This window comes from Cupressus sempervirens, chromosome 10 (genome assembly GCF_028749045.1).
Source record: "Cupressus sempervirens isolate cs-2001-9-10 chromosome 10, ASM2874904v1, whole genome shotgun sequence".
Lineage (NCBI taxonomy): Eukaryota > Viridiplantae > Streptophyta > Pinopsida > Cupressales > Cupressaceae > Cupressus > Cupressus sempervirens.
Window position 1 is genome coordinate 816,926,851 of NC_143127.1, and position 144,179 is coordinate 817,071,029.

At 35.3% G+C, this 144,179-nt stretch overlaps 1 protein-coding gene across 1 annotated transcript; it reads right to left on the bottom strand.

Moving 5' to 3' along the window:
- Positions 1-48,863: 48,863 nt before the first annotated feature.
- Positions 48,864-116,495, bottom strand: LOC149536443 (phosphoglycerate mutase-like protein 1). The gene is made up of 10 exons (XM_089807701.1): positions 116,300-116,495; positions 107,247-107,308; positions 106,829-106,936; positions 106,196-106,275; positions 105,742-105,904; positions 90,136-90,210; positions 89,836-89,924; positions 74,103-74,222; positions 49,576-49,620; positions 48,864-49,432 (listed from the first exon to the last, which is right to left on the bottom strand). The coding sequence occupies exons 1-10, from the start codon at positions 116,442-116,444 to the stop codon at positions 49,357-49,359; spliced, it is 963 nt and encodes a 320-aa protein (XP_089663827.1). The 5' UTR covers positions 116,445-116,495; the 3' UTR covers positions 48,864-49,356.
- Positions 116,496-144,179: the final 27,684 nt, after the last annotated feature.

A 144,179-nucleotide genomic window follows, 5' to 3' on the forward strand; every position in this document is an offset into this window, starting at 1 on the left:
ACTATGTATATAGGAATATGAACAAAATATTAGAAAAGTAAGATCAAAGGCATATCCTTTTTTATCGATAAGTTCATTTTCTATCATGAATACCTTGATGTTTAAGGTAGTTTCATTTTGTAGGTGACTAATCAGTTTTGCAAATATATTCATAGTTATCTTCAAGGCTAGGGAAGAAACTTAACTCTAGAGGCAAGAGAAATTACATTCAAGGTTTCAAAGAGATTCTATAAGAAGGTAATTTTTTGCAATTTATGCACTAATATATCAAAAACATAACTTTTAATGTTGCATAGGAGTTGCTTTTTGAGCTAACATAATTAAAGGTACAGATGGGAAGGGCCCAATCATTGGAGGTAAAACTTGTAGATAGAAAATTGTATGTTGTTGAACACAAATTTAAGTTGATGATTTGTTGTATGTCATTATAAGTTAAGATTTTTGGTATAATCTTTTTCAGCATGGAATCAAGTTTAGCACTTGGTATTTGAAGCTGTAGTTGAGTGTTAGTATTATTGACAGGAACTGAAGTTGGTGGATTTGTATATATTTTTTTGATTATTTGATAAGGTGAATGATAATTGCAATACCAAAATTCTATATTTGATTTTACTTCATTTGATGGTCTAATGCCAGAGCTAGATTACAAGTTCTTGATGTGAATTCTCCATCGCATATGGAAATTCAGTTACAAAAATTGAGTAGTCAGTGTGATTCTTACAAGAAAGAAGTTGATCTCCTCATGGAATAATTTTCCACTATTGGGGAGTCACTGTGATTTCACTTATATGTTAGATATTTCGTGTTTTATTTTCAGATGTTTATGATGGTATAAGATATTTTCAAGATTATCTCAATTCAAATCAACTTATATGTTAGATCTATCAGGTGATCTTTATGGATATTTTTTATGGTGTACTATGTGTTCAACTTTTCACAATTCAAATTAACTAATGTGTTAGATCTAAGAAATTATCTTCACTATAGTCCAAAAATATTATGTTGTTTAGTAATGATTATGGTGAGTTGATATTAGGTGGTTTTTCTCTTTTTCTTTCCAGATAGGGCTTCTCTATTAGGAGAGAAGACACTAGAAGTGGGCAGCTGCAATGTCTTAATGCAAACTTCTTTACCAGAGGAGTTTTAATACTACAAGACATCCAAGGAAACATTTGAGTCATCTCATGAAATATTTAGAACCACATTTCCAAGAGGTCAACAACATTTGTGAGAGTTTGGGTATGTCAAACTTTTCTTTAATTATAATTTAATATTTATAGGAAATCTAAAATTAAATCATGATAATGATTTTAAAAATATATAGTGATAAAGTTTGCAAATGTAATGTATTTTTGTTTGTTTATGTCGATGTAAATAAGTATTTACTTATTACACTTACTTAAGTTTACTTAGGTTAATGCATTAGTTTATTATTTTGCATTATTTTATTATTTTGTGAGACACTTAGGAGTTTGCGCACCTTTTTGAGTTGTCATGTAGACAACACAGGAGTACACAACTCTATTTAAGCACATGGTGTCTATAACACTATTTTGCATGTCACAACCTTGTAGGCTTATCCTCTCATCATCGCACTTACTTCTGTGCTTAATGGAGGATAACCCATATTTGGTGGACATGTGCTTGGTTGTATGACTTATCATAGTCCTAATTATGAGGCATTCTAGATGTATCTCAGAGGCCTTTATATATAGGCACTCCTAGTGTACTTTTACATTGCATGAATCATGGCATATTGAATACATTGTCATTTTGATCATACTCTCTCTCTCTTTGGTCTACTATGTGCTTGTGTTTGAGTTCTTAGTTCATAGGTGATTTTTTCCCTTAGGAAAATTCTTACATGGTATCAAAGCTCTAGAAATTTTCTCATCACATAGTCGTTCGAGACCACACTTGCTTCATCACCTCAGCTCAAATCTGGAGTGCTGCAAAAATTGGGAGCTTCTAGAGTTAGATTTGACCTCGCCATTGTGTCCAGAATGTTGAACCGGTGAAAATTGACTATAAACTCGACTACCTTGCCCCAAAGTCGACCATGTGGTAAAAAAAATTTCCAAATCAAAACCTGGAGGCCCCGATTTGCAGTATGGGTATGATCTGCATTTAAATTTCTCTATATTTTGGTCAAATTTTTTGCCCTACGAGCACTTGATAGAGAAAATTTTTTTTAGCAGACCCGAGCAATGACGCTCGGATCTGCCATTTGGAGGGATTTATTATTTTGTTGCTAGGGTTATTTTGGCCCACGGGCCGTACCATCAAATTATTTCATAGTAGGCATCATAAGTCATTTTTTGTTGTGGAGAATATTCCCCCTACTCATAGGGAATATTCCAGTTTTCGCAGGCTTCTCTAAAAAAAATTTGGCTATGAAGCCCCGCCCATCGATGGCCACCTTACATAAGACCCAGCGAGCACTTTTCTTGTTTTTGCGCACGTTCATACTTTTAAAGAGCACATTAGGTGCTATCCCCACCAATGTGGGACTAAGTGCATGAATTTCGGCGTCACAATCATAGTTTCGACGTCTGTTCTATTCTCTGGCGCGAGAGCAACCCTGCGATGTCACTGTACCATTTCCTGGGCACATGATAGATTTTCAACGATATCCCCCAGCCCCATTTTTGGATTTCTCAACATGCACTCTGACCTCCTGGTGTCCGTACAGAAGAAGAATATTCTAAGGAGTTTCACTTCCCGCCCACAATTGCTGCCACATTTGCAATGCTAAGTCAACCCTACACACAGGCGATTTGCCACGTGTTCCTACACATCTTTCCTAGTCAGCACATGGGACTGCCACATCACTCATGGAAACTATCACTGCAACATCAACATAATTTGTACAGTACAAAATTCTAGTTAACAGTCTAGTCGGTGGACATGTCATCAAGAAAACAAAATTTTTGCTAACGTCAATAGAGCATGGTGTTAAAATTGACAATCATCTAATCATCATTTCTAGGAATTTTATAACTATAGTGATATTTTTTTGACCATCAAATTTAGAGTCATAGTTTTCCTTCCAAACCCCTCTCCAAATTGCTTTTCAATTTGGCAGCCTGACTTTGCAAGCCCATATCTCTGACATTCGAACTCTAATTCAAGTATAATATTTTTTTGAAATTGGGTAGAATTTCCTAAACTTTCCTGTGGTGGTGTTGTTTTCAAGTTTTGGTGCACAAATTTTGCAAAAATTGCATTTTTTGGCAACTATACTTGCATAATCCAACGTTTTGCAACTTCAGAAGCTCCGTATGGGCACATCTGGTCACTTTTTTAGGTTTTTTTTTTTTAAAGTGCATGTTGTTTTGTCTACCTTCTAGATCTAAAATTAGATTCTAGGGTTGTGTGTACCAATTTCTCACTTTTAGAATTAGGCCTTTCTTGGCATTGTAAAGCTTTAATTCTTTTTCAGAATTGTTCTAAAACTAAGCTACAGTGCTTAAGTGACAGATTTCAGCCTCATAAGGCAGTTGTAAAAGAAAAATTAGAAAGTCCACTTTGTTCATTTTGACAAGTGGCCCATTGTAAATGCACTACTTGTAAAGTGCCAACAACATCTTTTTTGGGGGGGTCTTTTGATTTAGTGAAAAGGGGGGGTGTGTACTATGTTTTTTATGTCTCTATTATGTGCTCTTTTCATTTTTTGCATCATGGGTTTTAAATGTCCTCCTCTAACTTCATGCAACTATTCTACATGGAAAGATATTGCATGGAGTAGATTAATGGAAAAAGGATATAGTCTTTATGTTGATGGTACAATTACAAAACCTACTAATGCTAAAGAACTCATTGATTGGAAAAGACAAGACCAACAAGCTTTAGATGTTATCAAGAGTTGTGTACATGGGGATCTTCTCTTTCACATTAAAAATTGTTCAGAATCTAAAGAAGCTTGGGATAAACTTGAACAGTTGTATGGTAAGGTGGATGAAGAAAAGGGATTGAGGATTGAGGATGATCTACTTCTCTTGGATCCTAAGAATTATGACACAATTTAGGATTATATCATCAAAGTCAATGAGTATAGGGCACTTTTGAAAGATTGTGGAAATCCCATGAAGGTTGATTCATCATATCTTGAAGAGGCTACCTTCTAAGTACGCCAGCTTTGTTTTGAGTTTTAATACTCACAGGTTGACCATGGGATCTGCTTACCAGAAGCCTTCCTTTGATGGATTTGTAGACATGTTGATTGTTGAACAATCTCACTTGGTGGAATTTGGACTTCTCAAGTCATCAAAGACCAAAGCCTTGGTGGCTAGTGATGATCACAAATCAAGTCAAGGAGAAAAAAGAAACAATAAGAAGAAGTAGTGGAAGAAAAAAACACAATCTGAGACACAACAATCCTCCTCTCAACAAGGTAGTTCTTCTTCAAACAAGAAGGAAAGTAATGAAAAGAAGGACAAACTCTTTTTTGCATAATGAAAAAAACCAAATCATGATGAGCATCATTGCAAGACAAAAATAATAGATGAGTTAGAAAATCTACTCAAGAAGAACAAGATTCAAGTGCCAGGTACTTCCAAGGATTCAACTCCAACATCTTTAAAAGGTAAAGGTCAAGCACTTATGGCAAACACAAATTCTTCTTCAGAATGGATACTTGACTCAAGTGCCTCTTACCACATGGGTTCTTCAAGGGAAGACTTTTCTTCATTAAAGCAATCAAAGGTACCACACATCTTCGTGGGAGATGATGCTAAGATGGAAGTTGAAGGGAAAGGACATGTGGAAATGGAAGATGGTGAATTCAAAGATGTTCTCTACATTCCAAATCTAAGCTCCAATCTCCTATCAATTTACCAAATCACTCACCTTGGAGATGGTCATAAGGTTGAGTTCCTTCCAGATTTAGTGATGGTGTGAAGTCTAAAAGATGATTCATTGGTAGCAGTGGGGAAAGTCAATGATGACAAGAGGCTTTACGCCTTCTCCCACGTTGTGCCTAAGAGTCCTTCCCAAGCCTTGTTAACTCACTCTACTTCAAACATCAACCTATGGCATGAGCGGTTTGGTCACCTTGACTTTCGCTCTCTTCAACAACTTTTCTCAAAACACATGGTCAAAGGTCTACCTAATATCAGCTTTTCTAAGGGAGAGTGTTCATCTTGTTCATTGGATATGAATCTCAAGGAGAAGTATGATAAAAGGAAGTCTTCTTGAGCTCCAGTTGTTCTTTAGTTAGTTCACATGGTATTAGTAGGACCCTTTGTAGTGACTTCAATCAACCAAGGCCACTACATACTCACATTTGTTGATGACTTTTCAAGATTCACTTGGGTCTTTTTCCTTCATCATAAGAATGAAGTGGTTCATAAGCTTCAAGACTTCAAGACTCATGTTGAACACAAGTCAAGGAAAGCCATCAAATTACTAAGGATGGACAATGAGAACAGATATGTTGACAGAAGACTTATGAACTTTTGCAGAATTGAAGGGATTGATCTTCAGAACTCACGAGCATTTAGTCCGCACAAGACAGATGTTACAGTTATGAGGATTAGGACTCTCAAGACCATGGCAAGTTGCATGATTAAGGCCAAGTCTCTCGATCCTACACTTGAATTTGAATCCATTAGCAATGCTACTCACATACTTAACAGATCTCCTCATCTAGCCTTAGATGGCAAGACTCCTTTTGAGGCATGGTGCGGCAGAAACTAGTTGTGAGTCACCTTAGAGTCTTTCATTGTCCAGCATCAGAAAACCTTTCTTCCAGGAATTGTAAGGCACCGGCACCTAGGCCTTGTACCTTTATCAGTTATGAAGACAATGTGAAGGCTTACAGACTGATGGATCCAGAGACACATGAGATCTTTGTGGAGAAGGATGTTCACTTTGAGGAAAGTTGTCCCAGCTTATCCTCTACTCCTCTCCACACATCATGCACAATGAAAATTGATAGTGACACCAGCAATAGTGCTTCAATAGGTTTAGACATGTGGGGTTCTATCGATAGTTGCTGTGAGAGGTCACATCAGTCCAGTCCACATGCTTACATTTCCATAGTTAAAGGTCCAACGCATCATGGTACATCTCATTTTCCAGCTCCAACTTCACTTGACTTGGGAGATAGACTTGAGGACTTACATCTTCTCATTGATGAAGGTGATTCTTCTACAATTGTTATGAGGGCTCACTCTAACCCTCATGTCCATTCTCTACATGATCAATCTTCATAGGTTGGCATGATTTTGGATCCTTATGAATAGCAATTAGTGGAGGTCTCTTTTTCAGTAGAGGAGATAGATGGTTCGGTGGAATAGGTTCAACAAACATCCTTGACCAATCTGCATTCATTCTTTTCAGCATAGTTGGAAGGGGTGAACTTTAGCATCAACACGGGGATACTTGAGCAGGTTTCAAGAGCACCATACATCTTCAGGAGTGTACCTTTGCCTTTGTTTCTTCCTAAGGGGAGGAACACCATTCTACATGCATGGACCAGCTTCTTCATCGAAGCAGCTTTCACTTGTTGGTGTTCTTCTTTTGGGGGGGGGGAGCATATTCTATCTCTCTTCCTTCTCTCATTCTCTTTTGTATATACTGGATGTATGTCATAATGGGGGGGTCTTGATTACTCCATCCATCAATGCATCCTTATTTATCTCTCTTTTTGGGGGAGGGTTTTTCCCATGAGGTTTTCCCTCTTTCCCTACTTTATGAGAGATTTGCATTGTCATTATGTACATGGGTACCTAACATGGCCTAGTAGCTGGGACCCATTATGCATCTTCATCCTAGTTCGTAAGCGTAAGGGCATTCCCCTAAGTTGCACTTAAGGAGGGGTGTTAGTGTAAATAAGTATTTACTTATTACACTTACTTAAATTTACTTAGGTTAATGCATTAGTTTATTATTTTGCATTATTTTATTATTTTGTGAGACACTTAGGAGTTTACACACCTTTTTGAGTTGTCATGTAGACAACACAAGAGTATGCAACTATATTTAAGCACATGGTGTCTACAACATTGTTTTGTGTGTCACACCCTTGTAGGCTTATCCTCTCATCACCATACTTACTTCCATGCTTAATGGAGGATAACCCATATCTGGTGGACATGTGCTTGGTTGTATGACTTATCATGGTGTTGATTATGAGGCATTCTAGATGTATCTTAGAGGCCTTTATATACAGGCACTCCTAGTGTACTTTTACAATACATAAATTATGGCATATTGAATACATTGTCATTCTGATCATACTCTCTCTCTTTGGTCTACTGTGTGCTTGTGTTTGAGTTCTTAGTTCCTGGGTGAATTTTTCCCTTAAGAAAATTCTTACAATTTTAGATTTGATATATGTTTGTAATAAGAATATATGATGAATATTTATATGCATAACAAGGAAGACAAACTTTAAACATGAACAAGAAGATCATAAATCAAACTAATAGTGCCTTATGTCTGAATGACTAGAGGTTAATGGATCCATATCAAAGTGCCTCTAGTTGTTTCTAAATCTTCCATTAGCCTCTAGTTATTGAGACAAAAGTTTCTCTTTAAAGTGCACTAGAAAGACATTTGAATCACTGAAGACTCTATGCAAAATAGTAGTTGTATCTATAGGAAAATGACTCTGCATAATAGAAAAAAGATGTAGCAATTAATCTCACAAATATACATTTCAAAACAAAAGGTTTAAATTTGCAAAATTTATGAGTTAATTATGTCCAAAATTAGATAGCCACATTGCATTATTACATGAATGATTTTATAGACAAGTTCTTTGACTATGCCTCATCTTACAAGTTGAACTAAGCTATCTATAGGTTACCAAGCCAAAATTTGTGATCTTGTCAAGAAGGGGTTGGGCAATGACTACTTGTGTGGATGGTGGTTTTGGTAGCTCAGTTGATTGATAGGTTGTTTGAGGATTTTTTCAAGTTTATCAACCATTGTTTTACAATACATCTTCTCTATGCTTACTTAGGTTATTGAAATATTATGTCATTTAATTATGCCTAGTTTCTTTGCCAGTAGTAAATAAAGGTTGAACACTTTTATAATCTCAATGTAGTATATGCAGTGGGTATGACTTATATGTCACTTTTTTTAAAGTAAATTATAATGTAATATTTATAGGAAATATTAAATTGAGTCATGAAAATAGTTTTTAAAATAAATGGTGATAAAGTTAATAAATGTAATGTATTGTTTTTTATTTCAGATTCGATATATGTTTGTAATAACAATATATGATGAATGTTTAGATGCATAATAGAGGAGAGAAACTTTAAACATGAACAAGAAGATCATAAATAATTTAATCAAAATTTTGGTGTACTTCATGGACTTCATCCTCTTATCCAAATTTTGTATAAAAGTAGTTATGGTTTTTAATTTGTCTTTTATGTGTATGTACAACCATTACCTATACGACCTATTATATCTCTAGATGTTGTTCACGATTCTCTTCAATTTCTACTATATTATGAATTTGTTTGTATTATGCATTGTATAATCATTCTCTATTCTCTTGAGGTTCCATTTGAACTACTATTCTTTTTGTTGTAATTTTCATTTTTTCAATATAAAAAGGTAAGGCTTAGTATTGAAAAGAAGCTTGGACTAACAAGGTAGGGGACTCCATGGTGAAATTCCATTCACAAAGATGAAAATTTTTCTTTGCCTCTCCTCTAACCTAGCCTTAGGTCATATTCTTTATGCTTTTGTATGTTAGAAAAATTGTCTTGAAAGAAGTTGACTCGAAAGGAAAGTTAAAATTATTCAAAATATTTTATTAATATTTTTTGAAATGTCCAATGGGCTCCCCATTTTCTAGTAACTTCCTCACTATTGCTTAGTTAGGGGGGCATCTTCCAGTCCTTTCCCTTCTACAACTAGTTATAATTTATTCCAATTGTGACCCTTTATCCACAAAATTGCTCTAACAAACTTGTATATAATAATGTCCCATCCCCTTTCCATTTGAATGAATGTTTCCACTTTTCTCTAATAGAAAGTTACAAAATTGGGTAAGAAAGTCAAAATTTAATTTAGATTTTAAATTGAACTAATCAAAGTATCTTCATTATAAATCAACAATGATAAGAATGAAGTAAATTATATAAGGATAAATGAATAAATAATCAATCTAAACTCAAAATTGTATTTCTTTTGCAATAAAAAAATGATATTCTATATTCTAAATAAAATTAATATCTTTTATATAATTATAAAACTAAACTATTTCACATATAAACTTATATATAAGTATATTATCTCTATTAGGAAATTTCTTATTAATATGACCTCTGTACCTCCATTCCGAGCAAGTGCTAGTATATTTTAGTGTAAAAGGCATGCAAATTTTCCACTTGGATTAAAAGTACACTTTGACAAAATTCGTAAACAATTGAAAAGAAAATGTCAATGTTACACAAAATGTGTATACACTAGTAACATTTTCTTTTAAACGTTGTATTCATTTTTAAAATATGTTGTAAAGTAGTTCATTTTGTGTAAAATTAAATTAATTTTTCTATTCTTACACACTTGTAATTGCTTTAGTCTTAAAACTCATTCAACTGAATGAGCAATCAACAACTTGACTTTAAAAAAATTTAAATTCAAAATCAAAATCTAGTTGACTCGTCTCTTTTCTTTTCTCCCTTTACAAAATTTGACTTTATGTAATTATTTGAAGGCATGAAATTGCATTTATTTTTCATTCAGACTAAAAATAAACAAAATACCTATTCTACACCTAGTTACACCTCCATTAAGCTAAGGTAAGAAAAACATGAGGAAAAATAGAGCACAAACTCACCAAAATAAACCTTTTTTAAAATATTGTGTGATAAGGTAGATATTTTTTATAAGGGAATGTGGTTTATTATTTTAGTATCATGAATTTTGCATGCATCTTATTCTTACTTCTAGAAATGACTTCAGGAATGATCAATCTATAGATTTTTGATATAGATGATAGATGGGTAAGATTTGATCTTGTACATTAGAAGATTACAATGACATATTACAAATGATAAACTTATGACTTGAATAGTGATAAATTTTTCTCTTAATCAGTATTATATCAAGGTTTCAAACTGATTGTGTATTGAATTTTGCTTGATAAACAATAAGCTGACACGCAAAAATTTACAATTGCAAACCAAAATTGGCATTTCGTAATTGTTTATCAAATTTTATTTATTTTTTAAAATAAATTACTATCACCAAAATTTTGACTATCTTCAAACACTTTTGACATTGTTCTTTTCAAACTTTCAATGATGACCTCATCGAGGACATAGCATCTTCAACAAACCAAATGTTTTTCAATGCCAAAATGGTCAAAATTTTGACACTCAATGGACAATTTTGAAAAAATTTCCAATAAGGACCTTTCAATTTCATAGTATCCTCATCAAAATATGATGTAAGAAACCATCTAAAATTAGATATTCGATACCATATTTTGCAAGCATTTGACCTCTTTTTCAATGCTAAAATGGTCAAAATTTCAACACTCACTGGACAATATTGATAAAACTTTCGACGATGACCTTGTTGATGTCACAACATCCTCATCAAAATATGATGTAATCTAACATCAAAAATTAGATCTTCAATGCCACATTTGACCTCTTTTTTGATGCCAATATGCATCAAAATTTAGATACACAAGCTGCTCATCGATCAATTGACCAAAAATTTATGACAAATCCATTTGTAGAAACATTGATCAATGCACATAGAAAAATTGACCAATGGGCATCAAAAAATGAGTATAATTTTGGTAGTGATGAAAATTTGACTCACATTGAATGACCTATGACAAATTCCCAGAGATCTTAATCTAACTGTATTCATTGTTAATCTAGTTGCATAAATGTTAGCTTGCATGGATTAGATAATATTAGAATGACTCCTATAATAAATGAGTATAATAGAATTAGAAATCTTAAATCCAACTTTGAGTACTTTTTAAAATCATAACTAAATGATTATATCCATCTATATCAAATAATTAGTTGTAAATTCAGATCGAAATGAAAATTAGATGGTCTGAATTATCTAAAGAACTTGGTCAAACCATGTTTTATTAACACTAACTCAATTTAATTAGATTTTCATTGATTCTAATCATCTTCAAATTGACCCAAATCTCATAACTATCTATTACACATCATAAAAAAAGGTTTGTAACTAGAACTTAATTAATTATTATTACATTTATCTCTCAAGGAGGCATGATTATACCTAAATCAATCAATTTTTTATCGATTCCAATCAGGGACCTTATCAAAACTAATCAATAATTCATCAAATCAATTAAATCAAACACTCAAATCAACTATCACCACTAGAGGCATGTTAATTCTCTTGCATCAAGTTGAGATTGGCAAATAATTAGCTTCATTGAATCATATCAAGTTGATAATCTATTCCTAAATCAAAGCATCTCATAGTTGATCAATTTCATTGCACTAAATCAAACTGATTATTCTATTTTATCAATCATTGTTACTTTTGACACATTTTTAACATTGGTCAATTTCATCACTTCAAATCAAATTGGTTATTTTTCATCTAATCACAATCTCCCACGTGTCCAATTTCATGCTTCAAGTCAAACTAGACATTTAGCTGATTTCTTTTTTATTTTTCTTCTATCAAGTTCTTAATCGATAGCTTAATTTATTTTCAACAAAATCAATTAGCTCATATCAATATTTTTTCTATAATGTTTAAATTTGGTACATTTGATTTTGGTTTCACCAAGTTTACAATTGATGGCTTAAAACTTTCAATTAATTGAATTTCATTCAACTCAAAATTTTTAGTTTACAATCAAGAATAGTTTCATCACTTCACATCAAACTATTCTTTGGGTTATCATCATCATATTTTTGAATCATTACACTGCTCACATATTGAATGAAAGAGGGGCAAATGTAATCACCTTAAAATGGGCTAGTGAATTAGAAGTCCTATTTTTTTTAAATCAAGACCTACCCCTCACTTATGCTAGTATAATTGTCAAATCACTAACATAATTAATTATAATCATCAAAGTCCCTAATAAAGCATCAAGTCATCAGTAATTGATCACAAAACCTCATTAACTATCTTGGACTTTTTAATTAAATAAAATGAAATAATAAATCCCCTAAATTCAAATTCATCACAAGGGGACAAGTTGGTTGTGAATAGAACAATGTGAGCTGACACACATGGATTAGTCAAGGATGAATCCTAATCAATCCTTGATTTTTAATCTACACCACTCATTTCCTCTCTAATTTTATAAAAGGAATGGATTTTAATCTCAAATGATCCACTCATTTACATTCTAGTGTTATGATGTAGAATTTTGTATTCACGTAGCTTAATTGGTCAAGTGCATTTAGACAATTAGCTCACACTTCATATTCATAATTGAATTTCATAATTTATCTTTCATTACCTCATCTTGGTGCATTAGCATTACATTTTTACTTAATTGAATCTCTCATTCTAGGATTGTAGTTTCATTGTTAGTTGTAGTGACCCTTACCAACAGGCCACTAAAAAACCCTAAATTTAATACACTGTTGAAAGTATATTGCTGAATTAAGAAATTGTTCTGTTTAAATAACTGATGTAAAATAATGCCAATGTATTCATTCAATGATCACCAAAAATGTTTTTACTTATGATATGCAATTTTTAGCACTGAAACATTACAACATGGCACATTACAGACAAACCCTAATTGTCTAAATCCAACTAAGAACTTGTTACAACTACAGACTGAAATGAAGAACCTAGATTGATCAAGTGTTGGAGGCTAAATGCTAAAGATGATATGATGAAAGTGCAACTCCAGTTGAAACTCCAAACCAGCAATTAAGCACAAGTGAAAGGACTGAAATATCCTTCCCACAGCTGCACCAAGCCAATTGTGACTACTTGCAGAAACCCTAGGCTCCACAACGCACATTAGCAAATATCAATAATAAATCTCAATGATAGGCAATGAGCCCTCAATGCTTATTTATTTATTTTTTCTCGATAGGTCGGCCTCCTTTTTAATTTTTTCTCCCCTTCTTTGAGCAAGCTCTAGAAGATTGTTTTATTTAATGACTTTATAAAATATATCACTTTATTAAGTTAATTAAATATAAATTTATCTTGTAATATATTTTTTTTATTGATAAGTTTATAAATAATTAACTCCTCCAAAAACAGGGACATTACAGGTCTGTCCCTCCTAAAATTTCTTGGCCTCAAGCAATCTTAATGCTGGATGCTACAAAATCACTTCTCCCTCCCAAGTAGCATCTTCAATAGGTAAATCTTTCCACTTAACTAGATACTCTCTGATTACTCTCCTGTGAAGCTACTTCTCTCTACTATCCAGAATGGATTCTGGCACTAAGATCAGTTTCTCCTCATCATCCAAGGGAGGTAATACTGTAGAAGACATCACATTCTGACCCAATTCCTTTTTGAGGCATGATACATGAAACACATTGTGCACTCTACTATTTGTGGGAAGTTCCAACTCATAAGCCACCTAACCAACTCGCCTGATGATCCTGAATGGTCCATAATAGCGTGGCTTGAGGTTCTCTACACCACTCTTCTTGAGAGTGGATTGCTTATATGGCTGCAAAATGAGGTAAATCATATCATTTACCTCAAAAGTATGCTCAGTCCTCTTCTTGTCTACATACTAATTTTGTTAGTTCTGAGCTCTAGCAATGTTCTCTCTAAGAGTATCAATTATATCTTTACTTTCCTATAATAGTTCACTTGCATGGGGTACTCGACTATCTCCCAACAACAAATCTAAGAAAATAGGTGCCTCATAATTGTAAAGTGCTATGAAGGGTGTCATTTGTATAGTCATATGATATGTATTATTGTAACAATACTCACAGAGATATATCCATCTAACCCAAGCTCACTGTTGATCTACCACATAGTTCCTCAAATACTCTTCCACCCATTTGTTTACAATCTCTGTTTGACCATCAGTCTATGGGTGATAATTGGTGCTAGGTGTAAGCTTAGTGCCACACAACTGAAATATCTCCTGCCAAAAGTGACTCATGAAGCGACTGTCCCTATTACTCACAATGCTATGAGGAAAACCATGTAATCTAAAAACCTCCCTGAAGAAGACCTTTTCCACCTGAGTTACTAAGTATGTAGTAGTGATAGGGAAGAAATGAGCATATTTTGTTAGCCTATCCACCACCACATAAATACAATCGCACCCTTGGGCCCTGGGAAAGCCCGTGATAAAATCCATAGAGATGCACTCCCACTTCCTGTAAGGAATAGGAAGTGGTTGTAGGAGTCCTTTTGGATAAGTGTGCTCTTGTTTGTTCTACTGGAAAACTTGACATTCACACACATACTGTAAAACATCAACCTTAAGTCCCTTCCAAGTGAACCACTCTCGTACTAACCTGTAAGTCTTGAAATACCCAGGATGGTCTACTGTAGGTGTATTATGGAATTCTCTCAAAATCAACTGCTTCACTTTTGATCCTGGGACTAAGTAAATCATGTTCTTGTAAATGATCAAATCATCTATGAGAGTGTACCTAGTGTCAATCATTTTTCCCTCCACTATATTAGAGGCCCATGTGTCTCTGGCATACTCTACTACAATCAAGTGTCACCAGTCCTTTGATATCTGAATCATAGAAGTGAGGTGTGGCCTATGGGATAAAGCATCTGCAACAATATTATGTGTCCCCTTAACATAGTTGATATCAAAATCATAGGCATGTAACTTACTCAGCCACTTCTGCTGACGATTATTTAGGTCCCACTGTCCCAAAAAGTGCCTTAAACTATTATGATCAGTTTTAATACAAAATTTTCTGCCCATAAGATATTGTCTAAATTTGGCCAAGGCATGCATGATGGCCAAAATCTCCTTATCATATATTCTAAATGATCTCTCAGGCCCTCTAAGTTTCCTACTCTCATAAGCTATAGGATGCTTTTCTTGCATTAGTACAGCACCAACTCCCTCTCCAGAAGCATCACATTGAAGCTCGAATGGCTTCATGAAATCAGGCAATGCCAATACTGGGCATGTAGTCATTATTTCCTTAAACTGCATAAATAGTCTTGTGCCTCTTGAGTCCACACAAATCCCCCTTTCTTCAAAAAATCTATCATGGGTGTTGCATGTCATGAGTAGCCATTAACAAACCTACGATAGAATCCACATAGACCAAGGAACCCCCTTAACTGTGTAAGGTTCTCTGGTGGTGGCAAATCAAAAATAGCGTGAATCTTTTCAGGATCCATTTGCACTCCTTTTTCACTAATGATGTGTCCAAGATACAAAAATTCTATCATACTCTTTGGGATACAAGGACTCCCTCTATAAAATGCTCAATACTATCTCTACGTGCTCTAAATGTTCCTGCCATGTCCTGCTATAGATCAAAATATCATCGAAGAATACCAGCACAAATTTCCTCAACTAATGGTGGAAGACCTTGTTCATAGTGGACTGAAAATTGGTAGGTGCATTAGTCAAACCAAAAGGCATGACTACAAACTCAAAATTCCCACAATGACATCTAAAAGCAATTTTTTCAATATCCTGCTCTCGAACTCTAATCTGGTAATAGCCTGATCTCAAACCAATTTTTGTGAAAAAACAAGCCCCATGCAATTCATCTATCAACTCATCGATGTCTGGGATGGGATACCTATTCTTTATAGTTCTCTTATTCAACACCCTATAATCAATACACATTCGTAGAGTACCATCCTTCTTTTTTACCAAAACAACAGAAGATGAAAAAGGTGACTTACTTGGTCAGATGTGTCCCATAGCTAGCAACTCCTTGATGGTCCTCTCAATCTCATCCTTGAGTCATTTTGGGTGCTGGTATGGTGTGATCATGATAGGCTTAGCACCTTCCTCTAGCTCGATAATGTGCTTAATACCTCTATCTAGTGGCCTGCCTGGTGGAATCTCACTGAATACCTTCTCATACTTGATTCTCAATTTCTAAATATCTAGATGATATTAAGTCTTATGTTTCTCCTCCTAGGTAGGCATTGAGGTGCATATTTCCACCCATTCTAAATTATTATGCCTGGCTAATCTCTCCAACCACCTAAATGAGATAGTCCTGACATCACCATTATAGATAGCCTTCAGCACATGAGTCCTGCCATCCACCATGAATCATATCTCCATATCCTCTAATCTCAAGGTAACCTCCTTCAAAGAATGTAACCACTACATCCCAAGTACTATGTCCATGTCACCCATGTTGACCACATGATAGTCTACCTTAAACTCATAGTTGTTTAGGCGCAAAGGTAGATCTCGCACCATCGTGTCACAATGAAGAATATATCCATTGGTTACCTTGACTCTCAATCCCTCAAACTCCTTAGTAATGAGTCCACACCTCTCCACAAATCATGCATCATTGAAATTATGCGTGGCACCTGTATCCAACAGAGTAATAACCTTATGTCCTACCAAGACTCCCCAAAATCTGAAAGATCCCTCTCTTTGAATACTAGACAAACGTGCCTCCTATAAATGTAGCTCTGGAGCCTCTTTTTTCTCAGCACTATCTGCCTCTTGTTCACCCTCTGCCTCATCAAGATCCTCATCATGGTGCTCTGAGATGTCTAAATCTGAACCTTTGTAATAAGCCCGCATCACTCGATTAGCCTTTCCCTTAGGCCTCATAGGACAATCATGACCAAACTCATAGGGACCTTTGCAAAAGAAGCATAGCTTCTTCCTAGTAGGTCATTAAGAATTTCCTTATCCCAAGGTGCAGCTGGCTTGCCTTTTGAGTCACTAACCTTCTCTTTACCCTTGCTGAATTCCCCTTTGTTATCTCTAAATGATGAAGAACCCTTTGAACTAAACTAGTTTGCTAGAGTTGCAAGTTCCATACTGTGGGCTTTCTTCATGGCTTCATGTAATGTAGGAGGATCAAAGGCCTTTACCCACCCCTTGAGTGGTTCAATTAATCCATCTATGAATAAAATGACTAGCCTCCTTTCTGAAATGTTAGGCACCATCACTGCAAGCTTCTAGAAGTCATTGATAAATTGTTCTAAGCCTCCTGACTATCTCAACTGGGCTAACTCCTGAAAATAAACTTTAGGATTTTTTTTATCAAACCTTTATATCAATCTAGACATAAACTCCTGATAAGTGGTTACCTAATTGTGTTGCAATGCAATCATGCCATGTGTCCACCAATCATGTGTTGCCCCATCTAAGTGTAAAGTGGCATACTTGAGTGCTTTAAATTCTATCGTAGTCTTCAGAGATAGGAAAGCATCCACCTTATGAATCCAAGCACAAGCAGTCATTTTTCCACTACCATCAAATGTGGGTAATACCAACTTCTTGGCGACCTATTGCAACTCATTGTGTTTATCTGCCTGCTTCTACCTGGCAGCTCTATAGTTCAAATACCTATCAAATGTCCATCCATCTTGTACATATCTTGGTAATGAATCCAACTCATTCCTCACTTTTTAGAGTTCATCTACAATATTTGTTACCATAGCATCAGGTGTGCATGCTAGAGTTTCTTCCCTGAATGTAGGACGTGCGAGTCTGTTATTCCAGACCGTGTCCTATGTTGTGATCCTGCTATGCTCCTGTCATCCTGGTCATTATTATGATTATTTCTCCTATTATCCCCAATCAAATGTTGCATCATAACCATCATTGCTTGTGTACTTGCCTCTATTGACTGTAGAAGCCTCTCCTGATGCTGTAAAGTCTCATCATCATGCATAGTTCTGGGTGGGCTTTGAGAATGTCTCTTAGCCATATTTTCAGTTATTTTGGTTCTTTTGTAAACTAAATTGGCTACATAAACCCTATCAGGCTGGCAGGAAACCACTCTGATACCACTGTAGTGACCCTTACCAACAAGCCACTAAAAAGCCCTAAATTTAATGCGCTGCTAAAAGTATATTGCTGAATTAAGAAATTGTTCAACTTAAATAACTGATGTAAAATAGTGCCAATGTATTCATTCAATGATCACCAAAAATGTTTTTACATATAATATGCAATTTTCAGCACTGAAACATTACAACATGGCACATTATAGACAAACCCTAACTGTTTGAATCCAACTAAGAACTTGTTACAACTAGATTGAAATGAAGAACCTAGACTGATCAAGTGCTGGAGGCTGAATGCTGAAGATGATATGATGAAAGTGCAACTCTAGTTGAAACTCCAAACCAGCAATTAAGCACAAGTGAAAGGACTGAAATATTCTTCCCATAGCTGCAATAATTTAGGTGATCTTCCACACCCTCAAAATTGTGTACCAATTGAGAGTTTTCATTCTCAATGGCCAATTATGACTACTTGCGGAAGCCCTAGGCTCCACAATGCACATCAGCAAATATCAATAATAAATCTTGATGATAGGCAATGAGCCCTCAATTCCTATTTATTCTTTTTTTCTCGATAAGTCAGCCTCCTTTTTAATTTTTTCTCCACTTCTTCGAGAAACCTCTAGAAGATTGTTTTATTTAATGACTTTATAAAATATATCACTTTATTAAGTTAATTAAATATAAAGTTATCTTGTAATATTTTTTTTTATTGATAACTTTATAAATAATTAACTTCTCCAAAAATAGGGACATTACATTAGGATCTAAATCTAAGAGTACTCTAAGGATCTTGATCATACTCTTCTTAGATAGGGAGAAATATGATACTTTCTTTATATTTATTTTATTATATTTGCATGATTTGATGATTATGAACTAGCAATCTAATATCTTATTGAAGTGGTATGTATTTTTAGGTACACTAATTCACACACACAATGCATCTCAATTCCTTGAGAATCCATTTGATTGCATTCCAATGCTCAATTCTAGGATGCATCATATATATGATAATGACTCCACAACATGTGAAATATCTAGTCTAGTTCATACTATGACATACATTAAACTATCTTTAGACACCTATCCTTTATCAATTTAAAATAACTAGGAACAAGAGCAATGAAATCTTTTGGACTATCCCTATAAAATATTTGAAACACATTTTCAATATAATCAACCTAAGCTAGAGTAGATTTTCTATTGTTCCCATCTTTACAAATATTCATTCTAAGATTTTTTTCTACCCCCAAATCCTTCATAGAAAATGAATTTTCTAACTATTATTTTAAACCCTAAATTTGACCCATGTTAGATTTTGTTACAAGCATATCATCAACATATAGACATAAAATTGTGTATCTCTCATGATTTAACCTCAAAAGAAATACAATGGTCTAAATGATATTGACTATAACCATGCTCAACACTATAATTTTTTCTTCAATTTGCATATTGTGTTTTCCTTATCTCAAACCTCAAATCCTTATTTTTGCTCCAAATATATCTCTTCCTCCAAATAACCATGTAGAAAACCTATTTTAATAACATTTTTTTCAAATGAAAATATTCACTAGCCACAATGCTTAAAAGAATATGAATGGAAGTCATCTTAGTAACTAGAGAAAAAATTCATCAAAATCAATGCCCTTTTTTATGCAAATCCCTTTACAAATAACCCAAATTAAAATATTTTCTTACCCCCTTCCTCCTTGTTCATCCTGTAAATCCATTTATTTTGTAAAGTCCTTTTACATGCAAATATTTTACATAATTCCCATGTTAGGTTTTTAGAAAGGAGTTCATTTCTTTTGTCATTACAGACTCCTAATTGTTGTGGTATTAACAACACACACCCCATTCCTCACTAGGAATGGAGACCCCCTACTTTTTTTGACTCCCAGACTCGAAGTTCAAGAGTCGAAAAAGAGAAAATTTGTTTATAAGTTGCGTCAAAAATTCAAACTCCCACATGCACATGCATCCAGGCACAGCATGCACGAGGGGAGGAGGGTTATAAAACCCTCCCTCCCCTCCTCCTTCCTCATTTTTCTTTTTGAAGTGAAGAGGAGAGGATATGACCCCTCACCCCCCCATGCATTGGACATCTCGTGTTGTGCCACCTTCGAGCACACGTACACCACACTGCCCTTAGGAGGGTGCACACGTGCCAACACTACCCTTAGGCACATGTGCACCACACTGCCTTGGGAGGGCACACGTGTCATGCCACCTTTAGGTGCATGTGCATCGTACTACACTTGGGAGGGCATGTATGACACATTGCCTTTAGGTGCATGCGCTGCGCTACCCTTGGGAGGGTGCGTGCAGTGCCACCCTCGAGCGTGTGTGCCACACTATCTTCAGGTGTGTGCGTGCCACACTACCCTTGGGTGCTCTTTTTTTCTTAGTTTAGTTTTATTTTATTTTTGTTTAAAAAAAAAATTTAAAAATAAAAAAATAGAAATAATTAATAATTAAAATAATAATAATAATAAATAAATAAGCCTCTAAGGGGAAATTTTTTTTCCTCTTACGTTATTTTTTGCTATCTAAAAATTAATTGTGTTTTCTTTTTCTCGTGATGCAGAGGTAACACAATCAGATGGTGTCCACATCTGGATGAGTAGCGAAACTAGTTCTTTACAAATTTCAAGGTGTGACCCCAAAATCAAGATTACATGATGAGTACGTTGAGATCAAAGATACTGACCTCGGACACATAGACTTGGGATAATTCCTGAGAGTATGCAACAATCTGACACAAAGGTCAATCTTGGTGTCTACATTGATCCAATCTGGATTAGAGAATGCAACATCACATCCTATGTCGGTACAGTTAGCTGAGTTGATCATGACCTTATCTTGACATTTTGTTCTTGATAAGAGGGTAGTTAAGAGCATCACCAAAGAAGTGGTCTTAGATTTGTGACCTGACAACATCGAGAGATTTTTTCATCTACCTAAAGTTGATTAGTTCATTTGACTCTCCTACAAAGCAGTTGAAAGATGGTATAAGGATCATCACCAAGAGGCCATCGACATCATACATTCCTTGTACTTCATTGAGAAGCCACCTCAAGGAAAGACAATTAGCAAAGTGGATATGACTCGAGGATACATGAAGGATGACATCAGATACTCCATCATTCTTTTGAGTAGAGTCATAGGCTTACTTGCAGCAGGTCATCTCGCTCCATTCAGGGTCAACTTCATTGAGACTATCGGGCATGTAAAGATACCGCTAGATTGGGCCATCATGCTAAGTGAAAACTTGTGTGATCAGTTGAGGACAATAAAGGATAAGAATAAGTTCTATATGACTTCTTACATGGTGTATCTACTTGTAGCAAGGGCAACCAACTATCCTAGGTTCTACAAGAAAGGCAGTATGCAAGACCCCAATACCTGGCCCTACATAGTTTATCCTCAGTTAGTGAAGAAGAAGCTCTCGCCATAAAGCAAAGAGTATAGGATTGTAAATGATTCCTTCATCTTTGCCATCATTCAATTCATAGAGGGGGATTATGGGAAGAGATTTTTTGAGGAAGCCAAGGCATAGATCACAGCTTTCGGAGTATATTTCATCCAGTTCAGGACACTTACATACATTCAGGTAGGTGGTGCATCTATTAATCCAAAGAAACTCCCAAGGTACCCAACTGACAAGTTGGTCCTAATGGAAATATCCTAGTAGATTGAGTCAACTTACGAGAGGATCAAAAGACAATGGAGACCTTGTTGGGATTGGCCTTTTGTAGTAGGAGCATATTAGGTGAAGAGAAAGCAAGATATCCTGACTTTCGAGTGGGAATGGGGGAACTACCCTCTTGAAGAGTATAACTCTCCTCAGCTATTCTTCGACAATGTTGGTAAAGTGGAAAACCTAATAGGAAATGATTTCTATCATTAGGATGCCATTGAAGATCATTGGATGAATGCCACAAATGACTACGATGTCCACAAAACTCTGTGGTGTGCAAAATCCAAAAATGTGAGAAAGTGTACTTATGCAGAGGTGCACTTTTCTCCAAAATTTGATGCAAGCTAGAGGATATTGATCTAAAATCCCCATTTCAGTGAGCATTAAGGTCTACCCCAAGTACACAAAAATTTCTCAAGCTTACCCACTTTCGTAGACCACATAGTGACAAGGGAACATCCTGAGTTCAACCACTCCCATTCAAACCTTCATCATCTTCTTCAACTCCACCTCCACTCCAACCACCACATACTCTGATAGCTACTCCCCAACAACCACCGTTAGGTCCACCAAATCTTCCCATGGCCTTTTTCATGAATGTTGTAGACTCACCAATAAACTTGACAGGTGCACTCTGTGACCTCCCAAAGAATCCCGAGAAGTTTTGCCCAAGGTTCATCTATGGCGAAACACAAACTACTAAGGATCATGTCAAATTTTTCAAAGAAATTTGCAACCAAAAGAAAGTGGCTAAAGAGGATGTGGTTCTTCATTTATTTCCCTAGTCTTTGGGAGCAATTGCCTTCAATTGGTATGTCAATTTTCCACCTGAATGCATTGGAGATTGGGATACATTCGAGAAATTATTTTTGGAACAATTAAAAAAATTCATCAATCTGACTATGATATATCAACAATTCATATCAATCAAAAGGGACCTAGCTGAGACAGTGTTGCACTTCAACCATTGCTTTCATATAGTCTACCACAAGTTGGAAACACCATATACAATACCGATTGAAGTTGTCATTCAAATTTATTTGAATGTTATGGACCCTCTTACTCCAATCTTTCTGAGAAGACTTCCTAAAGTAAATATTGACACATTGGACAAAGTCTTCACAAAAGCAATCACGTTCACAAAGCTAGCCAATCCTAATGGAGGAGGAATGATGCTTCCAGCACAAGCAGTCCCTACAATGCCAACATACCCCATGGGAGCACCCACCATGCCTAGCTAGTTCATACCTATGAACCCATTTCCATTGCAGCAAGCACCCACTCCACAAACTGAAGTGATAACATATCCAGGGTATGAACCCCCAAAAATAGCTTTCTTTGAATAGAAAGAAATGGTTCTAATGGAAGCAAATAACAATCTTCTTTAAAAAGTTGGTCAAATGAAGAAGACCATGTCACAAATGAAAAATGAGTTGACACATCTTAGATTATCACAAGGACAAAATAACAACTTCCAAAGAAATAATGTTGGCCCCTACAACAACAATTTTGGTCAGAATTACAACAAGAAGTTCAACAATAATGGTAACAACAATGCAAGAAACAATGGCGAAGTAAACAACTTCAATCCTCTTGATTGAAACAATGGCTTCCAAAGAAAAATCAACAATGGAACACTCAACTAAATAATGGAAGCATTCATGTTGATAAAAACAACAACATTCAATATGTTGATATCAATCAGTATGATGATAGCCAAAATGTGCCTAGCAATGATGGTTTGTACTACAATGGTAATCAGGAGGTGAATCAAACCTCACAAGTGAACAAAAATCCTCCTCTTGTTCAATTCAATGCGATGCAATTGGAATCATATGATTCTACATAGAATACACAAGTAGAACAACAAGCAAGTGAGGAATTCTCATTCCCATTTAGTCAAGAACCTGACCTTCAACATGATGAGATGTTTTCCTTTCGAAATGACAATCGGAATACATATAATCTCAGAAATAGAAAGGATCCCTTGACAGATGGAAATCCTCCTAGTTTGTAACCAACTCCACCTGATCCAAGAGAAAATAACAATCTACCACTGGTAAGACTAGCCCAGGGAGGAGAACAATATTAGAATCAAGTGAACATACCAAAAATACTAAAGAACCTTGCTTGGTCTGCTGAAAAGTACAATACAGTAGAAGATCTGAAGAAAACTAAAGCCACTATGTCCATGCTCAACATGTTACAAAATTTTCCACAAAAAAGAGAAGGACTCATGAAGACATTGGATAATACAAAGGTTTCCCAAAATATGAATGTTGTCCCTCAAAAGATGGTGCCGCAACAAGTAAATGTTGCAGAAGCGATGCCCACTATATTCAAGGACAAAGTTGAGGTACCCCCATTTTTTCTAAGCATAAGGATATATGGCAAGAATCTTCACAATTGCCTCATTGACTTAGGAGCTTCATGTAACGTAATGCCATCATCAATATCCCAAAGGCTAGGAGTTAGCCCTCAACTGTCTAACCGAGTGGTGATACAGTTGGATAAAATAGAGGTAAAAGTCATTGGAGTATTAAAAGATGTGTGGATATAGTTGACAGTTGATCCTTGAATCTAAGATATTATTGACACACGTGTGGTTGATATCCCAAAGAAATATGGATTACTTCTTAGCAGAGAATGGACAAAATGTCTCAAAGGATGGTTCTCTATGGACTTCACTCAATTGTGGTCGCCATGGAAAGGATTGAACAATCAAATCAAGATAGATGTTGAGCCCAAATTGAAAAAAATGATTACAGATTATAATGCTCTAAATGAGATAGCATTCTTACAATTGGATTTGGGTTCGTATAAAGTGATGGTATTGAATATGGTTCCAAACAATACACCTCAAGATCAAAATGAAGAACCTAAGGTGTCGGTACCCAAAGGTGAAACCGTGATACAGTTCATAGAAAGTATGGTGACTAATTTACAATGTTTAGGAGAAGAAGCTGACCCCAACATCCTCCTCCTTCTGGGATATTTTCATTTACACAAAGTTAATCACTCTGAATTTAAATGTTCATCTTTTCAAGAACCAGTTGTGAAGGTATTGACCCACATGATAGAAAACAAGGATACAAAGACCTCAATAGATGAACTCACTAAATGTCAAAATTTAGTGAATTCATCCAGCCTTGTTGAAAGGATTGAAGAAGAAAGTGAAGATCTAAATGTACCGTATAGTGATACCTCTTCAGATGGTGGAGGTTTGTCTTCTTCTCCTCCAGCGATGATTAAAGTTCAAAGAAGAAGATGATATGTGAAACGTAAAGGATGGACTTCAATAGTCATTCAATTTAAACCTAAAGTTGAGGAAATCAAAGAGCTGATAGGGGAAATTTAGGATAAACAAGAGAAACAGACACTTCCTCTATCTATAGGTTATGAAGGGGACTCATCAAGTCCTGCATAAGGAAAGTTACAATGGGTTCCTAAGAAACAATCATTCAAGGCTCAAGTGGAAGAGAAGTTAAGGATGAATAAGCATAAAGTTAGAAAACCCAAGGAAGATGCAATTTGGACACTCCGCTTCGATGGTTCTAGGTGCAAGATGGGAGCCAGTGCTAGTATCGAATTAATCAACCCAAAAGGTACATATTTCTATGTTGCATATCGATTGCAATTCAGATGTACCAACAATGGTGCAAAATATGAGGTGTTAATCCAAGGACTCTCTTTGCGCTCAAAAAAGGAGTCACAGCTCTTAAAATCGAGGGGGATTTCCAATTGGTCATACAATAAGTAAAATCCATATATTCTTGCAACGAAAAAAGATTACTTGCTTATAGGAAAAGGATATGGGAAAAATAGGATGACTTTGAGGCCTTAAACATCAAATCCAGTCCAAGGATAAAGAACATGGTAGCAGATGCTCTTGCTATCTCAGCTAATGCATTGCAACCAATTGAAAGAACTAAGTTGAAAAGATTTTTAGTAGAATTGGTTGATGTTCCATCCATTCCTGATAATATCACAAACTTTCAAGTCTTTCAAGATGATCAATATATACTTGAGTTTATCATGTGTAGTCATCATTTTGAGGGGCAAGAAATTGATGATACACTAGATGACAGACCTAAAGATGATGGACTCGAAGATGAAGATGGGATTTTGAATTTAAAAACTAACACTATCTTGAAAGGAATGGTTGAACTTGAACGCATCTTTGATCATGATGAATTGACACTCAATAGAAGGGAAACTCAAGAAAAGGGAATTGAAGAATGTGATTCATACAATTTGGATACTAATGAAGAACCAAGAATGGTATAGATAGGAAAAGTGTGTACCTCACAAGAAATGGAGGACATGATCAAATTACTCATCGAGTATAAGGATGTCATTTCCTGGAGCTATGAAGAGTTGAAGACTTATGATCCTAAGATTATCATGCATGGCATCCCATTGAAACCTAATGTGAAGCCATTTCGACAAAGACAAAGATTGGTAAATCCTCTCATTGAACCATTGATCATGAAGGAAGTAAAAAAGTTATTGGATCCTAAGATCATATTTCCTATCTACCATTCCATGTGGGTGGCCAATTTGGTTCCTATACGGAAGAAGATAGGAGAGATTTGTCTTTGTGTAGACTTTTGTAACTTGAATCTAGCATCTCAAAAGGATAACTATCATCTACCCTCACTGGATGAGGTATCGCAAATTGTCAATGGTTCAAAAATGATGTCATTCTTGGATGGTTACTCAAGATATAATCAGGTGATGGTTGATGAAGAAGATAGGCTAAATACTGCTTTCACAACCAAGTGGGGAATGTTTTCTTACAGAAGGATGCCTTTTGCATTGATTAATGTGGGAGCTACATTTCAATGAGAAATGGATGAAGCTTTCAAAGGATTGATAAATAGGTGTATAGTCATCTATATGGATGACTTGACTATCTTTTCAAAAGATCAAAGTACCCATATTTCTAATCTAAAGCAGGTATTCAATAGATGTCATAAATACGACATATCCCTAAATCCCAAGAAATGTTCATTCAGTCTTACTAAAGGAAATCTCCTGGGACATGTCATTTTTTAAGCTAGAATCTCCATTGATCCAGATAGAGTTGAGTCTATTTTGAAGTTAGCACCTCCACACAGTTGGAAGGAATTGAAATCTTTCTTTGGAAAGATAAACTTTGTGTGAAAATTCATAAGTGGATTTGTAGAGATAGTTTGCCCCCTCAATGATTTACTCAAAAAGGGGGAAAAGATAGAATGGGTACCCAAAATAAAGAGATCTTTCAAAGATATTAAGGTTTCCATTTTCATAGCCCCAGTTTTGGTAAGTCTAGATTATGAGTTACCTTTCAAGATCTATTCCTTTGCTTCCGAACACTCTTGCGTAGGGATCCTGACACAAAAAAGAGAGAAGGAAGACGAGCGACCAATTGCTTTTATGAGTTGTCCTTTGAAGAATGCAAAATTGAAATATTCAAACCTTGATAAATAGTCCTTTGCATTGATCAAGGCAGTAAAGAAGTTTCATCACTACATACTCTAAAGTAAGGTGTATGCAGTTGTACCTGATCTAGGAGTAAAGACGCTTTTGATGTAGAATGAACTTGGTGAAAGGAGAGGAAAGTGGATGGCCATACTTCAAGAATTCAATCTTGAAATTTAATCTATGAGATTAGTCAGAGATCAAGGGCTATCAAAAATGATAGCTGATAACCAAGATGGAAATGAAAAGGAATTCAAGTTTGACGATGAAATGGATGAAGATGATCAAAAGAAGATGGTTGTATCACAAGTTGATATCAACCACGGTGTGGTGATAGATGTGTGGTACCAAGACATTGTTTATTATCTCTTACAAAATGAATGCCCCAAATGGATGAATAGTTCACAATGTAGGGGACTTAAGATGAAATGTGAGTCTTACATGTTACTTGATAACAAGTTATATAAAAGAAACTACGAAGGGATCTATCTGAAATGCTTAGGACATGAAGAAGCTAAGGATGTCTTGGAACATTTCCATGACAAGTATGGTACAAGACATGGTTCAGCAGAAGCAACAGCTCACATGATTCTGAGATTGGGTTATTTTTGACCATCGATATTCAAGGAGACTTTTCAGCACATGCATTCTTGTCATATATGCCAAACCAATGCTAACAAAGAGAGGCACCCAGTGATGCCATTACAACTGGTGTATGAGGTGTGCCCCTTCACAAAGTGGGGACTGGATTTCATAGGTCTAGTTAATCCACTGTCATCAACTAGACATGCATTCATCCTTATAGCTACGGATTATTGTATATGATGGACGGAAGCAGAGACATTCAAAAATTGCACTGCTAAGGTGGTGACTGACTTTTTGGAAGAACACATTGTTACTAGATTTGGAATGTCATTCTCCCTTGTGTGTGATAATGGATCCACATTTGCATTTGCATTCCTGACCCAATGGGCATTTGAAAACAAATTCATCATCAAGTTTTCCTCAAATTACTACCCGCAAGGAAATGGGGTAGCAGAGTTTACAAACAAGAACCTAATCACTATGATAAAATGATTGTTGAAGGAGAATCCTAGGGATTGGCATATACAACTGAAATACGCCTTGTGTAAAGATCAAGTGAGAGTCAAAAAAGCCTTGGGGACTTCTCCATATTTGCTTGTTTATAGACAAGAACCAGTATTCCCACTTAATCTCAGAATTTTAGTTTTGAAATTCATGAGTGGGTATGTTGAGGATGTTGATAAAGTTCAAATCAGACTCATGAATCTCCTAGAAATGGACGAGAAATGAATAGTTGCATTAGAGCACTTGGCTAAACATCAAGTGTTTGTAAAAATATGGTTCGACAAGAGGGCCATGATCAAATCACTCAATATTTTTGACCTTGTTCTACTCTGGGATAAGGCAAAAGAAAAGTTGGATAGTCATACCAAGTTTCAACACTTGTGGGCAGGTCCTATCAAATTGTGGAGATTCTGGGAGAAAACAATTTTAAGCTCAGTTCCTTACAAGGGAAATTTCTTCCCTTGCCCGTTAATGGACAATTTCTGAAGCATTATTTTGAAGGCTATAAGACAAAAACAACAAAAAAAAATTAATTAGATTTCATTTCTGCATTCACCTTAGATTTTCATTCTTGCAAGTGTGTTTGTTTTTAGTCGTGTGTTTCTTTTTTAAAAGTTGCGTCAGTCTTAGGGGTAAGGTGTATTTGAGATTTTCTCTTAAAATTTCACTAACCACTTCTTGGTCCCGATTTCAGGAAGAGGTATTTCTTTGTCAAAACATTTCGATGACTGTGTGTCTTATACCAACCAAGCAGCAGATATTTCTTGTGGAAATAAGGGACTCTCAATTTGGAAATCAGAGGCCTAGACCACCAACTTCTCGACACTTTGCAAATTTAAAGATTTGATTTTTTTAGGTGTTGTTGATATGAAGTCAAAAATGGCGAGGGATGATCCAAATTTTAACTAAGTTCAAACAAGAAGGGTCTCCTCGAGAGGTTACCATGATCATTGATTTGGCATGAGAGTTTTCCTAAAAGTTCTAAAAGAGGAATGCAAGGGATGTTCATAAGAGATCGAATCCAAGAAATAACACCGATGTTCTAGCTACATAGTTTAAGTGTAGTCAGGATACAAAATTAAAAAAGAAAAGTAAAGAAAGAGAAAAGGGACGGTGGTTAGTCTGAAGGATTCTAAAGATCTGAAATGGCTAAAGATACACTCTCAAAATGGAGTATCTTGTATTGAAAGTATTGTTCTATCAAATATAAAATTTTGAACCACATGGAGCGATTATTCAAAAATCCAAAAATTCAAAAGAACGTGGCATCCCACCAAGATCCCTCAAACTAATTCTCTCATCTAGTCAAGTAATTGATTGATAAAAGCCTTCGTGGAGATTCTGAATGAATTAGCTAGGAGGAGTGGAAGATTGTCTTGAGTTGTCAAAAAACTTTGATTGATTGCATCTTGACATGTCAAAGGGGATGAATACACAACACACAAACTAAGTTGGAAGGTTTTGAGTTCTGAGATTTTGATTGAAGAGTCATCCAAAGAATGCTCGAGATGTTCAAAGTCTGGTTGGTGTTTGACACACATTTGAGGAATGTTTGCTGATTAAGAAATGCCTTGGTTATTTCTTCCTTTTTTTTCGGAGCTATTTGTTGTGGTATTCACAACACATGCCCCATTCCTAACCAAGAATGGAGACCTCCTACTTTTTTTCAAGAAAATTTGTTCATACGTTGTGTTAAAAATTCGAAAAAAACACACCAAAAAAAATTGAAAAAACTTTTTTTTTTAAATCTCTCACCCTCCTGCATGCACATGCATTGAGGCACGACACGCACGAGGGGAGGAGGGTTATAAAACCCTCCCTCCCCTCCTCCTTCCTCATTTTTCTTTTTGAAGTGAAGAGGAGGAGAGGGTAAGACCCCTCACCCCCCCCCCCCCCACCCCCACGCATTAGACATCCTACGTCGCGCCACCTTCAGGTGCACGCACGTCATGTTGCCCTTGGCAGGTACATGCAATGCCACCCTCAAGCACGTACATGTCATGCTACCCTTGGGAGGTTGCATGCAACATCACCCTCAGGCACACGTGTCGTACCGTCTTCAAGCGCGCACGTGCTGCACCACCCTTGGGAGGGTGCGTGTTGCACCACCCTCAAGTGCACGTGCACCATGCTGCCCTTGGGCACTCTTTTTTTTTTTAGTTTAGTTTTATTTTTATTTATTAAAAAAATTAAAACTTTAAAAAAAAATAAAAAATAAAAATAATTAATAAATAGAAATAATTAATAATGAAAATAAAACCAAAATAATAAAAAAATATATAAGTCTCCAAGGGGGACATTTTTTTTTCCTCTTACGTTGTTTTTCCCTATCTAATAATTGATTGTGTTTTCTTTTTCTCGTGATGTGCAGGTAACACAATCAGATGGTGTCCACATCTGGATTAGTAGCGAAATCAGTTGTTTACAAATTTCAAGGCATGACCCCAAAATCAAGATTACATGATGAGTACACTGAGATCAAAGATACTGACCTTGGACACATATATTTAGGAGAATTCCTGAGAGTATGCAACAATTTGACACAAAGGTCAACCTTGGTGTCTGCATTGATCCGATCTGGATTAGTGAATGAAGTGTCACATCTTGTGTCGGTACAGTGAGCTGAGTCGATCATGACCTTATCTTGGCATTTTATTCCTAATGAGAGGGTACTTAAGAGCATCACTAGAGAAGTGGTCTTAGATTTGTGACTTGACAACATCAAGAGAGTTTTTCATCTTCCTAGAGTTGATTAGTTCACCTGACTCTCCTACGAAGCAACTAAAACATGGTATAAGGATCATCACCAAGAGGACATCAACATCATACATTCCTTGTACTTCATTGAGAAGCCACCTCGGGGAAAGACAATTATCAAAGTGGATATGACTCGAGGATACATGAAGGATGACATCGAATACTCCATCATTCTTTTGAGCAGATTCATGGGCTTACCTGTAGCAGGTCATCTCGATCCATTCATGGTCGACTTAATTGAGACTATTAGGCATGCAAAGATACCATTGGATTGGGCCACCATGCTAAGTGAAAACTTGTGTGATCAGTTAAGGATAGTAAAGGATAAGAAGAAGATCTATATGACTTCTTACGTGGTTTATCTACTTGCAACAAGGGCAACCAGCTATCTCGAGTTGTACAAGAAAGGTAGTATGTAGGACCCCAATGCTTGGCCCTACATAGTTTATCCTCAGTTAGTGAAGAAGAAGCTCTAGCCACAGAGCAAAGAGTACAAGATTGAAAATGATGCCTTCATCTTTTCCACCATTCGATTCATAGAGGGGGATTATGAGAAGAGATTGTTAGAGGAAGCCAAGACACAGATCACAGCTCTCGAAGCATATTTCATCTAGAGAAGGATATTTACATACATTTGGGTAGGTGGTGCATCTATCAATCTAAAGAAACTCCCAAGGTACCCAAGTGACAAGTTGGTCCTAATGGAAATATCCTGGCAGATTGAGTCAGCTTATGAGAGGGTCAAAAGACAATGGAGACCTTGTTGGAATTGGCCTTTTGTAGTAGGAGCATATCAGGTGAAGAGAAAGTAGGATATCCCAACTTTCGAGTGGGAATGGGAGAACTACCCTCTTGAAGAGTATAACTCTCCTTGGCCATTTTTTGACAATGTTGGTAAAGTGGAAAACCTAGCAGGAAAGGAGTTCTATCATGAGGATTCCATTGAAGATCTTGGATGAACACCACAAATGACTATGATGTCCACATCAGAGACTATTGTAGGATGACTTTGTATCTAGCAGAAAAGGCTCTCTATTTGAACATCCCTAATGAGATAAGGCTACAGGACTCTAAGAAACTACTAGATCCCTTATTCAATACAAATAAAGTTGGTGAGAGACCCATTTTGAATGTAGAAGTTAATAGAGAGGAAGGAGATGATATTAATCATCAAGTAAGACATGTCATTTGAATGAAAAAGAGTTTTATTAAGAAACCCTTCCCACTTGATCCAATTTCGGATATAGTGATCTTCCATGTACATGCTTTCCTAGAAAGGGGTAAGGGAAGGAAAGTCACAGTTCCTATCTTTGCACTCCAGGCTCATATTAGGCCAGAGATAGTCTACCAGCTTGATCGCCCAATAGGATACTACCACCCTTCGAAGAGGAAGGGAAACAAGAAAAGAGCCTCTCCTTAGAGGATTCAGATGGAGCATGTTGAAGAACAGGTCTCCTCCCAGCAACAGGAATCGAGTTTGCAAGAGCCCCAGGATGTTGGAGCTTCTCATATCTAGGCTGAATTTCCATTGCCTCCTATTTTCTCAAGTCAACAAGAAGAGGGAGAAATTCTAGAGACCTCCATTCCTTCAGTGCACGAAGAGCCCGCTTCTCCTATTGTTCTGTAGAAACAAAAGAGGATCAAGGTTAGAATGAACAAGAGGCAAAGAATTCATAAAATATTGGTGCCTAATCCATCTACTCGTGAGACCATTCTAGAGGAAGAAATAAAATCAGATGAGGAGGAAGAACAAGTACCCTTACAAGGGAGAACTTGGTTGGAAAAGCCACAGAATTGGAGAGAAGGAAGAGTGCCATGAGTACCCTGCCACCCACCCAAGTAGATGCTGTAGAACTCTCTTCTTCGAAAGATGAAGTGCAGCAATGGCTGAATGAGAAAAGGGAGCAAGGTGAAGATGTTCCCTCCATCCCAAATTTTGATTTCATGCTTGAAGGTACAAAGTTAGTTGGAGATAAGATCAGAGACACCCCTACAGGTGAACTTCAACAGCAAGATTGGATGCAGATGCCACCAAAAACACAAGGTCCTCATCTCACTCCTCCATCTCCACCACAGGTCACGATGGTAGATAAGGGTTCAGTAACTCCTCCACCTCCAAGTTCAAAAGAGGAACATGTTCAAAAGGAATCATCATTACAAGAGCAACTAGAACCAAGGGTTATTGATGAGCCATCAAAAGAGGCACAAATAGAAAAATATGCACAACAACCTTCTCAGGAAGTTGAGGATCAAACTACAAGAACTACAGAGACCGAGAATATAGAAGAAGAGCCCTCATAGCAGGAGACTCTGAGAAAGAGTGATAAAGGGAAGGAGGAAGTTGAACACATCCCTTCATCATCTAGAGCCAAGGTTGTAAAGAGACATATCCCAAGATGGTTTCAAAAAGAAATAATGAGAAGTGCCAAGCATCACTTCCATGCTTTAGAGGATGACATTTGTGATATTGTAGAGATTTCAAACAATCCTGAGTCTCCATTACATGATGCAATGCAATTTGCATTCGTCACTTCCATACAGAACTAGAACTTATTTGCACAAGTGGTTCACCCTCCTGAAGCTACAGATGTAGAAGCTATTAGTCTCGAGGACTATGAAGTGAAAGTTATTATGTTGGGAAAGCCTACACTAGATGTAGCCCAATAGATGATGACTATGGGAGTTAAAGAGGTTCTCAGGCACATGGAAAAAGATGAGATTGAAATCAAAACACTTTGTGGGCAAGTTGAGATCCTAAAGGGATATCTAGTTGAAGTTATTGGTCTTCTTGATCTTGAATGCCCCGAGGAGACTTTGAATACCATTCTTAGAGAAGGGGAAGGTGTATGGCTCAATCCATTTTTGAAATCTTGTTAGGAATGGCGGGATAGCCTTGAGGATAAAGGTGTCACTATAATCACAGGAATTTTGAAGTTGGAGCAAAGATTTGCAAACTCTACAAGCCATAAAAGGACAAAGGTAACACATTCTAATTGATGTATATATTGAAGAAGAATTAGACATGATAGGTGATTTGATAGAGAAAATTGCCGATGGAAATAAAGTGATGGAAACATTGCATGATGAGATACATAGGCTCAAGGACCAAGCCTGAGAGCAAATTTTGGAAGCAAAAAAGTTGTACAATGATGCATGCTTGGACATTTTTAAAGATGAAGAATGAGAGAAGTTGTTTCCATTTGAGGTAATCATGGAAAATTTCAAAAAGACTTTAGAGGAAGCATCAAGTGATGAAGACATCAAACAAGCCTTCAGGATAGAGGAAGCATTGTTAGAGTTGGACACCAAACTTAGAGATTTTGCAGAGACTCGAATTGAGGTGGACAACTATAGGCAGAAGGTTAAGGATAAGTATGAGGCTTTAGATCTTCCAGATGTTACTAAGATTACTAAGATGATAGAGAAATTCAAGGGCAAACATCCAAACATAGTTTTGGGTTGAAGATGAATAAAACCCAAATGCCAGAATTTTAATTTTGACACTCAGTAAAATTTTGAGATTTTGACCCAGTCAAGATCTGTAGCTCAACATTTTCATGCAGCTTTGCAATTTAGAGGTGCACTGAGAGTTAACCGCCAGTTCCAAAAATAGCACTTTCCATGCATTGGGAATGTGTTTTGATGGTAAGTTAACTCTAACACACACCTAGTGAAGGGCTAGCTTCTATTTTTGGCACCTCCATGCACTTCCACTTCGACTGATGGCTTCCTCCTACTTTCTCTCTCATTCTTTCATTATTTTTGACATGTAAAGGGCTCATGCATCCAATTAATGAATAAAATATGGATGGATTCCTTCTAAGCACTAGTTAGATTGTTAGTTTGTATATATTTAGTTTGTTTTAATTTTTTTAAAGCATTTTATTGCATCAAGATATCTCTCACTCTCAAAAAAAATTGAGGAGATGATTTCTTATAAATACCCCATTGTAAAATGTAACAAAGGTCGCCATTATTATGCAATAAAATTATGATTTTGGTGCTTGCATTTGGAGTGTAGTCATTCTTGCCTAAATGTGTCATTATTTTTGTGAATTTTATTTATGAGATTGTGATTGATCCAAAGGTCTATTGTGTTGTTTCTGGTTGTGCGATCCTTTAGTTCTGGTGTTTGCTACAGATATACAAATTTTACTAACGTACTGAGCTTGAGAAGAGATCACTCGATTGTATCTACATAGCTTTTTGTCTCACATGATCGCACTTTTCGTGGCCTTGTGATTTGATGAAGAGTGAAACATCATTCAATTTGTTAAAGATTCTCACTGACAATTGCATCAGTGGATTCTAGGAAGCATTGCTCCTATTTTCATTGGTTTCCTACCGATTTCTTCGAAGGTTTAACTCACAACATGTTGTGTTATATAGCTTATGTCCATTTAGGAATTTCAATTTCAAGTCATTTGATTGCATGTTATTTGCTTTTAGTTTCATTATTTGCTTTGCTAACCCCTTGTTAGAATAGGACCTCATAGTAGCTGCATTGTTAGAGTTGCATTCATTGAAAAATACAGAAATACAAAAATATTATTCATTTGGTGTGATATTTTGAGACAACAAACAGATTTACTTTGATTTCGAGATAAAAGAGTCTTTGGTACCAGCAAAGGCCTCCTTGTGAACACTCACATTTATCTTCTACTGAGCAGATTTTGGTACGTCGCAAGACAAATACTGAACCTTGGAGTGGATCCTTGAAATGATTTGCTTTTCAAGAGAGGAATTACGCAATGGATTCCTGTCGTTGACCTCGTGAAAAATGAATGCCCAACACTAATGAACCTTTGTATTCACTTGCATAGCTTCATCATATCCTTTTAATTCACTAGAATCTATTTATAAAATAGAGTAAAAGTGGGATAGAAGCTCTCAAGAGGCCCATTTAGTCTTGTTATTTTTCTAATATTTACTAGATTTTTTGGTAGTTGTTGTTTCTAATGTTATGAAGCATGATGTGCCATTGTAACATCATCTTTTGAAGCATCATCTAGCACTACATAGTCATTTTATTTCTTCTCATACTGTGGTAACAGATCTTTGTAATACACTTTCACATTAAATATGACATCCATGCTTCTTATAATTTAATGAATTTCAAAACCCCAAAGTCTATAGATAAATTCATCAATTTCATATAATAATAAAAAGATTTCTTTAACTTAGATCCCAACTTTGTTCTATTTCCATAATCAACATGTGCAAATGCTTCGCAATCAAAGGTTTTGAGGAAAAAGAACCCATCTTCTTACCTTTCCATGATTCCTCTAGAATACCACAACCCAAAGAAGTTGATGGAGCTTTATTAATCAAAAATAAATAAAATTACAACATCTTCCCACATGTTCAAGGGCATCCCAACATGTGACCATATACTCCTTGCAATCTCCATTATTGTCCACTTCATGCTTTCAACCACTACATTTTCTTGTGGAATCCTTGGAAACATTTTTTTCATACACATAACATATAAGAACAATAATATTCAATCTATATTCCACAACACTCAACACCATTATCATGCTTGAGATATTTTAGTATTTTACCAATGTCATTTTGAACCAAACTTTTCCATTTTAAAAGTTTCAATATATTAGTTTTCTAAGAAAATAAATCCATACTTTTCTAGTTGCATCATCATAGAATATCACACAATAGAGAGATTTGCCATAGAAAAATACCTGAGATGGTCCCCATACATCTATATGCACAAGCCCTAATTTCTCATTCTTTTACACTATTCACAAACATCACTCTCTTTTAATATCCATAAAATTAACTTTCACATAAATCTATATTGGTACTTACTTAAATGAAGTAATTTCATACATTTTTCAGTCATGTTCCCAATTTTGTTGCACCATAGTGATTCTTTAGATTTTGTAATAAAATCTTTGATCTTCTCCCTACTCAATTATATAAATTGTTCATGAATGTTGTTTTTCTTTGAAATACTTAAATTAATATGAACAATGTCACTTGTAAAAAGATATAAGGTTCCTACTTTTACACATCTTTCTTTTACTAAGGAGCCTTTGACAACTATCCAATTTTTATTTTTAAAGTAACTATGCAAGCCTCATTGCCTAGTTTCCATAATGAAATTATATTCTTACTCATCCTTGGGACATGTCATGCCTCTTGTAGTAACCAATGATTACCATACTACAACTTAATATTAATTCTACCTTTTGCAACAATTAGATAGGGTTCACTATCTCTCAAATAAACTTAGCCCCAAATCCCCCTGGACATAATCAAGAAAATGACTTCTATTCAATGTAGCATGAAAGGAATCCCCAAAATATTAAACACATGAATTACCTCCTAATTTATTTCTTATTTGTCTCCTTCATTATTCTTATGAGATCAACAATATTTTTTTATGAACTGGTTTTGTACAATAGCAACAACCTATTCATCCTCTAGATTGGGACATCTTTCCCTTTGATTTTTCTCATGACTTTCTATAATTTCTAGAATTTTTTTCTCTCTTCATTGATATACCCCTACTTTCTTGATGTAGATCCACCTAATTTTTTCTATGAATTTCCTCACTGGGAATAACACCAACAACATCATCAAATTTTAGGGTATTTGGACAAAAAAAAAAGTACTAATTGTTAATGTTTAAAGATTGTATTTCGCAAATACACTAACATTGGCATTGTATTGATGTTATTCCAAATGCAGATTTGAATCGCATATAAATATAAGAGGAGATATGTCTCTAAGGTTTAATCATCATTTAATATACTAAAGATAATAATTTTATCATATTTGTGTGTGTGTGTGTGCATGTGCATGTGTGTTTGTGCATGTGCATGTGCGTGTGCGTGTACGTGTGTGTGTGCGTGTGCGTGTGCGTGTGCGTAACATGAATAAGTATATATAGAAAATGATGATTTACCAATACCAATAATGAAAGCTACATCTTTAACACTCCCTCTTAGCTACAGAGGATTTATAGAACACATTATGCTCTGAAGTATATGAAGAGATATCATCTCAATATGAATTTTTTGTAATGGAATATCAACATATATCCATCAACTTAGATGTTATATTTCAATATAATCTGATGTATGATTCAACAATAAATTTCAATCATATGATGTTTGACATACTTATATTCTCTTGGGATGTGCACTAGCACCAAATCCTTCATGCCTAACAAAAGAATATGTTATATCCTAGTACGATATGAGTTATTAGATTTCTGGCACTCTGGGACAAAAACTTAATCAAGTTAATCAGATAACTAGAAATCACTATGTCATGAACTCTATCATGAAAAGTATCATGATATCTGGTACTCCAGGACAACAACTTAATGAAGTATGATCATGGTACACTCGTTATCATGACTTCTATCACTTAGGGCCAACAGCTTAATGAAGTCTATCATGATAATAGGTCTACCATTTATCAAATTGTCACCTTACAATGGTTACCTTCTACTTATATATGTCAATGAAAGATCTTCACCTTTCATTATATATTATATGTGAAATAGTAATCACCATGAATCAAGTCAAAGGGTGGTACAAGGGCTTTCACCTCAATTATCTCTCAAAGAGAAGATTGCATTACAAGGAATTTCACTTCAAACTTTTCCCTTATAGAGAAGAGATCACACTTCAAATTTCTCCTGCTGAACAACAACCCTGGAAGTCAAGTCCTCTACTTACTCCCTTAGAGCACCCTTCACCTAAGGATGCCTATCGAACTCCCTCTAAATATTATATCAATCTTCCTAAATTTTTGGTGATAATTCATTACTTCCTCAAGATGTACATAGGAGTAGGCTCATATATCAAGTAGTCAAACACATGTATTTCTAGACCCCCTCTGAGTATCAATCTTTTAAGCTCCTACATTGCCTTTGAAGAAGTGTCATACTTCCTCTTAATGTAGAAGAATAATCATAATCTAAACCATCAAGAATATTCAATTCAAGAGCCTCACTTTATCCAATCTTGTCATTACATGACAAATGAATTCTATATCGCAACTTCTTTTGAGCTATTGTCATAAGATTGAGTCTGTACAATATTTTGGTAGCATGTGTAAAGCACCAGCCTTCTTTTCCTTCATGAACATCCTTAGACATAAAGTAAAATATCAAGGAAAATAGCTCTTAATAATATGTATAGAAACCCATAGATAAAAGTAATACTCAAAGGTATGAAATACTTATCTACACATGGATGAAACATCTCCCCTCTAAAGATGGTTCAAGTGGGGATGGAATATTTTCTTGAAACCATTACCAAGCCACTCCTAGTTTCAAGAAAGTAATATAGAATCAAAAGATCCCTAATTTATTTATCAAAATTAATATTTATAGAAGATAACTTACTAGTCACTATATTAAACTCATTCAAATGTTCAACAATTGAACCCTCTTCTACCAAATTCATATTAAATAAATAGTTCATAGAAAATACCTTATTTGAAGCAGAAGCCATTTTGTTCAACTTCACTAGGGTTTCTATCAACTCTTTAATTGTCTTCAATTTTGTAATATTAAATGTGATGCAAGTGAATCCTAGGTTTAAGAGTAATCTTGCACCACCCAAAAATATTTCTATTTCTATATGTCTTTTGAATAAGGGTTATTTAAGTACAAGCTTACTATTTGTATAATATTTCTACTTTTAGTAAGTGGGTCATACGATCTCAAGATGTTCTCATTTCATAGGTGGAGGTTCACCCTAGTTATTTCAGCCTATTAGATGAACTACATTTTCAAACCATTTGTATTGCATAAGTCATTGAGGTTTTTGGGTACAAAACCTTTGAGCTCAAATTTGAAGGCCTAAATGACTCCAAAATGAGGTCAAACCTTGACTAACGGATGCTTGGGCTATCAAATTGTTGTAGATCACAAGATGGCGATTCTGAAAAGAACGTACCAATGAAAATTAGAGCTTGTATGAAAATGTTATGGCCTTCGAAAGATAGGCTACCTAAAAGTATAATTCATAATATATTTTGGGCCAACCTAATATAATACAAAATTTGTTTTAATTTGTTTTGGGATGACCTTATGAATAAATATGGGAAATAAGGTTTAGGGATAAATATATAAAACCTTCTTAGGCAGTGAAAAATTACTTATCTAACATAAGCTTGTACATTATCTAGGGCAATTCTATGTGGTCATTTGGGGCTCTATCTTGAAGAATATTGTAAAGGAAGTGCCCATGTGACTTTGCATATTAGAATTATAAATATATGTAATTCTATATTTTTGGAGATAATAAGAAGCCCATTTTCTATTCTTGCACAATTTATTTTGTTTCTCTATTTCTGTTATGTGTGTGGTATTAAGGGGATCACCCTTCATTTTCTTGAGTGTATGGACAAATCGCTGACTATGAGGTAGTTTGTACCAAGACCATGGATTGAGACGAGGGTCTAAATACATTATCGATTGTGAGGAAGTTTTCATTAGGGTTTTAACTAAAAGTGTAAAAATACCTCTACAAAGGGAAGAAGACGGAAGAGAGAGAAGTGTGACACCTAAGGGTTTTAGAGCCCTCTAGAGATAAATTTAAGAATTGCAAGAATAGATGAGTAGAGGTATGAATCTTTTTGTAAGAGATGACAATAAAGATGAAAGAGAAGAAGAAGAGGAAGTTCTGAACCTAGAAGAAGAAATGCCTTTTAGGGTCATTTCCAAGATCAAGAAAAGACCTAAGTTTGAGGTTCTCTTGTATTGGGAATTCTTAACCTATAAGAATTGATTGATTGGATCAATGAATTAGAATATTATTTTGAGTATGAGGATATTGAGGATTCTAATAGGGTCAAGTTTGTGAAGGCCAAACTGAAGGGTCATACAAAGATCTAGTGGCAAGGGATCCAGTCAGAGCAAAATAGAAGAGGAAAGGAGAAGATCTCCTTGGTTTTTCTTCACAATGCTCACTTTTTCTTTCCCTTGGTACCTTAGCAAATAATCCACTAGGATTTCCTTAGTCGACATTGATTGTATTATTCCTCAAATGGAAGTTTCTCCTTTCCTATGCCAAAGTTGCAATGATGCAAGCTCTTTTTTCTTTACCTATCATCTTCCTTGGGATTGGAGTTTCATCATCTGAAAATATCTTATGAGTGTTGCATGGCTAATTTATCTTGTTTGTATTATTGTCTCTTATGTGTTCACCATCTAAATAATTATAATCATCTCTTGCCTAAAAGTGACTAGTGATATAGTATTCACCATAGGTTGTTTCTCTTCATCTTGACTTTCTTCTCCAAACAAGTTGTGAGATATGGCACAGTTCTTTGGGCCATGGTGCAAACTACAAGTGTTACACCACATATCATTTTCTACCATATGATTATTTTTCTTTTAAGGATTTGTTGTTTCCTTGGCACCTTGTTGTTTTTATATCCATCATCCTTCTAATTAGTATCATAAGGCTCTTTCATAAGAGCATTTGTTTCTTCGAGTGTAGAACTTATCCATTTGTCTATTGTAATTGTAAATCTCTAATCATACCCATAGTTTTATCAATTTTATCATCCTCCTTATTTCGTTTAGGAACTTTAGGATTGTATAATTTAGGATCTTCTCATTTGTATTTTCTATTACTTTCAATAGTTGTAGCTACCTTAAATGCTTGTTGCAAGGTAGTAGGTTTATTTGATATGATCTCAAAGTGTATTTTACTAGAAAAGGCACTTAGATAGAAGCCAATAAGGAAAATCAATTGGTCTTATGTCTCTTGGAGTCCTATTTAACACTTTATTGAACCTCTTGTTCGATTCCAAGAATGATTCATTATAGTTCTTCTTGATGTTGGTTAATTCATGTGAAGAAAATGAAGTATCATTATGATCTCCAAATTCTTGCAAAATTTGTGTGATAAAATCCTGCCAACTTGTAATTAATGCATATGCTAGACTTATATACCACTCTATTGCATCTTTAGTTAAAGATTGAACAAAAAACTTCATGAATACATCTTCATAATTTACTTCTATTTCTTCAATGACATTCTTTAAATTTATTACATGCAATTTTGTAAAATCATATACATTGCCACTAAATTTAGCAATAGTAGTCCTCAACTCAATTTTAATGAGATTAGGATATCCAATTATCAGAGTGAAGGCCAATTGTCTATATCTCTCAATCATCATGGGTGCTCGCATTATTTGTCCCAAATTCTATTGATTTGCATTTTTTCCTCTCTGATGATGACCAACATTTTGTTAGTTCTTATTATTTTGATTATTTTCATTTCGATAATGTTGATTACCATTTGTGCTATTGAATACCATTATTATATTGCCTCATTTTTTTACCATTTATATTTTGTGTTGCCTCCAATGACCATTATTGTTTCCATTTCTATTGCTATTGTTAGGTTCAAATAATGGATTATTCTTCCCAAAGTTAAAAATATGTTCACCATTTTTTCTACGAAGACCATATTTGGATGTCCTCTCCTCTCTTTTCACCCTATTCTTTCTAGGCATAACAATGTCCTTCCTATTACCCCCAACATTTCTAATACCTCATTAGGGAATCTTTAAGAGCTCTTGATGCTTTCTCAGGGGATAATTGTATAGATTCTGAAAAATAGTGTCTAGTTATTGATCCTCTTTGTTATAATCTTCTTCTAATTGATGCACTTCTTGGTGTGGATTGCCATTGACTTCATTTTTCTAAATGAAAGGAATTTTATTTTCATCATTACTTTTAAGAGTTAGGTTGTTTTTAATGTGTATATCATCTTCAATGTATGTTTATGTTTCTTTAACGACAAACATTTTGTACCCAAAAACATTTTATACCTAGTGAAAGACATATGTTATATTTTTTTATTCTACTTAAATTTGATTTGAACAAATCCATATGGTTATTATCATCTTTATGTATGACCATCTTACCCACATGAATTTCAAAGAAGAATTTCTGGCGCCTTCTTTCTTTCTAATTGGTGTAGGGCATCTGTAGGTCATACTAAGCCTCATTTAGGAAAACAAGTGATTTTTGAGGATTTTTTCTTGGTTTTAGTGAAATAATTTGTTGTAAGGTCATTTTAGACCATTTGAAAATATTTTACAAAGTTGCAAATCTTTAGGCTTTAAAATACAAAAGTTACTCAAATTGGCAAAGTTGTAAAAATTAATATTTTTGCAAAAAGAGGGAAAATATATGCAAAGGAAATTGAAAAGTCTCCTCATTAACATGGATTAGTTACATCAAATCACTATTGACTTAAAGAATCATTTTAGGCTTCACTTGTATGGATTGATCGAGGTTTGAAGGGAGCTTTTTAATAAAATTTCTCAAGATCCTTCCTTTTTCCCAAGTGTGATTAGTCTGAGAATGGCATGTTTGCATTCATTTTTGTTCATCCTAATGATTTCAATGATTGGTCTTGAGATTACTCTGAATCTACTTTTCTTTGGTGTTGGTTTCACATTATTTCATTAAGTTTTCACTAGGATATCATAATTTTTGTGTTTGAAGGGTTAAAAACCCTACCTTGGGTATCCCGTGAGCTTGTATAATGTAAAAAATGCCCAAATCTTTTATATTAGTCTGTTTTGATATGTTTTTCACTGTCATGTGGGTGTAGAGTATGAGGTGGATGTTTATAATGGTTTTGAGATGAAGGTTGAGATTTCATATGTATCAGTCAATGCTTGCATGTGTGAATGGTGAAGGAATATTGAAGGGTATTACTTGGGAATGTCAAATAGGTTGAGTGACAACCTTAAATGCAATATATTACCTTGAGAAAATCAAATAAACAAGTTTCATCTCATGACTACCCCTATGAAGGTGACTGACAGTCATAGCAACAACATATAAAACATTTGTAGAAAACTATAAATCATTTTGGTTCAAGGTTGCATGCATATGGGAAGTGTTCCTATATGTATTAGGGTCCTAAAAATGTGAATACAATAAAAATATACCATTGTTCCATTGGGTTCATGCTAGAAGTTGTGATTGTCCTAATTGTGTCCCAAACTGGTAAAATTCTATTTCATGTATGTTTCAGTTCTTTGCACTATTTTGTATGGAAGAATTGGGTATGCATGTTGTATGGTTGGAAAGAGTATTGAATCTAATTTCTTTTTCAAGACTGACTTATTTTCATTGAGAAATGAGTAATTTAGGCCCACTTTTGTAAGGATAACTTGTTTAGATTTTGGTTTCCCAAATTTGTAGTTTAAATAATATATTGTAACAGTTATGTATGGTTGACTAAAGACTTGAGAAATTGATGTGTGACTAGTTTATCATGTTTCGAACAACTTTTGTTGCTTCCAAAAAAAATCATTTTGTGATTTGAAGGATCAAACAAACGGATTTCTAAAATTGTCCTCTTTGTGGTTTTATGTCATTGTTGCTATAGGAAGGTGTTAGAGCTATGTTATATGAATATTTGTGTGCTTTGTGACCATGTATGGTCTTGGAATGTCTTATTTTTCATTACAAAGGTGGCTCAAGGTGTTGCCTTGTAGATTTTGAATAGTCAAATAAAATTTTGATTTGTAGTCATTTGTTCGAAAGTATGTCCATATGACATTAGATTATTTTCATGTTTTGTGTAAACATTTTCCTCCGCATCAATAAGATTATTAACTTTGTATTGGAGGGATTCAACAAGACAACTTGCAAATGATTAGTTTGTTTAGCATTACAAGAGATGATAATTTCTATTAAGAATTGTCTCCTACTAAGATGGAGTACATGATTGTAGTAATGCGAGTGTCCTTGGTAGCTTCATAGATATTATAGTCTAATAGGCCATGCATTTCCCATGTAGTTGGATTCCTAAGTCATTTTAATGAACAATCCTAGCAGGGTGAAAAGCAATGCAATTAAGAGAGTGTTCAAGTATTTGAGGAGTAGTTTAGTTATGAGTATTCCTTATATTTTTATGGTTATCCTTTTGAACCTCAAAACTCAATGTGAATGTGAGCTGGGTAGGGGATATTGACAATAGATCCATCAATGAATATGCTTTTACAATGCTGGTGGTGGTAACAGTTGGATGATTAAGCAGTATGTTGTACTCATTTTATCCATTATAGAAGCAAAGAACATGGCAAGCAATCATGCTCTTAAGAAATTCATTTGGATGAACTGATTTAGTTCTAAAATTGTTTTTAATGCAGAAAAAATTATTGTTCATTGTCTCAACTAGAGTGTTATTTTAAAGAAGAGTCGCCATTTCTATGTCAAAACAAAACACAATTATGTGCAATTTCATTATTTTCATGATATGGTGAAAGATGGAAAAGGAAAGGTGGAAAATGTTGATACTTTGGTAAATGTTTTCTGTGCAATGACAGTCAATGACCACATAAAAGTTAAGATGATGTGCCAATTCTATATGCCTTGGGGTCTTGAGTAGATGACCAAATTTTAAATCCTAACAAGTCGTCAACAAATGAGGAATGTTAGGATTAAGATGTCTCAAATCTTACTCCTCACATGTTGATTTTTTTTAATGCACCTACTTTGGAAGTCTTAATAAATTTAGAGGACTAGTGGCATAGGTTTCTTTGATTGGAATATGACTAATTATTTTATTTACTATGATGGTTACTAGTTTGGTGGAAGAGTCATAAAGGGTTATCTTTCAATAGTTGGTATTTAGGTGGAGTTCATTGTTTACCAATCGTGTGAGGTAAGGAATGTGACTAAAATGGATTTAACAATTTCTCTATGGCAAGTGTAGTGCATATGGCAAGACAACCATTATGGTGAGGTAAGGAATGTGCTTAAAATGCACTTAGCAATTTCTATGTGGCAATTGTAGTCTATATGGAAAGATGACCATTACAGGTGAGTCAAAGTGCATTAGAAAGTCATTATGTGCAACATGTCATAGAAATAACTGCGTGTTCTTCATCACTTACTTTTTGAGTGTATGATTATGAAAAGCATGGACATTTCCCTTGCGTTCACATCAATAAATAAGTGGCATCTTAATGTAGTTGTTATGCGCTAATATTTCTCCAAAGTTCTATCTTGCTATAATCACTCTTGAAGAGCATTGACCTAGAGCACTATATTGTAGCTCTTGTTGTTGATAATACAATTGGTCTCCAGATTTTGTAACTTAGGTGTTATTTTTAACTTGATTAAAATCATTTCGCACATAAATTAGGTATTATTAACTTGATTAAAATCTAAATATGTGATTATCTAATATGTACTAGTTAAAGGGGTTGTAAGAAAATTTTGTATTCACTCTCTTAAGTTAGCATGTGGAAGCTTCAACTTTTTAAGTGATATTGAATATCATACAATAATATTTGCTATAGAAAGCCACATTAGATCTTTTCCAAGCGAAGAGGACTTACAACTAATGTCATACTTATTGGCATTTCAAAGCAAAATGAGTCTATTTGAGACCAAATACTAGGTCAACATACATGCCCACTATATCTCTAATGGTAATGACACATCCCATTTAGTTAGCCTAGCTTAATTATTAAATCATCATGTATCAATTGTTTAAAATAAATGAATAGGCAAGATGGTTAAGTTAATTGTTTTTCTTTAAATAATTAAGAATGATTGTGATAGTGATGACTAATTATGCTAGCCTACTAAGAATTAGTCACATTCCTCCGGATAAATGGTCAAGCAAAAGGTTCTAGCTAATGGAGGTAATCTATTATAATGTGACTGATGAACACATTCACATATTTTTTATAGATAGGTTATATGTCTACAATTAAGATTAAAATATCAGCCCCTCCATATATACACACTTGATTTATCTATGTTATCATAGTCTAGAGAACTTGTGCCAACATTAGGCCCTAAACCAAACCCACACAAGTTTGTTGGTTCATATTCTTGGATACAGAAAACAATAAGAAAATAACAGATATTTATTATTTAATCTTACCATTAGAATAATAGTTTTTTCCTTGTGAGGAAAAATTTGTTGGAGTTAAAAGGTGCTTATCTATATGTTTGATGGTAATTGTGATATTGATAGCAAGGGCTCTGGAATTTGTAATTGTATTCTTCAATCAATAAAATTTCTGATACCTTGCCCTGTGAAAGTTTTTTGTTAGGTGTTTTTCAAGGTTCTGCAATGCAAATCTATGTAATGTGTGTTATTTTGTTATCCCCTTTCATTCTCTTTGTTATTTATTTACAACTAATTTGTGTTGAAATATTTTGCTTTTTAAAGTTTATGCTTCCACTTACACTAGAAGTGGGATCAACACAACTATTTTTGCTATTTTTGTAGTGATTGTGTTAGGATGGGGTATTGATTTTGCAAAATGAAATGATAAAGGTGTCAAACACAAGGTTCAGGGAAGAGAATTTGTGAAAGCTTAAGAATCGTGATTGTTAGTGCAACAAGGATTGCACAGGACATTGATAACTTAAAGAAACTTGCAAATATATCTCACAAGTGTAAAGAAAAATAGCACAACAGAGATGTGTAAATGGCAAAGCAATACACACAGCAAGAGTAAGACATAGCAAACAAAGAACACTTTCACTATTCAAGTTCTTCATACAACCTTACATTCTATCATGAGCTACATTGGATATTATAATACAAGAACCATAAACAAGGCGCCAAAAAATTAGTTTGAAATACGAATCTGGGCACCATCATCTAGAAGCTTCAACAAATTCAAACTTCCTAATAAATACTTCACCTACTTGCAGGTGAGTTTTACGCACGCAGTTAACACATCGTATCATTATTTTGCAAGGGAGAATTCAGACAAAAACAAGAAAAATATGTCTTGTACTATGACAATCGAAGTGCCATTGATTTGGTAAAAAATCCAACATTTCATTCGCGAACCAAGCACATTGACTTGAGATACCATTGGATTAGGCAGGTGTTGGAGGAAGGACAATTACACCTAGAAAAGATTCTTACATATGAGAATCCTACTGACATGCTCACAAAAATCTTGCCAAGAGCAAAACATGAGCTGTGCAGAGATTAGTAGGTTTAGGGTGATTAGATTACTACTGTTTTGTTTAATCCTACTTCATTTGCTTCAAGTGGGAGAATGTTATGCGTGGGAAATAAATGATGTAGTAAACTTTAGAGTGCTGCGGCTAACCTGTGGGTTATGCTTACTTTGCTATTTCACAGACTACACGCTGTTAGCCCTTGCGAAATAACGACATGTTGTATTAACCGCGTATGTAAGACTTGCTCGCAAGTAGTTGAAACATTTATTGCAAAATTTGACTTTGTGAAGCTTCTAGATGTTGGTGCCCAGTTTGGTTTTTCAAATTAGTTTTTGGCGCCCTGTTTCACTAACTCTCATATTTTAAACATTCAATGTATCATTTGTAAGGGGTTAATGAATGTAATGTAATGTGCTGAAGCTGTAGAATGTTGCTAGTGATTGAATAATAAAAGTTAGCCAGTTTTCTTCAAGTGGGTTCTGTTTATTCCTTATTGTCGCTGTTTGTTCTTTACATGCTTTGTTTCTATTTCCTCTGTTTCTCTGCCCTGCCATTATTTCCTAACAATGAGGACTCGGAAAATCTGAACATAGAGAGCTTTTAGCACAAATCAGTTGTGTTTGGCAGATCATTTTTCCATGTTGTTGGAGAGGAAACAAGCTTATAGAGCAGAATGGAGTCTTTACATGACAAAATCCTTGACAAACCAAATCTATTTGAACAGATAGTTGTACAGTTGCAAATGACGAAAGGAATCTTAAAATCACTTGACATTTCTATTACCTTTAGCACAACTAACACCTTTGAATTTGATTCTATTGTGGAAGATTTCTGTCTAAAGAGGTGTGCAGAAGGTGTCTAATACAAAGCTCTTCAAACAAAAAGCAATGGTGGCTAGAGGCTGGTCCTCAAAGAAAAGGCAGAAAGGGTAAAGAAGAATGTTGGTATTGCAATAAATCAGGGCATCTCAAAAAACATCATTCATCAGTGTAAAGAAAAGTAAATTAAGATAGTTCTGATAAATATTTCTTTCAGGGACGAATCCCAGTTCATATTTCTTCTACATTCCAACCATGTAGCAGACGTGGAAAAGCCAATGTTGATTGGTGCAGCAGCTCAAATCTCATCGTACTTTTGGCCATTAATTACACTGTTTCACCAAGAGTCTCATGACTATTTGAAATAACGTGTAGACCTTGTTTCCATAAGGGTCCTCATATTCCAAATTCGTATGGCGACTTTACTTTGACCTGCAAAATTACCTTTACATGCAACTTGATTAACAAGAATGCATTTGATGGAATAATGAGAATATGAAAAATATAAGTTATCTGTATTGGCATTGGATTTCAGCATATCTAAAATCATGCCTCATATTCCTTAGTTTGTTTGAATTTATTAAAAAAATTGAATTTAATATAGATAGCATCCTGTGTCAAACTGCCTCGTATATCTTTCTTTATATCTCTGTAACCACTTAATCACTTGGAACATCAGGACCAGAAGGAATGCCTCCTGGAAAGTCTTTTGTAGCCAAATTTTTCCCAATTGCACTGTAAACAATAAGAAATGGAAATGTCAAAATTGTGCAGAAGGCAACAATAAAACTTAAATACACGTGCACAGAAATTGAGCAGCATGTTATCTAATGAACAAAATAAATCGTTAGTGAAAAGAAACATAAACTTATACTGACCTTCTGTCTGTTATAACAACCGATCGAAGTTCACAGTTTGCAAACCTGCGCAGAAAGATAAAATATCAAAAACAGAAGTGTGAACTCAAAAGAAATAAATGAAAAACAAAACATATGCATGACTTAATTTCTTGGTATCACAATTTACATGTCTAATCGTCTGATAATGTTATTGCATTTCTTAACTAATTTCTGGGCATCACCATTTAACAATACACTCGACCCAAAAAATAGTGAAACGGAGCTGAGAAAAACATATAACCATCGCGAAGGCTATTGTCCCACACGGATGCAACACTCCTCAACTAATTTCTGGGACATCTTCAATAACACAGAATTCCTAATCACCCTGTGACTTTAACGTGCATGTACATGCAAGAAAGCAGGGACACCCTTCCAAATTACGTTAATGGATACATGAATGTAAATTTAAATTACAAGCATCCTACAAATATACTTACCAAAAGATGTCAGTCACAGGATATAATGCTTATCTCTATATTGGTTCCAATGGGCACTATCAAACCTTCCAAGTCCCGTGCCTTGGCTAAAAATCAGGGCATTAAAGATAAAAAAGATAACAACAAACAAAATAAGAACCAAAAAATCAATAAGAGTGAAAATGGGATCAGAAACAAGTCCAAAATTCTGAATCCGAATCCTCTTCCTCATGATGAGCAGAAGCATCTAAAAGAGCAAGTAGTTTGTCTTATTCGTCTTCTTGAGAACAACATCAAACTATGAGATGCAGCAAAGAAAGTTTCAAAAGGAGAATCTTCAAAGGCCATTGATATTAGTGAGGAAAAAGAAAAGGCAAATGCCCTTACTGCAGTTGTTTCACGGCCAGATATATGGTTCATTTACTCAGGTGTTGCTCACCACATGATAAATTCGCAAGAAAAGTTTCTCATCCTTGAAGCTATGTTCAATGCCAGATATTCTTATGGGCAATACCTCCCCAAAAGAGGTTCTTGGGAGGGGCTATTAACATCAGTGAAGGGGTGTTTACAGGCACAGGAAAGAGAGTTGAATGTAATCCAGATACAATGGTTATCAGTGAGCTCCATGATCACTCTACAGTTGCCTTTGGGAAAGGCAGTAACCAATCTAGGCTCTCCCACTTTTCTCACATTTTTTTCTGATTCTCCTTTGCCAGCTTTGCCTATTCAGATGAAGTAAAAAAATTGTTACATCAATGGTTTGGCCACTCGAAATACCACTAACTGAAGCATGTTGGTCAACATAACATGGTTTCAAGAGAGCCTATAATTTTTCAAATTGTGTTTGTTGAAGATGCATTCTTTGCAAGCATCCAAAGAAGATTTGATAAAAGGCAAAGCTTGAAAAGCCTCTATATGTGCCAATTTTTATGCCACCGTTTTTGGTGAGCATTACCCAATTTTCAGGATTTTCCATAGGTATCCTATTGTGCTGGGAGGATTCCAATGTTCCTGGTGAGCCCAGTTCTCAATTTCATTAAATTTTGACGCCAGATGCTGTTTGTAAAAGTGTGTGGCAACAATCTTCTTGGGTATTTTGGGTTTGCTCTCATTGGTCTTCAAAGAAAACTGCTGTTTATAATAAGCTGCTCACGTGGCACCAATCTTTATAGGTCTTCTTTAGCTTATTATCTTTGGTCTTCAGAGAAAAACTGCTATTTATAGTAAGTGTTTGTTTAGCACCAATCTGTTTGGTTTTTTTTGAGTTTGCTCTCTTTCGTCCTCAAAGAAAACCTTTATTTATAATAAGTCATTGCATGGCACCAATCCTTCTTGGGATTTTCTGGGTTTGTTCTCTTTGGTTCTAACTTCTCGGAGAATACTAGTATTTATAGTATGTGCTTGTATCGACATCAATTATCATCTGTCGGCTTCAAATAGTTCCAACATGTTCAACTTTTTATATCCAATACCTTGTTGATCTCGTAAGATGATAGAAATTATTTTAATATTTTCATTTTATTGTTTTCAAAACGACTTCAATATTTAAGTGAACTAATATTTCAAAAACTGTCGTAACTTGGAATGCCTAACTGGAAGACACAAGTAGTGCCTTAAAAGTCAATTGGGGGCTTTTTTGAGTCAATAAAATATTTGAATGTTCATATTTGCCCTAATTTTCCCTCCAAGTATATATAATATGGTTTTCAATTTTGGCTCTCTAATCTCATTATTAATATATTAGATACCATAGTCAAGGGTTGGAGTCAACATGGAAATATTTCATTATTGGGCACTTAAATACCAACCATTGTTAGACATGGGCATGCCTTTTTGAGGATTGTGTAAGAGTCGATACAGTTATGTGAAATTGCGGGAGTCTTTGTGATCCAAAAAGACTAAGGGCATAGTTTAGCTGTAGTCACCTTTTCTGTTCAAAGTCACTTTCAGATTGGGATGTGAGAGCTCGAATGGCTTGAAGTGGTACCTGATGCTAATTTGGAGTCACCTAGAGTGCTGGGTGGTAACAATAAGCGCCCAATATTTCATTGGAGGTCTGCACTGGAAATTAATGAAAGGAAAATACTAATAGCTATCAAACTCATGATCAAACTGGTAATTAAGTTCAGAATTTAATCTGCAAGTATTTCTCTTCTGTCATATGAAAACAGTAGAATGCATGGACTATTATCAGTGTTTGTTTAGTAGAAGTTGCTATTTACATTTTTGTTTATGAATTTTGGAACTGAGTTTATGTAAGGCAATATGACTCGAAAACAATCAGCAATTTCATGACATATTTCTGCCTGAAACTCCAAAAATAGAATGCATGTAGTGTTTGATAAAAATCTCTTCTCTGAACATTTTAAAAAAATTGAAAAAACTGGGCTTATAATTGGCAAAGGCCTTTACATGCTATACTACATCCTTTATAGTAAGGCATTCGTGCTGCATATATAATTTGGAATCAACTAGCTACACCACAATTAACTTCATTTATTCATTGGTCAATCTTCACTCCTACAACTGAACAACCTAACCCCTAACCTTACCACTTGCTTTACCTAAACCCCTACCTACTCTTCATCTTACACTACACAACAAAACAACTTACATAATGTGCATCCACTCAAACTGCCAGTATCATATCCATAAATTGTTGAAACTGAAGGAAGTTAACTTAGTCAGGAAGTTATTCTCAAAGAAAAAATTCCTTTTGGTTACGTAGAAATTGTTTGATATGTAACTAGTGGTTTCAAAGGTAGTGCACTCAATTATCATAGTACCCATAAAGAAATTCTAGGTGTAGTAGATATCTTGAAACGTTTTCAAATGTTTGTGGGTGACCAACAACTTGTTCTGAGGTCCACCCACCAAAATCTGAAAGGTTTCTTCAAAAAAGAATCCAAAAATAAAGTGTGTGGATAAGGCTATTACAATGGGCACAATTCCTATATACATTCGACTTCACAATTGAACAACTTCCAGTAAAACAGAATATTTTTGATGAATTTTTGTCTCATGATGATGAAATCAATGACTCTGAAAAGACGGATCCAGTCATGTAGTCAAGAATTCACTATTGAGACCAAAGGAATTATGATCTTGCCAATGATTTTCTTCATGATAGATGATGAATTCTAGAAGCATACTCTAAATTGTCATTTCCATATATGTGGGCAGACAAATAGTGTTATTCACACTTATAGGACTGCATCATTAAGATTCCAATGATACCATCATAACCATCAATTTAATAATGCACAAGTTTAAAAGTTTTTTGTTTTCCATTTGGAAACTTAAAGGAGCAAAGCAAGCGGGGTGACTCTCCTCCTACGGAGCTATAGGATCCACCTCCTAGGACACTTCTCTCATAGGTGAGAGAATATTGGATGCCCATGCTACTGGTCTGATGCTAAACCTCCGACTCAAATACGCACTCACATCTTGTGTTGTACTCGCCCTACTAGTGCCCTCACCAATGGCCAATAACGCAGCATCTATAGTGACCACAACATCTAAACCACTACATCCAATCGAACCTGTAGTGCCCTCGAACTTTCAGGTACCTCTTCCTGCGCCGGTATCTCCCTCACCTTTTCTGGTAAAGTTGTAGGTGGTGATGGATGAGGCTTTGTCTGTAATGTAACCACTGCCTCCAAAATTGTTGTAGGCTCCAAGATCTCTGTGAGGGCTGGCTGGGCTACTATTGTGACAGGAGTCATAACCATTGGCTATCTGAACTGTCCAAAACCAGGAATATGTGTAACTATAGGGGCCAAATGACATATCGCTAAGAGGGTAGGCCGTGGGAATAGTAATTTCGTATGATAACTTCGACCTCCTCATCATCCTTCATGTCCTCTTCCTCTTCGTTCCTCGCACTAGTATTGTCAGATGACATCTCCTATCGATTGCTATATGTATTCCTGTGTTCCAACACTGCGTCTAACTCTTGCTTGAGTCGCTTCTGCCCGACCGTGGCCTTCTATTCGCTTGGTATGTCTAAATGCTTCCACTGCATAATGAGGGCCTCACTTGGAGCGAGTGGACCAGGCTTGGCCTCCAACCTGTCAAGGGGGATCATTCCTACCGTAGCATCGAGAAACAATCCAATAGCATAATGGGGCATATAGAATGTCCCGTGCTGCAGCGCCGTGAATTCGTACATGCATTCCATAAGTACTATTGCCCAATCGTACACCTTGTTCATGATCTCATTCATCATCACTATCTGTGAAAAGGAAATATCAAACATGTTGCTTGATCCCGTGAGCTTGCTCTTAACTAAGTCCATCAAGCAGCGCCACTCTCCCTTTTGAATGTTGGATTTTTTCAATCCTTCGCCTTTGGAAGTATCCATCAACACTTCTTTTTCTAGCTGAGATAGTTTACCGAACACGAGCTTTAACAGGCATGCCTTTGCCTCCCGACTCAATTTCTTCGATTTTCCATCAATCTTCCTGCCTCCCTATTCATGGCTGGTTATGCCAAATACCTAGTGAAGTTTGTTGCTTTGAAGGAAATTACCAAGTCTCACCCTAAGTAGGAAAATGAGTTGGTTCTGGAAAACATGTCATAGGTATCTATCATTGTACGCCGAAAGCCCTCATACTCTCAAATGTAGAAGACCGACATTTGGATTGCCCATTCCACCTGTGCCTTTCTTGTTTTGTTCTTTACTGCGTGATTATCAGGGTTATCTTGCCACCATTTCTTGCACTCCAACCCATTTAGACCTTCAAAAGGTATGTTTTGAAGCATGAGATGTACTGCTCCAGCCACCTATACTTGTTGTTTACCCTTCTTTTCGCTTGTGCCTCCTGCAACTTGGATGCCTAAAGGCAATGTCTTCACATATTTATTCATTCTCTTATTGGTAGCCAAGTCCTCCAACTTCTTTGTCCAGGCCCTCTTCCCAGTAGATTCCATATTTATCTCTTCTTTTGTCTTTTTCTGTGCAAGAAGTGGTTAGTGCATTTGCTTCTCTTGTAGAATACCTTAACTTTTCCGTGCAACTCCTTCGGATACCATACGGTGCTTTTGCCTTTGATGCCCAAACTATGTTACTTTTCTATAATGTCATACAGCCTCTATAGAAGCCGCTCGATATGACCTTCAAAATTGCTTACAGTGGTCTTTCAATGTGTAGTGATTTCTTTAACTTGCACAACATGGTGTCTTCTTTGTGCCTAGTGATAAATGGAAAACCCGTTCCTTACACCATGCTCCCTCTAATGCAATTTCGATTGTACGGTATGCCTTCTTAATTGAGCAGTGGGGCCATATGAAAGCTTCAACTTTCTATTGTGTTTGTGCTATGTTTCTTAAACTGTACAATTTACATTCCCTTATTGGTCGTACGGTATGTGTTTCTTTTGCTTCTTGTCATTATGGTCGTATGACATGTATTCCCTTGTTGTTTGTTCAGGTCGTACAATAGTTGGTTTTCTCAGGGTCGTACGACCACTTTCTTCTCCATACGTTTGTATGTTGCAACCATGCATGGCTTCTACCCCGAGTCCGTATGGTGTCACCCTAGCCATTGCTGCCTCATGACGTGCCTTCTAGATTTGGCCATACAGTGGCTTTTTGTGCTTGTAGGAGTGCTTTATAGGTAACCATACAATTCATATGTGCTTATGTCCATATGGTGTCTACTTAATTTTATTCCTAAAGTAATCTCAAAAATAAAGTAATCTCATTCTTAAAATAATCTGAATCTTTATTACTCTTCTTTGTCTGTCCATATTTTCCTCATTCTCTTTTCTTCGTATGCTCACTTTATTATGTACTTATTTATTATTATTATTTAATCATTTACTATTATTATTAAATACTCACATTCTATTTGAATCGTTCGTCTGGGTATCATTGCCTCCTCGGGCTTCATTCCTCTAATGATAAATTTTTAACTTTGAACCATTTACTGGGTCGGCTACTTCCTTTCCGTCGAGCACCCACAACTTGACCACTCCATTATGGCCAACTTCCGGATCTTGTATGTCCCGACCCACTTCACCTTAATTTTACTGGGTTTGATTTGATTACGCCCATTATACTTCAGTACTAGTTGGCCTAGCGTGAATTTGTGTTGTTTTAAATGCTTGTCATGCCAAACTTTGCGCCTAAGCTGTGAAATCTTTGTAGGCCATTGTGCGTGCAATCTTCGTTCGTCAAGCTTATTGAGGTTGTACACCTCTCCCTGAGACTCTCCATGTCCCCCAACTTGTTATCAATCGCTCTCCGTAAACTTGGTACCATAAACTTTGTTGATACTACAGCCTCCTGACCATAAATTAATTGAAATTGGGTGTATCCTGTGGTGACCTTGTAGGAGGTACGATAAGCCCATAACGTCAATGGCAACTTCTCTTCTCAATCTTCACGTTCAACATCGTAAGATTTGTAGATCACTGAAACTAAGATTTTGTTTGTTGATTCTGCCTATCCATTTGCTCTCGAGTAGTACGGGCTTGAAAGGGAATGGTAGATTTTAAATTCAGTCGTAAGTAATCTGATGACATGGTTGAAAAATGCCCTCCACGGTCGCTTGTCAGCTGAATTGATATGTCGTACCTTGTAATGATTTGTTCATAGATGAATTTCGCTCTACTCAGTGTAGAGTTATCTGGCAAGGCCTGTGACTCTACCCACTTTGTGAGGTACTCCGTGGCTACAACGATGTATTGACATCTCCAGGCTCTGCTTACCTCAGTAGTCCAACAAAGTCCAGTCCCCACCATCTGAAGAGTTCTTGCACCTATGAAGGGTTCAGAGGCATAAAATCCCTCTTTAGTGGCTTCCCGACTCTCTAACATGTATCACATTCAACGACCCACTCTCTGACGTCGTATATTGCAGGCCATCATAGCCCTGCGAGAAGTATCTTACGCATAGTTGGGTCTGGGCCCATATGTCTGCCTGCTGGCCCTTCATCTGTCCCCTTGGAGAACACATCACCGTAGGATTTGGTCAAGTCCCATCTTGTATAGTAGCCCATTGATCAGCTGAAATGTTTGAATTCTTAGTATGAGTTTCCTTCTCTTGTTTGGTTGCATTTCTCTAGGAATTGACCCGTTGAAAGATACTCTCTGATACTTGCGTACTAAAATGGGAGTACGGCGATCTAAAACAACTGTGCCTCGAGAAAGTCATCATTAACTCCCTCAAGTGGTTCCCTTGACTTGATTCTAGAGAGGTGGTCTAAGCTGACATGTCTTTTCTAGGCCGTACTATAATCTTAAATGTGAATTCCTACAGGAGAAGTAACAATCTACTTATTCTCCCCGAGATGATTGGTTTATTCACCAAATATAGTAAAGCCTGACGATCTACGTAGAACACAAAAGGGGTTGCCAGTAAGTAGTGTCTAAACTTCTACACAACATACAACATTCCAAGAGCTTCCCTCTTGGTTGTGTTGTAGTTCTTTTTTGATTTTGACAAGAGTCTACTTGCAAAGTACACCAAGTGGTCTAATCCATGATCACCTGTATGTGCGAGTGTTGCTCCGATTGCGAAATTGATGCATCAACATGTACGTGGAACTCCTTGTCCCAGTTTGGGTAAGCCAAAATAGGTGATGCGGCCAGTCTTGTTTTCAATTGCTGGAAGGCTTCATCCTGTTCCACTTCACTTGTAGGGTTTCCCCTTGCAATTTAGTCTATCAAGAGGGTAAGGAACCTTGGCAAAAAAAATTATGAACCTCTTAAAGTACCCGATGTGTCCCAGGAATGTTTTACTGCTATCACATCCGTCAACACCTTGTCCAGGTCTGTCTTCAACCCTACCATACACATGTGTCCCAACAGTTTTCCTTGAGGCACCATAAATCTACACTTCTTAGGATTTAGTGCTAGTTGTGCATGTTTGCATCAAGTGGTTCCCCTGACTTGATTCTAGAGAGGTGGTCTAAGCTGACATGTCTTTTCCGGGCCGTACTATAATATTAAATGTGAATTCCTACAAGAGAAGTAACAATGTACTTATTTTCCCCTAGATGATTGGTTTATTCACCAAATATAGTAAAGCATGACAGTCTATGTAGAACACGAAAGGGGTTGCCAGTAAGTAGTGTCTAAACTTCTGCACAACATACACCATTCCAAGAGCTTCCCTCTCGGTCATGTTGTAGTTCTTTTCTGATTTTGACAAGAGTCTACTTGCAAAGTACACCAGGTGGTCTAATCCATGATCACCTGTATGTACGAGTGTTGCTCCGATTGCGAAATTTGATGCATCAACATGTATGTGGAACTCCTTGTCCCAGTTTGGGTAAGCCAAAATAGGTGATGCGACCAATCTTGTTTTCAACTGCTAGAAGGCTTCATCCTGTTACACTTCACTTGTAGGGTTCCCCCTTGCAATTTAGACTGTCAAGAGGGTAAGGCACCTTGGCAAAAAATTTAATGAACCTCCTAAAGCATCTGAGGTGTCCCAGGAATGTTTTACTTCTATCACATTCGTCGACGGTGGCATTTCCAATATCACTTGGACCTTGTCCAGGTTTGTCCTCAACACTGCCATACACACGATGTGAACATTGTCCAGGTTTGTCTTCAACACTGCCATACACACAATGTGTCCCAACAGTTTTCCTTGAGGCACCATAAATCTACACTCTTAGGATTTAGTGCTAGTTGTGCACGTCTGCATCTCTCCATACACTCTTTTAGGACAATAAAGTGTTTGTCCTCTGCACTGAAAACTGACCAATCATCTAAGAAAGCCTTGAAGTTACCCACTAAAATCTTGTCAAATATGTGCAAGATGATCCTTCAAAACGTTGTCGGGGTGCTGCACAGACCCAACGACATCCAGTTGTAGGTGTAAACTCCATCTTGCACTACAAAGGTTGTTTTCAACTTGTCCTCCTTGGCAATGGATATCTAAGTGTAGCCAAAGAATCCATCCATGAACAAGTATATTTCATGCCCGACAACTTCCTCCAACACACTATCAATGAATGGTATTGAGAATGGATCCTTAATTGTTAGTGTATTCAAACAACAGAAATCCACATATTCTTATTTGAGTTGTATCCTTTTTTAGTGAGATTATGATTGAAGACACCCGCTCACTTGTCTGAACTTGAAAGATAATGCATGCATAGAGCATTCGGTTAATCACATCGTTGACCCATCCAACATAGTTTTTATTCATCCGGTATGGTCGCTTCTGTATAGGCACTGCTCCTTGTATCAGTTGGATCCGGTGGACACACAATCCTGGCAACACTCCCTTTAGATCTTTGTACGTCCATGCAAAAACATCCTAGTACTCCATGAATATTTTGAATACCACTGCTTTCAGAATGGGATTCCAATCATCTCCAACAAAAATATTTTTTGAGTTGGCCTCGTCTCCTAAGCTCACAATCTTAGCCGAGGGTTCTTCATATTTAATAGGTTTCTCGTCACTAAATGTATGCGCAGGTGTTTCATCCATCGGTGCCTCCCCTTGACTTTTCTGTATTCCGTCTGAAATTTGTTCTTTTCATCTTCCTTACTTCCTTCTTTCACCCCTAACATGTGACAACTTGGAAAGAGTTCATAGTCCTCCATTTGCAAATGAAGTAAGCCATTCAATGAGTCCAAATCATCATCATCGGATCCTCCTAGTTTCAAAATTCCTTCTTCATTGGGTTCCATCCTTTTCTTTCCTTCGTCGTCTCCTTCTTCACCTTCAAAGTCTGATTAGCACGCCATGTCTTCTCCCACCATCTAAGTGTCTAGGTCAATTATGAACCTACAACCCCCTCTTTCTATCAAAAGAATGTTCCTTTTCCAGTTGTGTTTCACCTTTGCCTATACTAGCCAGCCTACTCCAAGGATAGCGTCATAACCTTTCCTTTTCAGCGGAATGACCACAAAGTCGAGGAGGAAGGGTTGTGTCCTGATTTTTATAGTCTATGCCATTAAAGTCCCGAGGGGTTTGATTCCATGTTGGTCAGCGCTAAGCAGTTGGAATGTAGGCAGCCATAGACTTGGTTGTCCCAACTTCTTCCATGTTTCCTCTACTAATATATTAACGCTTGACCCCCTGTCTAGAATGGTGTCCCTCAAGATAGTTCCAAGGATACCCATCTCCACTACCACAAGGTGTCTTCCTGTGTTTAGTGCAAGTAGCATTGGATCTATCATGGGAGCTTCGCTTCCATCATGGGTGTTGATCCTTGGCTCATCCACTGTTTTTTGGGGTGGTGACATGTTTAAGATTGTTGCTCGTAACTAAGGCATTGCAAGGTCGTTTAATTTCATAAGAACCTGAGCTTGCATTACCTACTGTATAATGTTTTGTTCTGCCTAGTTCCTCCTTGAGGTACTCACAATGTCATTCTTTTGTGTTCTTTCGGCCACTATCTCCTTTTCTATTTCTGCTTTTGCATGTTGCATCATTTTCTTCTCCTCTTCAAGGTCTAGGTATGTCGGCTTTTTCGCTTGTGCGCGAGTGACTACTAATATTTCTTCCTTGCATCTTTCTATAGTCAATAGGTTCATCTCGAGCTTAGGGCATTTTGAGTCATTGTGGTCTCCAGGACCACACCATTTGCACAATAGTTGCGGTCTTCCCTTCGTGGTACAATCTCTAGTGAAGTGGCTCCATAAATTGCACACACAGCATTGTATCATTGGCCATTTGGTTGGATCATATTGTATCTGGCTACAGCCCTCATTATTATTTTTTGTTAATGTTGTTGCCTCCTCTTCTGCATCGGTTGTTTCAATAACCTCCTAAGTTGTTGCATCATTGTGTGTATTTGTTCCTATAACTCCCAAGGTGGACACTTATTGCATCGGCAGCACTTGCCAGTAACCTTTTGTTTTCACATTGAACGAGCATTCTTTCGTGGATTGTTCGACAATCTGACAAATATTGCAAAATTGGTTCTTGGGGCAATAGCCCTTTGAGTGGCCTTCCTCCTTGCAGTGCATACACCATAGTTCCCCTTCTCTTTTTTGGCCAAGGTTCTTCATGTTTTTAGAATCTTTCATCATACACACTATATCTTTTTGTAATGCCCAAACCTTTTTATTCGATTCTTCATCACTGCTTTCGGAAGATGAGTCTTCCAACTCTAAGGATTTGTCTTTCTTCTTTATCCCGATTTTGTGTTCGTTCTCTAAGTCCATTGCTTGGTTATATGCATCTATGTACAATGTCAAAGGCAGTATTTTCATCTTTTTCCACAATATTGGTCGTAGCCCTTCAACAACCATCTTTTCTTCAACCCATTGGCTGGTGGGCTTTCCATCTTTCCCACCATCTCCTTCAGTCTCCTTGCATATCCTCAGACTGTCTCATTCTTCCCTTGCTTTGTACTGTAGATTTCCGCTACAATCTCATTGTCACCCCTTAGTAGTCTAAATTATGTTGTAAATTCTTTCTTGAGATCCACCCATGTGGCTAGCTTCTTCTGGTCGATGTCGAAAATCAATCGATTGCTACGCCTCTTAGGGTCGTTGGAAACTAACAGATCCAGTTATCTTTGTTCGTCACACCATTCGCAGTTTATATCATTTCACACGTTTAACAATAGCAAACTAGGTCAACTGTTCCATCGCCAGTAAATTTAGGCAGTTTCTCCTTCAGCCTTGCCATCATTAACTTTTTTTTATTCTGCTCGACTTATGTGCTTGTTGCACACCCGCGTTGTTATGCACAACTGCGTTACTCTGTACAACCGTGTTACTTTGTGTTGGTTTAATGAGTCCTTCTAACAATTGAGTAGTTCAATTACCGAATTGTATCCGTTCATCTGGTGTATTGGGGACAAAGAGTTCACCCCACGCTCGTGCTCCTTCGACACCTCAAGCTATGTTGGTTCCTTCTCTTACGTCTAGATTCTTCACCCTTGGCATATACAACTCTGGAAATTCTTCCCTTGATTCTTTGATCAACCTCAATCTTTGAAACTCTTCCATTGTCTCTTCTATCAAGTCCTCTCATGAAAAATTAGGCTAATGCACTCCGTTGGTCAGTGCTCCCATGGCACCATGGTCACCTTTAGTGACACCCCCTCGGTACTTGTTGGCAAGCTTTAGTCTATACCTTCGTTTAGCTTGTTGTGTGCAAACTAATGCTTCATGTGTTGTGCATACATCATCATTTTCTTTTCTTTTGTTTCGATCCTTATTAAGTAAATTCGTCATCAATCTTCAAAACACATCTTTGATACCAGGTTTGACAAGCAACGATGCCAAATATTTAACGTGCAGGGTAATCAAATTGCATTTAGAGACTAGAATATGACACAGAACAAGATAGTATTCTATTCATATAAGTAGAGTAAACAAATCATGAGTACAATAATGATGATCCATAGTTCAATCAAATGATATACATATATATCCCAAAGGGATGAGTCAACCATCACACAACCTTTCGAATACTAACTAATCCCATCGGCTTGTGTTAGACTTTGCTGATAACAATGGGAACCTTTGCAAAAAAATTGGTTTATATTGATTGCCACTTGTCTTCTGGAAAACAATTGTATCTAGCAATGGGATCAGCACCAGCAGCCAGTAGAAAGTGTAACATATAAGGTTTGATGCATGGGAAATGAATCTGACACTGATACAAATGCAAATGGTTACTATGAAACTTTTCCCTTGTTCCATATCCTTTTCTTCTACCTCAATGGAAAATTCTAGACTTGAAGAATATTTAGACATAGCGGTGAGGTACTCATCTGTTTTTAGTTGTTGATCTTTTGGAAGATTCAGGGACATCTGGTGTTAATGTCAAGTTATAACTAAATCTAAATGCTTTGTCTGCTTTTGTGCTTCTTCATTTCATCTATGTGTTATTCTGTTCTTAAATTTTCCAATTCCTGTTGAGCCCGCCCAATGACTATTTCAAGGAAATCAATTCTTTGATGACACCAAGTGTGTCAGGCTAAAGATCCTAGTGGTTGTTTTCAGATTATTGGAATATTCAACTGTGTTTAATGGAGCACTTGTAGTTGTTTGATAGATTGTTCTTCTACTTCTTGTAGTGGCTGCTACTTTTTTCAGCATAAAGATGTTTGTGCAGCCTATTCCGTTTTTCCCATATCCCATAATTACCAATCATTCTTTTCTTTTCTTCTTCAAGCTCTCCAATCTGATGTAAAACATTTGTAAGCCTTTAATCTGCAGACTGAAAATAGGAACTACTTTTAATAATGTAACAAAAATAGAAAATTTCACTATTATCTGAATGAGAACTATGTATTCAGATTTCAATAAATTACATGATTCAAAATCATCTTCATTTTCTTCATCATTGAAGAGAATATTATCCTCATCAATAGGATGGGCATTAACATAAACATAATCACTTTCCTGTACTTTGCTAATTTTTGCTTTCCCTTTTCCTTGTTTCTTTCAAGACATTTGTTCACATAATGATTCCCTCTATATATGTAACATGTGGCCGCTAACCTTGGAAAATTAGTTTTCATGATTTTTTCCTACCTGAATAGCCCTCTACCAAAAATCCTATATTGCTTTCTAACTGAGAAGTGTTTTCTAGGTGTTTATAGGGTGGACTCAAAAGATTTATGTTTTCTTCATTTGCCAACAGATCTGTTTCTATGCTTCTTGTAAACGTGATAACCATTAAATCCATACCCTGGCCTGAAAATTTACAGACTGAGACAAAGAACTACTTTCAACTTTCTAATCGGTTTCTTCTCACCTTTCTGCCTACAGCTATCCTCATTAACTTCAATATTATAGTTGCACAGTTGTGGAAAAAATATTGTTTGAGTTCTCTTCCATCTCTGAGTAGACTCTCAAGAACCTTCGTCGAACAGAAATAACCAATAGGGTGAATTACTTCTGAGAAAACATGAAGTACATAGACTCAAAGTCTTCTTCATGCCCATTATAGCATGAATTCAGATATTTCTCTTTGAAATGTTCAGAATCTGAGTAAAATCACAGCATTTCGTAGTAATAAACCTATTATAATATTGCCTTTCCGAAGCTCTTGTGTTGCCAACAAACATTGTAGTAAACTGATTACATACTGCATTTAGGACAGCATTGAGCAGATCATTTCTCTAATTAGCATCCAGTCTGTCCCATGTTTTGTAAGAACCCTTCAAGGCTCTAACGGCTGAACAGAATATGCTTGTTTTTAAGTTTTTATTGTTTTCCAATTTTTTTGTGTTTTGAGATGGTTTGACACAAACAGCAATACATATGTTGACATAAAACTTCTGAAATTTGTAAACTAAATACTAGGGAAAAAAACAGATGTCAATTATTATTTTTCATTATTTCATAGGGAAAACACTTGTTACAATCAAATGGCATAGCTAGATAGTGGAAGAAGCCCTTTTGACAAGTGCTGGCCAAAAAAGCAATTCAAGAATACAAAACCCTTCACCAGTCAGCAGAAAAAACTAAAGAGATCATGCCAAACCTTGTTGTAGCCCAAGTCATTCATTCTTGTAATTTTTATTGAGTTTTTTGTGCCTCTTTCACCAAAACCAAACCATATATGGAAGAGTAGGTAGGGCAGAAGGAGAACCAGAAAAAAAAAAGATTTCAAACCACTATAAACAGCCAATAGCTTTGAAATCTGAAGCCTCATTCTGCCATAAAATGTGCCTTCAATTGAAATTTATTTACCCAATCACTACATTGCGACCTTCATATGAAGCCACCCCAATAAGCAATATCAGGTGAATATTTCACACCCTCTGATTGCTTCTACAGAGAAGCAGCAACACTCTCCAATGCCAATAAGCTCGGAACTCTACTGAAACCCTTGGCCTCTCACAAACTCCCATACTCCAGAGAAAAAAATACCAATTAAATAATCAACATCATAATAATGAGAATGAGCACTCAAGTCCCTTTTATTCTATTCTTCTGAGGGCTCAAACACTTTATGGCAAATGTGGGATAGAAGATATATTCCCACTTTCAGTTTTTCTACTAAAACTCTATACTTGGTGCACAAATAATTCTTTTAAAATTAATCGTTTACCCGTCTATGATTACTTGACCCTTAGTGAATTAAGTTATAATATGAAGTCATATTATAATACGAAATGTTGAAATATAAGCTCAAACTATTAATATTTCTATTAGCCAATTAAATATTACTATCTCCGTTATTCCTCATTATCTTTGCACATTGTCTGAACTGGAAGCTGACATGATCAGGCCGCCTATGACCATACCCCATTTCTAAAAATAGCAGGGGTCCCTCTTTGAGCCTCTCAAAATTTACTATAGATAGCAATTACTATATACAAAATCATGGAGACCTCGAATGAAAGCCAAACCTACAAAACTTTAACCACTGAAGAAGATGCATTCCTCACAAGACCCTCTAACCAACCTCATTAGCCTACAAGGATCGGTGATAGGATAATTTTCTCTGTTGATTGATGTCAACTAGATGGGTACATCACAGTCTACCCTCCTTGAAATTGTTCGTCCTCAAGCAATCTTGATTGAGGATGTTGTAATATGTCCTTGCTCTCCCAAGTAGCACCCTTGACCAGCAAGTCCTTCCAATTAAATAAATATTCCCCGATGACCCGTCTTCATAGTTGTCTCTCTCTAACCGCTTGATGTCCTAATCCCTTTTTGAGGCGTGACACACAGTACACATGGTGTACCCTGTTGTTTGTCAATAACTCCAACTCATAAGCACCTCATCAACCTGCCTAATAATTTTGAAAGGGTCATAAGAACGTGGCTTAAGCTGCTTTACTCCACTCTTGTTGAGAGTGGACTAACGTTAAGATTGTAGCATCAAATACTGTATCTCCTACCTCAAAAGAATGCTCAGTTCTCTTCTGGTATGTCTATTGATTCTGTTAATTTTGGGCCTCAGCAATGTTTTCCTTGAGAGCCTTTACAATGTCCTGGCTCTCCTACAACAAATCACCAGCACTAGGCACTCTACTATCACGTAGCACTAAATCTAGAAAATTGGGCACTTCATACCCATACAACACCAAAAATGGTGTCATTTGTATAGACATATAATGAGTAGCATTATAACAATAGTCACAGAGGTAAATCCATTTCACCCAAGACTTTTGTTGTCCTGCAATATAGTTTATGAGATATTCCTCCATTCACTCGTTCGCTATCTTTGTTTGTCCATCTATACGGGTGGTAGCTAGTGCTTGGAGTAAGCTCGTTCTCACACAATTTGAACAACTCCTTCCAAAAAAGGCTCATGAACCAACTATCTCTATCACTGACAATATTCGAAGGCAATCTGTGAAATCTAAATACATCCCAGAAGAATGACTTCACTACCTACGTAGTTGTATATGTAACAGTAATCGAGAAAGTAAGCATATGTTGTCATTCAATCAGTAACTATGTATATACAATCCCTCCCTTGGGCTTTTGCTAAGTCCGTGATAAAATCCATAGACAATCATTCCCACTGCCTGATAGGAACAAGTGGTTGATGATAAAATAATAATCTATATGTCATAATGCTGCTGAAATTTATTTAGATCGGTAAATTGCAATCACTTTCCTTTAAGGTTTTACTTGTGGGAAATCAACTCTGTCTGTTTCCAACTCATAAGCACCTCATCAACCTGCCTAATAATTTTGAAAGGGTCATAAGAACGTGGCTTAAGCTGCTTTACTCCACTCTTGTTGAGAGTGGACTAACGTTAAGATTGTAGCATCAAATACTGTATCTCCTACCTCAAAAGAATGCTCAGTTCTCTTCTGGTATGTCTATTGATTCTGTTAATTTTGGGCCTCAGCAATGTTTTCCTTGAGAGCCTTTACAATGTCCTGGCTTTCCTACAACAAATCACCATCTTCTAGTTCTATGATGATAAAATAATAATCTATATGTCATAATGCTGCTGAAATTTATTTAGATCGGTAAATTGCAATCACTTTCCCTTAAGGTTTTACTTGTGGGAAATCAACTCTGTCTGTTTCCGCTTTTATGGCATAGTAGTATGCACTTGTATTTGCTTATTAGAAGCTATACAAGGAACTATTGGATACAGGATGTGCATACTGATCTCAGATGAATTTCTGGGATGCTCTCATTTCCCTTCAAAATGGAATGGTCATAAATCCCAAGATCTTGGGATTTCTGCCCAAGTCTGATCCAAACAAGTTGAAATCTCTACCATGACAAAACCTTTGGGCACAATTTCTCAAAACATAGGGTCAGTAATCCTATGAACTCAAAATCTCCACCTTAGAAAGAACATGGCCTTCAGTGAAAGTTGAGTGCCAAATTGGTGAAGGCAAAAATTAAGGGACCAAACATGAAATCAATCAAATACTTAAAGAATAATGATCAGGACTGAAAATGAAAATGAATTGAATTCTCATGGCAATGAACTTTCAGCCAGCTTGAATTGCAAATCAGATTGAGATTCATGATAAGTAAACCTTGAAACTTTGAAAGCCATTTCAAACATGAATTTGAACTTAGGTTGGCAAAATGAGCATGCAAGGTGAGGGTGAAAAATCTCAAGATCTTGGAATTTCCACCCTTGCAAAATCCCAAGAACCCTAAATTTAATATCCCCCTAGGATATTATTTCCAGATTTTTCACCACAGATATTCAAACAAATAATTTGCATGCAATTGATTTCAATCTAACTAGCACATCATATTCAAATTGTAGAATATTCAGCTAAAATAGAGATTCTGAAATGAGATAAGAATATTTCAATGCTGCATTTAAATTTCAGTAGAACAGCAACAAAATATCCAATCGTAGTCACAGAACTTATAGTCTGACTGGATATCCAGAAATATGAATTTGAAGCACAAATGAGACACATGAGTGATATCTCCAACAAACAATGGGTTTTTCTGTCCACTACCTCCAAGCTCAAGGATTCCCATCCTCAAACCTGCTGAAAGCCAAACCTTCCCTCAATTCTCCAAGAGAATAACAATAATGACAATAAACCTCTCAATGTTCTTTTAAAGCACAAACTTGTGACTCTTCATTTCTCTTTTGTATGTCTCCTAGTATTTCTTTTTGTCTCTTTATTATTCTCCCTTTAATATTAAAATGACTTTACAAATTTTGAGTGAGCTCCAAAAAAGTCATTTTAATACTTTATTAAGTTGTTTCTTAATCAGCCAATAGGCTATCTTGTATGAGGATGCCCGTCAGAATTCATGGGCAAACACCTGCAAAATAAAAAATGGTGACAGAAACAGGCTTTCGCCAATGCTGATTTTGCATGACACTACCAAAGTTAGAAAGGCTAGAAGCGAGAGAGACGAAAAAGCCACCGCCTGCCGCTCTTGCCCCTTCTTCCCTCCACCTCCAGCTGCATTGTTGGTCAAATGTCATGGGCAAGTGCGTACCCTTCATGGAAACTGGCGAGATTCAGTTTGATTCTCCACTCTATGCTTTGCATTTTCCGTTGGTGTTATTTTTTTCATTTCTGCAACGGGACATAGGTGAATTGGGCAATGGATCTTGTTTAAAAGAAGAAGAAAAAGCTAAGTGTAAGAACTAAATTTTACCTCACTACTCTCCCTTTTGACTGGTTATGCCAAAGAATTGGAAGAGATTGTGAGCAGCCACTAAAAGAGATATTAACGTATTGGCAAATTTTGTTAGTGTGGGATTCCACAAATTAGAAGACAACGCCATTGCACTATTGGCATATTCAGCCATTGGAAATATGTATTGTAATGGCTTCCACTGGACATAGAGGAGAGCCATCTCTAATTTAAATAGTTGTAGAGAGGGCAAATGGCATGATAACAAATGATTTGACCAAATTCTAACATCGGCTTAGCATGTCGATCATGGAATTAGTTGGCCTACATCAAGGATGGAAGACAACGGGGACAATTATTCGCTATTGTTGTGCATGGAAGGGGCTTTTGATCCAAAAGTGGTTAAGGGCATGGTGGATGCGAGCGGGGAAATAATTAGCGGGTGGAGAAAGGAATAGAGGTTAGATCTGCTGGTGGAGTTGGAACGATATTGATGAACAAGGCTTCAGATGGGTGAGGACACGTGGCGGATGCTCATATTCAGTTTGGTAGCGTCCGTCAAGGCCTCTGCTGGCAACACCATTCGCCTTTACATTCTCTCAATGATGAATGTGATGACGATGGTTTTATTCTATGAGACAAAATTGGGGGTTAATTTGGTGCCGATTTTGGTTGTGTTTTCCACACAGTGGCCAAATCTAAAGATGGAGGAGATCCTGAAGCTGAATATTATAGCCAATTCTTGGGATTCTTGGAGGCATTGCACCCTTCCTTTGATGACACTGCAGTTGTCATATCCACATCTATCAAAGCCATTCCTTTCAAATATGCCTACATCAAAACTACTCTCTCCTTTCTCTACTCTACTACGCTTATTGCATTACACAATTCGATTTGCATGTGCTATGTACCTTTCTCAAAAAATACTTAAATATTAGAATACCATTTCTCAAATTTTAAATGTAAAGGAGTAGGTAATGTTAAAACTATAGTCCAGAAATCCATGAAGATAACCAGCAATAAGAAAGAGAGAAAACTAAAACAAAGAACACCAAAATTATCCTAGGAAAACCCTTCGAGAATGAAGGTAAAAACCCAGCCACACAACACAAATGTACTTTATTGATAATGAAATGTTCAAGTGTACAATATCATTTGCTTGATGCAAATATATAACAATAAGAGAGACTCTTCACATTATAACCGAAGGTCTCTTGAGATTCCAATAACTCCTATAATTAATTATAACTCTTCGAGTATTCATGCTTCAATGCATGTGAATGACACGTCATTTACATTTAATATTACAAATTAAACATAAGTGTCATTTTCAGCTGAACGTAACAATAACGGTAATAACATTCATATTTCTAGAGATAAAGATCTCTACCATAGTTACCATCTTCAACAGGTAACATTATATAGTTCACTTATTGTGAATTGATATTTGGTTTTTTATAAGAATTTCAAATTTTCAAACTTTTTTAATTAGTGAGTTAAAATTAGCTTTTTTTATGTGAATCTCTTTTATCACTCTTTTTTATGTATTATTTTTATTGATTTCTGAAAGTTCATAATATTAAAATAATAGATATAGTATATCTGTAAACTCTCTGTGCTAGCCCATGGGTTGAGCTGTATTATTTTTTGGTTAGTTGGCTAGATCCGATATCTGAAACTTACCGTGTAACCTCTTTTTGATCCTTGATATGCAATAGTATAAATATAGTATATTTAAAAAGTTAAGATCTGAGATCTAACTTATTTCAATTTAATTATAGTTTTAAAAGAAAATTTAAATTGAAAATTATAATATCATTTCTTATCATTTTGAAAAACACTATCTTAAAAAAAAATATTGAAATTCAAATATAATTAAAAATGAAATAGTCTAAAAAGTATTTTGCAATAAAATTGATTAGAAAATTCGTACAACTATTTTATTAAACTATGTAGACTGTTATTTTTGCAAATCAAACTAATATATATCAAAATTAAATTATATGAATCAATCTTCTAATTGTAATTATAACTAAAGTTTAAAGATTGGACAAAAATAAGCAAGGTTGCATGGGTACTCGTACCCACGTACCCAAGTACCAGGTACACATATCCCACGTACCGGGTACTCGGTGGAGAGCATCATAGCTAAGGACCTGGATTAAGATTCTGATTATTTTTTTTGGGTTTTTTTTTTTTTGTATTAGCTTGTTGTTTATCAAACTTAATTCAATACCAAAACAGTCTGAAACTTTGATACTCATTAACAATAAACTTTATCATTCTTCAAGTCATAAGTTTATCATTTGCAATATGTCATTATCATATGATTTAGGATCTTCTTGTTCATGTTTAAAGTCTGCCTTCTTTGTTATGCATCTAAGCATTTATCATGTATTGTTATTTCAAACATATAGCAAATCTGAAACTGAAAACAATACATTACATTTGCAAACTTTATCACTGTTCTTGTTTTGAAAAACCATTTTCATGACTCATAATTTCAGAATTTTTATAAATATAAAAGTATAATTTTTAAATAAGTTTGACATAACCAAGTATCCTTGTCCCCTATTATGAAAAATACTTTAAACATTAAACATTCAGCAATAGCATATATATATATAATTTGATTTATGGCTCATATTTTCAAATTTCTTGTTTTGAATGCTCAATGTCATGACTCATGACATATATTTTGATTTTTATATTTTCTATAAAATATTAATTATATAGAAAAAAATTAGGCATGCACATGTACCCCCGTCCCCTATTTTGAAAAATATGCATACCCGTACCCGTTCCCGTTCCCACGTACCCGTGCAACCTTGAAAATAAGTTATCCCTCTGAGAAGCAACTTTGGTTAGGGTTAGAATCATGTTAATATTTAGTCTTAGAGATTAGGTATAGTTAGGATTATGATCAAGGTTAGTTAGGATTGAGATTACTAGTTTAAGAGTACCCAACAGAAATGCAAAGGTAGTTGGTAAGAACTCACAATTACAAATTTATATGAAATTTTATTTTTTGAGTTGTTGTGCAACAAGGGGAAACTCCTAACAACCCTACTGTAGGGGGCAATGCCTCAAACACCTATCTCTCCTATATTAACATTAACCTTTTATTATTGGAGCCACCGTTTTCCTAACATTCTCAAAATCCGAACCCTGACCCTGTCTCTAACCCTTGAAAATAATTCTAACCATCGATTCAATTCGTAACCAGAAGCCTTGAACATTGACACACCGACACTAACTCTAATTTTGTACATAAAACCAAAATCCTAAACATATCAATGACTAAAAATAGATAAAGTTTATAGTTCATATATTGTACAAAAGTCAGCATTGATTTATGTGTGTTATGGCATCTATAAATTATTATAACCATTTTTTCAATTTGCACTCATCTAATATATTATTTAATGTATATATTACTACCGGCATAACCATTGCATTTCTTTTGGATACAAGTGCTAGTTTTATATAGTTCAACACCTTTAAAACTTAATTAATTGATTAAATTCTAATGTCCTGAAAAAAGGGACGTTACACAAAAGTTTTGCGCAGCTGTAAATGGTATTTCAATGAAGGTTCTTAACTCCAACTTGATGAAAAAATGAAAAATTATGTTTGAAGAGGTAAGCTCGATGAGATTAAAACAGAAAGGCCGAGTTTTATGTGCAAGATGAAGAGAAATCAGGTTAAAAATGAGGTTGGGAATCCCAAGATCTTGCAATTTCCACCATGTTTCCAATGGCGATATCAAGCAAAAACAAAAGATGGATTTCATGATATATGCTTGAATTAAAGAATGAATGGCAAATCAAACAAAGTCTGAAAGAAGCCATGTATGAGATCCCCAATAAAGGTCAGAAGTTTGCACAAACTTGGGAGTTTCAATCCCAATAACCCAAAACCTTCCCCATGTCTCCAACATGTGATGCGATAAGCTATGAGAAGAAAATCAAAAGTTGGAATCCTCTATGAAGATTTTAAAATGCAAATCGATATTGCCCCCTAAAGAAGTAGATCAAGATTTACAAACAAAGATGATGGATGAGTCTCTAATACAAGAGTGGAATTTTCCTAAACATGGGATTTCAAATCCCAACATTCCACGAGCTCTGCCATAAGCCTCAAGGGTGGAAATTTCACAAACCTGGGACTTTTAAAAACAATAACACAAACCACCGCCCCTGGCATAATAAGCGCCCAAGGCAAGAAAGAAAATCAATTGGAGCTCAAGAAAACAAAAATCAAAAAGATGGGGAACTTGATTTCATCCAAAATGACATGGGGATATAAGGTGGTTTTTTGCATTCCTGCCCTGTCTGTTGTGTTGGACATCCCTTGGAGTAGGTTTTGCAATAGCTGTTGCAATCAGGGGTTCCAGATTTTCAATGGAGGGCATCTTGCTTCTGTTGGAGTTGTAAACTTCTTTTTAGAGAGTCATTCTTGATTTGTTTGGCCTATCTTTTTCTATGGGACCATGGTAATTGGTGAGACCCCCACTCCACCTTTGGGGTGTTTTTCTCTCCTTTTTAGGAGATTGCTTTGTCTCTATTTGGCTCAGTGGAGCAGATGTTTCTTCTAGCCTCTTCAGGAGGTTTACAACTGGGGCCAACATCACTGCTCTCTTTGTGCAAGGGGACTGTGCTTTGGATAGTGCTCTGCCTACAATGTTTTTTGCCAGAATATGTTATCCGGGTTTTGGTATTGTGCACATTTGTAGCCATCCTGCTGGAGTCAAGTTTGCGTTTAGAGTCGCATCTTAGTCTGAGATGGCTATTTTCTATTGCTCAACTGTTTAAGATAGCCCAAGTGAGCTTTCCTCTGTTTGGTGGGGTCTACTCGGCCTACTTGTGCTAGCCTCTCTTGGAAGAGCTTCACATGGCAGAATGATGGCCAGAATGGTTTGTCATTGTGCAAGAGCTTGTTGTGTTTGGTTACTGGTAGTTGTGTTTTGACATTTTTCTATATTTCCTCTTTAATACCTATTGGATTTGTTTTTGGTTTTGATCTAAAACAGATTACCTTGATTTTGTCTAAGTCAGTTTCTATTTCAGAATAAATGCTTTCCTTAGTAAATGTTGAGAGAGCTTTGGATTCTATTCTTGTTAATTTTCTCCTGAGGGCCTATATTGTTTCTACCCTATCCTCTTTTCATGAGTCCCCTATAGAGGTGGAAAGTTACCTATGGAGGTGGAGAAATTCCTTAATATGGAGTCAGCAATTGACTCATTAGCTGTTTGCTTACTCTCCTTAAAATCCTATTGAGGTGGATGCTTTTCTTCATAAGGTGGAGTAGTTATTTTGGTGACTGATGATGTGTTGTAGTAAGGGGTTTGTTGGTGTCCTTTCTTTCAGTACTGGCTGCCATCTTGCTAATACTGGTCTGTTCCTATTTTCTTTCCACTTGTTCGTATAGGAAAGAAATGGGATCTTGTGGATGCAATGCTGGAAGTTTCTGGGAGCCTTTTCAACACCAATTGATCAAGATAATGCACACTACTTGAAGACAAAACATTATTGTGTGCATGTTTATGTAATTTATAGAAAAAACCTCTATCCGCCATAAAAAAAAAGCTTCTTTACAGTTCATCCACTTACGCTTTATGAATCTCACTTCTGACCAAGGGATTGCAATCCTTCCCAAAGGATTCCAATGTGTGTGTTAGAAATCCACTGTGTGAGACTATTGCTATTTCCTTCTCCTTTCGTGTCAATAACCTGCAGGTACAAATTGAAATAACAGTCACATTCATACTTTTACAAAACACATTTCTTTGTAATGATCTGACAAGAGTTTAGCATCCATAAATGTCTTATTGATCCAGAAAAAGAGCCTAAATTAAAATACCATGTGTCAGGTGTTTTTGATGTTTTATTTTTCAAACTAAACCCAGAATTTTGATCCCAGTGCTCGGATACAATCCATGGTGATTGTATTAACTTATTGAATGTACAAAATCCTACAGGTGTAACAATCCTTGTTACAAAATATTCAGGCCCATTTTGCTTGTGAGTTCATCTCCCTGTGCCAAATATTTCTGTCTAGTAGTTGTCCCTCAAAAACATCCAAGTCTGTGTTCAACTGACATAATTGTAACATATTCACCAATTATTATAAATCTAACACAAGACTAAAATTAGAATTAGTTCACAGCCTGCCGTGAAACCCATATTTTGGTTTTTCCAATTTTCTACGACTCTTTGCTTGCTGTTTCTTTCCAATTCATCCATCAAAACAGTATATTATGCAATTGGTTAATACACCAAAAGGAAATCTTTGAGTCTTAGTTTTAATGCAAAAGGAAAGCTTTTAGTCTTAGTTTTATTGTATAAAACTATCTTAACCAGACGAGTTATTGTTAAAGTGAAATAAAGTATGGAACAAAACAAATCAATCTATGAGGTGGTATTATAAACAAAAATATTGCAATGCGCAGAACCAGTATTTTAGATCACAGCAACAAAATATTTTGGGGAAAAAAAACAGTGAAGTAAAAGTACACAGTTTGGAAGTCTAGGTTCAACGATCATAATTATAAAAAATTCCTATATTATCATAGGTCTAGCAAAATACTAAGATTAATGATAGTCCATAGCATGCCGTGAGGCACATATTTTGGATTCTCCTATTTTCTGCAACTCTTTGTTTGCTGTTTTTTTCCTTGCAATTTATCCATGCAAACAGTATATATGTAATTGTTGATATACCAATAGGAGACTTTCTGGGTCTCAATTTTATTGTAACTATCTTAACCAGACAAGTTATTGTTGTAGTGAAATGAAGTATGGAACAAAATAAATCAACAAAAATACATTAAGAAAAAAAATATCACAATGCACGGAACCAGTCTTTAGGATCATAGCAGCAAAAATCTTGTGAGAAAAAAAATCAGCAAAGCCTACGTACAAGATTTGAAAGTCTGGGTTCAACTGCCATTATTGTAGCATATTCTACTCTTATCATTAATCCAGCACAACACTAAAATTAGAGATAGTCCATAGCATGCCATGTGTCCCATATGTTGGTTTTCCCATTTTCTACAACTCTTTGCTGTTTTTTCTAATTTATCCATCAAAACAGTATATTATGCAATTAGTTGATAAACCAAAAAGGAAATTTTGTCTTAATTTAGTGTACAAAAGCTTAAGATTATCTTAGTTAGACAATTTAATGTTATAGTAAAATGAGATATGGAACAAAATAAATCAATTTACAAGGTGGTATTATGAACAAAATATCACAATGCACAGAACCAGTCTTTTAGATGATAGCCGCAAAAATCTTATAGGGAAAATATCAGCAAAAGGCAAGTACAAGATTTGTCCAAACAATTGGGAAAATTGGGGTAAAAATAAGACTACCACAAAACATATAAAACAAGATGAAGAAAAATTTACTACTTTTACATTTGTAGACACCTTAATGGAATAAAGATTATAGTGCAAATAAAAATGAGAGTAAGGAGGGGATCAGAACCTAGCATGGTCGAGGAGCAGCACCTCCAATGGAATCAAGGGGCAGTTCCCCTCGAAGGGGGACAGGGAACCCACCTCAGTCTAGACACCCTTAGGTGACAAAAATGCTAGCTGATATGAAACAATTGTATTTTTATAAGGGTGCGAAGCAAGATGCAGCTGACTTTGTTGTAAGATGTCTCAAATGTCAGAGAATCAAAGCTGAACACAAGTATCCAGCAGGGTTGCTTCACCAAAATGAGATTCCGGGATGGAAATGGAAAATAATTAGCATGGATTTCATACAAGGTTACCCATGACTAGAAACAGGCATAATATTATTCTTGAGGTATGGGGTTCCCCTCAAAAAGGTACGGAGAAGCCACCTCAACCCAAACACCCTCGGGTGACAAAAATGCTAACCAATATGAAACCATTGTAATTTTGGAAGGGTATGAAGCAAGAAGCAGCCGACTTTGTTGCAAGTTGTCTTGAATGTCAAAGAATCAAAATTGAACACAAGCATCCAACAAGGTTGCTCCACCCAAATGAGATTCAAGGATGGAAATGGAAAATAATTAACATGGATTTCAGACAAGGGTTACCTATGACTAGAAACATGCATAATATTATTCTTGTGGTAGTGGACCGACTTACAAAGGTAGTACATTTTATTCAAGGAAATTTAATGAATGAAGCACCAGAAAATGTCCATAAATTCATAAGAGAAATCTTCAAACTTCATGGGGTTTCAGTTAAGATTATATCAAATAGAAATGCAAGAGTGACATCTAGATTTTGGCAAACCTTGTTCTCTGCTTTAGTTATAAAATTGAATATCTGTTCACCTGCAAGCATATCATCCAAAAACTAATGGACAAACAGAAAGGGTGAACCAAGTATTAGAAGATCATTTAAGGGTGTACTGTATGTATCAACAATACCATTGGGAAATGTATCTTCCTTTATAGAGTTTGTTTATAATAACTCATATCATCATGCTATTAAGATGGCACCATTTGAGGCCATGTAAGGAGGGAAATGTAGAACCCCTATAAGTTGGACCAGGATTGAGGATCAAATTATTTTTGGTTCTGAAATGCTCTTAATGATGGAAGAGCAGGTAGTTCAAGTCTGTCAAAGATTGAAGGAGGTGAATGATAGCCAAGAGAGCTATGTATCAAAGTTAAATCTCTCTATTTTTGTTTCTCTCTCTTCCGTAGATTTACTTCTATTTCTAATGGTCACTCTTCTTCAATGTTTCCACATTCTCTCTCTGCAAAACATGGAGACTTTCTTTTTCTTTCTTCAAAATCTTTCTATTTTTCTTTTTGTTCGTTATAGAAACATTCTTGTATATATAGATCATTTATGATCTTTGTTTATTAACACATTCATTATTTTACCATAATATGGTATCGGAGCTATTTTTTTCGAAAAAATATAATTTCATTATTGAAAATTCTTAAGTTATTTTTCGAAATCAATTTTGAAAATCTTTAATTTTTTCATAAAATTTTAGGTTCAAAGAGTTTCAACATCCTTTGCCTGGTTGTGTTCAAAAACTTGTTTGCAAAGATATTTTCTAAAATCCATCTAGGATTTTAGTATATTATTTTCCTCTGGGTGGCTTCTCTCCTTCAATGCATGCGTCATCTACATTTCCCTTGCATGCTGACCAGCTTCCTAAGAAAAACGACTAGTTTTTGGTGTTTTCGGGCCTACATTTGACTTTTTTTGTGAGCCCTTTTTTTTGCAAATTCATGGCCTTCTTTTTGGGCTTTTTCCACCTATTTCTTTCTGCACATCTTTTGCAAAGGGCGGCATCTAGGGTGTTTTAAACCCTATGTTACTGATTTTCATCCCCCAGTTTCGTTCTCCACCATTTTTATAGTCAAACCTGCACTTTCTTGGATTTTCCAAAAATGACTAGGGTTTCTTTCAAAACTCTCAGGTGCTTTGTCGTTTTGAAAAACTTTTCCACTGGGTTTTTACAAATCTCATATGTCTATCTCCATTTTTTCTAGGTGCATCATTTTCTCTTCTGGGTGTCGTTTCATTTTGTTTGGGTCTTCCGTCAATCTGCCTCGAAGTTCATGCCTTTTTAGATATTCACATTTTTTGCATCAAAAAAAATGTGGCATGGCATCTTTCACCAATCTTCTCTTGTTAGGCAATCAACGATTCAAGAAAAAGAACCACAACACCTGAAAGCAAAGAATGACGACAATCTTCGACTATCATCACCTGAAGGCACTTGTTTTGGGTACTCACACTTTTCCTGCTATAGTAAATGCTACCACAGACTATTATTGATGTACATACAGAGCAGATTCCCCTACAATTTTTTGTGTTTTGAAATTAAATTGACCATTAAGAGAGGGTATTAGAGTTAAATCTCTCTATTTTTGTTTCTCTCTTCCATAGATTTACTTCTATTTATAATGGTCACTCCTCTTCTATGTTTCCATATTCTCTCTTTGTTCAATATGGAAACTTTCTCTTTCTCTCTTCAGAATGTTGCTAATTCCCTCTTTGTTCATTATAGAGACATTCTTGTGTATACTAGTATATATAGATCATTTATGATCTATGTTTAATAACACATTCATTATTTTACCATAATTCTATGTTGATGCTAAAAGACCTCCTATAGAGTTTGAGGTGAGGGAAAAGGTAGTCCTAAAAGTAAAACCTCAAAATAGTGCTATCAAATTTGGTAAAACCATCCAGCTGGCCCCAAGATACTTGGGACCTTTTGAGTGTTGGAAGTTGTGAACCCTGTAGCCTACAAAATTACTCTACCTCCATCCCTTCTCTCGATGCATAATGTGTTTCGTGTATCTTATCTTAAGAAATATATAGCCAATGTGGGGAATGTCATTGGTTAGAATTTCCTATAGGTGCAAGATCTAGGGGTGGTGGTAATAGAACCACTCTAAATACTCGAGGTGTGTAAGCTACGATAATGAAATTGAAATATAACCCAGTGCAAAATCTAGTGGGACCAATATGCCGAGGATAATGCTATTTGGGAAGATTATGATAAAATAATCTAGAAATTTCCCCATCTTTTTCCCAGAATATAAACTTTGGATTGATACTATTACATTATGATCTAAATTGAGAATTTAAGACTTTATGGAAGCTCTTATATAATTGCTATGATTATTATTTCTATGTGCTCAATTATAAGTGTTCATCAGGGACGGTGAACACATCGGGAGGCATGTTACATCCCTTATTTTGTCTAAATTTAAAATGTTCTATATAGTCGTTGAGATTTCATGTGAATTGGAATAGTTGGTTAAATTGGTTATTCATTATTATTTCATGTGAATTAGAGATGTTGGATTATTGTTATAATTTTATATGAACTGGAAATGCTTAGTTAATATGGTTATTTGCTATGATAATTTAACTGCATTTGAATGATTAGGAAATGTGCTTTCACCATGTTATTCCTCCTTGCAGGATAGCAACAAATGGCAGCAAAGCCATGACAGAGAGGGAATCAGGCACAATCACCAACTTGTCACTGAGTTATCAGGTATTTGTCAAAACTGCTTTGGTCGGGGAGAAGCAGACTAGAACAAACTAGATAATGTCAAGTGTCCATCATGAGCTGACTAGGTCACCCAATCAAAAGATACATATATTTATATTCACATGAATAATAAGAGAGATAAAATTGTTACCTTTAAATATAAACCAAGGAGTTTTGCACCATCTCATGTCGGATATGTTATATTATAAATAATAACCATGGTACCTAGATTTATTTGTACGTTTTTAGTTATACATATATATGTATGCATGTACCTTGAAAAAATGCATATGTGCATATATGTATACCTACGTTCCCTAAGGACATCCCCACCCGAAAGAGCCAAGTTTTGTAAACAAGGATGTCCTTGGGATAGGGGGATGGGTAGGGTATGTCCCCACCTTGTCCCCCTTTTCTGAAAATTCCCAGGAAATGTTCTAGAAACTTGGGGACTTCAGGAAAAAATGTTGGGACTCCCAAAGATGGTTGGGGATGCCCTGGGGACGTCATGGAAGTCCCCAGGATAGATGGGTGTCCCCTCTTTAATAGACATCAACCCTTATAAAGTGTTTTTCTTTTATAAAACATTTTCTTTTTTAATTTTAAAGTGACCCCTCCTTCCAAGTTCACCCTAACATGCTTATTATTGTTTGGTAGTTAACTCCTGCTATTTGGGGCCCTCGAATTAGTATTTAACATTACGTTTAAAATCATGTAATTAATATTATTGTTAAAGTCACACTACACGCACAAAATTATATAACAGTTTGCAAGGCATTGGGAAAGTCTAAATGGACATAGAACATGCATCCTTATGTCATTTTTTGGCAGCACATCAGTGCTTGGTTGGTCTTGGGTTGATCTGGGTCCTTTGTGGAAGATATGGTGAATATTGGAAGTTGCATAAAAGAGGGAATATATCCAAAATATAGGATTGTATCTATATCATGGATAACTTGTGTTGTATATAACTTATCTAAAATGAGATTATGGTACCCCTTATACAAAACGAAGGGATATAATAGAGCTTCGGATCTCTTCATGTCACAACTATTCATAACTAACTAAATACTTATGCATATAAACTAAAAATTAATTTAATAAAAGCTCCATGCCCTTCATTCTCCAATCGCAGCCTCATCTTCTTCATTAGTTGTTGCTTGCACTTGCATTGGTTCAAGCACTACCATGTAATCATTGATCCATTTGGAAATATGTGCATGCGTGGGCCATGTAAATTTGGAAATCTCAGGAATAAGCTTTTGTATAGATTGTCAATTCTTTCCTATAGCAACTCGAACATCAGTTTGAAATTTGATAAATTTACTTTCCAGACTAGGGATCTTATCCACTAGGGCATGAAAATCATTTATTTGAAAACCTTTATTTTCCTTGAAGCGATCCATAACCCTTTGTGTCAATGTCATCATCTCACCTTTCCATTCATCCAAGCTCTTGGTTTTTCCATCATTGTCCTTTAAAACAAGTATGACACAGTGCTCAAAAGAGGAAATGAGCAATACCTTTTGCTCAAATTTTTGTTTTCTTGCTCCATATATGTCAGATTCTTTGGTATAGCTTCCAACACATCAATTGTATCCTTAATTTGTTGAGGAGCATCTAGATCCCTTTTTGTTATCTCATAGAGCCAGCCCAATTCATACCAAGAAGACTTCCATTTCCTTTTAACTCCAACAATATAGCCTTGTTATCCTTGAAGAAATCAAGCATGTAATTCAAACACTGGAACCCTTCATATAATTCATTACACTTTCCTATAAACATTTTGATCTTGAATGTCAGGATATCCTCAAGGTTTTTATAAGTGTGCTCTTTGTGTGTATCTTCTTCCTTGACCTTTTCAAATTGTTTCTCCTTAACTTCCATGACTGGGGTTGTTGGCTGGTGAACAACAATGGCTCTGAGTGCTAAATGGGCTTTCAAGCTATTAAGTTGACTCGCCAACTCCTTGTTTTTGTGTGCATTTTATTGATTATTGCATTCATATTGATCTCCCTTATCTACACCTCCTCAATCCTCTCCTTCATATGCTTCATTTGAGCCCTATTATACATGGCTCTATGCATCGGCTCATTGGCACAAACTAGGAGGTTAATGTTATCTATTGTTTGGACTACTGCCATTCTATGTGTCCCCCTAGAGATGCCAAATAATTTAGGCTTATCACCTTTGAAAGTGACTCCTTCCAACCTTCTCTTCTTCCTTTCATCAAAACTAGCCTTTTTGAAGCAGCAGCAAGGAGAAGAATTACACTTTAAGCAAAAGAAAGGGTCCTCACATGGAAAATTTATAATGAATCAGGAAAATCCAAAAATATTCAATGATGCTCTTAGAGGCATGATTTGTAGTTTCGAAAAGGAAGATACGCACCCAGATCAATAAAGGGTTAGCAAAGATACCTTAGTTCCTATAATTCACAAGGCATTAGAGAAGTGTAAAAGAACCAAGCCCAAGAAAGAGGCAAAAAAATACTTTCCCAACAAACCCGTGATTTGATGAAGAATGCAAGTTGGCTAAGAGAAAGTTGAGAAAGAGCATGAATAAAGAGAGCAAAAAGAATATGAGGAGCTCTTAAGAGGTAAAAGAGAGGCCTAATGTGAGAATGAGAAGAATGGAGCTGATCACCTTAGACAAGCAAAACCCCAAGAAATTCTAGAAGGAACTGCAGCAAAAGACAAGACAAGACAAATAGTCATCAATATCACAAGGACCTAGTGGCTTAAATACCCAAGGACATTACACGAACACAAAATAGACAAGCATAAACCTCCAATAATCAAGGCTGCAAACAAGCTTTTTACTATGGAAGACATCTGCCAAGGGATAAAGAAATTGGCGGGGGGAAAAGCCCAAGATATTGAAGGGCTGCAAGCTGATCATCTAAACTAGGGCAACGATATCTTGGCTCCTCATATTTACCACATCTTTAAGGAAGGGTTTCCCGAAAACTGAACTACTAGCACAATTATCCCTCTCCATAAAAGCAGTGACATAAATAATCTTTCAAACTATCGAACTATTATGATTAACCCCCTCTTGGGAAAACTCTTTGGTAGCATGGTAGAACGCAATATCAGAAAGTGGGTTGAATCAGAAGGTAAACAAGCTAAGGATCATACTATCTTGCCTTTTCACTCTGAAACCTAAAGCTATTCATAATGTACTCTTGCACCTACTTTATATTTGAGTACCCTATTATGAAGCCATCAAATTTCATAAAATGGGGCATGTGATTCCTTTTCTATCCACATCAATTGCCAGAGAAATTCAAGAAAACCTACCCTCTCAGACAAAAATTGAGTTAGCAAGTGTGGTTGTTGCCTACATCCATATAACTTGATCAGTGTAAAATCAGGCTTGCATATCTAGTCCCAAAAGTTGAACTTGTAATTCTTATCAAGCAAATATTCTTTTGGCCTCAACATGATCTTGATCTGTTTGGGTATCCCGGTAATTGAACCTCCAAGCAGTCTAGTAATCCACACGACAAATACATCTCTGAATATCTTGAAATCCACATCCCTGCCATGTTTATCCCAAGCCTTGCACCACATCTGAATGGGTAATGGGTTGCCTTGGTCATTAGTGATAGTAAACTTCAAAGAACTCCTAAACTGGTCAGCATTTTGAAAGAGTAGCAGATGGCAAAAAGACTTGGTGGTCTTCCACCTAGCTAATTGTGTACGAAGCGTTTTCTCAATTTCACTAGTGAAGTCAAACTCTAGATAGGAATGAGGGTTTTGAATCCTTGTGGACATATACATGTAATCAAAGGGAATCCTTTCTTTAGAATCTTTTCCAAACAATCGAGCCCATTCATAATAAGTATTCTTGAAAAAAACCATAAATGTATCAATAGAATGAAGACACATGTTTTCAACTGGCAATCTGTTATTCTGCCCACTATTCATGAAATGCGTGATTTCAGTGAGCCTGAACCTCATTGTCCTCTCATACTCAACTCCAAACTGATCTCTATCTATTTTGGTAAGAGCTTGAGTACTTAAACCAAAACAATTTTCAATGGAAGACCTAGTTATGACCAGTAGAGCAATTCCATCTAGTTTCCTAACTGTTCTTGTGGTTGTTTCGTAATGTTCAACTAGGATATTGATAAGCTCAACGTCTACATACACATTTGGAACTATAATTCTGCCTAGGTCTAGTTTCCAAGCATTGTTTTAAGGTCTTTCTCATCTTTATTTGCATAAAAATAGAAAAACAAAGACCTACCATAAACAAGGAAATCCACATTCTCACACCCACTATATTCATCAGAAAATATGGACATGGTCCCAGTAGCGAAGGAGTTAGGAAACAATTCTAGGAGTGTCTTTTGGATTGTTTTGTCTATGTTTTCATATCCTACTTACAGCTACCTCTTTCTTGACATTAACCTCTTTCTTAACATTAACCGCTTTCTTGGGTGCCCCTTGAAAGGGATCTCAAATTTAGGAAGAAACTCAACTTATGGCTTTTCTACACCTTGAAAATGCAACCTCACAACACACTTGCTTGCTCTCCAAATCCTTTCACAGCTTGAAAAGGGTGTTTCCGCAAAGAATGATTTCTTACCTTTAATTACTTATTGCCTTTATTCTTCTTTTAATTCTCATTTTGAGTTTAGATGCTTCACACAAGTTGCCACTTCTCCACTTCGGTTACCCATCACTTCAAACACTCTGCAATTAATGCCTCATACTTTGACGTACAAAAAAATGACTTACTTCACCAAGGTATTTTTTAGTGGCTAATATTCGTCAATTGGCTAATTTTAGAAAAAAATTGCTAGTAATTTTTCTAATAATTTAAGAGTTAATGCAACCTAAATCACCACATTTTTATTTAAATTTAGTTCTAAAATAGTTAAAATCGCTCAATAATTTATTTTATTAAAAACATTAAATAGAAAGATTCACCACAATATTCGATACATTATTAGATTTGATTCACCTAATTGTTATATATTATTGGAGAACTTAAAATTAATTCACTAATAATTATCATAATTATTAGTTACTTTAAGGATATATCACCAATATTTATTTTTCACTATTGATTTAAAATAGAATGTAATGATCCTCATAATTTCCATGAGGTAAAACATGTTCAATTTTGATTTGTAATATTCCATGGTAATTAGCGAACTTCCTAATATTATTGAGATTCACCAAATTTTCTACTCAAAAATTATGATTTGAAAATAATCACCAATGTAAATAATATTTAAAATTAAAAAATTGAGAGATTCGCTAATAAAAATAATTTGGTTTTTCAAAATAATGAAAGATTCGTTAATATTTTATATCTTTTTCTAGAGGGGAGTTTCTTATAGTTTACCCTATACTTCACCTTTTAAAAATGTTCATTAATCATTTTTGCTAGGTGGTTCACTTATCCCTTCCGAAATGGCAAAAATCACCACTTTGCACTCCCCTCTAAAAGGTACTTCCAAAATAACAAAAATCACTATTTCGCACTCACCTTGTGTCAATATGTGCGATCTCACGACAAATCGCTACTTTGCATGGCTTTCATCTTTAGTCATTCGAAATAGCAAAAAATTGCTACTTTGTAGGGTGCCTTCCTTGTATCATCCAAAACAGCAAAATTTCATCATTTCACAGGTCCTCCTAATCTCTTCCTCCGAAATGGTGAAAATATACTTACCAAGGTATTATTTAATGAGAAATTGAAAATTTATGGTGCAATTTGGCATGGAAATTTTCAAGGTCTACCAAGTAGTGTGTCAATTTGGAAGGTGGGCTATGGTTCTTGTTGCTATTGAAAATTAGTTCTAAATTATGGGTATATTTCAAATTTGTATGTTATTATTTTAATATGGCATGCACATTGACAATAATTCCAAATATGAATACATCATAGCATATTAAGCATTGAATTTGATTATTGAAATGTTGTATGTTAAGGTTCTATGATGTTTAAATGGCATGGTTTATCCATGTCTTCATATGAATGTAATGTATATATGCAAATTTCCCTATATATTTTATATTTTCCCTATATTTATATAGTCGTCCTTGTTTGTCATCCCCACCACCCAATCCCCAAAATTGGCAAAAAAATTTGTTGTCCCCTATTGTCTCGGTCCTAGAAACTCGAGAAAACATAGATGTATACATATACTTTAATGCGTATGTACATATATGTGCATGTATACTTTAAAGTGACGCATATATATATATATATGTGTGTGTGTGTGTGTGTGTGTGTGTGTGTAAACAACACGTACAAGTATACTTAAATAATATGACTATTATCTATAATAGTGTGGGAGAAGACTAAATACCAAAATAGATTAATTTATCTCATATAGTCTAGTGGCCTGTTATGTTCCATTTAATATTTCGGCCAGCTTTATTATTCATATTTTTGCCAAGATTGCAAGCACATGCCTCATCACCTTGCATTTTTCATGCATGTAACTCCTTCTGCCCATTCATTCCTGTAATAACCGAGCCTTTTTCTATATAGTTGGCAATCGTAATAACTCAGCAGCTTGCTCTCAATTCATCGATTTTCTATTGCCAACCTGCACTGATCGATCACAATATTTTCATACCATTTTATTTGCTCTACTATATGTTGAACAGTGCTAATCAATTGAGATTCATTGGAGTTCAAAGATTGGGCAGTAAGAAGAACGTGATATATATACATTGCAGCCTCTTCTCAAGTCATATCTCCTAAAAAAATTCCATGTTATTGTTGCTTAGCTGATAATAGACTGGTGTGCATAAATTTCTTTGTTTTTAGAATGGTCCAATCAGACCCCGTAATATTATATGCAAGCGAAATTCGAAATAATGAAGGACTATCATATCAATCATGCAAGGAGTCATGCTCTACGATCTGTTTCTATTTTCTTTCTCTACATTCCTCTCTAAAGCTTACGTATTGTAACAAGGAGAATATTGTGTATAGGTTGTATGATTCCTAATACAGTGGCATTGATCTCATGTGCCACTGAGATTATGGAAGCATACCCCTTGCTGAAGGGTGTCTAATTACTTAGAAATCATAACTCTTTCCTGGCCTCATTCAGAGAACTCTTGAAAGGCAAAAGATATTTCTCTATATCATTTAACCAACATAATGCAAGCTGGAAAATTACACCAAGGATCATCAAGGATGGCCAAGAATGGCAGAGATGAGTGGTGTAGTCCATGTAAATTGGACAGTATGAACAATTTGCAGAAAATATAAAGACGTATCAGAATTAAGATGAAATTAAAATCTCAAGTTAGTAATCTAGTGAGCTCATGGTGGGAATTGGGTATTGTTTATTCTATCAAGTCGAGCGGTAGGTGATTGGGCACATAGTGTCCTTTGGGAATCCCTAGCTAAGGTAGGTTTACTAGCATATGATGTTCCTCTGATCACTAAAGGTCAGGATAGCTCATAGTTGGATGGATAGTTTGTCAGAAGGGTTCCACAATCTAGTCGACTATGTAGTTGACAACTCTACACCAAAATGCTCAAGCAGCAAGACGAGATGGTGTACACGTACCTTATCCCGTATAGAGTAGGGTCATTCTTGGTTGAGAATGAGTAGAGATTGCACTAGGTCCATGGATGGGAGGTTAAGCCTTTGTCAATGCTTTTCCTCTCCTCCAAATGCCAAGCCTTGCACAGCACAAATCGGATTCTACCTCACTTGACATGGTGCGATTTGAATATTACTAGTACTTCATTGTTCTCTTTTCTAATTGCATTACATGTCAGTTTCAGCTATATATCTTAATGCAATTACTTTTCTATTTATTTTGATTGTTTCTTCTAAAGATAGTCAATCTTTTAGTTTGTAGCATAGTAACACGGAGATGCGCCCCTCCCTTCTTGCCCCATGTCTCGAAGACGAGGACGCACCGAGGACTTGGGGACTCTGTCCGCCCATCCCCAACCGTGCTACTAAGGATGGGGGGACATCCAGGTGTTGACTATTTGTTGATTCGACTATTTATGTTCAATGTTCCGATTCAGTGCAATGTATTTTACATTTTTAGATCTTATATTGCACTACATATTTTCATAACTAGCATTTTAGGTACCATGTGTATAGTATATACAACCACCCTTGTTCCCTGTCATCGTCCCCCCATTGTCTCCATATTAAGGGCCCCCTGTCCCCTCATCCTGAAAACTTGTCCCCATGTTCTCTCATCTCACGTCCCCCAGGCAGTGTAACTATGGTTAGTAGTTAAGGTCTTATCATCAGAATGTAGTTAATTTGTTATAATTCTATATTCTTTTTCATGTGAATGGGTAGCTAGCTTACTTTATTGGATAAGATCAAGAGTATTTAAGGTTAAATAAGTTTTAGTATGTTACATTTTTGTTCCTAGTAGTAAGACAAATCTGATTTCTATTGCAGTGTTAAAAGATAAAGGTTATCATGTTCCTTTCGTTAATGGAAATGTTCTTGCATGGAAGAACACTAACATTCAGTCAGCTCATGAGATTGGTGTTCGTCATGACAGCCTTTATAACCTTTAGTCTATCCTATTCAAGCACTAGCTCACGATTCTTCAAAATCCAGTAAGTTGTGGCATGAAAGGTTTGGTCACTTAAAATTCAGAACTTTGTCTCCAATGGGCTAGGCAGTAGTTGGTCTTCCAAAGCTGAACCATAACCATGAAGGTGTTTGCAAGGGATGTGCTCTAACAATAATATTAAAAGTACTTTGCATAGTAGTGAAAGTAGAGCAAAGGAAATCCTAGAGTTAACTCATTTTGATTTGTGTAGTCCTATGTTAGAATTGCTTGCCTTAGTGATTTTTGGTATTAAGTTACCTTCATTGATGACTTTAATCGTAAGTGTTAGATTTATTTTCTTAAGCCTAAAGAATCTGGTGAAGTGCTGTCCAGATTTAAAGAATTTAAAGCTCTTGTTGAAAAGTTATCTAACAAGAAGATGAAGATTCTAAGGTTTGATAATTGGGAGAATATGTTTCTGGTGTATTTGATAACTTTTGTTTTGAAACAGGGATTAAGATGGAGTTTTGTCTTCCCTATAATCCTCAACAAAATGGTGTAGCTGAAAGAAAGAATAGGACAATTGTAGAGGCAGCGAAGGCTATGATCCATGATCAAAGTTTTCAAACATCTTTATGGGCAGAGGTTTGTAGGACAGCAGTATGCATTCTTGATCAGAGTCCTCATCATACATCATAGACAACATGACTCCAAAAGAAGTATTTTCAAGTATCAAACAAAATATTAGTCACTCAGAATTTCTGGATGTCCTATCTACATTCATGTTCAAAAAGGAGAAAAGAACTAGGTTAGAACCTTTAAAAAAGAAAGGCATCTTTGTTGGTTATAGTGAATCTTCAAAAGCATACAAAATCTACATTCTAAGTCAAAAGAAAATTGAAATCAGCAAGGATGTCTCTTTTGATAAAGATGTAGCTTGCAAGCAATCCAAAGTCTCTGACATGGAATTTAATAGAGAAGACTTTGAACCTCTTCAAGACATATATATAGCTGATCCAGATTCACCTTCAGAGATCCTGAGGTTGAACACAAATTTAGAAGACTCTATAAATCTTGTTGATTCAATTGATCCTATAGATACTTCTGCAGGTCTCAGTAATATTTCAGCTAATAAGAAAAGACAATTATGAGCCAAGCACACTGTGGAAGAGGTTGAAAAATATACAACCCCTAATCGCACTTTTAGAGAGTAAAAGGCCTCATAAGTTTGCAAGTTACGTAACTTTGATGAGTCACATTTTGTATTCAAGCCTTCTAGTGTTGAAGAGGCTTCATATCAGCAAGTGTGGAAGGATGTCATGATGGAGGAGTATATTTCATCATCAAAAATGATGTGTGGGACATTGTTCCTAGGCCCAAAGATAAATTTGTTGGGTCTTTGCAGCCAATCATAAATGCAAGCTTTACCAAAAATGCTACGATAGAAATGTCAGCATCCACTGCAATCTTGTAACAATTAGACAAATAAGCAAAATGAATATATCGGCATTTAATTGACATAAGCAGTATAAATACATGAACTCCAGCTCAATAACCCAAGTCGAACAATGTGTTTGCATGTTTCTGTACAATTGAAAGCTGAAAGCAAGTGCTCCCCAACCATTATTATAACTAATGGGCACAATTCATTGTCACAATGCATGTGAAGACTTGGTTTTGATATTAATGAACCTAGTTCAAAACATTATTTCAAGGACAGTAGGTTTTCCATGTAGTGTTACTGAATTTCTCAAACATAAAAGTATGCATTTAAAAAAAAGGAAACTTGATGGAAATTATCAGCAGTATATACCAGTTAAGAAATGCTCTTCCACGAACTACAATTTCTTCTATTTTTTCTCTAACATCCGGCTTCCACAAAACATCTTCATCTGTTTCTACCTGCATAAAGAATAAAAGTTGTAGAGTTCAGCTCTAGAGGTTACATTAAAATATATCAAGTAGGAACATTCTGTAATTGAATCCAGATGCATAAAAAATACATAGTCAACTATTGGTGATAAAAAACAAGGAGCTTTCAAAGCACATTTAAGGAAATAACAAAAAGAGGTTAAACAACAGATTAATTCAAAGCCACTATTTAAGAACTTACCAGAGAAAAATCAATGGCAGGGAAGAGATGAACATACTCGCTGATGCTTTTCCTCTTATCACATGGATGTACCCCCTGGTACAGACCAAAAAATAATTTAATCTACATTGAAAATATTAATATGAAATAAAGAATAATGGTACTCATAGCATCAGAATCTCAGACAGAGGAACTCAAAAGTATAAAAAGAACAAGAGGTAACTAACAAGCATCCCACATGTAATTAGGAGGAAGTGTTGAATAAGTGCAATACAAGAAACTAGAATAGTTTCCAGAAAAAGAAATCTCATAAATATGACATCAAGGTAACAAAAAGAAAATGTGAAAATCAAGTGCGGTATGGATGCTAGTTTCCACATCCAGAGCTCTAAGCAGAATTGGTCATCTATAGTATGCCACCACACGATTAAAAAACATGGGCATCTAAAGAGATGTCAACATCGTGATGGATGTCTTACCAAACACTAACACTTCCACCCACATTAAGTTTTATTACCTTGGGGGAAGCAAGTGTCGGCAGAGCCAAGAGCGGGGCCGGGCAGAAGCTAGCTGGAAACCAGACTAGCAACTAGACTCTTTTCCCATTTAGTCTCCATTTTGGCATTTTGAAGGCAAGATGATTATTTCAAATAGGATCACTCATAGGGCAAGAGATAGCTTCCAAAAACTAGTTTTAAGAGTCTAAGGTAAGCATTTTATCCTATTCTTGAGTTCTTTAATGGAATTTTTTGAGATTTGGATGAATTTTTAAGGTTTTTTCATTACATAAACACGTTTAGCTATTCTATTTTAGTAGTGTTGTATCATTTTTTGCACTCGTATCCTTGACGTTCATAGTTTTTTCCTAATTTAAATTCATTTAATTTCTTATTATAGAAATTTCGAGATATTAGTTTGTATTGTGCAAGAATGGCCACCACCAGCAGTAAAATTTTAGTGGGAGAACGAGGAGCCGATAGTTTTAAAATTGATGTAGGATCTACTTAAGGAGACTTGCCACAAGAATCTCACAAGTTTCTGGAGGTGGCTCATATATTTGGAAGTGTAATTATTGTCAAAGTAACAAAGGCAAACCATTCAATAGCTCATATTCCCAAGTAAAACTTCATTTTATGAGCCCTATTGGTCAACGATTTGCAATGTGCAAAGGCACAAATGGGAAGGGGTTGTCTAATGCACAAATAGCATCATTAGCAAAAGAACAAAAAGCTGTTGATAAAGTGATAATATTATCAAAACAAGTTTTTATCAACCTCCATCCTCAAGGAAATATAATTACCTACGGAACCAATTGTATCCTCCAAATACCCATTCTTACAAGTATCTATACCGAGAGTGGAAGAGGAAGAAATATAAACTATCCCATGCAAAAGAGATCCATTAGACACCACATTTAAAATGGAGGCAAGAGAGCTTGTTGATCAAGTCATTGCGTGTTGCCTCTATGCCAAAGGTCTTCCTTTCAACTTGGTGACATCACCATATTGGAAGGAAATGGTAGCAGCCATAAATAAAGCACTGGTTGATTCCACAAGTCCTAGGTATGAAAAGGTGTGTACCACTTTATTGCAAAAAGAGAGGGCTTGTGTAGAGAGAGTTATTCAACCAATTAGGAATTCATGAAAAACTATAGGTGTTTCTATTTGTTTCGGGTGGATGGAAAGATAAAAGAAACCGGCCATTGATTAATGTGATTGTAGTGTCACCCAAAGGGGCAATGTTTTTTAGGGCAGTTGATTATAAATGGGAAGTGAAAGATTCATAACTCATTTTCAAAATTCTCATTAAGGTTGTAGTGTAGGTAGTGAGAATATAGTCCAAGAGATTTACAGATGATGCAAAAAAATTGTAGGGGTGCTTCGATTGAGGGTTGGTATGACTATATTTTGGACACCATGCACCGTACACTCCCTAAACTTGGTCATGCAACAAATTAACACCCAAATAGATTGGGTGAAGCAAATATACCTAGCAGGGTAGGAGACACAAATGTTTGTGACGAACCACCACATATCAAAATCCATATTCAGATCATTCTGCAAGTTGGAGTTGTTGAAGGTAAATCGTAAATGTGAAGCTTTATGCAATCAACTAGAAACAATCATTCATCATTGTTGGGAAAAGATGACTACCCTATTGCATCTCCTTGCATATGCCTTATCTTCAAGGTACTATAGCAGTAAGTACTTGGTATGCCAAATAAGTGGCACCATATACGGAAGAAGTTGCTAGTGGGTGCTACAGAGCTTTTGCAAGACTCTTTCCTGGACGATTACAATCACAAAAAAGTTACTACAGAATTTGGCTTTTTTGCTTTGAGAGCATAACTTAGTCCACTTACAATAAAGGACGAGTGTGACATGGGAGCTATCACATGGCAGTACCTCTATGGTCAACCATTTGAGCATCTACAACCTCTCACAATCAAAATCCTTTCACAAGCAAGTTTTATTTTCTTTTTGTTTAGTTCATGTATTCTACAATTCTTTAAATTGCATTTCATTTTTATGTTTTACTTTAATAATTAACTTTGTAATTGTAAACATTGTCGAAGTAGCAACTTCTTCTAGTAGCAAATGGAATTAGAGTACATACTGCTTTATCCACTCAGTAAAGTGTAACTAGTTGGGCTCTTAAAAAGATGAAGACTTGGTTTACATTCATATCAACTTGTGTCTTTTGTCATTGCTGTCCTCAATTTTGACAACCCTATGCAATTTTCTCATGAATTTGTAGGTATAGCCTCTTTTTCTCAAAGTATTGATAAGGTGTCATTGAGGCAAGTCATTATCCTTGAATTGTACTCTATGTAACTTTGTTGGTAAGTTTATTTCGTGTCTTTTGTGTGCTTTTCTTCTTGTTGTAAATAATTTTGAGTCATGTTTTTGCCTTATGTTAATAGCCCTTGCAATTCCACTCATCTTGAGCTAACTTAGGCCTCAAACAAAGTTGTTGAACTCAAATTATAAAAATAAAAGGTGGGTTTTTCAAACTGACACCATGTCGTGATTAAAAACCTCCAAAAGTGGACTTTTTATTGGAAAGTGCACAAAATAAAATTATATTTAATATTTAAAGTGGATTTTGACATCTATTTTAAATTTTTAGCTCATTCTAAGTTGCTTTGACCATAGTTAATGTTTAATGAAAAGTAGTCCCTTTAAGTCTATTTTCATGTTACTTTGTTGAAAACTATAGTTATTTTATTAATTTTAATTCCCTGAAACATAATGGTGGGATTTTTATTACTCAAAGCATATATCAACATGTTAAACACCTATCAAATCCCCATTGCCAATAAATATAGGTCCTAAAAGCATATAAGTGGACTTTTTAAAGGCAATAATGTAACAAACGGTTTTCCATAACGAAAACAAAGACGGTTTAAACAAATAATTTCCAACATTCATAAATAGACAACTGAAGTCCTTTTCAAATGACATTAACTATTTTTAACAATTAACTGGAATAACCATAACCATATCAATGTTCATTTAAAAATAACTAGTTTAACGATTAACTGAAGATAATTGTATCCATGATCATCTGAAATAACTAGATTAATGATTAACTAAACATAATTGTATTCATGATCAACTAAAATAACTAATTTAACGATCAATTGAAAATAACTATATTTATGATCAACTGAAATAAGTAGACTAACGATCAACTGAAAATAACTGTATCTATGATCAACTGAAATTACTAGATTAACGATCAATTGAAAATAATTATATTTAAGATCAACTATCCTTTTTTCATACAAGTAAATGCTTAATAAGGAAAGAAGGAAAGAACATACAAGAATCATCCAGAGGGACTTTAGCTGGTTGTGCAAGCCTTGGCTTTGGTGAGAGGAGAAGCATTGGCATAGGCTTAACCTCCCAACCTTGGACCAAACTTATCCCCACACATTCTATTAAATTAGAAAGGCCCTCCCTACCTCAGGATCAGGTTTGGGATGTTCTTTGTCCAGCCACCTAAGCATCTTGGTGTTTAGAATGTTCACACAGTTACGAAATGGACATGCTTGCATAACTGGCGCCACTGACATCAAGTGATCACTAGATAGCAAACATGCCTTAAACTACCTTGGCCAAGGATTTCAAATGGGTTCATTGACCTGATCACCACCGCTCGACTTGACAACAAGTTTCATTACAGGGATGAGCATGAGCTATTAAGTATATTTCATTTAAGTTATTCATGTATGATTTCTCTTCTGCTTTTTACAGATTTATTCCACCTCTTCACCTTACTTGGCTATACAGCCGGTGAGTCCCAAGTGTCCAGAATTTCTTGAGCAATCTGCTCTATGCATAAATTCTAGAAGGATTTTTTGCTTCGTATGCTTATCACAAACTATGACCAGAAAGATTATGTTCTTGAGACTAATTGGGAATATTATTGGATAGTATATTTCATTCCAAATTTTATTGCATTTGGAAAAACGCTTCCATAAGGGTTGTACCTAATTTATTATGAAAGTTTAAAGAAGAGGATCGTTAACAAAGGACATGGAGTATGCAGCAAACTCATACTGTAACTTTGAAATAAATCTGGAAAGAAAAGAGTTTAGTGAGCCCAACTAGCTGTTATGGAAAGCAATAAAATGATATTGAAATAACATTACATGACCTGATGTATATTCTTAATATGTCTGAAGCCTTGCAATCGATTGAAAATCTGCCCTTCTTTAGATGTTGCAGACGTATCCAAAGTGTAAAATACTTTATTCCTCAATGAGCTGAGCACATATGGCAGAGATGCTGCTTAAGAATGGAAGTATAGACTAGAATAAAAGAGGATTCTGGCACACGAAAATATATGAAGTCGGGTGCTGAGGGTGGCGGAGAGCGAGTAAAGGAAAATGTAGTTGGGTGTGCGAGATATATCATGCCCGACTCCTCATAGCTTCCATTTTAAAGAGCAAGCCGTGACTTCTTAGCTTCTATAACATAAAAGATTATTTGTCAATTCAAATTGCCAAGTGTTAAATCAGTTGAAAAGAGAGGAAAAATAAAAGGTTGGAAGAAAGAGTTGGAAAGATTATAATTCGGTTTATTTTTATAATATATATTTACATACATTCATGTAAATATATCAATGGGGGTGACATCATTTTATTAAGTTATTATAATATAATGGTGCCATTTCATTTTTATATTTATATGTACATGTGTGTGTATATATACATATATATATATATATATATACACACACATATATATATACACACACACACACACACATATATATATATACATATGATGACAGATCAATTAAAATCCCCTGAGGTATGTTTTATATTTTAATTAGATTATTTTATGTTTTCTTAGATTATTTTCTTAATAGCTCATGCGGGTCCCACAAATGTATCATGTGTTCAAGTCATTGGGTCCTTACCAAAGAAGTTTAAAGTCATACTTGTCAATCTTGATGACTAAACTAGGTGAGCATCACATTCCGATGATCCCGTTTAGCAATGCTTCCCCCCCTTCATGTTCTCCTGCAATCACCCATGAAAACACTTCCGCCATAATAACGATTCTATAATAATTTCATATAAACATTTTAAAAGATTTTAAATTATTAATCATAATTTCAAAATCAAGCAACTGCTAACATCAAATAACAGTTAATGGTTAATGACCATCTTCATTAACAGTTAATACAATGTATATAAATAACTACCTATTTCACATGATCATGAAAGATTAATCCGTTAAATCCAACGGTTATGAGCAAGTTTTAAAATTAGGTCAAAATTTCGGGATGTAACAAATAGCATGTTATTTAATTATTCAAGTGCTTATAAGTGGGGAATTTGAACCCAAAAGCACGTGCTATTGTGTTTTTAAAGTTAATTAATGTGTTTATCAACTTAAGTTAATGATAAAATGAACCCAAAAGAACATGTAATTACAAAAGCATGTGTTTTTCTTCCTTAAAAACACTTCATTGTTTCTTTATAAGAGGTTTTCGAATGTGTTTATGCATATAGTGGGCTTTTTGGACTCCAAAACACGAACTTTTCAATCCTAAAGGCATGTCATTACTTTTATAATGTGCATTTTAGACTAAAATTACTAAGGGTGGCAATTTTATAATCAAAAGCACATGTTGGCATCCCCAAAAAGTGTCTTTGGTGATTTTATAACTACAAAGCACAAGAGTGGCAATTTTTAGTCCAAAAGCACATGCTTTTGCAACTCAAAACAATGTTTTTACTCGTAAATGCATGTGTTTCGAGAGGTTGTCAATTTGTCATCCAAAAGCACATGTTTTTGGAACCTAATATTGTGTCTTTACTTCTTAATACAAGGCGTTTTGGTATAACATGCAAAAGTGGCGATTTTTAGCCCAAAAGCACATGTTTTTAGCTTTGAAACTTTAGGGGGCATTAAAAACGGGATTGGCAGCCTTCAATCACTCATATCTTAAGCATTGCTTGATGGTTTTTCAAGACCTATAGGTTGTTTTTGCCTAAAATCATCCAAGGAACACATTTGGCTACTCAAAGTGGAATTTGTTGAGGTTTTTGTTCATTTACCAACCTATCTAGGACACGTTTTCGCCCAAAAACACCTTAGTTTTGAGCATTTTGCACCATCAAATCAGCAAGTGTTTTGCTCAAAATAAGTTCCAAAGCATTTCCTATCCTTCTTAGCTTGCATTCAACTCTTTCAAGATACTTATTATGCTTTGTACACAATTTCACATATGCTTTGCATTTTGCACATAGCTTGGTCAAGACAGTTGCTAAAAAGGGTGCAATTTTAATCTCTAACTTCCTACACTTGGTAAGCTACAAATTTTAGTTTGTTCTTGCAAGGATTGAGTAAAGATTCAAAGACTACTTAACACTCCATCTTGCAATTGTTCTAAATCCAAGCAATTTCTTTGATTTCGTATTCAGATTTTTTGCAAATGTCTTAAAAGACATCTTCTCTTGCTTCTTCATTTTTTATAGGGCTTTGTTGTGTATATTTGTTGTCTTTGTTGGGTGGGTATTTTGCAACCAACAGTTTTGGTAAAAATTCAGTCACAAAACAAGATGACCAACCACAGCGTATGAGACAAAGTCTCTCCTACCTTAAAGGGAAGGCTCCCCCTTCTTACCATTTCTTGGATCAACTCAAGGTAAGCAAGAAGTTGAGAGATTTTGTAAAAAAGGTGTTACCAATATTCTTTCTTCTTAACTTTCAAGAAAGAATCCACTTACTCGTGGAGTGAGTAATGAGCAAGGTGAATCACTAACTACACTTCTATCTAGAGCTGGAAATAGTGATACCAATAAACTAACACTAACTCAAAGGCTAGCTAAAAGTGTACCAATTTGGCTCTAAGTTCGATTATACTTCTATATGAAAAAGCTTTACTAATGGGGCACAAAGACTTCCAAAAGTAAAGATATCTTCACTATTTTGCGAATTAAGAAAGAAATATAAGCTACAGACAAAGCTTCTAGCTATATATTGCCACAATTGCTCCTAGTCAAGCTACAGCTCTAATTGCTTATTAACTCTTTTATATTCAGTTATCAAGAACACAAGATAACATGAATCAAAGATAACGTATGTGAATTACAGACAAAGCTTCTAATTCACACAAGTAACAATCTCACTCAATCAAAGTTAAGTCTAGATTGCTCCTTTGTATTCAATTTTCTCTCAAAATAGTGCTACACAAACAAAGTTTTGCTGGCACAGTTTCTCCAGAGCTCTCTTGCATACAATATAAGATAAAAGATTATTTTACAATGAGGGGGGCACTCCTTTATATAGGCATAGAAGTTGAAAAAAAGATGGAGGAAAAAGTGGGAGCAACTCAACCAACTTTGACCTAATCTAACTAAAAGAGAATTATCGAGTTACATGCAACTCGCATTACATCTTTTCATGCACATGTAACTCGCATTACATGGAATTACATCCTTTCATGCAATGCATCCTCTTAGACCTATAAACAAAAATAACAATCTTAAAGATTGTTTTTCAGTGTCTTGAACTTGACGATGACATCACGCATTGTAGGAAGATCAGCAATTTTCATTGTCTTCGATATGGCATCTATTCTCACTGCATTTGCATACACTGATTGCACAACCTTGGAGTTTGTTGTCAGAGAATCTAACAAGTGCTTTGTCGAGGATTTATACAAGATAAAATTGTTCATTGTGTGCGAACCAAAGTCTTCAGAATCCAAATCAGCAATGATTCTAATTGTATATTCTGAACTTGCCCTTTCAACTACAATGAGATTACCAGATTCATCAAGAACTTGACATCCCATTTGTTCCAAATCACAAGTAACACTTGTTTCAACTGCTTGACAATCTCCAAGAGCTACCTACAACTTTAAAATCAGATTCCTCAGTGTTTCCTCTTTGTAGCCAATAAGCCCTTAAAATCTAAAGAACATTTCACATGACAGAAGAATGTCACAAGAGACCAAGGCATCTAGATCAAATTTTGCAATCGCATCCCAATCATTAAGAATTTCCTTCAAACCATCTGCTTCTCGAGTCAAAGAAGAAATCAAGTTTTGCTCAATTGTATTCATCTCTTTGACATGCCTAAGAACTGCAAATGTTTCCCTGATAGCTCGAAATCCTTTGGGAATGATTTCTCCTATCCAAGACTTGGCAGCTTCAATCAACTTTCTTTCCTTGAATGTCTAAAATATAACAACAACACTCTGAGAAGATTCTTCTGTAAACCATTGGGATTTTCCTCCGAATGGGTATTTATGTGCAACATGTAGGAAGTTCTTAATATATGATTTGGATTATTTCTTTGTACTGCAAATTCATGTTGGAATTTTGTATTATTCATCATTTCAGAAGTGGAAGATCTTCCCTACTTGGCTATTCCGATTTTGGTGAGATTCAACCCTCACCCTATTTCATCTGTGTATTTCTTAGCTCGGATCTGGCAAATTGGAGCACCATTCTTGTATTGCAAATACAATATTTTGAGTTTTGGCAATAAATTGTTATATCTCTCTATTGGCATTTGCTTCTGTGTTTGGCTATTATCTAGTGTATTTAGTGAATTATATCTTCCCTTCAACATTTCTAGCTCACACCCTTCAGCACATTCTTCAAATACTACCATGACATTCTTTAAGGATTACGGTGGCATCAGAGCTTTCCCTCGGGTAGTTTTCCCTCGAGTACCTTCCTCGGGTGTTCTCTATTGGGTACTTTCCTCAAGTGTACTCCATTAGGTACTTTCCCTCAGGTGTTCTCCATCGGGTACTTTCACTCAGGTACTTTCCTTGAGTGTTCTCCATTAGGTGCTTTTCTCGAGTGTTCTCCGTTGGGTGCTTTTCTCAAGTGTTCTCCATTGGGTGCTTTCCTCAAGTGTTCTCCATCAAGTACTTTCCTTCGAGAGTTTCCCTCGGGAAAAATTCGAGAGTGTCGTTGGGAACATTACAGAGCTTGAGAAAGAACTTCTCATAAATAATAAAGAATTTCCAGAGTAAGAAGTTTGTGAGCAGTATGTTAAGCTACATTGTGCAGTCAAGTCGCTACAAGAAACACTTGAGCAAGGTCTTCTTGATCCACTTGAGGTGCCAGTAATTGATGAACCAATCAAGCAAGTTGTAAGTAGTAGGAAAAGATCAATCTTTGTTCGATCAAGGGGCTTTCCAATAAGACATCTGCCTTGGTTGGAGGCCAACAGAAAGCTAGACATTAAACATGTACCTGAACATGAAGATCCAACTGAAGAAGAAGCCAAAGAAGCATGTTCAATTCAACAAGAGCACTTTGAATTCAAGGACCTATCTTGAAGCAGAATTAGTATATGATCCATCTCAAAAAGTGAATTTGTTCATCATCAAGCATTGACATCATTGCTCCATGTTAATAATGATAGCTTTAGTCAAATAAACATGAATGATAATTATCAATAGAATGCTCTATGATTATATTATATGCATGTATTTATACCAATATACATTGAGTACGTTGACATACATACATACATAATTAAATATTAATTCATCAATCATTATATTGATTGTATGAGAATTAAAGTGCCATTCATGTTAATCAACTTGATGAATGATTATAATTACTATTATTTCTTCTAAGTATAAATTTGTATTTGTCGATCTCCATCACGTCAATATTAAATATCATTATCATTGGCATTTAAATGAGTATCGATTTAATAAATATTGAACATTAATTACTGTCATCGATATTGTGTATTAATAAATATAAATTGCATTAATTATATATCAGATTTGTATCTGATTGCATTTGTTATATTACCGATAAAAATTAGTTAGTAACAGTTTGATTAAGATACAAATTATGAAACAATGTAGAGGCATGCCAGTGGAGAGACATGTCTCCACATATGTCTATCCATCAACATGTCTCATAAATCAGACCGACGAATGACAAGTACAAAAATTTATTAGTGCAAGTCATTTTGAGATCGATCTCTCTTTCTAAGTAATACTTGAAGTATTATCAATATCAAAATTATCAACATTTCTTGTGAGATATCATTGTCTCATTATTCAAGCAGCAACCTCTAAAGAATTATAAGTTAGCAGGAGCATCATTTTATAGATAATAAAATTAAAACTATATCTATATTCCTATTCAACAATAAATCTAATCTACTTCAACACTCCAGTTGTTCATACATCATCTATACAAAGTTGCCTATGACAATGCAAGGTACTGCAAGCTGCTGAAAAAAGGGAGCTACTTTGTTGAGTCAGTAAATGGTTTCATCTAAAAGTTGCATTATCGCCTAGTTTTAGTTAAGTAGGTTTTTGTTTGTTTTTAATAAGTGCTCTTGCACATGTTTGTTTTGTTTTAACTAGTTTCCCATTGCATTTGTCATGTCATCCTTTCTAAGTCTTGTTGTTTCTAGTCACCTGACTCTATAGCCCAATGGAGTAGATAAAGGCACTTAGAGGTCTAGATTCTACATTCCTTGTTGTTTCTAAAGAACAAATGAGGTAAGTTCCCTAGTTAGAGACAGTAGTTGTCCTCAACTTTGACATCACAAAATTAAGGCAAGCCTATGCAATTTTCTCATGACTTTGTAAGTATAGCCTTTTTGTTTCAACGTATTGATAAGGTGGCATTGAGGCAATTTGTTATACCTGAATTATACTCTATGTAACTTTGTCGGTATGTTTTTTTGAAGGTGGTTGTCAAGTTTAATCATCAATGTTTACAAAAAAGAGTTCTCTTCTCTGATTGTAGACACTTGATTTTTTGAAAACTTTCACATCTTTTGGGTGTTTTTATTCTTGTTGTAAATAGTTTTTCTTCTTATATTTTCCTTATGTTAATAGCTCTCACAATTCTGTTTGTTTTGAGCTAAGTTAGGCCCGAAACAGAGATGCCTAACTCAAGTTGTAAAGGAAAAGATGGAGTCATTAAGAGTGACAACACATCATGATTAAAAAAATTCAAAAAATAGACTTTTTATTGGTAAGTGCATGAAATAAAATTATATTTAACATTTAAAATGGATTTTGACATCCATTTTAAAATTTAGCTCATTATGATTTGATTTGACCATAAATTTTAATGTTATATGAAAATTAGCCTTTTTAAGTCTATTTTCATGTTACTTATTGAGAACTATAGTTATTTTATTAATTTTAATTACAAAAGACATTAAAAATGCATAGTGGTGAGGCTTTTATTACTCTAAGCATATATCAACATCTTAAACACCTATTAAAACCCCACTACTAATAAATATAAGTCCTAAAAGCATATAAGAGGACTTTTTACAGGCAATAACATGTTATTTAATAATCTAAGTGCTTATAAGTGGGGAATTTGAATCAAAAAGCGCATGTTATTGTGTTTTTAAAGTTTATTAATGTGTTTATTAACTTGAGTTAGTGATAAAATGCATATAGATGGGAAATTTGAACCCAAAAGCACATGCAATTACAAAAGCATGTGTTTTTCTTCCTCAAAAATATGTCATTACATCTTTTCAAGGGGTTTTTTAACGTATTTATGCATATAGTGGGCTCTTGGACTCCAAAACATGTGCTATTCAATACTAAAAGCATGTCATTACTTTTAAAACATGCATTTTAGACTAAAATCACTAAGGCTTGCAATTGCATAATCAAAAGCGCGTGCTTTCACCCCCAAAAATTGTGTCCTTACTGATTTTATAAAAAGTGTGTCCTTACTGATTTTATAATTACAAAACACAAGAGTGGCAATTTTTTGGTCCAAAAGCACATGCTTTTGCAACTCAAAACAATGTCTTTACTCACAAATGCATGTGTTTGGAGAGGATGGTGATTTGTGGTCCAAAAGCACATGTTTTTTGGTACCTAAAAGTGTATCTTTACTTCCAAATACAAGGCGTTTAGATATAATATGCTAAAATGGCAATTTCTAGCCACTTTTTTGGACATTTTTCTTCAAAAATGGGATTGGCAGCCTAAAATCACTCATATCTTAAGCATTGCTTGATAGTTTTCCAAGATCCATAGGTCGTCTTTGCCTAAAATCATCTAAGGAACACATTTGGCTACTCAAAAGTGGAGTTTGTTGAGGCTTTTGCTCATTTCTCAACCTATGTAGGGCACATTTTTGCCCAAAAACAGCTTAGTTTTGAGCATTTTGCACCATCAAATCAAGAGTGTTTGGTTCAAGCTAAGTTCCAAAGCATTTCCTATCTTTCTTAGCTTGTGTTCAACTCTTCCAAGTTACTTATTATGCTTTGGGCACCATTTCCCATACACTTTGCATTTTGCACATTGCTTGGTCAAAACTATTTTGACTCATTTCATGCAAGGATTGAGTCAAGATTCGAACTCTATTAAACACTCCATCTTGCAATCAAGTCTTCTCATTTCAATTTTCAGATTTGCATGTTATATATGATATGTTCCTTCTATTTTCTGTCTATAATCTTTAAGTTGCATGTGCAAGCACTTCATCTTGCTTGTACATGCAGTCGAGTTTAAAAACCTCATTCTCCAAAGAAACTACGAAAGAAAGTGAGCTCATTATCACTTGCTTTTGCATCAGAAAACCTCACTTTCATGCTTGCATACACTCCTTTCATACCTTGCATACCACTGCCACATAACTTAAAATCTCGTAATGATGATTGCTCACATGTGTGGGCATGTTTACTTATAATGAAAACGAAAAATCTTATTATAAGTAGATGTCTTTTCATCCATTTTCTGTATAATATCCTTGCTGTCCACATATGTTTTCACATTCCAAAAATCCATTTTGGGATTTTTCACCATAGAAGCACATATTTTGAGCTTAAACACATGTATCCATTCTCTATCCCAAAAAGTTCCCAGCTGTACTCCATGTGCAACACTCCCAAAAAATCTCATTTTTAATCTTTTCCCCCATTTAAAGAGCTGGTTTTATGCACGCAAAGAAGAAGAAAGGACACAAAGCAAATATGATCACGTAATGGAGCCTACAAGCATAGAGTGCTTTCAAGATAAAATAGTCCACAGAACAACCAAGGATGCATATTCATATTCCAGATCGAGATGCTTCCATCAAACCTAAGCACATCATTCACAAAGCAATCATGTACCAACATGAAGACCAAAAGGATGATGTAATAGAAGTTGTGTCTTGTCAAACACTCGGAATATTTATATCATGTATTTGTAATATGTAACAGACATATTACATGTAATGGAAAAACAAGATGTAATTGCATGAGATAGTATCATATGCAAAGTTGTAACATGTAATCAAGTCGGAACTGAATTATGCATGCAACTTTGAATAATTCAAAGTTAGTTAGGCGTTTGTTTTTTAACAAGTCAAGGTGGTTAAGAGTTTCCCCTTTTCTCTCCACCTTTCTCTCTCTTCTTTTCCTATATAAAGTAGGAAGCTCATTATAAATAATCATCTTTTGGCAAGGCGAGAAAGTTTTGTCTGTTTGTATTTTGCACTCTAAGACTTTGTGCTCAAATGTGAATTGGATCGCTTTCAATAAAAAGAGGTAGATTGTTTTGAGACTTTGTGCCAATCAAACTGTTATATGACGGCATTTTCTTGAGTTGATTGTGAGTTTTAATGCTTTGATTCAAGAGGGCTTTGGATTCACTTGTGTGGAATTTGAGCTACCTATTGAATTCAGAGTCAATTTGAACTTTTGAAGACTTTGTGCTGCAGAAGGACGAATTGTGGTAGATGGTAGAGGATGCAATTACTTAGAGCTGAAGACTTTGTGCTTCAATTGTAAGTGTTTTTACTAAATTTGAGAATGTCCAGTAAAAGACTTTGTGCCTTACTGGCTATTCTACTTGAATCCTCATTCGAGACAAGCGCAAGAGACTTTGTTTTTCTATATTTTGTTTCATAAATAAATAAATAAATAAATATATATATATATACAGAACCCTTTTATTATGTTTGAAAATTGTAGTTGCTTGCAAATCATTGTTGAAAAAAAAGGAATCGATTAAGAGAACCAGCCTTCTTTGTAATTTCCAGTTAAGTTTCTATTGGAGCCACCTACTGTAAGACAGGAGCCTCCCCTATGTTGAGAGGAGAGAGAAATTTTTCCTGAAATGTTGCCTTAAGTCACAATTTTTCAAGTTGTGGTCAATGACATAAAAGAAAATTAACCAACACTCGCATAAGGAGGATCACCATAAGGAAGGGGCAGCCAAGCTTTGGGATGTAGAACCTAAGTGTGCAAACTTGGATGCAACAATTCAAGATCATACTACAATCATGGATGACAATGCTGATAACATCATGACCATGGTGCATCTAGCGCAAGTAGAAACATTTTCAGTTCAAGTGATTTTGAACTTGCAGCAATTGGAGGAGTTCAAGATGATGAGGGATCTTTCCAAATCCATATGATTCAGATTCGGATTGATGAACATTGAATAACGAACTATATTATAATTTTGCAATTGTGATGATTTGCTGATTTGCATTGGAATCGTAAACATAGACATATATGATATGGTTTATAATCTTATTGAATATTTGAATTTCAATCTGAATATGTATTGGTGAAGTTATAAGCATTATAGTATGAAATGTTTTAGTTTTGTATATTTCTTTCATTTCTTTGCATATACATAGTATAAGTGTGTGTGTGTGTGTGTGTGTGTTTGAAGAAAACAGAAATATACACACACGCGCGCGCGCGCATCTCCCAAATAAAAAAATTTGCTCATCCACATCCAAATCGGTAACTAAGAATTTTACCATTATTTACTACAAAGTAGTCATTTTTTACGTTCAATACAAATAGTTGGCCAGTAGAGGTACAAGTTTAGTTTTCATATTCAAGCTAAACTATTAAAAAAATTCTCTAATTTCTGAAAATCTGAAGCAACATTGTTTTGCACACAAGGAAAGAAACATAATAGACAAGTCAGCTTGATTTCTCAACTGACATGAGATCTTCATGATTTTAAGACTACAAAACTACTAGTAAGATCCTCTTTTATACCTGGTGATGTTTTTCTAAGCTCCAAAATGAAATGCATTTATCATCACAAAATATTATGCCATAGCAAAAACAGACTAAAACAGAAATTAATGAGCATCATACAAGCTTTTAAAGATCTCCCCCCACTCACCAAATGCTCCCGACAACATTCGACTGCAACAAAAGGTGGACATTTTGAACTTGAAATTGCCCCTTGACTGCTCTTGCCAGCACCAGCCACCATTAGTGGAGGAGATGAATCTCCATCAATATAGCCCCCACCACCAAAGACACCCACTGCTGTCTGCATAGTCCTGGGATGATAATTGTGATGATCAACATCAGCTTTAAGCAAACAATGAACGTTGAAAGAGGTTAGGTACTAAATACATTGTGATATACAATATTCTCATAGAGATTTAAGATATTTTATTCTCTCTCTTTTATCTAGTGGCTTGCATGATTGTAATCTTTTTGAAAGTTTGCTTCAAACTTGAATGGAACTGTTTAAATATTGGTTTTGTATCTTGACTCCAAACATCTGATTGATTGAAAACAACTAGTGAGAATAAGTTACCATTGATATATGCCAATTATTTCAATACCTCATCAAAGGAGAAGTCACAACCAGCTCAATCCTAGAAGCAATTCCATTATTTCCAATATGCTTGCGAAGATTGCCAACCTGTCAGGCGCATCAATTTTGTTTTAGTCCAAGTTTTGGCAAATATGGTACCCAATATAAATTACTCCCACAAAAGAAATCAGAAAAGGATGATATGTGCCATACAGAAGAGCATGCTTTGTGAAAATAAAATATTTGTCATAAAATGAAAGATGTCCCTGGGAAACTATTACATAAGAGAGTGAGAATAAAACTCATATCTTAGATTTTTCATAACTTTATTGACCCGGATTTGTATGTTGTACTGTAAACAAGCACAGAACTCAGTGATATAATCCAGACATCATTTTTGTTTGGTTTGGAACTTCTCTAAACTATAGCCAAGAAGCAGATGATGTACTTGTGTCAAACAATGAATTCTTGTCAAGGGATTACTCATATGACCACATTCAAGATGTTAAAGTTAAACTCAATTGGTTAGTTAATTTGTACAAGTATTAAAGCTGTTATGTAACTCTTTAATATATTAGAAAGATTGAAATTTGTATGGCTTCAAATTTTCAACATTAAGCAGACTAATTAACATGCAAGATACTAAAGGGAATGTAAATACCTGCTCCCATCCTAATGGAGTAAGACTAGCATCAAGAAATTCAGGGGACATATATGCATCGAAATCCTTCTCTCCTGCCACATTGTGATAACCCTGCCCATGCCTCACCTAGATAAATTTTGAACAAGCTAATTCATATCAATTCATAAAAAAAGTTCCATAAATGTCCACAAGTATGCAAGAAGAGCACATAAAATTCAAATAAGGAAAGTAGATCCAGTTGAGTGCATTAAATAATTATCAGCCATTACATGTTCATAGTATCATGTCAAGAGAAAAGATGAATAAACAAATTAATTAGACAGGAGTTGCACAATTTTGGGAGAAAGGACACAAATAAACACCTAAATAATGCATGCTAGGTGCAGATTTTCAGAAGAGAATACAAATAAAGTTTAAACACATAAGATAGCTATACCAGGTGTAGAATTTTGCAACGGTGCAAAGGATATAAACCTGAATCAGGAGTTCCAGCCATATCTGGAGACAACAATCAATAAAATGGTAGCATACTTAGACTTTTTTAAAACATATGGAGAAAACAAATCATATTATAAATTTCTTTTTAACTGATCAAAAAAATGTCCATTCACAAAAAAAATTACAAAGAAAAACCTATTATGCGTTGCTACTTGAAAAGTAGCATTTCATCCCCATTCAACCTTTTTTATTCATCATATTTATTTGTCGGTTTGATCAGAAATAATTTATAGCAAGTGTAGTTAAACAAATATTAGTTTTGAGCTATTATATTTACTTAAGAATTATTAAGCTTTAAAACTATTTTATTTACTACATAATTACATCAACACGCTGATTTTAATCTTAACTTGAAAACCATTCTATTTTAGCTAGTTCTAAGCACATAAGACAAACATACTTGATGTTCTTCAAGTACGGTATCACGGACGTTGTGTCACACATGACCGACATCTTCAAGCATGTGAATTGTATTGGGTTTCCCCCATCTTGGGCACACCGCATTATTTATCTGATTCACAAATCAGGCTCGCATTCAGACCCCAACAATTACGGAACCATCACGGTGGGTCACACTTATTCTAAATTGTATGCCACAATTTTACATAGTATTCTTTCTAGGGAGATAGACCAGCGGGGCATCCATGCTAGAGGCCGGGGGGGTTCAGATCTGATTTTCAGACAACAGAGGATACTTAATTCTTCAGGGTATCACAGAGCAGGCTCAGCATCACTGTTCTAAGCAGTTTTGCTGCTTTGTGGATTTCCACAAAGTTTTTGACTCGGTCTTGTTGATGTGAGTTTTGTTCCACTACAACATACAGAATCAAATACTTACTATTCCAAGACAAACTACCAAATTTCCAACTATCTCTTCAATTCCAATGCCAATATGCTATCCAATGTATGTGACTTGAATGATAAAATGAGACAACCTCAGGGTTCCTTCTTATTGTGGACTTTTATTCAATTTTATAATCTGATATGTTGGTTCCTTCTTATTGTGGACTTCCACTCAATTTTATGATGTGATCTGTTGGTTGCCACAAAGGGAGTTATACTGTTCATTCAATGGATATCAACTATCACTGTAGATTTAGCTTCGCAATATGCAATTAAATATAGCTTTTTGATCTCCAACTCTTGAACTCTCAACTTGAAATTCAACTCTCGAGTCAGGGTTTTTGTGCCAAACTTGCATTACATTATTGTTGCATCTTTACGTGAATGATAGTGTGCTCAGCATAATAACAAGCTCATCATGTCACTAGACCAAAGATTAATGTATTGCACATACTCAGAAGCCATGATGATCAAGATCATTCATTTTACCGGAGTAACAGTGTTATTGAAATCAAGGCAACAAGATGATAGATCATCTGTTGTCTTCCCTTTAATAGAGAGGCTTATTAACCAGAAGTTTCAAACATACACTATAAAATAGAGGAATGAAAACCCAGCCAGTCTTTCTTGAGTGTAAGCTAAAGACGACTAAAATCTCATATCCTAAGACATCCATGTTTGCAGTTCACTGTTTTAATGGCCATCAGATCTTATCCTATAGTTGGAATTGCCAGTCTTTTTAATACTGATGTGTACCAAAGAATATATCTTAAAAAAGGCATCATTCTCAATAAAAGTTAGCAATTCTGATACAGATTTGAGGACTGCATTTATGGAAGATTTGAAATTGAGAAATATGCAATTGTATCAGATTTCACAGCAGATGTCCTCTGGCATCTTCATCATGGGTATTAGTTTACAGATTGGACAATGAATAGAATGTTAGATTTTAAAGTTTATCAGTTATCAACTCATCATTTTGCAACAATAATAAACAGGAACATTTGCAAAGAAGATTTGATAGAATTGGAGATGGTATGACCACTAGCTAGCATCATATGTTCACCTCCAAGTACCACCAGTGCACATCATATTGCCCCACCATCATGATAAGTCAGGTTCTGGCACTCGAAGAATGAATTAATACACATATGAGGCAAAAAAGGAAAAGGGGTTTTTTGTGCCCACATGAAAATCCCAAGCACCATGCTTCCAAATCAACTAAGTCAACCATTGGACCACACATGAATGAAAAACACAGAAATGTACTGATACTGATAAAAGGGGTAGACTTCGTGGTAGATTCATGTTACATGCTCCTCACAAAAACTCAAAACAAGTTAAGACCAAATTCAACTAAAGAACATACGAATCTAGAGAACTGCATTCCATGTAATATTCAAAACTTGGTGCAAGCAACTGTGATGTCTCCACCTTATGAGTACCCAAATTCTACCCTAGATTACATTTTTTATCAAAACAAGTAGGGTTTAGAGATACCTCACTTTGATTCAGGCCCTGCAAACAAGTTCGGAATCATTTATAAATTACAATCATTATTCGTGAATATATTTCTTAGGTTGGAAATAGGCATATATTGGAAATGTAGATCAATTGATAAGTAGGATATAATTTCCATAGCAAGTCAAATTGTGATATTGCTATCAAGGTTTAACTATGTGATTTTGAGTCAAACTCATTGACCCATGTTTCATGAGTAGTGATTCAACATGAATCCATCTCTCATGAGAATAAATGGAACACTTAGTACTCATTGGATCTAGGTGATGCTCATAGAGGTGAAACACTGGGACTTCTCGGGAGGTCACCCATCCCAGTACTACTCCAGCTTGAGCGCACTTAACTATGGTTAATGAGTTTGACTCAAAATCAAACAGTTAAACCCTGATAGCAATATCACAATTTGACTTGCTGTGGAAATTATCTCCTACTTATCAATTGATGAGCTTAAGGGGCTTTATAATGAATGGTTCATAAGGCACAACACTTGGTGAAGGTTTTGTAAATGGGGTTGCAAGCTTTGGGTTTAACCATGGAGGAAACTCTGTAGTTAAGCGCGCTCAGGCTGGAGTAGTATTGGGATGGGTGACCTCCCGAGAAGTCCCAATGCTTCACCTCTATGAGCATCACCTAGATCCAATGAGTGCTAAGTGTTCCATTTATTCTCATGAGAGATGGATCCATGTTGAATCACTACTCATGAAAAATGGGTCAATGAGTTTAACTCAAAATCACACAGTTAAAACCTGATAGCAATATCACAATTTGACTTGCTATGGAAATTATCTCCTACTTATCAATTGATGAGCTTAAGGGGCTTTATAATGAATGGTTCATAAGGCACAACACTTGGTGAAGGTTTTCAAATGGGGTTGCAAGCTTTGGGTTTAACCATGGAGGAAACTCCATAGTTAAGCGCACTCAGGCTGGAGTAGTACTGGGATGGGTGACCTCCCGAGAAGTCCCAGTGCTTCACCTCTGTGAGCATCACCTAGATCCAATGAGTGCTAAGTGTTCCATTTATTCTCATGAGAGATGGATTCATGTTGAATCACTACTCATGAAACATGGGTCAATGAGTTTGACTCAAAATCCCACAATTAAACCCTGATAGAAATATCACAATGTAGATCAAATCATTAGATTGCTTAGATCAATGTTAAGAAGACTCAACCATAGAAATGATAAGCTATGGCGACTTGATAGGGTGCCCTAGAGACCCTATATCCTAGGTCCAAGAGCAGATATACCATCCCTCCTGGCCTCATCCTAAGCCAAAAGGCAGTTCTCTTTGTCCCCCTTAAATTCAGTATGCAATATATATGTCACACGATACTCATACCAAGGATTGCAGGTTCTATGATCATACTGATGTATGCCTGAATTTATTATTATTATCTGCTCTTTCATCAAAATGCTTTCTCCCTTCCTTAGATGCCTTACACTAATTGAATTTCTACCTTATATAGCTGTTAGAGAGAACAATGAGTCACAACCCTTACTTCTTCCCAAGAAAGATGTCAACTCCAAACAATTCATTGCCACCACAAGACTAATTGTGTGTCTCTTTGTTAGAATTGTGGCTATTGCTTAATGACTAGATGAGGACTAAAGATCAAAAACTGTGGAGTCTCTTGGTTCCCAGCAAAGAATAATGAGAAAGATAAATTCCTTAAGCGTACCCAAGGGAGACATAAGGGGTATTTTAATATATGTTTTATATATTACACATCTTTTATCCCACATTGCCCATATGAGTTGAGCGGACCCTTGGAAATAGAATAAAAGGAAGCATTTGTGGCTTCATTAGACAGGTTGAATATGAGAAGAAATTGGTGTGTGAGTTGCAGCTCCGTTCTTGGCATTTGAGGATGTTTATCCTCTCTTGTAACATTCTAGACGTCATTCCCTTGGGGTTTGGTCTTTGGAATTCTTTGTTATCGGCTTCATTATCAGGCAGTTTAGTTGCATTTCCAGCTACAGGCAGATTTGGTATTTTGCTCATATCTTCTTCACTACTTGTCTGACGCTTATGCCGCTTTGAGGGAATGATATTACGAAGGTAGTGGACTGATTGAAGGACAAAGTACTATAGCAGCACTGTTCATGCAGCACTATTCACGCAACACTATTCACGCGGCACTATTCACGTGACACGCGGCACTATTCATGCGGCACTGTAGCAGCAAGTTCAAAAGCATGGGCTGGAGTATTATGTCAATAATGCTGAAGTAATTAGTGAGTTGATAAATCTGCCATGTATTTGGTTTTATGAATTTTGAAAATAACATTTTATTGGCAGCAGTTCATTTCCACTTTGCATATTATTGTAGTTTCTTTCTTGTTTATGTTGTATGATACCAATTCCATGCACAAAACACAACAAACAAATAAACGTTTGATTTCCAGAGTTATAAGGGGTTTAAAACATTAAACGGAGAAATAAGAGGTTGAATGCAAACTGTTTGACATAATTCCTTTCAACAATTTGGTTTAGTTTTTTGGGACATTCAGGGGTGCCCACCCATAAAATAAATATTAAAGTAACACTTTAATATTTTACAATTAAATTAGACGTTACTTTAATAAAACTTCAAGCATTAAAATGTATTAGCAATCGGATTCCGAATAATGCGAGTGATAGCTCATCGGAAAGCTCTCACCAAGGAGTATCAAATCCAATCACCAAAATTGACCTGCACTGTGTCCTGCCAACTTACTAAAAATATTATGCCTGAAACTGAGTAAATCAACTTCGTTTTGGCCCAAACTGGAAATCACTAGGCCAAAACACTCCAGGATCCCATTAAACCCTTCGTTAGCCCTCGGGACCATGTAGAACAAGGCTAACACACACACACTTGGTCAACTGCTAAAATGGGGACATTACAATCAGGTTTCATGATTATAGAAAAAATCTTACTCATATTAATAAGACAATTTTCACACTAGTTCGCTCTTCATCTAATGTTAGATCGAGGGTATGATAGATCTAATAAGTTAAACCGTTCAATGATTGTATGATTAACATTAGATTGATTGTATTGATGGAAGCGTTGATTTCTCCTTTGTTTTCCTAATACCTAATTGATGTTTGATAGATGATTTAATGATTTCCTTTGATTTGATAATTTGATATATTAGTGAATGATGATTCAATGAATGGAATTCATAGAGTGATAAGTGATGATTCAGTTAGTGCTGATTTGATGTAATGGTGAGTGATGATAAATAAGTCATCATTGATTTGAATGATTTCTTCTTAATGCATTATTGAAAAAGTGTCACCACCACTTTTAAGAATTGAGTCACCACTTTCCAATATCGCCTTTGAGGATGATATATTATTTCCAACTTAATCTCCTTTGGATGCCCTTCTCAAATGAAATTCTTCTCTTTTACGTCTCCTTTGAGTGTAAAGAGTCACGCCCTTTAATTTGTTAATGCTCTTATGGAAGGGCCCTGCCCTTTATTAAAAGATACATATGTTTGACAACAACCGCTGCCCTCTCACTTCTTATTGAATCTTCAAGAATCTCTTGCTTCTCAAATCTGTCTTTACTGCTTTTCAATCAGCACATATCCCATTTCAGATCTGCATATCCTCTTGTTTAAGATCTACATATCTTATTTTCTTCTTAGCTTCTCAATTCTTATTTCTGATCCCTCCTTACAGTTCTTCTCTAAATCTGCTATAGAACTCCTCTCAGCTCTTTCCTCCAATCCATTTTATCCTTCTTCCAATTTATTTTTCTTATGTGGAAGGGTCATATCTTTTGTGAGGAAGGTTCACACCTCTTCACCATATCTTCCCTCTTCAATGGTCACACCCTTTCACAATTACCACCCTTCAAAAGGGTCACAACCTTTTTAAAAGAGTCACTTCCTTATTTTCTCCTTTTTCTTCCTTCCTCTCTTAACCATTCCTCAATTCTTATGCTCCCTTCTTCTTCCTCCATTTCCGCCTCAAATGAAGCTCTCTTCTCTCCCTTTTATACCTCATGATTGAGGGAGACACACCTTTTCCATTCATGTATTTTGACCACTTGTTTAACTTGACCAAATATTTAATCTTTTTATTTTGTTCTTTTATATTTTAATTTGATTATTAGTATAACTGTTTATTATTTAATACTATTTCAAAAAGGGGCCAGGCAACAACACAATAATGGTGCAAGGAACACACTAATGAGAACACATCAAAAAACAAGAGACGAAGCAGCATTCCAATTCAGCAACAACCACTCTAGGCAAGCCATTAAGGCAATGGCAATGCCAAATGATTATGCTAACAGCAGGCATCCATATTAACACAGAAAGACGTCTAATGTGTGAATCAAAAGAACAATGCTCTAAACTTCTTTGCAATGCCTGCAACTCTGTGCAAGCAACACACTAATGATTATGCTAACAGCAGACATCTATATTAACACAGAAAGACATCTAACTTGTGAATCTAAAGAACAATGTTCTAAACTTCTTTGCAATGCCTGCAACTCTGTGCAAGCAACACACTAGTGGAGGCACATCAGCAAACGCCAAACATAACAGTATTCCAATGAGCAACAACCAATTTAGGTGAGCATCACAGCAGTGAGGCATGACAATGGCAAAGAATCATGTCAACCAATGATGTACAAGTGTGTCAGAAGTCAAATCTAAGTTAGGATAACTTAAGCTAGTGGACCAGCCAATACATGTCAGCTCTACACAAGCAAGTGTGCTAGTTGACAATCAAGTACATATCAAAAAAAGTTCCATTATAAAAACAATATAGTAAAAGCAGTATGTTTCCATGAGGGTAAACTAGCATTCCAATGGACTTCAACAAAGCTATTCAGCATTCCAGCAAGCTCCATACAAGCACAGTCAGCTCCATTAAATTCAACTATACATTTAGTATAGTTATTCCACTGTACCAATACAATCATAACATAATTTTTTCCAACATGATACATCTGTTCAGCCTTCTGTATCCATTCAACTAATGCCATCCCAACAAACAATGGAATCTTTGTAATTACCAGAAGGTTCACCAGCATTAATAAATTGTGAGCCAATCCATGTTCTCTATGATACATAAGAGTATAAGTATCACTACGGAAATGATATGAGCATGCTTGGTTCTTCAATTTACTCATTTTCATTTTATTCATTTTTATTTGTATGGAGTTTACATTTTAAATTTATAGGTGTTATGTAATCATTTTTGGTCCAAATTCTTCATGATGTGGTCATAGACAGATTGAGGGTTTTGATCTGCCTCGTAACCCAAGTTTAACACTCTGTACTTCCATTTATGTAGACAGTAGAATATATGCATTTAGGACATACTTCTCTCATTACAATATTAGATGCCCTGAAAGTAGCTGTTGTCCCCCGTATCGTACAGACAATATAATCAAGTTTACTGTCTAAGAAGATTGATTAAGAGAAAATGATTTATGCAATATCTAAATTTGACCCCAGTATTGTCTGGATGGTAAGAATCATGTTTATGGTCGAAATATATTGACTTGGACAATATGTTCTTAAATATACCATATAGCATAAAGAATTTTGTTGTGACCTCTACGCACTAATTTGCAACATTTGTGATCAAAACTGAGAATGACGACAAAATTTAATAAACTAAGAATGCAAAATGTAGTGAATTTCTCCTCTCCCATTGAATAATTCTTGGATTTTCAATTCTCCCAACAAATGCAAATACATAATTTCAGCTTAAGTATTCATGTCAGAGCAAGATTTGTAAGAAAATTGAGGAATAGCAATATTGACAGATATGAAATGATTGTCAGATTCAAGCCTGCATAACAAGTGCGAGGTTTATAGTATAATTATGCAAAAATCCATAAATATTCCTCCCAGGTTCGAATCCCACTTACCGCAATAAGATGGACCTCAAACGCAAGCAGGAATGTCACGATTGTAGTATAGAATGTAGCCCAGGGTTGACAAGATACTTTCAAATATTAGAGACTGAAGTCTTAAGAATGATGCCCAAGCTTACCCACCACAATAATGCAGTTTAAGCTCGACCCCAAAAAAAAGCAGTCTAAGGTTATTCTTCACAAAAACAAACTGAAAGCTAGCCAAACAGGACATTAAGAGCAATCCATAATCTCACCGAAGATGTCTCTAACAATAACAAAACATAAAATTCAATTCATCCGTGTGCCTGTGGTGGATCGCGCATTGTGATCGGAAACATCAGTTTTAAAATTCTCACGCTGCTTTTAGAAAGTCGCATTCTAAGATATGGTTTGTAAAAGCCTAAAACATCCAGAAAACACAAATTCTCTTACGCACACGATCTTGGGATAGCAAGAATTTATCGCAATTTCACTAAGGAAATCCTTGCGCATTGTCCAAACCGATTAGGAGCAACTAAGCCCTAGAATGCAAATTTTAACAGTGCGAATCTTAGTTCCAATTAATCCCCACAATGTAATACTGACGATATGCATATAAAAATAAATAAACGATCTGTACGCATTTCACGTTTCATTCTAAAAATTAAACCCGAGAAAACAATTTCACATCCAAATTTTCAACTATAAATCTTGTTCCAGAAAAATTGCATGGCCAACTGCTCATAAGAATGCATGGAAAAAACAAACCGACCTCTAGAAACGAATGTGCAACGAATTAGAGAGCTTGTTGAACTCCTGCGAGGATGGGCGAGCCGATGGGCTGGGACACAGAGTGCCGAATGAGCAGAGGACTGAAAAGAAGGCAGAGATAGCCCAAGGCACGAGGTGGAAGACATTAAATATAAGTGAAAAAATGGGTGTTCCTTGATCTTATTGGGATTGTGAATGTATTTTGTCGGTCTCGTGGGGAATGAAATACTTCACTAATCGTTTGCAAATGGAACTCAAGTGCACTTAATTTCAAATTTCCAAAGCTTCCAGTCTAGTTGTTTTTTCCTTCGGTACTTCGTAACGGGTCATAGTTTTTAGATTCCGCTGCTTATAAATAATAAATTAATAATAAACGAGAAATTCTTAGATGGGCGGTACGTATTGCTTTTTGTATGCTTTTTGTCCCTTTATTCTGATTGGTCCTTTTTAAGAACTTTGTTTTATTTAAGGACTGTTATTATTATTTTATTTTTAATGAATGAAAAGCGTGTACGTCTCATCTATTCAAAAAAGATAATGAAATATTTTGGAACCATTCATTAGAAAAAATGAAAAAATGGTATTAGTAAAAATAAATATTATTTATTATTATTAAAGTTGTGTTATTTTATTTTATTAGAAAAGTTGTTTGTCATAAAATAGTCAAGAATTTGAAGTTGTTTTGTGTTTATAATTTTTACTTTTAGATATGTAGCTTAGATACGATTTTAGATATGTAGCTTAGATACGATTTTATAAGTATTAGCAAAATAGTCAATCATTTGGAACTTTTACAAACTTTATTCATATATAATGGTTCTCTTTTTAAATATTTTTATTCACTTTTCATAAAAATATTTGTTTGTTGTCTTATTAGTTTGTATGTTGAACGGTTTCAAAAAAAATTATTAAATATAAAGAGTAAGCAACAAAAAGTTTACAAATAAAAAAAATTTATCTTTTTAAAGTTACATTTTTTTTAAAATAAAAAAGCAAATATGGCGAGCAAGTGTCAAAACCAAGAATCACATTTCAAAATAATCAAAAGGAAGTAAAAACACTATAGAAACCCTACTTTTTGAAGACAAAATATGTGATAAAAGGTGTTAGAGTAAATAATTTATTATTTATTATTTATTATTTATTATATTTACTTAAGCTTACTTAGATAAATGCATTTATTTAATAGTTGTAGTCTAAGAGTTTGTTATAAGTTGTTGACAATACGGGAGTTTGTTCTCTCCTAAGTCATACGTATCCTCTCACCTTGTTTGAGGACTTTCCACCTTATGTGGATGTATGCTTAGTTGTCACACTTATCTCCTAGCATCTTCTAGCTCATTCTAGAAGATTCCTTGAGTCCTTTATATTGGGCTCTCTCATTGTATTTTCATCAACACTTTCAGCATATTGTAAATACATATTTTCTTGTGTTGCAATATTTTCTCTCTTATGTTCATTTAGACTTTTTCCCTAGCTCCACACTCCTTCCTTCCTTGGCTTCCTTTTGACAAGTTATTTGCATGCAGGTGATCCTTGGCAAGCTGTGGAGTTGGATTTCATCAACTTCTACATGGTATCAGAGCCTCCCTGATGCTGCTTCGTTGAAGGTTTTTTGAAGCTGTGATTCAGAGACACAAACCCTAGTTTGTTTGTGCATTTTTCTTCAATCTGGGGGTGGAGCATTTTTTCGGAGCACAATGGGCCCAAACGGACACTGCCATTAGATTCAGAAGGCATTTTTCAGCTAGATCCATATAAAATTTGTTGATTTTGGAGACAGGGCTCCGAGAGGCAAAAAAATTTAGGTGCAGGCCTTTTTTATATGGATCATACGGACACAAAGTGAAAAAAATTTTAAAAATTAGTGCAGAGCACGCCACCACGGCTCCACCCAATAGCCACCGCGGGGCTGCCCATGTTCCGCCTGTGCCCCGCTGCGACAGGTTGCACGCCTTCCCCACACCCAGCCCCCGTCGTCGGCGCTTCTTGAACTTTCCACTAGTGGCACCTCTGGTTCTGCAACCACCGTCGACGCTCCCCGCCGCTTCACCGCCCATCTACAGAGCCCGCCACTAGCCCATAGCTCCCATCTAGTCAGCAACACACTCAGTTGCTACGTCAGCTTTTTGACACAGTCAGCAGTGACAGTGGTACTTTTTGCACAGTTGGCAGCCTGTGTATAGTCACCAACAACACAGAGCCCACGTGGTAACCTTTACACAGTCAGCACCAGTGCATGATTCACATGTGGCACAGTTGCCACGTGGCCCCTACCATGTAATATGTATCTGCTATGTGGTGTCCACATGGCACTGCCACGTGGCTTGCATGTGGCTTTCTTTTTTGCAATGATGGCCTTCAAGCTGTCAAATTTAATGTCGTGATCTGTTGACATTAGCACTGCATCATCAGCCCTCTTGCACCTCTCTAGGGTCATTTTTGGACCTGCTTGCATTTTTTGGCCATAACTTGAGCATACAAAGGTATTTTTCCAATTCGAAAGAAGTGTTAGAAAGCTGGATCCGAGACGAAGACATTGGTGTAGGTATTTTCAGATTTTGATGCAGTTTTGTTGCCTAGTTTTTTAGTTGAAGTCCAAAGTTCTATTTTTGACTCTGACATGCAAATCTTTTGCGTCCCATGTTCATTTTTTGAAAACGCTATATTTTTGGAAAGCTGGTTTTGTCACCTTTTCAGAAATGAGGTATTTTTCCTTAGATTCTCGACCATGCTCTTTCTATTATGTTTTTGGCATTTTTTCTCTATGGTGGATATCTTGGGTGTTTTAGGTCTAAGGATCATTTTCCTGGCATGGTTTCTTTTGGTTTTGGGTTGTATTATCTTTTGTATCAGCTTGTTTCCTAATCTGATCATTGTAGACATCATTTGTAAGCACTTTTATGTATACACACTAAGATAAAATGCCACTCTTGCATTTTAGGTTCATGAACGTTGTTTTTGAGATAGTTGTACTTGCACTTTTTTTATAAAGCACCATGGGGGGGATAGTTGTTTGTTGTTTTAGGCCTTCTCCCTTTGTCAAGTAAGTGTCCCTTCCACAACATTAGCCCCATGTAGCATCGATGTGACCGTGTCTTTATAGGTGTGTGTACCTCTTCCTCTCTTGTCGTTCCTGGCTCTGTCTGCAAGGGATTTTGGCCCACCTTCTCAGTTATCGTCTACATTAAGGGGGGGTTATGCTATTGTTCTAATGCATCCTTGGTTCGATGGTTCGATAGTGTGAGCTATGTATTCAATGGTTGATCCTATATACAAGGTGATTGCAGCAGCTAGCTATCTATGCATTTCAGTGAGATAGATCATCTACCATATAGACACACTCAATTCGTGCCTTCTTCTTCCTTGGAGGTTCTTCAGATCAACAATTTATTTCTGATGGCAAAGTTTGTAGCTTCTTCATGCTTCAGCGATGCTATTCATGATCACTCCTTATTCCTGTTTTATGGGGACATTTCTCTAGTTGGAGGCTTCTTCAATCCTTCACTAGGTTCTTACCTCTTTTTGGGGGAAGGTTTTTCCCATGAGGTTTTCTCTCTTTCCCTATTTTTAGAGGTTACACTTCTTTGCATTGTACGTGGGTACCTAACATGGCCTTGTTGTCGGGACCCATTCTGCATTTCATCTTAGTTTTATGAGCTTAAGGCATTCCCCTAAGTTGCACTTTAAGGGGGGGTGTTAAAGTAAATTGTTTGTTATTTATTATTTATTCTATTTACTTAAGCTTACTTAGGTAAATGCATTTATTTAATAGTTGTAGTCTAGGAGTTTGTTATAAGTTGTTGATAATACGAGAGTTTGTTCCCTCCTAAGTCATACTTATCCTCTCACTTTGTTTGAGGACTTGCCACCTTATGGGGATGTATGCTTAGTTGTCACACTTATCTCCTAGAATCTTCTAGCTCATTCTAGAAGATTCCTTGAGTCCTTTATATTGGGCTCCCTCATTGTATTTTCATCAACACTTTCAACATATTGTAAATATATATTTTCTTGTGTTGCAATATTTTCTCTCTCATGTTTGTTTAGGCTTTTTCCCTAGCTCCATGCTCCTTCCTTCCTTGGCTTCCCATTGACAAGTTATTTGCATGCAGGTGATCCTTGACAAGCTATGGAGTTGGATTTCATCAACTCCTACAAAAGGGACTTTGAAAACCTCAAAACCATTTGTCATTTTATAAAATATAGATGAAGCAAACCAGCATAGAAACAAATCCATCCATTAAAGTGAAGCAACAGGAAATAGTAAAGAAAATAAAATACGCTAAAACATATCAAAATTGTTGGATTAGGGCATACGGAAGGAGGAATCGGCCATTTGATAACCCTAAATCTTAAGCTAACTTAGGTCATTTCAACTCTCCCTAGAAAATAGCCATGTATCTACATCTTCAGACACAGATTAATTCTTGCCCTTATATTCCACCCCATCGAAGGACTCAACCTCCCTGGACATTTGTTTCTTTTTGCCCAAAAAGGTTTCCAAAACCCTCCCACTTATGATCTCACAGTCAGCATTGCCCAATTCATAATCACCCCAATTCAAGTACAAAACAAGTAGTTTCAACTCATCAAGAAGTTCTCATTGTCAGCAATCAAGCTAGTGAAGATTGCTAGTTGGATTGTGAAAATTTTGGTTTATATGTGTATTGGAACGAACCTATTTCTAAAAATCATGAAATGATCAGCTAGTTAGAAGAATTTTGTGGTCCACAGGTAAGTATATTATTTATCTCTGTTAGTGTAAATAGGTATTCACTATTTACACTTTACTTAAGTTTACTTAGGTTAGTGCATTATTTTATTATTTCTCTTTATGAGACACTTAGGAGTTTGTGCACCTTCTTAGGTTGTCATGTAGACAACACAGAAGTACGTAACTCTAATTATGCACATGGTGTCTACAACACAGGGGTTTGCATCATTCACTGAGTTGTCATGTAGACAACAAAGTTATTTGCACTCCTAATTTAGCACATGTTGTCTACAACACTGTTTAGCATGTCACACCATTGTAGGCTTATCCTCTCATCATCACACTTACTTTCGTGCTTAATGGAGGATAACCCACATCTAGTGGACATGTGTCTGGTTGTATGACTTATCACGATGCTAATTCCACGACATTCTAGATGCATCTCAGAGGCCTTTATATTCAGGCACTCCTAGTGTACTTGTACATTGTATTGAATACTATACAGTTATTCTGATCATACTCTGGTCTAATTTGTGCTTGTGTTTTGAGTTCCTTGGCCTTGGGTGAATTCTGCCCTAAGGCAAATTCTTACATGGTATCAGAGCTGAGGGATATATTTGTCACATAGCCATTGGAGACCTTGTTGCTGTAATTGGGAGTGTCTAGAGCCAAAGCGGACCTTGCCATTGCATCTAGAGCAACGATTCGGTGAATATTGACTATAAATTTGCCTATTTTAGGCTATAGTCAACTAGGAGGCAAAAGACTTTTGCAAATCAAAACCTGAAGGCTTGATTTGCAAGTACGAGTATGGTCATTATTTGATCTGTAATTTATTTTTTGGATCAGTTTAATTCTCAAATTTTCTACTATTTTTTCCTGCATTTTTCATTAAAAAAATTTAGATTTTTCCTAGTCGAGCGTGCAAAGAAAGGTAGAGAAAAGTTTTTAGTGCACAAGCACCAGGCTATCAACTATCGACCCTACGCACTAGATATTCTGAGGAATACTCTTAATCTGCACATCATATTCCACTTTCAACCAGCAAGTCACCAAACTTCTAGCATTTCTCATTCTTGGTGGACACCATCAAGCAAGAGAAACCCACTCACCTCTAGCGATTAACACCCAACGGGCACCTCCACATAATCACGGCCAGTTCTTTACTTGTTATGCACGTGGGTTAGCTTTTACAAAACTTTGAGTCCACAGATTTGTTCAATGTGGGACTAAATTGCAAGGTCCCTGTCACTTTTAAATGCCGACAACGTCTTTTTAAAATCAGGCATCACATCCAATTTTTTTTGGCAATGGATATACTTTCCAGCAGTTCAGGCAGAGTCTAAGTTTGACACGCATCCAAAGTAGCGAGGCCCACTCGGATAGAACAACAACATGTGACCGAATTAAATCTTGCCACGTGGACACACGCAAACAGAGCCCGTGACACAGTTAGCAAATAGTTGTTAGGTCCATGTCAATGCCACCTGCGCAGTGTTGTACCAACATAGTCAGCTTCCACACAAGCTGTTGTATGCCATGTGTGCAATACAATCAGCAATGATTGTATGCCATGTAAGGAGACACGTTGAATTGACTGTACCCTACCACACGGATCATCTGTGCCTTTCTGTACAATCTGTACATGCTAACATCATCAGTCATACAAGGTGACATCATCACAGGTCTGCACATACACTGACATCAGAAAACAATAAGCCTAAATTTGACATCTATTTGACTGTCATACCAGAGCATTTTTTAACTGTTGTGACAGTCATTTGGCTGTCAAATTTAACACAGTGTTTTCCTCTCCAAACCCCTCTTCAGATGCAGTTTTGATTTGGTAGCCCAACTTCAAACGACCATAACTCGGCCATCTGGACTCCAAATTAGGTGCAATTTTTTTTTTTTGGATGAAATTTCCTAAATCTTTCAGTGGTGTAGCTAGTTTCTAGTTTTGGTGCATGGATTTTTCAGTATAAGCATTTTTTGGTGACTGTACCTATCTAATCCTACTTTTTGTAACTTCAAACACATCATATGGGCTCATCTAGACTCCTTTTTAGGTTCCATTTTTTTTTAAAGTGTATTTTTTCGTCTAGTTTTTAGATTTGCAGTCAGATTGTAGTCTTATTTGGACAAAAATATCACTTTTAGAGATAGATCTTGTTTTGCATTGTATTGCTTCACAATTGATGTAATTTTGAGCTACATTTTAATAGTCTAGATTTGTACTCTATACAGAGGTTGTAATCAGCAAAATTAAAAAGCCCACTTTGTCCATTTTGGCAAGTGGCTTCTTGTAAACACACTATATATAAAGTGCCAAAATCATTCATTTTGGGAGGTATTTTTTGATTGAGTGAAAAGAGGGGGGGGGGTGTACTATGTTCTGTGTCTCCTTGATCTTGTGTTCTTGCATTATGGGTTCTTTTTCAAAGTTAACTCCACATAATTATGCTACTTGGAAAGAAAACATTAAAGAGCCATTGGTAGAAGAAGGTTTATTGTGTTATGTCATTGGTGCAACAAAGAAACCTCTTGTTGATGCTGATGAAGCTCGAAAAGAAGAATGGGAATCCAAACAAGAGATGGCCCTAGGAACCTTGTTGAAAAATATCTTTGATCCTGTCAAATTTCACATTAGGAAGCTTATAGATCCAATAGAGGTTTGGGCTAAACTTGAAGCTTTGTATGGGATAGTGGATGAAGACATGGCTTACACCATAGAGGATAAACTTCTCAAGTTGGATCCTAGAAATTTTGACACAATTAAAGACTATCTTACCCAAGTAGAAATGTATAGGGCACAACTTAAGGATTGTGGTGAACCCATTAAAGATGGAAAGATGATCAAACACATCATGACTCATCTTGCACCTGAATATGCTCCTTTTGTTTCTAGCTTCAATACACACAAATTAACAATGGGTAGTGCCTATGTTAAGCCTTCATTTGAGAAATTCTCAGAAATGTTGATCTTAGAACATGACAATTTAGTGGGTATGGGAATTCTTAAGTCTTCCAAAACTAAAGCCTTGGTAGCAAATGAAGGTAATTCAAGTGGTAAAAACTCAAACAAGAAGCATAAGCAATGGAAGCCTAAGCCACAAGATCACACACAACAATCCTCCTCAAAACAACAATCTTCCTCAAATCAATCTTCTTCTACTCAACATTCTTCTTCACAACAAGGAAAGTCTTCATCCAAGAATAATAAAAAAGGAAACAATTCCAACAAAAAGGAGAAGAAAATATGTTCCTATTGTAAGAAGAATGGTCATGATGAACATGAGTGCAAAGATAAGCAGATTAATGAATTGGTCAACATTATGAGGAAACACAAAATTGATGTTCCAAATGCATACAAGGATAAGGGATCTTCATCCACTTCAAAGGGCAAGGGATAAGCTTTAGTTGCAAGTACAAATAATGCGGAGGAATGGGTTCTTGATTCAGGAGCAACACATCACATGGGTGCTTCAAGGGAGCAATTTTCCTCTTTAAAACCATCAAATGTACCTTACATCTATGTGGGAAATGATACTCAAGTAGAAGTAGAAGGTAAAGAAAATGTTGAGTTGGAAAATGGCATCTTCAAGGATGTACTTCATGTTCCTAATACTAGCACCAACCTTCTCTCCATCTATCAAATCACTCACTATGGATGTGGCAACAAAGCAGAGTTCCTCCCTGACACAACTATGGTGAAAAATCTCAAAGATGATTCAATGGTGGCGGTTGAAAAGGCAAACCATGAGACTAGACTTTATTCTTTCTCACATTTTGTGCCTAAGTCCACGTCTATTGCCTTGTTGACTCATTCAAACACTCAAAGTAAACTATGGCATGAAAGATTTGGACATCTTAATTATTGCTACCTTTAGTAATTAAGCAGCAAGGAAATGGTCATTGGTCTACCTCAAGTCAAGTTTTCAAAGGGTGTATGTTCAAGTTGTGATGCAATTAAACATCCCGAAGAGAAACATGACAAGGGGAAGTCTTGGAAGGCAACTGTTGTTCTAGAATTGGTTCATAGTGATGTAGTTGGCCCTTTTCTAGTACCATCCTTTGGTAAAACCCTCTATATTCTCACATTTATTGATGACTTTTCAAGGTACACTTGGGTCTTTTTTCTTCATCAGAAGAGTGAAGTCTTTGACAACTTTATCACCTTCAAAGCTCAAGTTGAGAAAAAATCAAGGAAAGCCATCAAGATCCTACAAACAAATAATGGCAGAGAATATGTCAACTCTAGACTTATAGACTTCTGCACACATGAGGGGATAGATGTTCAACATTTAGTTGCATTCACACCATAGCAAAATGGTGTAGCTAAAAAAAAAAATAGAACCCTTAAGGAAATGACCACTTGCATGCTTCAACACAAGTCTCTAGATCAAGTGTTTTGGGTTGAAGCCATGTGTTGTGCCAACTACATCCAAAACAGAAGTCCGCATAAGGCCTTAGATGGAATAACACCTTTTGAGGCTTGGCGTGGTAGGAAACCAAATGTCAAACACTTCAAAGTTTTTGGTTGTCCAACATGGGCAAGGATACCTCCATAAAAGCAAAAGGCATTAGAACCACAAAGCAAACCATGCATATTTGTTGGATATCCTGATCATCTCAAGGCATACAAACTAATGGATCCAAAGACTCATGAAATCTTTTATGAGAGGAGTGTTCACTTTGAAGAGACATGTTCAAGTTTGGCTTCTTCAACTCCTCCTTCTTCCTCCTTTGTGGATAGTGATCATAGTGATGAAAGTGATTCGGAAGATGAGATTCCTCCAACTTTGACTTGTAAGACACCACCTTTGCAGGGTCAACAAATAGTTGAGGCAATTCCTTCTTCTTCCACTAAACCTCATTGGACAAAACAAACCCTTGATGCAGTAGGTTCATTGGTGGGAAATCCTTCATACACTCGAAGGACTAGGTCACAACACAAGTCATTTCCACATGCATACATAGCCATTGCTTCAGATCCGCAGTCTTTCAAAGAAGCATTAGGGATTCCAAAATGGGATAAGGCTATGGAGGAAGAATACAATTCATTGATGAAAAACAATACATGGGACTTAGTTCCCCTTCCTAAGGGAAGAAAAGTAGTTCAATGCAAGTGGATCTATTGAACCAAATTTGCAGCAGATGGAAGTGTAGATAAACATAAGGCTATACTAGTTGCCAAAGGTTTCTCACAAGTTCCAAGTATTGACTATACAGAGACTTTTGCATCGGTTTCCAAGATGAACTCTATTTGCCTGACACTAGAAATTGCTATAGTTCAAGGTTGGGTTGTACACTAGATGGATGTTAAAAGTGCTTTTTTGAATGGTGATCTTCATGAGGAAATTTATATGGAGCAGCCACATGGGTTCGTATAGGATTCTACTATGATTTGCAGATTGAAGAAGTCTATTTATGGTCTAAAATAGGCTCCTTGGGCTTGGTATGCCAAAATGGATTCCTTCCTCCTCTTAGAAGGTTTCACCAGATGTCACTCTGATTTGAATGTCTACATTCTTTAGAAAGATGACTCTCACTTGATACTAGTGCTTTATGTTGATGACTTGATCATTATAGGGAGCACTTCATCCATCATTGCCAGTGTCAAGACCTCTCTACATGACATATTTTCCATGATAGACTTGGGATTGCTACATTACTTCCTTGGCATTGAGATCACACAGTCTTCAGTAGGGATATCACTTTCACAACCCAAGTATGCTCTTGACTTGCTTTCTCAGTTTCACATTTGCGACTGCAAGCCTGCTCCTACTCCCTTCCTATCAGGCATCAAGCTAGAGGCTAAGTGTACCATTCCACTTGTTGATGTTACTTTACACAGACAGTTAGTTGGGAGCCTTATCTACTTGACACATACACGCCTTGATATTGCTTTTGTAGTTGGCATGGTTTCACACTTTATGCAAGAACCACATGAGCTTCATTGGAAGGCTGCCAAGCACATTTTGCACTACATCAAGGGTACACATACACATTGGATACATTATGTAGTAGGTACAGGGCCTCAATTGATTGGATACACAAACTTGGACTATGCAGGAGATTTAGATTCTCGCAAGTCCACTTTAGGGTACATATTTCACCTTGGTTCCAGTCCTATTTGTTGGAAAAGTAAGAAGCAAAACAATGTTGCTCTTTCTTCTACAGAGGCTGAGTATCGAGGAGCTGTCAATGCAACTACAGAAGCTCTTTGGTTACAACACATCCTGGAGGAGTTTGGATTTGATCTACCTAAGCCTACAGTTACTCATTGTGACAATCAAAGTGCCATTGAGATCTCTAAGCATCCAGTTCAACATTAGCAGACAAAGCACATCAAGGTTCATATGCACTATATCAGAGAGCTTATACATGAGCAGATCATTGCACTATAGTATTGTCCTACAATAGAGTAGGTCATTGATATCTTCACCAAACCCGTCATCGAGGTCAAGTATACTCATTTGCAAGATCTCTTGTTAGTGTGGGATGTTGCCAAAAGGGGAGTCCCTTGACTTCTCTCTTCTTCTTCTTCTTCTGGGAGGGATTTTTTCCTCTTCTGAGGTCTTCTTCTCTCTCATCTTCTTTATTGTACTCATCTCTCTTTTTGGAGGAGGGTTTTCCCTCTTTCTTCGCTTTATTAGAGGTTGCATTGCATCATTCTATAGCATTGCTTTTGTACATGGGTGCCTCACATGGCCTCGTAGCTGGGACCCATCATGCATTAGTGAGCTTAAGTGCATTCTCCTAAGTTGCACTTAAGGGGGGGGGGGGGGGGGTTTGTTGGTGTAAATAGGTATTTACTATTTACACTTTACTTAGGTTAGTGCATTATTTTATTATTGCTTTTTATGAGACACTTAGGAGTTTGTGGACCTTCTTGGGTTGTCATGTAGACAACATAGTTATTTGCACTCCTAATTTAGCATGTGTTTTCTACAACACTGATTAGCGTGTCACACCATTGTAGGCTTATCCTCTCATCATCGCACTTACTTTCATGCTTAATGGAGGATAACCCACATCTGGTGGACATGTGCCTAGTTGTATGACTTATCATGATGCTAATTCCAAGGCATTCTAGATGCATCTTAGAGGCCTTTATATTCAGGCACTCCTAGTGTACTTGTACATTGTATTGAATACTATATAATTATTCTGATCATACTCTGGTCTAATTTGTGCTTTTGTTTTGAGTTCCTTGGTCTTGGGTGAATTCTGCCCTAAGGCAGATTCTGACAATCTCTGATAGAATATTTTATATACATTGCAAAAATGAATCTATAAAGAAGGATTTTCTTTCAATTTCAATCAATATTTTTAAAGGGTGTTCTATTAAATATAATGAAATGGGAAAAATATTAGTGAATATGTAGCAAATAAATACTTAGCCCCTACATGGGTAGAAGTAGATCCAATATTCCCTTAAATTAATAATATAGACATTTTTAAATGCATTGGATCTTCAATAGGAGATATGATAGGGATAGAAACCAATTATAGCATGCATATTAACATTAGAATTCTTATCAATTTAAACTTTAAAACTTCTAGCATTAAACCTATTAAACTTATTACTAATCACTCAATATATAATCTAAGAATCTCAAGATACAAAGGACATATATTCATGTTTAACAAGTTCCCAAAATATTAGTTAAATATTCATGTTTAAGAGAAAGCTTTCCAAATATTTATATAATAAATAAAAATTAGCATAACTTCCTGGAACAAATGGATCATCGGAGGTAGAGATGAACAGTAGAAGTGTTGAGAATAGGGTAGAAGAATTTGATCATGTTATTGAAGAAGGGGAACTTTTGGACAATGCCATATCAAAAGAATTCTCTCCAACATTTAATACATCAGTGAAATCACAGATAGGCAATAGTAGTATTGAGAAGGATCAATTCAATTCCATTAACTTTGAAGAAAACATGGATACACTATAGCAATGTGAGAAATGCATTAAACATAATCTATTTATAGAGGTTATCAAAAAGAATTTGATTCAATACAAAAGGCTTACCCATGACATTTTGTTAATCCAAAATGATAGTAGTGATCAAATCACTCTCTAGGAAGAAGCACACAAGCAACACGATAATTCAACTTATCTACACAGCCCAAAGCAAGAAAACAATATTATTGTATCTATAGAAAATAAAAAGGAATTACAAGAAGGGGTTTCAGAAAAGGGTACAACATCTTTAGCCATCTCTAAACAGGCATATAAAAGAGAGGTTATAACATAATGTGAACAACAAACAAAGGAAGGAGAAAAATTAGATAATGAAAATTTGAATCAACTAGATCAAAATAATTAGCAAGTAGCTTTGACCATGGGAGGATTTACAAACATTTATCTTAATAAATCTAGACATACATAACAGTTGATAAATACAAGTAAAAAAATGTATAGGAAAAGGGCTAAAAAGAGATCATTTAAGTTTTGGCAAACTCCCAAAAATGGGAAAGATCATTTTCAATCTTTCAATGCAAAATACAAGCAAAGAGATATAGAAGAGCGGGAAGGGAATGGTATCCCATTAGAATTTGCGTCTTATATATTGAAAAATAGGACAATCAAATTCAAAGAATAACTCTTTTGATAGAATCAACATTAAAAAAATCTATATTGAATTTTGGGAGGAATTTGGAGTAGAAGAAAATTTAAATCAAAATTGGAATTTATCATCACAACAAAAGAAACTATTATCAAAAAAATAAAATAAATAAATAAATTAAAAAAAAAACAAAAAAACAAACAAACAAACAAACAAATAAAATAATTTAGCAAGGAAAAACAATCTGGATAGCACAATATTTAAAGAAATAATAAGAGAAGGGGAAGAAATATCAAATGATCAATTAGAACATAGTATAAGTAATGTTGGATATTATATTGACTTACTCATATAACGTGAACAGAATAAAGGCTCCCTGATGTGGTAAACAAAAAAAGAAGAGAGGTAGGAAAACTCTTGTAGAACTAAGAATAGGAACAAGTAAAGTGAGAAATCAAAAAAAGATCCATGATATTCTAAAAGTTGGGAAGGGGAAGGTATTAGAATGATTTTGAATAACTGAGAGGGGGTGGGAGGGGTGAATCAATTATCCTTAGGTTCAGATGTACCAATTCAACTTCTAATCACTTCATATACTCTAGATCCAAATATTTAGTAGCTTGGTCTTTATTACAAATGATCAGCTACATAAAACTTGCAATCCATTGTCCTAATAGTAAAAAACTTGTAAAATGTAAAACATTAACAGTAAACAAATCTCAAATAGCATCCACACAAGTATGACACTAGGAGTTAACGTGGAAACCCAATTTGAGAAAAACCACCAATAATATACTACCATTTTTTCACTCTTCTAAAGTGAGCTCTATGAGGAGCCAACCCTGATAAAGGTTACAAAACACATTGTTAAATGTGACCTTGTTAAAGGATTTAATCACCCTATTAGGAGTGGCCTTGTTAGAGGGCTTTAGAAAATTTCATTAGAATGTCATCTTGATTAAAGGATTTGCAAATGAGTGTTAAGTCAATCTTAATTAAAGGATTTCAATATTTATACAATGGTTAGAGAGTAGTTCATTAGGTTGAATTGATAAATACAACTCACTTTTCAAATACAAATCACAATGTAGCTTATATGTTGATCCACTAATTGACCTCCACTATCATCTTTGTCTCTAATTTGCTTGGCAATCCTTAAAGCAATCACATGTCACCTCTTCATAACTCTTCTCAACCTCTTGCTTAATTTCAACAGTCAATAGCATAAAAAAACTAATCCAACCTCTTTTAGGTTATCCCCTATGCCTCCTAAAATAGGTAATTCTAATCTTTTGCTGCTTAAACATCACTATAGATCTTAGGGTTGGGTCAGATTCATCGAATTCTTCCATCTTTTCATTTCCTCCTTTCTCTTCTAGAAACTTCTCAAAAATTATATTTGAATCCATGCATAGAAATGCTCAAACACGGTTTCCCTTGAATTAAATGCTCAAGGTCATCTATCCTTATCTTCCACACATTTTCCATATTCAAAGAATTCAGTTATGTCAACTAGAAATCAAGATTTCCTCATAATCTGTCAAATGTTGTCACTCGGCTAACACTGTGTTCTGACACTCAGTCATCACTGAATTACTTGATCAATACTAACTATTCTGCCTAGCACACTTACTAATACTTGGTCAATACTGATTCTTGATCGATATTGTATTTTTCTTGGCTTGTACTTTACCTTAGTCAACACTAGCATCACTCGACATATACTTCTAGTTACTTAATCTTCTACTCTTTGCTCAGTCAAGCCTCTGCATTTGGTCTTCTATCATTGATCAATGATCTCTTCCTTCATTCCTTTGAATAATTACTTGATCCACACAATGTTAGAATAGTTAACTATTGCTGCTACATATTTAGCTTCTGTTGTTGATTGTGAAATGCAATTATGTTTTTTTCTTGTCAACAAAACCATTCTCTTTCCTAGAAAGAAAACTCCACCACTTGTACTCTTTCTATCATCAACATTTCTTGCTCAATCAACATCTGTGTACACTTTCAGTTCAAACTTGTCATTCTTTTTGTAATATAGTCCATTATCCTCTATTCCTTTCATATAGCTTAGTATTCTTTTCACTACCATCATATGATTATCCTTAGGATTTGTAGAGAATATTGCAACCATCCCAATAGCTAGTCCAATATCTGGTCTATTGTGAACAACATATTGTAGCTTCCTAATCATTGATCTATACAATGTATAGTTCACATCAGTAGAATCATCATTCTTAAAAAAATTATGTCCAGTAGCCATAGGCATACTAACTAATCTTGAATCTTCCATCCCAAAGGTTTTTAGTATGTCCTTGATGTATTTGGATTTGGTAATGTAGATACATTTCTTCATCTAATATACTTGTAAACCAACAAAGAATTTGATTTCCCCAAACATGGTCATTTCAAATTCCTTCTACATCTCATTAGCAAATGATTTGTATAATGGTTCATGTGTTCCAAATATGATATCATCCACAAATATTTCACCTAATAGTATCTGTTTACCACCTTTAGTTTTTCAAGTACAAATTATTGTTATCATTTGTCTTTGCAAAACCAATCTTTACCAAATAATTGTGCAACCTTTCATACCATGCTCTAGGGGCTTGTTTTAGTCCATATAGTGCTTTATGCAGTTTATATACCATGTTCTTCTTGTTGGGATCAAAAAATCTTTTATTTGTTCATTATAAACTTCTTCTTCCAATATTCCATTTAGAAATATAGATTTGACATCTATTTGATACACTTTAAAATCCTTTGTAAATAGAATATGCAAGTAGAGTTCTAACTCCTTCCAATCTTGTGACTGGGGAAAATGTTTCTCCATAGTCAATGCCTTCTTCTTATGCATATCCTTTGCATACCAATCTAGCTTTGTTCCTTGTGACTTCTCCTTTTTCATTCAGCTTGTTCCTGAATACCCACTTTGTTCCAATAACATTCTTGCCCTTTTGTCTAGGTACTAATGACCAGGTTTTGTTATTCTCTATCTATTCAATTTCTTCATTCATTTCCTAAATCCAATCTTCATTATCCAAAGCATCCTTCACTATTTTAGGTTCAAACTCACAAAGTAAACATGTATCACTTCTCAATCTTTTCCTTTTCATGACTCCAAAGTCTTTGTTTCTAATGATTTATTCAAGTGTATGATGTCTTCTTACATATTTTGCTATTGTAAGCTTGTTTCTTCTTTCTTCTTTCTTCTTCTTCTTCAAGTTCATCTTGAAAATTTATTTCAAGTTTATTTTGTATCTTTGCGTATGCTTATGGTTGCTCAACATTAGCTTCCTAGTGCTTGGCAACTTCTTGTATCTCGGCATCATTCTACCAATGCTCGACACGTACAGTCTATTGTTCTGTAGCCTATTATTGCAACTCAACATTCACAGTTTTATATTGCTCAATAGTCTTGTTTTCTAGCTTAGGTAAGGTACAAGGCACACCTTCATTGACATATATGAATGTGTTGTAATCTTCAGGTTTTGTCTTGCATTCAACTTCATTATTTTCTGTATATTCATCAACTTTCACATTTATACTTTCCACAACTTTGTTAGTGTTAAAATTCAAACATTTATAAGCTTTTCTCTTAGTATCTAATATCCTTGAAATATTCCTTCATCACTTTTAGCATCAAGTTTTCCATTTCTACTATCCTTCAGTATATAGCATTTTCTTCCAAAGACATTAAAATATTTCACATTAGGTGCATGCACATACCATAACTCAAAGGATGTAATATTTGTACCTTTCTTGACTTGTACTTTGTTCAAAGTATAGATTGTTGTATTTACAACTTCTCTCTAGTATTTCTATGACACATTCTTCTCCATCATCAGTGTTCTAGCATAATCCATGATTGATCTATTCCTTCTTTCAACTATTCCATTCTAGGGAGGGGTCCTAGGTGCTGAAATATGTCTCTTGATTCCTCTATCATTACAGAATATGTTGAACTCGTTAGAAATAAACTCTCCTGCTCTATCATATCTCAAGCACTTTAGACTCTTGCCTTTTTTTAAAAACTCTATACCACTTAAACTATTGAAAAGCCTCATATTTTTCTTTTAAAAACATCATAGTCATCATTCTAGAGTAGTCATCAACAAATAGAATGAAATATTTATCTCCATAGTTGCTTTGCACTCCAATAGGTCCACGAAGGTCAGTATAAAGCAATTCTAAAATATCATTAGATGAATAGGTTTTTCTCTTGAAACTAGACTTTGTCATTTTTCCCAACTAACATTGTTTACACATAGCATTAGGTTTCCTAAACCTTGGTAATCCTCTTATTCTTTTCATTTCACTAATGCTTACCAATTTATCAAAGTATACATGACATAGCCTCTTATGCCATAGCCATACATCATCAAATTATGTAGACAAGAAAGTCTCATCAGATAAGTCTAGATAGAACAAGTTACCTCTTGTTTGTTCTCCACTTCCAATTAGTTTACTATTTGCATTAAATATATTGGCCTTCTTGTGATGAAATTTAACTTTGTATTCTAATTTTTTCAACTATGCAACACTCAAAAAGTTAATTTACATTATCACACTTGATCTTATCAGTCAATTAAATTCATCCTTTACCATTCACAAAGCATGGGGCATCATTACCAAACTCGACACAACTACCTTTATAATGTTTCATGGTTTCAAACTTACTTTTATCACTAGTCATGTGATGTGAGAAACCACCATCAATTATCCATCTATCACCTTTACTCACCTATGAAATTAATGCAATTTTCTCATCTCCATTAGAATCTTCTTTCATAGCAATATAGACAACTTCTTCATCATTACTATTAGACTCATTGTCAGTCTCTTCTTCAGCAATATAACAAGATTTCTTACCTTTGTATATGTATTCCTTGTTTCTTCTATTGTCTATGCCATCTTTGTTGCCTTTATACTTTATTTCCTTCTTTTCATCCTTGTCTTCTCTATTAGGACATGTTGCAACAATGTCACCAACCTTGTTATATGAAAAACATTTTATAGGAAGTTTACCTTTGAATTTGCCTTTTCCTATTGGAAGTCTTCAAGACATTAATGCTTCAAGCTCATCAAGATCATCATTAGAAATATCACTATCACTATTCACACATTTTCCTTTTCCTTTCTTGTTAAGAACCAATTGAGATTTGAAAGTCGATTCAATAGTAGTAGGAGTAAAATTATCAAAGTTGGACAATTCAAAGGTAGTAAGCCTACCAACTAATCTTTCCAAAGTTAGATTCTTACCAAGGGTACATCTCAATTCTTGTATTACAGAAACTCTATTAGCATAAATAGGAAGTAGGGTTCTCAGTACCTTGTTAATCACAGTTTCATCATCAATCTCTCCATTGAATCCTCTTATATAATTTACCACCTATTTGACTGGTCCACAATATTGAGCAATGGTTTCACCTTTTGTCATTCCCATCTCATAAAATTTTCCTCTCAAGCTTTTTGATTTTGATCTTAAAACATATGTGTCTCCTCCATAGATAGTCTACAACATATCCCAAATTTTATTTGCAGTACTGCACTCATTTATATCATCAGTCTCAGTATAGCTTAGGGTTGATGCAATCCCCACCATTGCTTAATTGTGTTCTTGCTTCTCTTTCATTTCTTGAGTTGTCAAAGGCCTTGGTATCTCTACATATACATGTTCCACAGTGTATTGCTCCTTCTCCAATTCTTGCTAGATGCGACTTCATCAAACTCTATCATGTAGGTTCTCCTTGTTCAATCTTGGAACCTCATTTTTCTACATCTTTATCTTTAGCTTCAAGTACCTTCATTTTTTTCTCTACAAGCACCAATGCTCTGATACTAATTGTTAGAAATATTTAGAATAACTGAGAGGGGGTGGGGTGAATCAGTTATCGTCGAGTTCAAATATACCAATTAAACTTTTAATCACTTCAAATACTTTAGATCTAGACATTTAGTAGCTTAGTCTTTACAACAAATAATCAACAACTTAAAACTTGTAGTCCACTATGCTAATAGTAACAAACTTGTAGAATGTAAAATACTAATAGTAGAACATCTCAAATAACATCCACATAAGTATGACACCAAGATTTAATGTGGAAACCCAATTTGGAAAAAAATCACCAATAACATGCTACCAATTTTTCACTCTTCTGAAATGAGCTCTACGAGGAACCAACCATGTTAAAGGTTACAAATACATTATTAGATGTGACATTGTTAAAGTATTTAATCACCCTGTTAGGAGTGGCCTTGTTAGAGGGCTTTAGAAAATTCCATTAGAATGTCACCTTGATTAAAGGATTTGCAAATGATTGTTAAGTTAACCTTAATTAAAGGATTTCAATACAATACAATTATTAGAAAGTAACACTAGGTTTATCTAATAAATGCAACTCACTTTGCAAATATATATCACAATGTAGCTTATATATTGATCCACTAATTGGCCTCCATTATTATCTTTGTCTCTGATTTTCTTGGAAGTCCTTCAAGTGATCACAAATCACCTCTTCATGACTCTTCTCAACCTCCTACTTAAGTTCAATAGTCAATAGCATCAACAACTACTCCAACCTCTTTTAGGTTAGCCCCTGTGCCTCCTTAAATAGGTAATTTTGATATTTTGTCGCTTAAACATCACCGTAGATATTAGGGTTTGGTCAAATTCGTTGAATCCTTTCATCTTTTCGTTTCCTCCTTTCTCTTCTAGAAACTTCTCAAAAAATCCCTTTGAATCCATGCATAAAAATGCTCAAACAAAATTTCCCTTGAATTAAATGCCCAAGGCCATCCAACCTTATCGTCAACACATTTTCCATATTCTAAAAGTTCAATTATGTCAGTTGGAAAACAAGATTTCCTCATAATTTGTCAAATGTTGTCACTCGGCCAACATTGTGTCTTGACACTTGATCATCATTGAATTACTCAGTCAATACTGAATGTTTTATCCAGGACACTTACTAATACTCAATTGATACTGATGCTTAATAAACACTATATTTTTCTCAGCTTATACTTTCACTCGGTCAACACTAGCATCACTCGACATATACTTCTAGTTCCTTAATCTTTTGCTCTTTTCTCGGTCAAGCCTATGCATTTAGTCTTCTATTGATGACTCTTCTAGGCTTCAATAAAATTGTTTTCTCCACTCATGTTATGATCAAACAATCACATTATCTTGTGAAGGTCTCACTAATCAAGTGCCCATTGTAGTTTCTTAGAAGTCAACCTTTCATCTAAGTCCTTTTGTTATCTTTTCTTTTCAAATCCTCTTCAGCAATCATCTTGATATGGCACTCTACTTAGATAGCAATTGTCTTACCAATAAGGTTTGACATCAATGATAACATAACAATTGTTCCAATTGTAGTTCCAACAGAAGGGCCTTCCTATAGATCAATGAAGTTAACAACTTGGAATGCTAGGGGAATAAATGACCTTAACAAAAAATGCTTACTAAAGTAGAATTTAACTTCATTTGGATTAGACTTAATATTATTACAAGAAACAAATTTGAGTAAGTTAGAAGGGGAAAAATTAAATACGAAACTTGGGATATGGATATTTGATTTAATAGAATTTGAAGGTGCTTCAAGGGGCATCAACATCATATGGGATCCAAGGAAAATGTCATATAATAGATTAGCATCAACCAATAATTGGATGAGTGGTAAAGTCAAAAGTTATAAAGAAAACCTACATTTTCTTTTAATCAATGTATATGGACCACCTCCGATTGCTAGTAAGAGAGAGCTATGACATGATATCAACACTTTTATAAACAATAACCCTTCAGAAGTATTCATGAATGAAGGGGATTCTAATGCTATTTTAAGCTTAGAAGAAAAAACATGGAGGCTCTCAGTACATTCCCCAAGCAATGACAAATTTTAGACATTGGATTTCCAAAGATAATCTAGTTGATTTTGCACCAACAAATGGTCTCTACATGTGGCATAACAAAAGAAAATAATTTTTTCAAATAGAAGAATGAATTGATAGGTTCTTATTCAAAGGAGATATTAGACATTTTGATCACTAAATTCAATCATCAATTCTACCATATGTGGTATCAGATCACTTTCCAGTCAAATTAGATATATCAAAACTTCAGAAACCTTCTAGAAATCTCTTCAAATGTGAAAAGATGTGGTTCCAAGATGAGAAGTTTATGACACTAATAAAACAATGGTGGTTAGAAGGATACTTTGAGGGATCAAAAATATTTTGTTTCATATAAAAATAAAAAATATTAAAGGAAAATATATTAAAATGGAACGAAATACACTTTCATAGTTTATTCAAAGAAAAGTTAGAAACAAAAGAAGATTTGAAAAACCTAAATGAAGAAATTATAAAAGAAGAACTAGACAACAACAAATACACAAAAGAAGAATATCTCTTACTAAAATAAGAATCAATTCTAGCGAAAGAAGAAACCTTTTGGAAACAAAAATCTAGAGAAAACTGATTAATAGTTGGGGATTGGAATACTAAATTCTTCCACAATAGTACTATCAATAATAGAAATGTAAATAGAATATCAAAAACTAAAGACGATCAAGGTAAATCATAGAATACCCAAATCAGACAACAAAGATATTCATTGTAGATTACTACAATAACATTCTTAATAATTTTGAATAATCTAATCTAAGAGCACAAAAAGTATGTAAAAGGATATATCAAAACTAATTTCGGTTGAACACAAAAAGATATTTAAATTAGGCCTTCTCCAAAGAAGAAATTAGAACAACACTTTTTAGTCTCAATCCATATACGTCCTCAGGACCAGATGGATTCCAAGCATTTTTCTTTCATAAATGTTGGGACATCCTAGGAGATGAATTCTAGAGAACTATTAAAGCAACTAGAAACTTGGGTACATTATTAGTAGAAATGAATAATACCTTTATAGCTATTTTTCCTAAGAAAGCTAATCATGAGAAACCAAGCAACTATTGGCCTATTGTAGTATGAAACACTATTTACAAAATACTCACCAAAACCTTAGCTAATAGGCCCAAAAAAGTTTTACCAAAATTTATTTTTGAAGAACAAACAAGGTTTATGCCCAATAGATCTGTTTTAGATGGTACAATTATTATCTAGGAAGAAATTCATTCATCAAAATTTGATAAAGAAGCTTGCATGTTCATGAAATTAGACATCCAAAAAATATTTGGTAAATAGATTGGCAATTCTTGTGCAAGACCCTTGAAACATTTGGTTTTCGTATTAATGGATTAATCTTATCTTTAATTGCATTTCTACTCCAAAAATATCTCTCCTCATCAATGGCTTTTTGGATGGTTTTTTCAATATTTCAAGAGGTATTAGCAAAGGGGATCCCATATCTTTGTTTTTATTCATTATTATGGTAGAAGCCTTTGGAAGAAACATTAAAAAAGCATAAGAAGAGTCTCTCATCAAAGTAGTCATAGTAGCAAAAGATATGCCCATGATAACACATCAAAAATTTGTTGATGATACTATCCTTCTAGGAGAAAGTTCCCTAGAAGAGGCTCACCACTTCAAAAATATCATCACAACATAAATGAAAGCATCTGGGCAAAGAGTTAATGAAGACAAATCAGATTTTTTTTTGTCTTAAACACGCATCCAAACTTAGAAAATATAATTTGTCAATTTATGGGATTCAAAAAAGGCTCAGTCCCTTGTAAGTACCTAGGTATTCAAATTGAAAAGAGCTCCAGATTTTCCAAGTCTTGGAACCCTATTCAAGAAATAATAGATAAAAAATATAGAAAATTGGAAGGGTAAATGGTTAACTAAGGTTGGAAGAGAAACTAAAATCAAATGTGTTCTTTCATCTATACCAACCTACCAAATGTCAGGACTTCCCCTACTTAAAGGGGTTAGTATCTGCCTAGAAAAAAATGAGAGATTTCTTTTGGACAGGGCTTGAAGAAAAGAAAAGAAAAAGCTCTTATAAAATGGAACAACATCTACAGACCTAAAAACTTAGGAGGACTGGTAATAAAAAAATTAAGTTGGTAAAAGGAAGTGTTGGGGGATAAATTAGTATGGAGGATGTATTAAGAAAAAGATAGTGAATGGGCTAAAATTATTTGTTAGAAATATCTAACAATTTTAGATACGTTATCACTTTTTTGCACTGCTAACCCCCCTAAGGGATCTAGAACTTGGAAATTTATGTTGCAATCACTCTATTATTAGCAAGAACCTAACTTGGGATATTGGTGATGGGAAAAATGCTTTGTTTTGGGAAGATTCTTAGGACAGACTCCCAACCTTGACTTGCTTAGATTTGTCTCCTAAGATCAAATCTTCTCTAACTAGACTATGGGGTAAATTCATAACAAATTATCAAGTTATCATTATCTCAGAACACTCAGTTAAATGTGAGTGGAAATTAGTTGTCCAAACAAACTTAACTGATAGTGAAAAACAACAATACAATCACTTTATAAAACAACACATAGCAAATTACAAAAACAAAAATGATAAACTTATTTGGGGAGCATCTAAAGATGGGAAATACAAAGTTAAACTAGGATAGAACTCATTACTAAATCTTAGAGATGGGAAGCTATTGAGATTCCCGTAGAATAATGTTGGGACTCAACTTGTTTACCAAAATATGGTATCTTTCTATGGGTTGCAATCTAAAATAGGATTCTAACTATAGATAGATTTTTTAAAATGGGATTTGAACTCTGAAATAGTTGATCACCTCTTATTTAGTTTCCCTTTGCCAAGACTTGCTAGTTATGGTTATGCAAATAGCATTCAGACTTCCATAAAAATCTTATGGACCATCTCAAAAGTTGGCCTAAGTCTATATTTTTAAAAATATGCAACAAACTTTGGAAGGTCTCCCCATATATTTATAAAATTTGAAAGGAAAAGAATCATAGATTATTTATGAACAAAGAGTTATCTATTTATTCTCTCCTTAACAAAGTTGAGGTTAGTATCTTAGAAAACATAAACAATAATCTTAGAAACTTGATTAAAGAAGAAACATTTACAACTTGGGATGCATAAATGAAGGTAAACTGACATAATCTCATCAATCCCCCAATGATATACCCCAAAGCTGACAAGCTAGCTAGAGCAAATTGTAAGTGGGACCCACCTCATAAGGGATGGACTAAATTAAATTTGGATGGAGCTTTAAGAGGCAATCGTGGGAATTCTGGTATAGGTTGCATCATTCATAACAACAACAACGAATGGATAGCTAAATGTGCCAAATACCTAGGAAAGGCTATAGATAATTTACTAGAAATGGAGGTATTAATTGTAGGTTTGGGTCTAAGTTTAGAACTTGGAATTAAATATTTGGTTATTGAGGGAGACTCTCAAATAATTCTAAACACAATAAGGATAAGAGGAACTCCAAATTTAACAACTCAATTCTAGATTAGAAAAAGCAACATAATTATTAGACCAATTAGAATAAGTTTAAATTCAACATATTTATAGGGAAGGCAATAAACTCACTGACACCCTAGAAAATGTAGGGGATGATGGTGAAAATATATTCGTTGTAAAAAGCGTTAATTAAATTATATTAATAAAATAAAACAAATTAGAAGACTTAATACTAATATAGTAATCGGATAGATTTATCCCATTTTTAGTTACAACCTTTAAGCTAAGTTCATTTTGATTCACATCCTGATTAGGTATTTTAAACCCTTTAAAGAGTTTCCTCATCACTTCCTTCTACTTTGTATTGAAGTAAGGCTAAAGAAATGACTACCCCTATTAAGATTAAAGGTCCAACAATCAAGATTTCTTTTGACGGTCTGATAAAGGATCGAAGACTTGGATGTATTATGTTGACCACTCATTTTTTAGTAGCTAGAACAATTCTTAAGGTTCTAGGCCAAGAATTTATAAACAACAAGGACAAATTTAGAGTAAATTTTGATATTTTAACTATGTTAATTGCTTCAACATTACAAGTAGATCCAAATAAAGTGGTTATTGAATTATTATGTAGAAGCATTTTTAAGGTTTCTTATATTCAAAATCTCTCTATAGTCATTGCAAATATGAGGGAGGATTTAACAATCCCTAAACTAGGGTTTTATTATTAGAGAATGATAGGAAACATAGTTTCCCCTACGTCTCCATCTTGGTTGTAGAAGAATTGAAGGTTTCTTAGAATGGATTCCAACCCTTCGAAGAAATTTGGATTTCTTATTTCATTTTCTTCATGTTTGATCTCCTCCAAGTCCGAACTAGATTAATGTTTTCTTTGCAAAAGATCAAATTGATGTGTGGGAACCAAATGGGGATATGAAACAAGTTGCAACATCAAAAAGCATGAAAAAAGATGACATCTCTATAGAAATAGGATCCCCATATGTGAATCATATGAATATAGTTAATTTTCTCATGAATATAGAATATGTATGAGTTTAGCACTTAGAATCTATTTCTTGAGCACATCATTAATAATATCACTTTAATTCTTCTTTTACTTCTATTGGGGTCCAAGCATGATCAAACAATGATCTAGAAATTACAATAATAAGTATAAAAAATGTGGAGATAGTTATTAATAATCTATCCTACCACTGTATCATTAGGTAGATCTATAATCTCATGAAAATTTTATATAATTTGACAAATAGCCAATATCAAGAATTTAATAATAAAGCAAAACGTGTCTTTAGATTCAGATGATACACAATTACTAATGAAAGCTTGCCTCTTTAATCAGGAAAATTTATGAATAAAAAAGAAATTATTATTTAGCATTGGGAAATGTAGTCTTTGCATATCAAATGTTGTATCATCATTAGGCATTTGTCTATTTGAACCAAGTTAGAACTTAAAGTATTTTCTATAGTTTGTATTTGTATTTTTGGCTTTTGTATCTATCTTAGGCTCTTGGTCTGGTTTAGGTTTTAGGTCTAATGGAAACCCCATTTTGTATGAGGTCTGGAAAGCATGAGATGTCTCTATGGGGAAAGGTTAGTGAGTTAATGATTAGCAAAATGGTGAAAACTAAGAATTATTTAGTTTTTAGGGCTATCAATAAGGTGGTCGGGGAAGAATTTTCTGCTATTACGGATAAACACAAGCATAATACAATTATTGTGGTGATATTTGTGGCCACAATTATGCATGTAGATGAGGACAATGTGGCCATTAGGAACTTCTATAGGAAAGAGTTCAAAAAATCTACTATTTTGGAGCTAGACCTAGTCCTTGAGAATATTGACAACAATCTCTACATTTCAAAAAGAAGCAAATATGGTGCTCACAATTACCCAGTCCAAGTCTACCCTATTGTGGAAATTAAGAATTTTTTGAGGTTTTTTGAGAGATGGGAGGAGAATATAAGAAATTGGATGTTTCCTTTGGCTATCATGAACCCTCATAGTTGTGAGGATTGGAAAGATTTGGAGTAGTATCTGGAAGTTGAAGGTTTCATGTGAATAGGGTTTGTCTCCTTTGAGAGTTTTTGTTTTGGCTCTCTCTACTATTCACAATTTTGTGTGTGCTCTTTCTTTGTACAATCTTGCTTCTTAGCATTTTAAATTTTGGGTATTTTTTGGTTTTTGATTTTGTCCTTTTGTCCCTTTTTTCTCCTTTTCTTGTCTAGTCATCACTCCCTTTTTGTTTCTTCCCTTTCTCCTGCTCCTCTTCTCAGTCCCCTATCTATGTTTAGTATGTAAATTAGTTTGTAATTACTCATAACTAATGAATATATAAACCCTTTATTCATCCAGTAGAAGATTGGTGCACTAACAATAAATGATATTCTTTGGTTTTTGTCTAGAAAACATTAATTTAGATCTTCAGAATTAGGAAAAGATGCATTATTTAAAAAATAATAATTAGACTATTTATTTTTGCATTCAGTTATTTATCTATTGTTTCTTTGCAAATGACACTGAGTATACAGAACAATATTTTAAAACATTAATTGTCCTTGTTAGGGATCTTTGAAATAAGGTCTCTTTATAAAAGCAATTAATATAGTTAAGCCATCCAATTATTCTTCTGCAAGATGTCACCAAGATAGAGTAAGGAAAAAGAATAGAGGTTTTTCTAAAAATTTGAATTAGGGATGCATTCTAAAAAATAGTAGGTATGCCGTTAACAATAACGTATAATATAACTCAATGAAAATAATAATTTACAAATACTATGCATTAAAAAGGGCTTCTCAGTTGAATGCAAACTTATGGACAATCAAGGACATTACTAATGATATAGGACAAGATTTCAAATCAATGAACTATGAATTCTAGGATGAATAAATCCATAATGAGTACATCCAAATGGTAAATAAAGATTTACAATCATTAATTGAACTACTTGCTAAAATACAACATATATAGGAGATTAGAAAAATCAATAAGGGGAATATAGAGAAGTTTTTAGTCATTTTTAAATCATTCAAATAAATGGCTACTAGAATAATTTTCAGAACAAATTCCCATATTGATTTTTAGAGTGTTTGACTCCATGAATCACTTTTCTCGATTTATAATCAATCTCTAGAATAAACCAACAACTAACTTCAAACATAAAATAACTAGATTCAA

Bases quoted from the DNA above. Each gene is read 5' to 3' on its own strand.
- LOC149536443 (XM_089807701.1), bottom strand. From the start codon at position 116,444: ATGTCTTCCACCTCGTGCCTTGGGCTATCTCTGCCTTCTTTTCAGTCC. The intron at 106,276-106,828 runs GTATTTACATTC...TGCGCCTGACAG, and splicing joins CTCCATTAGGATGGGAGCAG to GTTGGCAATCTTCGCAAGCA. The intron at 74,223-89,835 runs GTATATACTGCT...TTGTACCTGCAG, and splicing joins GGAAGAGCATTTCTTAACTG to GTTATTGACACGAAAGGAGA.